Source organism: Ruditapes philippinarum, unplaced genomic scaffold, assembly GCF_026571515.1.
Source record: "Ruditapes philippinarum isolate M1 unplaced genomic scaffold, ASM2657151v2 ctg217_1_1_1_1, whole genome shotgun sequence".
Lineage (NCBI taxonomy): Eukaryota > Metazoa > Mollusca > Bivalvia > Venerida > Veneridae > Ruditapes > Ruditapes philippinarum.
In genome coordinates, this window is record NW_026860741.1 from 366,531 (window position 1) to 506,170 (window position 139,640).

Below are 139,640 nucleotides of genomic sequence, written 5' to 3' on the forward strand. Positions count from 1 at the left end.
AATTAGATTATGGTCCTGTAGAGTATGGGTCTGCAAGAAAATCAAATCTTCAAAAATTAATGCTAGATACCATACATCACCATTTTACGATTAGCTTTAGGTGCTTTTCGCACCTCACATCTACAGTCTACATGTGGAAGCTGGGGAACCGTCGCTTCATCTTCGTCAAAAAAGTTTTCACTTCAATATGCAACTAGAATTTTATCTATTTTTTACATAATATATAAAGTGACCCCTTGGAAGCATTAATCACAACAAAATTACAGAAGAATTGCAGGCTTGGTTTAAGCCTATTTTTTTCGGCACAATATGGTCAGTTATGTGTTAACGTGCCATTAAATCCAAACAAACAAACAAAAAATAAAATGTACATGAATGAGGAATGTTATTTTAACTACACATTATAACAGAATTTAAGTCAAACGTAAAACAAGAAAAAGGGATATCTTAAATAGAAGTTGTCTAACTTTGAAAAATCGTCAATATCTATATGCTATAATTTCATTTCAATGATAACAAAATGGGTATTTTCTTTGCTACAAGAATTAATTATTATGTCATTATGTCACTGTTATGCAAGCATTGTTACAGTAACATGTGTTCTATTAAAAACTTTAAAATAACATAACTTTGCATGTTAACCAGTTTTTTTTCGGCTGAGTATCTTTTTGAATGGTACTTATTGTTTCACATATTGGTATTGTATATTCATTCCTATAGTATGAAGGATTTGCAACATAACATATCTACTTTATGAGAAGTCAAATTATGTTTATTTTCATATTTACAAACAAGTAGATGTTATGGGTAAATTGGTTCTATAAAATTTGAGCATAATATATCGTTAAAGTTTGCGATGCTTTCTTTAATTGCGTAGTTCTATTCTTATTTTATAATTTCTTTATTATTATATTTACAGCACATGGTCTTTAAGTGATCTTGAAGTTTTTAAACATCCTATGCGTTTGATCAGTGCCAAAAGTGAAGAAAATGAAGACGGTCAAAAAGGAAAAATCATTTGGAAAAGTGAAATGAAAGTATCCGAACAAATTAAAAAGATAGATCTGCCACTGGTTGTTGTAGCCGTGGTAGGTCCATGCAGAACTGGCAAATCTTATCTGATGAATTGTTTGGCTAACTCTTTCAAAGGTACACATATAACTATAGTTGTATTTGAAGTTGTAATATGTAGCATGTTAATTTAGCAGACAGCCTTCATCTTTTTAAACAAAACATATAAATATTCAATTAATTTTCTATTAATATCCTTTTTATTATCCGAAAAGCGTAGAACTTTACCTTCCCCTTTCAGTTAAAACGCTCTCTGTTTACATTGTAATAAAAAGCTGTTCATATGTGTGTTACAATGCTTTAGGTGGTTTTGAACTTGGCAATACAACTCAATCACAAACTATAGGTATTTGGGTATGGTGTAAAATGCATCCGACACAAAAGAACACAGTTTTGGTACTTCTTGATACTGAGGGTCTTGGTGATGTTGGAAAAGTAAGTCTAGATTTTTATTGATTAAAAATGAGTAAGATAGATTAAGAGGAATGACAAGCTTGTCCTATTTTCTACAGGAAGTTATACATTCATACACAGTTTTTGATTCACTTATATTCTATAATTTAGGTATTATATACTCTTAACATTTTTGAACTGTGCAATAACGGTTGTTCATACGCCAAAAGTGACGTTTTCATAAAAGAATAAAAGAAATAAGAAACCTGATCAAGTCATTTTGTTATATTGCAAAAAGTGTAAGTTTAGCGGTGCTTAGCGGATACAACTCCATGTAACAGCAATAAATTATTCTATATCACTATTTTTATATTTTACGACGTTAAATGTAAGAAATGATTGTTTACCTTTATACATGTACATGTATGTGTTTTTTTGTTTTGTTCTTTTACTTTCAGGGCGACCAAAATCATGACACCAATCTTTTTACTTTAACGACTCTTCTTTGTAACTGCCTCGTTTATAACATAAAAGGAGCTTTCGATAACGAGGCTATTTCTAAACTTACGTATCCTTTTATGTTTTGATGATAAATAATTGCAGTTCTTTTTATTAAGAACTAAATTCTTATTGACAGGGAGATATTTTATACATAATAAAAAGGACGAGAAGATGAATTCAGAATTTTAATTTTCTCGTATTGCGTATTTCTCGTAGTGTGACTTAAAGAGAATAATCATTATTTTCTTCACATAATCATTTTAGTATGTTCGAGAAGAGTCTTATCCCCATAAAGTTTTTCTAACTTTCTGTAAAATCATAGTAAGACATTATAAACGATGTAGTATCAAAACTTAACTAGAGTAAGCTTTGTTACAGAAATGGCGAAGAATATTAAGTTCCGAGAAAAATCTTTGGAAGATAACCAAATGCAAAATTTGATATTGCCGGATTTCGTTCTTTGTATGCGAGATTGCAGCCCTAGAATTGAACGATGGTGGTGGGGACTCCGATATCAGCAGATGAATATCTCGAAAGGAGATTAGCTAAGAAGAAGAAAAAAGCTGCACAATATAACAAGCTAAGGCAATGCATTAGAAAATACTTTCCAAAACGTAGGTGTTTTGCGTTCCCAATGCCAGGTGATACTCGTGACATTCAGAATCTTGAACTCTTGAACTTTGATTCTCTTTGCGAAAGTTTCCAAGAGGCAACAACTGTATTTGTATCGTATATATATAGTGTCCCGCCGAAGGAAATGTCAGGAAGTAAATCTATAGATGGAGAAAGTAAGTTACTGAAGTGAATAACATAACACCAATTAAATGTATTAAGAAGCAAACGAATAAAATTGTTCTAAAAATGTTTATAATTAAAATTACCATAGATCTGTAGATAAATGTTACGTTTATATTGGCTTTCTCACATATATCTTTTTTCATAATTATATTGATATTCCAATGACTTTGTCGAATTTTTACACTAAAAAATGCAGTATCATTATTCAATAAGCAAAGCTCAAAGTGCAATAATACTAAGTATAGTCCACAGCAATACATTTAAGTCAAACAAGTTTTTATTTTCATTTTAACGACTTGTGTATTAGATTTAATATGCTTGTATCATATTGAAAATATGTAACATCAAATTGAAACTTCAGACTTTATTTATATATATACTTTATATATACGAAACATATAATTATTGCCCATATTTCGTAAAATCATAGTACGTCAATTATATCTGTACTTTAGGAAATTAGAAGCTTCTATGATATAACATTTAGTCAAAATACGTATGGCTACAGCATGTTGTTGATTAAAGTGAATTGTAAGAGTTTACAGTGAAGCTTTTTTCAGTTAAGAACGATGGTCTTGTTACCTTTACATATAAACATAATGCAAGTGAATTACCTTTCACTATGGATTTAGCATAATTCTTTTCTTTAAAGCTGAGATGAATTTACTAAATACATTTGCTATGTTTCCTGATCTTAATTCAGTTTGCTCTTTAACATTCACCAACATATATAAAACTCATCATAGAACTACATTTGTAATTGTATAATTTTAAAAGCTAATATGACCCGTGTCATGACAAAATCAACATAATGGGTTTGCGACCAACATGGATCCAGACCAGCCTGCGTGTCCGCGCAGTCTGATCAGGATCCATGCTGTTCGCTTATCAACTCTATTACAAGTGGAAAAACTGACAACGAACAGCATGGATCCTGGATCCATGCTGGTCGCAAACCCATTATGTTGGTTTTGTCGTGACGCGGCTCATATGTGTTTACAGTGTTCATCCTTTGTTATGTACCACTAGTGATAGAACCTACAAATTCTCCTCAACACATACGGGGTTCGGCATTTACCCCAAACAACAGTTCTCAGCACATTTTGCAGCACTTTTATCTATTAAATCAATCAGTTTATTATTCTCTTGTTGGGTTTTGGAATGACATCAAACGGTTAAAAGTCAACTTGAAGGTTCTATGATTAGGATAACCACCAATGAACATTCATGTATTATGTATCTGCAGATCTTGAATTTCTAAATCGAAAATTGTTTCATAGTTTATATAGGGCAGTGTTAAAGTTGGTGTTATATTGCAGGTACCACTGTCATTAATGAATATGCACAATTATACAAAGAAATCCTAAATGAGTTTCAGTTTTGTCAATGTTTCTTTTTTGGGTTTTAAATCGATTTATTTTAAAATTTTAAATTTAAGCTCCCTTTTGTATTTTTTTATTTTTTCTGGGTATTCTTTTAGCTTACCCAGAACGTTTACTTTTCGCGATTCGTAAGGGAACAGCCCTAGATCGGGATGATGCTTTTACAGCTGCAGAAAAAAATAAAAAATGCAAAAATTGAAAAAAAAGGCACAGAAATTTTGAAAAAATCAAAATGGAAAAGGGAAATTTCCCTAACCAGTCCCAAAGGAACTGTTTTTTAAAATGTTTTTTAAAACAGAAGCAAAAAAGGCTGCGCGGGAGATCTTGGGCCATAAGTGAAACAAGAAAAATGCAATTCAGGCTGGGGTTTTTGGGGACAAACAATATTCCATTCAAATTATTTAATACGAAAAATATAAATCATAATTTCATTTAAAACATAGCTTTTAAATTGTAATTATCTCACCACAATAATACAAAATGATATACTTTGTACTGATGAACTGACAATCATTTCTTTAACAAAATTAATCTTCTTTTTTATATTTCCGTTGCTAGACATATGAACAAATACGCTAAATTCACGTCGCTTCAAATTTTTTTGTTAAATCGGACAATTTCTAGCAAAGATTAATGCATTATTAAGGCTTCTATTTCAATCAAATAAAACTGTCACAGGTTGTGTTTTTAGTTTTGTTACAGAATAATTAAATGTCCCGCGTTATTGTTTATGTCTCCAGCATTTCACGATCCTCAAAAGTTTAGTATGTAGTATTTCATTCAAATCTGGGTTTATGAAATGGTGAAAGAAAGGAATGCTCTTAGGTTTTGATAAGTACGCGTCTGTGACTATTGTGACTCATGGTTGGCTAGAATTTTGGTGTATGTGTGTCATTACGCATTTATAAAAAGTTCAACAATAAAAATTAATTGCTCAAAAATCCGGTGACTTCAATTTGACGTTAAGAGGACTCTTATTTTGTTATTTTATATGCCTCTTTTGCAGTTTGATCCCGTTGAAAATGATTTTTGTCTTCAGTCATTATGTAACGAAGGAATATCATGTTTATAGATTATACTTATTTCTCAGCAGATACACTCTTGCAATGTTACGTCAAAGATGCATCAAGGTATCCACTAGACAATTTGATTTTATCAGGTGGTGTTTATTACGCGGGCTTGAATGCTGTACATCGTTTTTAACAATGTCTATATTATTTTCAGTTTTAGTTTTCATAATTGTCTAAATCATTATTTCATTTTGATTTATTCAATATTCAATTTTGATCAATTCAATATTCCATTTTGACTCATTTATTATTCATTTTGATGATGGATTATTTTACTTCATATCTTTTTTTCCTCACAGTTTCATCATAACTGAAGCATGTAAGAAATTATAAGTTTATATATCCGTTTCATTTAGTTGAGAAGATGTTGACTTTGTCATGTGTATATTTTGTTTAACAAATAATTTAATAGCTTAATTTGCCCTACAATGTAAGATGCTTATTTTCTTCTGTGATTTTTGAAACACGTGATTTAGAAAACAAATAGGTACATTATCGTTTGTTATTTCTCTTCAGAGGAAAATGGATAAAATTTGGTATAACATCAAAGAGGATAATGACACAAAGGTTCAAGAAATGTGTAAAAAGAAATTGGACTTAGCTTTCAAAGGATGTATTGAGGAAAAACTTAAAAAGAAAGAGTATGAAACAGCAGGTGGTTACCCAAAATTTCAACGTGATGTTGAACGGCTAAAGGAAGAGTATGTCAGTAATCTCAGCGATTATGAGGAAAACGAGGTTTGGAGAGTTTTAGAAATGTATATGCATATAGTGTTATCCACAAACAATATAGAGCTTGTATTTCCACCTGAAGAAATTTGATACATATAACACATGCTAACAAAACATCTTCCATTTTTATATGTTCGTTGAACTTTTAAATCTTAAGATTTTCTTTCGTTCAATTAAAAATATAGTAATATGAAACTATCGATATCGCGGAACGCACGTATGATTTAATAACAAGCACGAAAGTATCTTTATTGGACTCTGTACATAATGCATTTATTTTGTACCGTTAGTTACATACGAATAAATTGGTGGTGTCCAACCTATCATCAAAGTGTTTAGAGTGTCCCCGAATATTTCGTCCGCCATTTTTGTCAATCTCTAATCAGAGTTGTAGTTTTTACGTTATTTGAACGTGATAATATAAAAAAAAGATATTTAAAGCTGCACGCCTCCAGATGAGCCAAAATATTACAAGAAAATCATTATTGAAATAATATTTACTAAACTTTCAAGACAGGTAAACTATTCAAGACTCATGTAATATTTTACATGTTATATGCGGTTAAACACCGATTTTACGGTATTTTATCACCATATTTCTACTGTGTTAATAACACAGTAAGGTCTGGTTTTGCATATGTTGACCACTTTGTGGTAATTTTCGTGGATAGTAAGTGCCGATGGCAATAAGTAAATTACTTTATTTGTTCGCTTTATATTATTTTGCTTTAAAATACATTTCCAATTTTGTTATGGAAATATACAAGAATCTGGAGGCGTGCGTGCTTCTTTAAATGTAACCGTTTTATGTTAATCATCGTTAATTCAGTTCTTTTCAATATTTATAATGCATGCATTTGTTTATTTACTGATTTGAAGGTTTGATAGAACCGAAACCGGTAGGAAATTAAAATAAACTTTAACCAGTCCTTGTATTGGGCATGTTGTACTTCCCCATTTTGTTCTTATTCGATTTAAGTGATTATTAAGTTAATCATGTGTTGGCTCTATTTCAGTATATTCTTTTTTCTATGATAAAAAATTTGTACACTGTTTGCGGAATCCCAAAATTATAGTAACATAGTTTTATCGTAGATAAAGAAATCTCATTTGAAAAATCCGGTTTTTTTTTTTCTGTAAAAAGAATGCTTATTGTGTTCCTCTATAGTCCAAGACATATATATTGCATCGTTTTATACCTGATCAGTAGCATATTATTATAAAATAACTATTATTGTTTTTCAAAGATTTTACATGCATGGTATGGATTTATAAAATGTAATAAAGAAACAGTAGCAAGAATTGTTGAAGCAGACGAAAACCTGTCGGAAAAGAAGAAAGAAGGTACGTAATTACTTAAATTATGTTAATAGATATAAAATGAAAACGACTTTTAAAAAGCCCTGATAATATTTAAAAAAAACTGTTTCCCATGAAAGTCACATAATAGTAAAATTTTTGTTTTTTGTAACTCGTGGGGTTGTTTTCGTATAAAATTTTTTCAAGTTTTGGGTATTTCCTTTTTAAAAAGTAAAAGCCCTAAAAGAATAAAAACCCCAACAAAATGCAATCGATAGGCGATCAATTTTAAGGATTATTTTGATAAACAGTATTTGAACTAGACAAGTGAACACTATTTTTGCTTTGTTAGCTTATTGAAACTATAGCAATCATGTTTTATGAAGTTATCGCGAGAAATGCGATAAATGTTACGAACCATATAAGACATTTATGCTTATTATAAAATTTCTTTTTCTTCAGACGAGCAAAGGCGAAATCAAGAATGCATCGAACAACTTTTGCAGGAACAACAAAAGGCTCAACAGGAAACTCTAGAAAAACAAAGAAAAGATCTAGAAGATCATTACACAATCTTAGATAAAGATCGTGATGAACAGCTCAAAGCAGATCAAGCTAAACATAAATCCTTGGTGACAGAAAGGTTTGAAAAAGACGCAGCACAGAAGGAAATTAAACGTTATACAAAGGAAGCAAAAAAGAGAGATCAGTGGTTTGGGGCAAGAATGTGGAATGCAGGGAATGATTGTTTAATGCTGCTTGGTTTACTGATAATACTAATATGTATTAATTCAGTATGGGTTTTATTCCACAATGTGTAATTAATAATTTTGACAATAACATGAGTTGTATTTCATTATGATTTTACTAATTTATTTCTCTTTCGCAAAACGCATACACACACCCCATAATTCTTTTTCTGTATGTATTCATATATGTCAATGAAGTTAAAGTTATTATGCTTAATACGTTTCAATTGAAAACATAAATAAATGTTGAAATATAATGAATATTACAAACAGCAATGTTACTTAAACATAGTTTTCAAATGGACTTAGAAATTTGAACTGAAAATAGCATGCATTGCTTAATAACACGTTTAATTATTCATTAATAATTATTTTCTTTATTATCTTCTATATTCATTATCGACTAATATTACCTGTCAAACAAATGAAGTTTAAATAGCTGAGATACGTTTGTTTTCGTAAGTGTCTATTATTTTAATGCATTGCAGCTTATCAGTCTGATAAAATGAATCACCAATCCTTTGTCTGCAGTTTTAAAATCAATTAATAGATAATAATTTTGTTTATTTATTTTTAAAGTTCTTTGTTTTAAAAGTTTTTTGTTTGAAAGTATGTCATATTGTGTGTAGATATATAACCGACACAATGATTAGAAAGTGAATATGAATGTTTTTTAATGTATGTTGTTTGATTCAGAACTGTGCGTTATATTTGAAAATAATTTGTGACAAAATATATATCTGTAGATTAAGAAATATATTTATGATAATCGTTATGTTTGGTAAATTAAAGCGTCGTTGTTAAATTTTATTTTAATTTTTTAAATATTTTTTTCAAATAAAATATTATGCAAAATAAAAATTTTTTTAATAAAACCCCAAATGAAAAATTAAGTTTTTGCATTCAGTTTCATAAACGAATAAAAGCGTTTTAAAATATTCTAAAAGTAGTTAAATTTTATAACATTTAAATACCCAACCATTTTTAAGTATCACCCGCCTTGCTAAAAAGTAATCATACTTTAAATTTCCCCTTAATCCCCTTCTAATATAATTTTAAAAACAACTTTAATCATCCCCTTTTCATCATCATCATCCCCAAAAAAAGTCATTTTATCGCTCATTATTTAATAGAAAATGACAACCCCTATTATATAAAAAAATTTTAAATTATATAAGTAAAAATGTATCTAATCAATTTAAAAAATTAAAAATAACACCTATATTATATTGATCATCATAATGATCATCACCTATAATCATTATATCATCATTAAACGGTGCTGCTACTTTTCCGACGTTTGCAATATTATTCTTTGATAAATTTCTGGTATATCTGAATTAGAATGATAAGCTTTACTTCTGCAGCATTTTTTTATAATAACAGCGTAATACGAAAGTCAAGGCCCTCTATCGGTGGGGGCGAAATTGCGGGGTTTTTTATCAATAAACCGGTATTGTATTATTAATTTTTCCACCGATTTCCCTTATTTTTTTTTATAATGTTCAGTAAATGTTGTCTTTGTAAGATGTCTTTCTTGAAATTTGTTAATACTCTGCGATTCATTATTTTTCCCTTCACGTTCTGGACGTCCAAATTTGATGCAATATCGCGCGATATGCAATAAAGATTGTGAAATATAAAAAATAACACGTGAATTTTGCTTTAATTTTTTTAACTTAGTGAAATCATAAAGAAATATTTTGCAAAAAAAAAATGGGTCCGCGTAAAATTTTGCTATTATTTTGAAAATTAAATAAAAGGGGGAGTAAATAATGATTTTTTTGGGGCTCAAAAAATTTTTTCTCAAAAAAAGTTTTCGCACTTTTCGATAAAAAAATACGAGGAATAAAATGTGTAAAAACAAAAAAATGTTTTAAGACTGTTCCCTAAAAATGTTCTTTTAAAAGTCCGTCAGATGCCTGATTTCGATAATATTTCAAATTTTTAAGTAAAAAAATGGGGATAAAGTTTTCAAAAATTGGGATCAAAGCTGAAACTGCAACGAATGGATATTATACCCGGGTGAAAAACAATTCAGAATTTGAAAAATATAATTGTGGAAATTTATAAAAAATAAATTTTTCAAAGAATGTAGAAAAAAAAAATGAAAAGGTTGGTGCAGTCGCAATGTCATCATGCTATGTGTATCTCGGTACACATAAACTTCCATGTTATCATATGTAACATTTTGAATTGTATATATCAGTTAGTAGGAACAGAGACATAGATAACATCTATGTCTGTGGTAGGAAATGAATCAAATTTACGTTTCAAAAATATATGATCAACTGGAAGTAGCAACGATTTGTACGTAATCCATGATTCACTGGTAGTCTTAATTATATTATAAAATCTAGCAGACCATTTTATTCAAAAATTTTCTACACGTATAAAAATTTATTTATTAACAGCCATCAGTTATTCTATTTTATCTCGCAGCTAAATACCCTGCACTAAGCGTGTGACTCAGATTTAAAGCAGGAATCACGCTCTCGTGCTATGGCTTTAATTTTTCACGTATTTCACATAATAACAGATATTCTTATTTATTTTAAACTAGCTGACTCGCGGTATGCGTTTTCAGTTCCATCATGTCAAAATACCTCAGTGGAGTCCCTTTAACATATTTGAATATTATTTCTGAATTTTATTTATCACTTATTTCGGCACATTTGTATGCATATCTATTTTAATTGTATTTTTACGATGTGTTTGTCACCGAGGCTCGTCTGCCTTTATGTGATTTTATGAAAGTGTTTAAAGGCTGAATGTAACGTAAAATAAATATTCTACGGCAATATGTGAATGTTATTTTTTGCGCTAAAACTAGTTAATTAATATAATAATATAAACACTTTAACAACATCACATTATGAAATTAGAATTAAAAGATGTATGAGAAGACTGTGTCCTGCAAATTAGAAAAGTATTTAAAAAGGGATTGTCGGATTAAACATTGTAAATGTGCTCATGCTAGCGCATGCTTTCAATGAGAAAATAATCAAACAATTTAAAAAATATACATTTCATCAATTCCCTGTGTGTTGTTTATACTTCCTATCGTAATGTTGACGTAAGAAAATTGTTATTTTGGTATTATTCTTTGAACTCCAACAACTATTAACGTAACCAAAATCATAACGTTTCACTCACCCTTATTTATTTTAAAACCATAATAGAAAAATATCTTACGCGTTGACCCTATATTTTTATTGCATAAATATTTTCCTTCACTATCTCACTACACGCTCGGAAAATTATAGCAAAATTCACCGTGTTGAATTTTTTTTATTACACAATCTTTAATGCGATATCGCGCGATATTTGCATAAAGTATGGAGTCAGAACGTAGAGAAAAATGATGTAAATCGCAGACTATTAAGTAAATGTTCAAGAAAGATATCATTACAAAGACATACATTTACTGAACATTATGATATAAAAAATGAAGGAAATCGGATGACAATTGATAAGAACAGACCGGTTTATTGATAAAAAGACGCAATTTCACCGCCACCGATAGAGGGCGCTTTGACGTCAGAGTAACGCTGTTTATTTATAAAATAATACTGCAGAAGTAAAGCTCACATATTTATATGTTTGCATACCAAAAATCATCAAGATCTGAGATGCTGTCATATTTCGGTCGGAAAGTAGCGAGCTACCTTAAATCAGTATGAGATCAATCAGGAAGATCATTAATGTCACCTATATCATCATCATTCTCAAAATCACAAGGCTCAACACCTATATCAACATCATCATCATCTTCATCATAAAATCATTATCATATTTATCGTCAAGATCATTATTGTCACCTCTACTATCATCATTATCAAAATCATAATAAACAACACCTATATTATCCCACCATCGGCATCATCAATATCATCAAAAAATCATCATTGAATCAATAATTAAGTTCATCAATGACACCTCTACCATGATTATTGATATCATTGGTATTTCTATTTAAATCTTGTTGTCGTTACCTCCATTATTATCAAATCTGACCGCGCTTAATTATTGTGATACTAATGTCCTGATGATGGTGATGATGATGATGATGATGATAAAGACTGGTGACAATAACGATGATGATGTACAGTCTCTGCCGTTGTTGGTGTTGATGAAATGATAAATAGTGATGTTGATTATGTATTGATTATGATTATGTTATATTCTTATGATGATAATTTTGTACTGATAATGCTGATAATGTATCCTGTAGATGATGATGATTTTGTACTTTTACTGTTGTTGTTGTTGTTGATGCTGCTACTGCTGCTATTGTTGTTGATGATGATAATGATGATGAGGAGGATGGTAATGACGGTTTTGATGATGATGAGTAAGTTGGAAATCGCTTATAAACTGGTTTCACTTAAAAATGTTGGCGTAGACTGGTAGTTTCAAATATTCCTTTTTCGGCGATTTACGTATTTGTTCTTTATTATTTAAATTTTAAAATTGCAATATTTTGAAAACTATTTCAAACCATTTTGCTGGGTGTACTATTTATGTAGTATTTGTAATAACGGCCTTAATAGCGTGTATGCGCTTAAACATATACGATTGTATTGTGTTAGAAAGAGAACCGTTGAAAGATACTGTAGAGAACTAACTGTGCAAGGACGTGTGCGGTCCATAAAATAACAAGGAATCATATATATATTTAGTGCCAAATAGAATTACATGTCGTATTTCAAATTTAATTTGTATAGAGTAAAATATGTAACAAGCACTACATTATGCCATTAAATCTTATAGAGAAAAAGAAACGTTTTATTCAGACATTTTATTTTGGAATATCAGTCAAGTGAAATATTTATCATGTTTAACTTAGTAATCATAAATTTAAATTTTATTAAAACCTTCATGTGGAGATGAATATTTTACATTTAGCAAGTTCTGATGCGTTTGCTTTAAAATCTAAAACGTATCATCTAAAATTTATGTTTAAGTTGATGAAACTGGATCTGCTTTTATCGACAGTTTTCAAAGGGTACAGTTCTGATAATTGTTTAAATAACAGTTTGAAAATATGTAGAGCAGTTTTTCGACATTTCCCTTTGTTAATATCAATCTTCTTTTTACAATAATTATGCGTAGTACAAATTGTGTCCTTCAATGTAAATTGTATTTATATTGACAACCTATAACCTCGTATCGACTGAACAAATGATTGTTTTAACTTTAAATACATACAGTATCTGTTTTCAAGGCTTTATAAATGTATTTTCATAAATATTTCGAAAACAAATACAACAAGCATTTGATAGTATTGCGGGCAATACAGTAGTCCCCTACCGGTCCCTCAAAAAGTTCTTTAATTGTCATACACTCCTGTGTATTGCCATTTATAATGAATTTGAGGATGAAGTCTGTATTTGAAAATATCACCACAAAAAAAAACATAAAATAAAATAAAAAAAGTTTGTCTATATCACAGTAATGTGTTAAGTTTCCATGCTTAGTAAGGAAATTATGTTTATAAAAACTTGTCATATATTACGATGTTGGGCCTTTTTAAAGTAAAATCCTATAAGGAATGAAGAAGTTGGAGTGAAAATACCAGTTGTTTCTCGAAAAAAATCTAAGTTCAAGGGGGACATAATTCTGAAAATAGTCTTGCTAGAATATTTAACACCTTCTCAAAATAATAAGAAACATATATAGTTAAGTTCGAAGTAGATACATTAGGAAATAAGAAGTTATTTAAAAAAGACAACATTTTTTCCCCTAAAAAATCTAAGTTCAAGGGAGGTAATACTGATATTTTTTGTGCTAGAGTTTATAAACCTTGTCACATAATGATGTGGTTGATGACCAGAAACTTATATTTAAAGTTTGAAGTAAAAACACCTTAAGAAATAAAAGAACATATAGTGAAAAGCTGAAAAAATTTAAATCAGAAATCTTGAAATTCAGGGCTATTTGTTGCCATAGCAACCAGAATTTTCAACATAGGAAGAAAAGAAAAGATGTGCATAATCTCCAGACTGCCATCTACCCATATTTCAAGTTTCATAAAAATATTTTCAGTACTTTTTGAGTTATCACTGGATCCAGTTTATGTGTTAAATTTGCCATATTTTCAGACTATTTGTTGCCATAGCAACCAGAATTTTCAACATAGGAAGAAAAAAAAAGACATGCATAATCTCCATACTGCCATCTATCCATATATCAAGTTTCATAAAAATATTTTCAGTACTTTTTGCGTTATCGCGGGATCCAGTTTTGTGGACGGACGGACTGACGGACTGACAGACAGACGGACAGACGGACAGACAGACAGACGGACAGACGGACGGAGGGTAAACCTAAAGTCCCCTCCGGTTAAACCGGTAGGGGACTAAAAACTTAGACCTTGGTCTACGATCGTTTGATGTCATTTTTCGTCTAGATAGAGATGATAAAAGTGTAAGGTACATAAATTACTTTAATAAAGTGTATGTACATGAAATCAAAAAGGTTTGAGTACATTTGATAAAAGAATACCTTAGGAAAATAATCTTTACATGTTATAAATAATACTAGGTTTAACGATTATACTGCTTTGGTGAAGATTGAGATTTACAATTTTTTAGAGAAACAATGCATCTAAATTTTCTTTTCATTATAAACTATAATGGTCAGTCGCACATTGAATACATATTCATTAAATAATGTTTTGTGATGGCAAAACATCACCAATTCCAATCTAGTGTTGTAAATATGCATTTCATTGAAGTGGTCTATGTCAGCCAATAGCAACTTTCATATACCAAAATGTTCATCTGGGTCTGTAGTTTCCAGAATGGATATTCATCTTTTCATAACCGATGCGAAGCATAAAAATTCAAGATGACGTCCAAGATGGCCTTAAATTTATGTTATACAAATTAATGATGTAATATGTATATTTTTGTCATAACAATCGTTCTTTAAAACACATATTTCACTTTATTAATGTAAATGTTTTATAAATCACAATTGTTAATAACATTATTTAAATACGTTTATATTTCACTAAATTTTGAAGAATGATTGAGGAAACTTTGGGAATTTCTTAGCCTTTTCTTGTGTTTGTTTAAAGGGGAGAGTTGTAAATAAAAAATTTGTGTGAAAAAAATACTTTTTGTTATTATTACAAACGTATTTCATGAACACTTTTCAGACAAATGTCAAAAATACGAAACATAAAGGTTAATTTTTTGTGAGGGTAAATATGTTACCCTCGTAATAATTTAGATAAAAGCTGTTCAAGTTTCACTAAAACTGCTAAAGTTTTTAACAAATTTTAATAACTGTTTTTTTTTGTTTTGGTGACATTATAACATGCAGTTAACCATAGATTTTGCTGTAAGTGATCAGCAATGGAGATGAGTTCATCATAACAACATATAACTAGAAAGAATTCAGAGAATAAATAATAGTAAGCAGATTTGAGATAAAATAATGCAAATATATATGGCCAAGGAATAACTGCTTTTTAATCGGATTCGATCTGTTTGTATGCAATTAAATTTAGGATATTTCATATGACATTTTGATAAAATGTTGTGTGCCAAAATTGATTCATTATAGTAACATAATGTATGCAAAAGTTACTGCCCTTTTGTTCTAATTCAGCCATGGATAATAAAGTCTGCTCTTTACAAAAATTTTTATTTTATTCACGGAGAAATGACAATATTGCAGATATGCTGAATTTGATCAGTAATACAAAAACGTTTAACATTCAAACATATTTTTAAATTTAAATCTGTAATTTATTTTTAATTTAAAACTATAATTTATTGACGAATTGACGATTACAACAGAATGTACATAAATTGCAAAACATACTGTTTGTAGAAATCAAAACGAAATATGTACACACAAAATACGTCAAGCTAAATAATAGATTTTGCACCTTGAAATAGCCTTATTTCAGAACATGCATATAGTAGTCGGATAGTACATGATGTTTAGATATAAACACAAACATTCTGAAAACATTTTTATAATTTCATTACTTACATTAAATTCAAAATACTACACGAGGTAAACATTATGCTTCAATATGAGTAAATCAAAGGAAGATAAAATTTATTTTCAGAGACTGTTATATCTACTATCATTCCTTTTGGCGAATATATGCAAATCAACAGCAAATGACCAAAGTTCTTGATAAAAGTCATATTTGTTTACGGCTCCTGATTACCAAAATCACAACTTTAGAAGGTAAATAGCTTACAATTTCTGTTATAAAATTAATAAAAAGTTTGTGTTGATACGCAATACAAATTAAGAAATATAAAATCATAAAATCTGGAACATTTAGTGATCCCTCGGAAGCATTAGTTACAACAAAAGAATATGAAAAATGCAGACTCGGTTTAAATGAGTCTGTACATAAGGGATAATGAATAAGTGCAACATCCCTCCCTTATAACTATTCTTTAAGAGATGTTTACATACTCAAAGTTGACGCTTTGTTCCTTTACAGATGCAGAGATTTGCATCGTATATACTATGAGATAACTGTGTATATAGATGAATTAGCTAACTTGCAATTCTAAACAACAACAATAATTTCGCATGTGTTAACATGAAATTAAAAAAAAAATAGAACAGCAATACAAACTATAAGATCAATTTTATGGAATACATGTACATGTGATTTATCATTATGTTCAAAAATGCTATTATTGATGTCAAAGTAAATACCATATTTGCGTACGAACATGTATAAATAACTTCTGAAAGTACTACAATACTGTGTACCATATCATGGAATTTCCTCTGATTCAGTTGTTCACTTCCGCTACCATTCGTTAAATTAAATGTACTTCTGTTAGTATCTATCTTGAATTAATAAATATTGAATATAAAGAGAATATTCAAACACCTTTAAAATGTCAATTTTGATTGGAAACTGCAATGCTTTATTTGCGGCTGTAAATGTGACCCAAACTTACAGTCTTCCTAAAAAGGCTATTCATGAAGTTGATCTTATGTCTAAAGTTCTGTTTCTGAGAAAGACTCAATTTACCATAAGGTCTTGAAGTTGCCCCGTACTTCATTTCAGTGTTGTTATAATTTTCTGGTCATTCGGGATCATTGATGCCAGCACTATTAAGTGTTGCGAATTGAGTACCGCTCAAGCCCGTGCTAGGGGGCGTGAGGGATGATGCATTTATTCATTACCTCTCATCTACAGACTCAATCAAACCGAGTCTGCAATTCTTATGTAATTGTGTTGTGATTAATATTTCCGAGGGATCACTTTGTTTCCAGATTTGAAAATTGCTTAAAAACTAAATGATACAACAATGATCGATCGGTTGACATGGGTTTCAAACGGGGAGCTGTTAAAGCAAGATATCATAGACTAAGGGTTGCCTCGCTTCTTATTACAGCTATGAACAATCTGGTAGCAAAATTGTAAATAGTGAGACATATAAATACAATCAGATGTATAAAACATTTGATATGAAATTAAAAGAATGGTATGAGCATTCTGTTGAAGTTGAAAAGAAAGTATTTTATCTCTCTACCCTACGAGAGCGTTTCATTAATATTGCTAGTGAAGAAGGTTGGTTGTCAAAATGCCCATTGTTGCAAAACTACATATTTGAAGAAGCTTCTAGAGACTATTTGGCCAGACATAACATTTGTTCATCAGCATGGAAACTCTGATATAGTTTGTTCGTCTTTTACAACTGTAGGAAATGCGTTAAGAGAAGCAAAAAAAATGGAAGAAATTATTGAACATGACAAAGAGAGTTCATATTCCTAAACCGAAGAGACAGAAACAGACAAAACAATGGTTAATAAAGCAATTGGAGTTTTATGCAGAAGGATCATTGACTATAGTTCTGCTATTGACAAGCAAATAGAATATCATTCGCCTGATGAAATGAACATCTCTTCCCAAATAGAATTTGGCGAGCCTTTACTTTACAAAGCTGTATGTTGGTTGTCAGACAACAAATGTTTTGCCTCTGCATCTAAAAATACAAACCGAAAATGCACAGCAAAAGCCTGCGACATTACAACTTTAGTAACATCTACTCCGTCAGCTTGTTTGTTTGTTTGTTTGGATTTTACGGCACGTCAACACATGCCGTAAATATCCAAACAAACCAAAGCATCTAGGACTAGGTATTCATCTTTATCAATACTTCAATAGTCGTCACTTAATAGAAGACATGTCAGCTCTTGGGTACACAATAACTTATTCAGATCTCAGAACGTTTCTCACTTCAGCTGCTGAACATTCAATTAAAAATCAGAAAATAACTTAATCAGGTGGAATAGTTCCAAATGGCATCGTTTCTAAACAGGCTGGAGGAAAACAGACAATTGGGACCACAATGAGAGGACAGTTGATGGTTAAAGAACAACTCACGCTATGGCAAGTATTCTAGTTTCAGGTTCAAATATGACTAATGTACCATGTCCCCGATTAAAAAAGGTTGCAAGTAAAACATTTGATATGAAGTTACTACCCGGCGGAAGTCTTTGTAGCATCATATATTACCGAAAACGGAGTCAGAGACCAATTCCTGTCTTCGCAAATCCTGTCACATTAGAAGAGATCAGTCCTTCAGAGCAAAAAGTTTACATATGGCCAAATGTTAGAATTACTCTATTCTCTTGGGCGTAGCTCAGCCTTCTGCAATGATATTGCTGAAGAAAATAAAATACCACATTAGAATGTATTTTACGCGAATTCTGTAAACCAAGAGGACGAACAAGTTTCTAGTATTGCCTATAATCTTATTGTCATGGCAAAACCGTTTGACAATAGTACCGTCTATACAACACTTCTAAGGGCCAAAGAGGTGATGAATAAATTAGGCCAGAGTCATATACCCGTCATTTTTGACATGGGGTTGCTTACAAAAGCTTTAAAGGTTGTTTGGAGTAAAGATCATAAACTGAAAGGTGTTATTCCCGTCTATGGTGGTATGCATCTCCTTATGTCAATTTTCACTGGAATAGGATTTTTGTATGGTGAAGCAGATTTAAAAAATCTACTTACAGATGCAGGAACATATGCCAAAGGTGCGGCTGAAATATCTTAAATGGAAAGGACTTTGACCGTGCTTTGGTAGTTTTCAAGCTTAATGACGAGGTTTTATATAACCGTTTGCCATTGAGCTTCGAAACTTGGTGTTTTAACAATAACAAAATCTTAAATCCTAATGAAGCATCTATGTTGAGGAGTCTGAGAAAAATTGATTGTGATTCTTATCCTCAATCGAAGATACAGAGTTTCTGTGAAACCATTGAAAATCATTTGCTCATAGTGCTAAACGAATTTCAAGATGAAGGTCGCAAAATGTCTGCTACTTTTAAAGTATGGGACGACTATCTCTCAAAGGTGTTTACTTCCCTGAAACACCTCATTTCATCAACGAGGTCATCTGACTGGACAATTCACCAACATTCAAAAATACAGTTAATACTTCCTATTTTTGCATCGAATCGTTCAACCTATGCAAAGTACATGACATATTAAATTTTGTCAATGAACAGGCTTCCTAAAGATGTAGAATAGGGTTTTAAAGAAGGTCTTTACACAGCTAAATTGTCAAAAGGAAATTTCAATAATGTGTGGCTAGACTACACACTTGAAGTGACACAAAATAAAGCACTTAAAGGTACAGGTGGAATAATTGGACTGACTTTAAGAGAAAATGCCCTTGCCCGTTGGTTTCTGGCAAGACCATTAACATCTCGTTATTCAATGACATTCCATAATAGCCTTCATGATAAAACGGATAATGATACCAAAAAGCATCATACTGATACAAAATCAAAAAGAGAACAGTATAATAAAACTGTTTTGGAGATGACAAACCTATTTACAAGCCGTTATAATGAACCATTTGATCTTGCCAATGCACCTAAGAAGCTTGTTAATTTTGCTACAGGAGTGTTGGGAAGGAGAGGATTCAACGTCTCAATGCTTTGAAAAGGGTTATGAAATGCTTGAATCTTTTGTATCTGAAAGACTGATTGCAAAATGCGATTGTTCAGATCCGCCAACGAAATTTTTTTTACCAGCATGAAAAGAAGTAAAATAAAAACAATGACAAACAAAACTGTACAAAACACACCAAAACAACGAAAAGCAAAAACCATTAACGGGGCAGCAATGTTTCAACGTTTATTGGCAATAAATGCATACAGACACCATAATGATTCTTCATGCAAATTATGAGGCAGACCATGGTTCTAAATGCATTGCAGTCCATTCCCCCGATACAGATGTATTGGTACTATTGTTGCATCATTTCAGACACTTAGGTGTGGCACATTTATATGTATATGGGAAGAGTAACTGTACATACAGACTTCAGACGATTCTTCCCATTTCATCAAATTCCTAAACAGCTCACAGAAGAAAAATGAAACATCATTCTGCCTTTGTATTGCATTACAGGATGTGATACAACAAGCGGATTTTTCGGTAAAGGCAAGCGAAAGGTTTTCAATATGCTTATTGAAAAAGCAGGACAGTACCAAGCACTCAGAAATATGGGGGATGAGCTACTCCTTACAGATAGTCAAAATTTTGTTTGTACAATGTTTGTAATAAAGGAGGAAATGAGTACAGACAACTCTACACGAATTAAGATGCACTAAATCTAAGAGTTCTACACATCCAAGAAACATTCCTCTGACCATAGAAAGCTTTTAATAAGTCTTCATCTACAAACAACTTTACACGAATTAAGATGCACTAAAGCATCACTTTTGTGAGTTCGATTCTGTGTTCATATTATTCTTTATAGAGATGTGATTTTATTTTATTTACTTTTTTTTTAATTTGACATCTACAATACTGATGTTTAATAATTATCTTGTTAAACCTGTCTTTTAGCCTTTCTGTTGTTTGTTGTTTATCAAATCTATTCAGATATTGACATAAGTTAAACATCTGAAAAGAAATAAATGCAATTATCATAAACAAAATGGTACAAAACTGTCCAAAATGACCTTAGCTTTGTATTACAAAGAAATGTCCTTAGTCGCAAGAGATGTTCCAAACAAACCCCATTTTCATCATTGCATTGTACAAAATTTGTGCAGGTATATGGACTGCTAATAAGCTCACATGACATACAACAAGGAGGCATGACATCACTTCCCTTCGGTGAAACTGAAAAGATAGGACATTTAATAAAATTTTACAAAAAAAATGTTATGATTTTACAAATATACATGTCAAATCATTATCAAATGTAAATCAGTTGAATCATTTTAAGCAACTGTTAATTAAATAAAATAAGATATTCAAGATGTACAATGCAAAACAATTTTGCAGCCCATACAGAAAAAGATGGATCGCTGGCCAATGCGGTAATGTAAGGCACCGAATATCAGTAGTATCGTACATATAAATACATATATATAGAGAAAATGTTAACCTAATTAGTTGCATACTAGTATATATGTAAATATACGAGTATAACATGCAAATGACATAAATCTTTAATAAAAATATCAGAAGATAATTATTGTTTGAACATATTATGTTCCACAGTTTCAGACTTTCCATGGACGTGAATATAAATTTAAATATTACAAAATACTGTCTTTCTCGTTTCGATGATAAAGCATGAATCCAAAATATCATTGTCTTTGTTTGGCAACTCGATATACTTGCAATGTTATTTCATTTTATTTGGTTTTGCTCTACATGTTGTTGTTTTCAAATTCTTAGCTAAACATAATATTTTCTTACCATATCTCATGAACCTACCACTGTGTACTTCACCTTTCCGTTTGAAATACCGTCCGTCAGCACGAGCGTAACACACCTATATGATTTGGAAAGAAAGACATAAGATTTATGGCATTTATATTTGATGATTGATGTGTATAGATAAAATATAACCATAAGCCTTCTGTGAAGGCAGCTGACTACTAATTTGCTTGTTAAAAATTAGATAAGCCGATGCAACATTAAAGTTTGACCCCGTTAAAATTGATCTCGTTGGTGAGTTTTCTAATGTTGAGAACTGAACCGGGGTCAATTTTTAACGTTGATAATTGATTGACCCTGTCAACAATTTAACATTAAATTTTCATCAAATGAGGGACAACTTTTAACGGTTTGTTAAATTGTAGTAAAATGTCTGTTTGTAGTAGAGGATTGTTCAAATGAAAGAGAATCGCTCAAAGGCGTCATAAAAATGATTTCACAAGCTTAACATGGCCAAGCCTGGATCAATGCAAACTATTTCGGCGAGAAAGGCAATAAATATAATATGGATGTGGGAATGGGAACTGTTTTACGAAAGTTTACGACAACAATTTCCAACAGATGGCTCTATGTGATCTACGTCCGATATGCCCATCAAGACTTCCACAGAGGAAGCATCTTTATTATCTTTTTTATTACGTGTATGCTTCATGATAACTATTGACATTAATAAGAAGATCTATAGCTAGCCATTGTTTTAAGATTTAATTATATTGCATTTAGAACGACTAGATGCTTCACAAGATGTCAATGAATAAACTGATATATATCTATTTAATATCATAAATTTTCATATCTTCCCGCGCTTTAAAATAGATAAAATAAGAATCCCGAAAAAAAGCCAAAAGACGGCAAAATTGATTGAAAATGATGCAGACTCGGTTTGAATGAGCCTTTCATGGAAGGTACTGTCAAGTGCAAACTACTGTCCACGCCCCTTAGCACCGGCTTAAGCGAAATTCAACATTTAACACGAACTGGTACAATTTGGAATTTTGAAACATCCGCATATGTGTTCATATGGAACCTTCAATGTGTCACGTAAGTGACATTCCATGAAAAGTGGCATATGGTCCCCGAGAAAAAAAAAACGATCACGTTTTACATTACAGCAATATACACCCAAAGTTTGCTACAAAGGTAATAAATGGTAACAAAACACTCAACCTATTAATTGGGCCATAAAAAACAAGTGATTTGGCACATATCATTCTAAACAAAAGGGTGTATGCGATGCTAGGGAGGAAAATGTCAGTGAAGGTGATATACCGAGTATTGCGGGGGAGTATGCATCAAGAAGTATTCAAGTGCAAGCAAGTGCCACTACTGTGTTTACTTGGCCTTGAAATAAATCGACACTGGCAATATGGTACGGCGACTTTCCTATTTTACTGGCGGAAGAAGACCGATTGCGACCCTTCAAGCATTATGTCATCTCACAACAATGAATGTCAAGTTGATTGAAGTCAACCGTAAATGGTAACACACGTTTCTATCAGGATGAATGGCTGCTATACTAAATATAACTGAATATATAGAAACTTTGACTAGTTAAAGTCAGGACCTTGTTCGTAGAACCTTTTGCATATATTAAACCTTTCGCATGTTTTATTAAATATGGCGTCTACATCGTATGTAATAGTTGGTGTAGTGCGAGAGAGAAAGAAGAAGGATTACTAAAACATACAAATTGTATTTAGAAAAATATAAATAAGAGAAAAAAAGATCGTTTTAAGCGGAGCTAGGATTTTGCAGTTAGCCTTGTTATCAATTTTAATTTAATCATAATTATGATTAATTTAACATTTGACAATGAATATGACGGTATACAAAAGGTAAATGACATTGTCACTTTAAATACAGGGATATGCAATTAAAGTAGTGTATTAAATAAAATTAAACTTAAATGTTATTGTATATATTTCAAAATAACAGAGATAATATTTGACCCAGAAAAACTTGCTGTTATCAATAACATATAGAGTATATACATGTTAACGATTAAACACGCATAATCTATATGCATCTGACCTTTATTTGTTATGTAGAGTGATCACCGTAGGGAACAAGTTTCAGTTGAACGCTTTCCGGTTACAGTATATAATTTTAAAGATGTAGGTTTACTTTTATTTTGGCCCGTACAACAACAGGTTTCTTAAAATTGTTTTGTGCGTCGCTTGTAAGGAACTTTATCCACCATCTAGTTATGTATTTCTCCAGACCCTTCACCGCAGTTTAATCTCTATATCGCTTGGTTTATACTGTAAAAAGTTTTTGTTTGTTGTTGTTTTTTTACAGGCGTTTGACGTAAAGGAAAATAGGTTCAAGTCTTGACCTATTGTTATCTTTTCTAAACACAAATAATTAAAATTTTGTAAGTTTTATTATACAGTTACGCTTTCATAATGTCTAACTGGAAGAAAAATATTAATCGTCGCTCTATTCGATTTTATAAACTTTGAAATCTGGACATTAAGAGCCAAAATAGAAATAATACTGCGATGCAGGGTCTGATGAAAAATATGACTAGATGCCAGTTCCTTATAATCAAATCACGAACACGTCTTTCAGAAATTTATTTTTGTTTTGATAGAGATAAAAATCACATTGTCTTTCTCACAAATTATCATCGATCTTAATATTCTATACTGTGACCGGAAAGCGCGATACTGTGACACGTTCCATACGGTGATGTTGTGATTTATGATACTTATCGTCTTAATAGATTGTTGAAACTCACATTGAAACAAGAAGAAGAGACAGATGTAAATGACTTTTAACTCGACAAAACACACAAGGTATGTAACAAGGTGTATTCATTGATTTTTATATATTTTTGCATTCCTTTTCATATACTGTTTTACTCTATTTATTTGTTAAAGATACATGACGTTTTACCGATTTAAGCCGCAATAACAGGACAACATGGTCAATATTTATATTCAAACTCATGCGTTCAGGAAGAAGTCATAGATATTTTTGAGATAAACGTTTACAAAATGTTATGTGCATGTAATTGATTTTTTTTTCATTTAATGAAATCCTTTTTCATACTGTTTTCGTCAAAATATTTCTTGAAAACATACGATAGTTTAAACAACGATAACAGGAAAACACTGTTAATACTTAACTTAATTAGAACATTCATTTGTTTAAATTGTACGCCAACTAGTTTAGTTTGAAATATTAGAAATTGTAGTTATAACATTAAAGAAAAGAAAATTTTACTTCAAAGTCGCCGTACAGTGTTTCTTATAACTTTATATACGGCTTAAGATATTCAAATCAAAAGTATCGATCCTGAATAACCAACAAAATTTATTTGGTTATTTAAAGAAGCACAAATGTGTTTGCGTGTGCGTGTATGCGTGTTCATGTTTTGTTTAACATTACCACAAACACTCTGTAAGTGTTATGGCCTGCCTGATTTTACGAGTCGTAGCAGTGTAGTTAGATTGATTGTCGTGTCAAGGATAAACATAAGATAATCATGCCAAATCTATGACTTGCTCTCTTTCATACCTGGGTCCAATCATTTTAATCATATATATTTTTTTTGCTCATAGTGCCACAGATGACAACAATGTGCCCAACATGTTAGGGACATTTTCGATATGGTTAGTGTATCATACAGGCGTAAATATATTGTGAAAAATGGCGTATCTCCATATACATTTCCTTCAGTCTACTATTTGCAGTAGTTATATCTGTTCGGCAATAGTGCGTTTGTTTTTTTTTATATGCCCGAAAGAATTTCTGACATAATATGGTAAACTCCCTGGCGTCCGTCCGTCTGTCCGTCCGCACTCACAGGAGAGTAATTATGTGGCTAGAGGGACAATAGGGAACTGTTCTATCTCTTTGATGTCATTCATTCCGTTATGCTTTTATGTGACTATTTTCTTTTGTGTGGCTAAAAAGAACAATAGAGAGAACAATAGAGAAGCAACATAATAACTGTCCTGTGAGAGCTTCCGTCCGTCCGTCTGTCCGTCCGTAAGCAATTTGGTTTCCGGAACATAACTTGAGTAGCATTTGGCCCACAATATTCAAACTTCATAGGATGATTGTCCATATTGGGTAGAAGACCCCTATTGATTTTGGGGTCACAAGGTCAAAGGTCAAGGTCACTATTACCTTAGAACTGAAAACAGTTTCTGGAGCAAAACTTAGGTTCCATTTGGCCAACAGTGTTCAAACTTCAATTGGTAAATGGTTATATTGGGTAAAAGACCCCTATTGATTTTGGGGTCAGAAGGTTAAAGGTCAAGGCCACTATGACCTTAAAACTGAAAACAGTTTCCGGAGCATAACTTAAGTTCCATTTAGCCTACAGTGTTCAAATTTCATAGAATGATTGTCCATATTGGGTAGAAGACCCCTATTGATTTTGGGGTCAGAAGGTTAAATGTCAAGGCCACTATGACCTTAAAACTGAAAACAGTTTCTTGAGCATAACTTAGGTTCCATTTTGCATACAATGTTCAAACTTCATTGGATGATTGTCCATATTTGGTAAAAGACCCCTATTGAGTTTGGGGTCATAAGGTCAAAGGTCAAGGTCACTTTGACCTTAAAACTGAAAACAGTTTCTGGAGCATAACTTAGGTGTCATTTGGCCCACAGAGTTCAAACTTCATAGGATGATTGTCCATATTGGGTAAAAGACCCTTATTGATTTTTGGGTCACAAGGTCACAATTACTTAGAAATTGAAAACAGTTTCTTGAGCATAACTTAAGTTCCATTTGGCCTACAGTGTTCAAACTTCATAGAATGATTGTCCATATTGGGTTGAAGACCCCTATTGATTTTGGGGTCATAACGTAAAAGGTCAAGGTCACTATGACCTTAAACTGAAAACAGTTTCCAGAGCATAACTTAATTTCCATTTGGCCCACAGTGTTCAAACTTCATAGGATGATTGTCCATATTGGGTAGAAGACCCCTATTGATTTCGGGGTCACAAGGTCAAAGGTCAAGGTAACTATTACCTTAAAACTGAAAACAGTTTCCAGAGCATAACTTAAGTTCCATTTGGTCCACAGTGTTCAAACTTCATAGGATTATTGTTCATATTGGGAAGAAGACCCCATTTGATTTTGGGGTAATAAAGTCAAAGGTCAAGGTCACTATAAACTTAAAACTAAAAACAGTTTCCAGAGCATAATTAAAGTTCTTTTTGGCACACAGTGTTCAAACTTCATAGGATGATTGTCCATATTGGGTAGAATATCCCTATTGATTTTGGGGTCACAAGGTCAAATGTCAAGGTCACTATTACTTAGAAATTGAAAACAGTTTCTTGAACATAACTTAATTTCCATTTAGCCCACAATATTCAAACTTCATAGGATGATTGTCCATAGTGGGTAGAAAACCCCGATTGATTTTGGGGTGACAAAGTCAAGGTCAATATTACCTTAGAATTGAAAACAGTTTCTAGGGCATAACTTTAGTTCCATTTGGACCACAATATTGAAACTTCTAAGGAGGATTGTTATTTTAAGGAAGTAATACTTTATTTAATTCTCATGTCTTACAAATGCTTCATCTTCACTAAAAAATCACTTTCGGGCATATAATGCTCCGCCTAGCGGTGCTCTTTTAATACACCAATTGTCCGGTACCGTTGGCCTAGCGGTTAAGGCGTCAGCCTTCGGATCAGGAGGTCGAATGTGCGAGCCCCATAGTTCATTGCATGATGAGGTGTCTCACAAGTGAAAAATGGCTGGCGCTTTCAGTAGGGGTGACACTATAATAAACAAGACATTTACCTTTTTTTATTGTCTCGTTTTGGTACTGACACTGTTTAAGAATGCAGCACAATTAGAGCATTACAAATCATTTTAAAAATTGAATCTGTATTTTGTGATATACGAATATCCGTATTCTAAAGTTATACGATATTTTTGCGTATATTTCAAAAACTCTGTTTTTCATTCATATACGGGCTTAAAAGAAAAAGTCCGTAATGGTCTTAAATGCGATTTTTTAAAAACAAGAATCCGTACATTAGCAGTGTATCGTATATTTGACAAAAATACGGAATGTCTTAAAGTACAGTCTTCGTTTTTAAGGTGATATTTTTCTAGTCGTTACGTTTATTTGAACGATATTTTCTATTATATATTTATTCTTTTTTATTTATTTTGTTTCCTCTGGCGAGGTGGTGTGATGATTTGGTTCCATTTGAATAGAATTCGAAGGTCACTCTGCACTTTTGATCATTAAAACTTTCAAATATATATAAAACTATTATTTTAGTGAATGATCATTTGGGGAAATACGTATTTTGATTATGTATAAGCTTTGGAAAGAAAACAAACACAATGTCAATTGAGTCATGGATTAAAGGGATGTTAATGAGGAAATATGTTTTTTATAAGAAATATAATTTTTTTTTACCAAAAAAAATTATCATTCATTCATTACTTATCTAATAAGGAATTTAATGTTTTAACAGTTTACATGGTAATTCATACGTTCAAAACACAGCTCCATTTCATTGTTGAATTAAAATTAAAACATATTGTGAAAGAGCACTGATTACCCAAGTCATTTATCAAATTATTTTTTGTACTTTATACCTATGTCCAGAGTCATGATATCTGGCAACAATGCATTTTTTATTAGGAGAAGTGTTTCAAGAATGTATGTACACAATACTAAAAATTAAGATATATATTCTAAGCTTATGACTTTAATAATTGAAATCATTTTCTCAGGCTTTGATTGATACTCCACTTTCCTTACACTTCTTAATTACTATAACGGACTTAACATGTCCTGAATATGGAACTGTCTATAATTGCTATTTATTTTTTAGGGGTTTAAGTATTAAAATGCTGAAAATGCAAAGATTGTCAGTAGGATAAGTTTGATCATGCTGCTAGCGAGTCTTTGAAGGTCAGTTTTGTTGCACTGGCAAGTCATCCTTGCCACAAGCTTTCATGCAGTTAAAACATATCGCAGCAAGATCCACTCCCTGGATGATGATTAAAGGTTCGAGCAAATCACTAGGAATATTGTCTTTATTTGTTTAAACTGTAGAATTAAAACTTGTACGAAACAGAGAAAAACAAAATCCCTAATAAAAGCTTAAACATAAGGTTCGGTTTGATTGAGCCTGTTCATGGAAGGTACTGGTAAGAGCCTGTTCATGGAAAATACTGGAAAGTGCAAGATACCGTCCACACCCCCTAGCACTGGCGTAAGCAGAATTCAATATTAAACACGAAAATGGTGAAATTTTGAATTTAGAAACATTTTGAATCTTACAAAACTGAATTTTGGTAATGAACGTTTCTTGTTTTAGATTAAACATTGTTCATAACTTTTCTTAAGTGATTTCATATCAAAAAACTATGCTGAAGGTGTAAGCTTGTATGGCCTGACTCTTACCTGGTGGGTCATGGTTGAACTGTCATGTAATTAAAGCTCTGCACGAACTCTTAATGGTCAATTCAACACGAGTTAAGTAAGAAATGAGTATGACTGAAATATATCAGCAATGCACGAACACTGTAGCTGAAGTAGACATAAATGTCGTGACAGTGAAATCATTTCCAGTTGATCATTTATTATGAAATGTCCATATTTACTAGGAAACAAAACAATCTGACATGTTTCAAAAGTACAAATTGTATAATTATGAATTTATTTCAGTGTGATCTTGTTGGATTTGTTTTTGTACGAATTTATATAGTTAATTTGCACAGTTTTATGTTGTGATTGTTGTCTTGACTCTCTCATGGTTAATAAAGAATTATTATTTGAATATATATGCATGCTGTTTTGTTTAATGTTTCTCCATTACCATGTTTAAATTTATGGACAAGACTTGTCGTGGTGTAAAACTGGGGTTGCTCATTGTTTAGAATTAAATATAATATATAACTGTTTAAATTGTGAATCCTATCAAAGTGGATAGTGTCTTGTCTATTGCTCAGATGTGTATACCCTCCTGACTTTATGTACACGTTAAGCATTCTGTAAAATCATGCAGTTTTGTCATGATTCGAAATCACGTTTTTGAAGCTTCTTGGATGGATTAAAAGTTTTGCTCTTCAACAGTTACAAACAATTAACTCCGTGTCCGTGTCCCAAAAAAATCTTTATAAATTAAAAATATATTTGAATGTTTTGTGAATTTATAAAAGAAACAACACGCCAGTACTGCCTGTACAATGTCAGCAAGCATATATATCTGTTGTCACACAATTGTTTCCTTATGACTGCTTAATACTATTATTGGATTGTCCCAGTTGAAAGCAGGACAACTCAAATACACAAGTTTAGCAGGGTAAACAGTTATATTTGAGCCATTATGATAATGTATACATGTACAGCACAGTTTATATATTTAATTGATAGATTAAGCAAGACTTACCTGTAAGTTAAAGGTAGGTCACGATTTGATCTAATACATAATATCCTTTGGTTTATAGTATCCGTCCTCTTAAACAATGAATCACTTTATGTGACTCCATGATATTTAACTATTTATTTTTATTTCCATGCGGTACATTTTATTTTCCATTTTTAGTATTTTATACATGCTTTTATATTGTTTGTTTTGTTTTTTCTGAAAATGATTTTTGTTTGTGATGATATCTCTTTAAATAATGATACCTGCTAGTAAAAAGTTATTGGCTTCAAATTACTTGCCGCTGAAGATTTAAATTCCGCCAGGGATTAGGGATTTTTTCATCTGAGGAAGATAATGGTGGTTCTACTCAAATGCCTGCTTGTACCTAAAATGATTCACAGAGGGGGGGGGGGGCAATTGAGGTCGTCCTTCATAATTTAAGCTGGAAAGTCAACGTTTGTGTTATTACAATGTTAAACCCAACACCAAATCTGTTGTGCAAATTATTTACAGGATATACAGCAATTTTAACATATCAAACATATGGTAACTGTGATTTATATAAAATAAATAACGTACACAATAATGTATATATTAAAATTATAAATGATCTACAGTGGAATTTTTTATTTTGTTACAGAAACAAAGGCAATGGAGAAGGCAATTGTTCGGTTCTCGTATCCGGCTGAATATGAGGATGAACTTACTCTGCTTGAAGGGGAGACTATAAATATTGTAGATAAATGTTTAGATAATGGATGGTGGAAGGGGGAATTGAATGGTCGAACAGGTGTCTTTCCAAATAATTTTGTAGAAATCATCAAAGAAGAAGTAAGATTGATCTGACTATTTTATTGTTCTTTATCAATATTTTCTATTTAAATGATTTTGTTCTGTTAGTTTTGCTAATTATATATCATGCAAACCTGTGGAAAAGCCCACCTATTCTGCCTTCATGGATTGGGTTTTAATTTTCAATATCATTTTTGTGTCGCCTGTACGGAGTACGAAGTAGTGTTGACATTATGGGGTCACGTCTCCGTCGTCCGTCAGACAGTCCGTCCGTCCGTCACAAAACTTAACCGGACATCGCCTAAAAACTACTGTTGCAGTTTCATCCAAACATTACAAGAATGATCAGTACCAAGTCTTCAGTTGTGCATAACGTCAGAATTTTCCTGTTCAATGATTTTTGTCAGAGTAATAGTCTTTTACTTATTTCATGATGGGTAGCACGGGTTCAAGAATTGTGAATGTCGGGTGGCCGGCGGTTGGGAAAAATATTTATTAACAGTTATCTCAGCAACCAATTAAACATATTGATATAATGGATACAGCATTAACGCGTGGACCCATACCGTGGGATTCAATATGTCGCTCATCCCTTTCATGTTTACCGACTTAGTTTAATTTTCAACATTAATTGTCAATGGTTGGAAATTTTCATAACATTTTTCTCTGCAACTTTTTATCACAGTCTCTTGATATTTTGTACACAGCATTAACAGGATTTCAGGTCTACAGGTCATCCACCTCCTGTTTACTGACTTAGTTAAATGTTCGACATTTATGGTCATTGGTAGACAATTTTCGTAACATCACAACCTCGTTATATTTGGTACACAAATGCAACCTGGCCTTTCTCTGAATCATATTTTCTAAAAACTAAGATGATAATTATGCTGATGATAATAATATACTGGTGGTTTTAATAATGCAGATGTATTTATACCGCTGCTACTGGTGTTAACAATGATGATGCTTCAGATTCGACTGTTTTGTTGCCGTCGCTATTGTTGTTGTTGATGTAGACGATTATGATGATGATGGTGGAGGTATTGCTACCACTGCTGCTGATGTTGATGATAATGATTATGATGATTGATTGGTATTTTCGATAATAATGTAAACAAGAGGGCCATGATGACCCTATGTCTCTCACCAGAAATAACTGCTTTTCATTGTTGGAACGTCAATATATTATAATATTAAATTTGGGCATAGAATATGTTTAAATAGAATATGTTAAAACTATTTGAGGAAATGCCATGACCAGGGGTATTTAGGCTTTAGCTTAAATGGGGCTAATTAAATTAATATGAGCAAACTTGATAAAAGACTACCTCAGAATGCTACAAAGTTTGGTGATCATCTATCAATTATTTCAGTAGGAAATAATGTTCGAAGGTCTTTTCTATTTTTAGCTTTAGTGGCCCCTAAAAGGGGCTAATCAAATTAATATAAGCAAACTTAGTAAAAGAGTACCCAAGAATGCTACAGACAAAGTTTGGTGATCATCAATTGATTAGTTCTGTAGGAGAGGAGGTTTAAACGATTTTGTGTTTTTAATTTCAGCGGCGCCTCAAAGGGGCCAATCAACTTAATATGAGCAAACTTGATAAAAGACTACCCAATAATGCAACATACAAAGTTTGGGTATCATCCATCTATTAGTTCTGTAGCAATAGACGTTTAAATGTATATCTATTTTTAATTTTAGAGGCCCCTAAAACGTGATAAAAGACTACCCGACAATGCTTCAGACAAAGTTTGGTGATCATCCATCCATTAGTTCTGAAGAAATAGACATTTAAAGGTATTAAATATTTTTGAGATTAAGCGGTCCCTAAAAGGGGCCAATCAAATATGAACAAACATAATCAAACACTAACCTAGAATGCTACCGACAAAGTTTGATGATCATCCATCCATCAGTTCTGTTCTTTAGGAGAAGATTTTAAAGGTTTTTTTTCTATTTTTAGCCATAGAGACCCCTAAAATTGGCTAATCAATATAATATTAGCAAACTTGATAAAAGACTACCCAAGAATGTTACAGACAAAGTTTGGTGATAATCCATCAATTAGTTCTCTAGAAATAGACAGTTATCGGTATTTCTATTTTTAGCTTGAGCAGCCCCAAACAGTGACCAATCAAATGAATATGAGCAAACTTGATAAAACACTACTCAAGAATGCTACAGACAAAGTTTGGTGATCATCCATTGATTAGTTTTGTAGTAGAAGATGTTTAAAGGTTTGTCTATTTTTAGCTCTAGAGACCCCTAAAAGTGGCCAATCAAATCAATATTAGCAAACTTGATAAATGACTACATAAGAATGCTACATACACAGTTTGGTGATCATCAATGTATTAGTTCTGTAGAAAAAGACGATCAAAGGCTTTTTCTATTTTAAGCTTTAGCGGCCCCTTTTATTAGCGGCCCCTTAAAGGAGCCAATCAAATTCATATGTCGAGCAAACTTGATAAAAGACTAATCAAGAATGCTACAGACAAAGTTTGGTGATCATCCATCCATTAGTTCTGTAGAAGAAGATTTTAAAGATTTTTCTATTTGTACCTCTGCTGACCCCTAAAAGGGGCCAATTGGAATGACATGAGCAAATTCAAGTGTGACTGTCACAAGGATGCTACAGACCAAATTTGAAGTAAATCTGCTCAGTAGTTTCAGACAAGAGAAGATAGTTGACGACATATTGTATCCCTTTTGGATACTAATAGCTCACGCTAACACGATGACTATAATGTTGATGATTGGCTGCTATTGATGATGATGATGATGATTATGATTATGACGAGGATGATGATGATGATCTGTGATTAAAAAGAAAATATATGTGTATAAAAACAGATACACCTCAACTAACTTAATATTTAGCTCACATTTGTTTGGAGCTATATGCGTTACAGCTGTTGTTAGGTGTCTACGAATAAAACTCCCAGACAATTGATATTCGTTGAGAGCTATATGCGGTGAAAACGGTCTGCTGATGTACAGCAACGTCGAAAATAAGGTTATATTTGGACACCTCAAATACTTTAAATCCATACTGCTAATTTGTTAACTGTTATAAACGTAAATTGTAAAAAGAACAGTTGAATCGAATGTAACGATATGCAAATGTCACTGCGATGGGTTCGCAAATGATTTGTCAATACTGCATATAATTTATTAAATCATTTGCCGTTTCGCCCTCATCTGATTTGGTAAGTTGCATTCATACCCATGCTTCCGTCACAGTAACTCAGCTCTGGGGAGTAAATAAGGGTCGTCCTTGTTTGGTTCATGACCTGTTTTGATCAATCCACGTGTGCATCATATTCGTCGTGTTGTTAGTCAAAAAGTTCGCTTTGTATCCGTTTCTTCCACCCGTTACTAGCAAATGTTTGCATGGTGAAAATAACAATTACTGATTGAATTCTGTTTAAGTATTGGTCAACCCATCTCAGGTGTTTTTGCTTAACCCTGTAGTCTTGTTTAGCCTTTAAAAGTTTTGTCTTTGTACATAAAGCGCCAGTTAAAACTATCGTTACACTAACGGATAACCTCGAAAAGCCGATATTACAATGGTGAAAAGACGGAAATATCAAAACAACGAAGGGATGACGATGAAAAAACAACAAAAGCACGATAATGGAAACTTGATAACTATGATGTTTTCATTTTTTCATCATCGTACATTCTACATGTTTCCTGTGAAGTTTCGTTTTTTCCGTTATTTTAAGTTTTCACCATCGTTTTAGATCGATATTGAGGGTCCTGAAAGGAATCTACTAATAAACTTCTAGTAAGGGAGTAAATAGATTGTTGACGTACATTTAATTGAGTCCAAACACACTCATTTAATCGCAATGGTAATGACACTTTATTAATTGATATTAGTCCCAAGCCAATGATAACAATATTTACAATACAAAGTCATTGCTGGTTATCTCTGATAAATTACATATCTAAACGATAATTATATATATGCCTTTATCAAAAATTTGGATAATTTGAATTAATTTGTGTTGACTATTTTGACCAATTCATAAACATACTAGTTTTTTAATTTGATTTTCTGCAAATCAAACGTATATTCAAATGAAATGGATAATGATTTTAAACGTATGAATAATTACAATTCCCTTTGTAAAATTAATATAATGCCCGTTTTTATTCTCAAGGACCTTATTCTTACTATACGAAAACAGAATCTAAGTCATCAAAATAATTAGCTCAGAGCTACGTATTATTATATCACGGTTTATGTATATAAATAAGAAATACGTTCGATAGTACTATGCCATTTTGTTCACAATGAATCCGATTATACGACATCTCAATCATATAATACATATTAAAGAAAAGCTATCAAATACACATACCAATGTATCATTCAATAGCTTTTAAACATTAAAATTTTTTTATAGAAAATCTTAAACCTGCTTATATACTGTTTTGAGCTGTATATTTCATTTTCTATCATTTTTAACCAGTACTTTGTTACAATGGGAAATCTATTATATACATGTTTAGTACGAAGATAAACCACGTGCGCCTTAAATAATAGTACTAGCGTTTTACAAAATGATAAATAATTTCCTTTCTTATCTTGGAATTAGTAAATTCCTTGCTTACCCCTGGATTAAAGAAATTCAAGTGCGATAACACATGAATCACAAGATATGGTATCATGTCCTTGGAATTTAAAAATGGGTACGTATATTGGCTTTAAAGAGTGATTACCGAAATATTCCTGATTAAATATAACATGTTCCTAATGTATTATATATTATAATAAAGTTATAAATTATTTGAGACGATAATTATTACATTTACAAAATATTAAATAGCTTACAGTTCAGTTCTTGTATTTCATTAGCCTAAGGCATCTTTGTACATATCTTGTGCAAAATGTATCATATTTGTGTGTCTATTTCTTTCGTTTATTTATTTATATGCTGATTTTACACATTTAATTCTTATCTGCGAGGGTTGTTCCAAAATATCGTAGAGAAAATCTGTTACACAACAATTTTAACACTATAGAATAATCCAGCAAAGGAAAAGTCTATTCGAAATAGAAATTGATACAAAATACCTCCGAAGTTGACCGAGCTATCAAAATCTAAAGAATGCTATCTATATATAACTGGCGCACGCTGTCATAAACTTCATGACGACATGAATTTTTTTTAATGTTTTTCAAAGCATTCTCCGTGTTTCGCGAAGCACTTTCGATGTCGGGCGACCCATTTATCGGAAACGTATCCAAAATAGTCTTGCTTCAATGTACTCCACAATAGTAGAATTTCATGGCTGAGTTCGCTAAAGTGCTTTCGAACCTGTGACCTCCTAATTGGTATTTCAAATAAGGAAACAGATGCAAAATCTGGACTGTTCTTCTGTTCACCCATCAAAAAATCGTTTGTGCCATTTCAGGCAAGAAACCTTGAGACAGACTGATACACATTGCGTTGCGCCGAATTGTGATCAGACGTCGCTATACATGGGCATTTTCAAAATTTCACCGCTGTTACGAAGCATCCTTCAGAATTTTTCATAATAAATAAAATAGGTACGAATTTGATATTTTGATAAGTTATAAACCCATATAATTTAAACGTTTTCACATACTTGCATAGAAAACTATCAACAAACAACAAAAATATGCTGCCAATATAATGGCAACTATGTGAATCGAGGTGCACGTCAAACGTCAAGGACGGCGTTAAATCTATATAAAGCGCCTTTCTCAAATATTCTCGATGGCTTTCAACGCAATAATGATGCAGCTTTACCAATACATCGTCAATTACAGACTTAAATCAAGTGTTTGTTAATGTCTGTTGAATGTTTGGATGGCAAACATTAGTTTTTGCTATACGCGAACTTCCGGATTTGTTGCACCTGTTTTTAGCTGTAGGAAATAGGGGACGTAAATCGGTCTTCAGAGTCGTGTTTTCTTTATGTTCGCTTTTGGTAGTGCAGACATCTCGAAATAGTCACAAAACCTTAGTGACCTGTTCACTGCGCCGCAAATTCTTCGAACTACGCCATTTTAATTTTTCTTTTTTTATGAGATATTTTCATTTATCCGTTACTTGTTCGTTTCTAAAAAAAATTGAGATGATGTTAACATGGCAGCAGAGAGAGTCAACGTCACATTGTGCAGACACATCATCAGATATTTGAAATATTCGTAATTAATTTTAGCTTATTCATAACAAAATGCAAATTATTTGACTTGCAACTCAAACCAGTGTCGTTAATACTGAATTTTTCTAAGTAACTGGAGTAAATTTTCTGTAAATAATTTGTTGTAATGTTTAATACTAAACTTAATTGTTATATGTGTGAATTATTATCTAATGGCGTTAAAAATGAACCGTCTATAAAATTTGTCACGGACTTTTGGGACAACCCTCGTATGTGTTAAGTTTGGCAACATTCTAACAATATTATGCCAATCCGTTTTATTTTTAAGCAATGCATCTTCACCATCTTTTAGAATACAGGTAACTAGTTTTCATAGAAATGTGGCATTTGATTTTGTTGCAATATAGTCTTTATTCCATGGCACCATGTTTTCTTTCCGAAACAATTCTTGTCTTAGGAGAACATGTGTTAAGAACGTCTATCGACCTGCATATTTACAAGTCGATTCCAAAAAAGTAAAATGTTAATGCAACGTCTGTTGTTAGTGGAAAATCAATCCATATCACCATTTATTGCTTATATATGTGCAAATTTATGCACAGTCATATAATTGGCGACGCCGGTGAGCGGCGTCGTCTCTTATGGAATGCTTTATATTTTGGCCTATGGAAGGAGCTGTTATTATAAGCAGTTGATGTCATGTTGTGTTAATTTGTTTTATTTTGATAAGTAAAAATCAAGTGAAGAAATATGTTGTTATATTTGTATTTAATAACTTCATGTTAAAAGCATGTGCATTATGATATTATTTTCACGAAATTGCAGGCTCAGTTTAACGTTCTGTTTTGCGTCATATCGATTTTGTTATAATATTTAAAGCCCCTAATAGAGGAAGGGTAATCTCTTACAGGAACAACACATGAATAGTACATTTTAGTAAATGTGTCAAAGCAAACATCTGTATAATTAAGTACTTAAAATCACCTACTGCTCGGTCGCCAGATTAAGAGAACATTTCGGCACTTTGAGTATCATCGAAGTGCCCTTGTAAATTGACACAAATATATTTATACATATCCGTAAACAAAACAAATAAAGCTTAAGTTACCTTATTTCTGAAATGGGCAACCTTTGACTTTTCATTATCAATAATAAATCACCATTTCCGACACCATTCATGAACATTATCTAACACGTCTTGCATATCCTGTTTATTCTGAGACAACAATAATATGTCATCAGCATAAAACAAACAACAAAGTATATCATTATTTAACTGTACAGCCTTGTGAAGCGTCTTTAAACCTTCAGCGATACTGTTTATGAAGTACGCAAAATTGTTGGTGATCCGCTGTCACCTTGTATACGTTAGCATACCGTTTAACTAAACTACACAAGACTATGCATCCGTCAAAATAGCCTTAAATGAGTTTTAAAGTTTTCCATTTAGACTATTATACAGAAATCTACACAAATGAATATCATTATTGACAAAGTCAATTTCCTTTAAATATCAGTGAAAGTTCCAAATGTATCAAGTTTTTGCAAATGTCTATTTCAAATAAAAGTGCCTGAGATATAAACATGGTTCTCACTCAACTGTTTCGAACAAAGTCCTTTCTGCTGTCTATAGGTAACTTTTGATCGTCTGAATGTTTCTTTGTTTCACCGATTAGACTAAAGAATTGATGCAGGGAAATAACTTCAAAGTTATAGCAAGCGTTAAAACAGTCGTGTGGGACACTATTTTAGCAAACAACAGATTTTCCACAACTGAATATGACGTAAGAGTTTCAATCTTCATCAAAGAGGTCATTTAAAGCGTCAGAAATTTTGTCCTGAAGATCCCGGATCTTTAAATGAATGGCACCTCAAAGACAACAGCTTCCCTGTCAGATAAAATATAAATATAAATATGTGCGAGTAAATGAGCGTAAAAGTCTGTTGCGTTACTACCCCCCGCGCCATCCCCCCCCCCCCCCGATGAGTTTACAGGTGGTTAGTATATGGAGTAGACGACGATTTTATAATAATTAGATATGGTGTGAACAAGAATAACAATATTCCATCGTATGATTTGTCAATAACATCAACAATAATATCATCAAAAAAACACGGAAATTCCAACACCCCCTTTGGTTGCATTAAAAGGAGTCAACATGTTGTTATGTTAATAAAATCGGTAACCTACAGATCAATATTTTATGTGTTTTTAAATAAGTTTTATTTATACAAATTATGCCAGATTTCATATGCAATAATATTTTTGATGGAATGAGTATTCATTTATGTCCAACCATCAACATTTAAAGTGGATACATATTAAATGTAATGTTCGATAAAACGGAAGCTGGCTTATACAATGGGTCCTATTGATATGGGGTCGACTGACGTTTTCTTTACGATGCGTCCCTTTCCAATTACACGGTATTAATTATCATTTGCAATTCCGACGGTAAAGTAACGTTTGTTGTGAGTTATTTCCCGTAATTCATACACACGTTTGTATTTTAATTTCAGGATTCATCTTTGTATGGAGTACCTCGATCTTTTGCTCAATATTGTCAAATTTAAAACAGTTTTCAATAACGGGGTTTTTAAAGTATTCCTTCCATCGGCTAGCGTCAGTTATTTTCACTTTGCTTGATATATCACTGACCGGAGCAGAGATCCGTCACACGGTTGTTTCCCTGTGTGCAACAATAAATTAGTAGCAATTATCGTGATGTCACATTTATTGACCGTTTCATTTTACTCCAAGCCAGAAACAGATTATAGTGATTTTAGATAAGCTTCTAAGTCAGCTTGTTAAAAGTACTTCTATTATTTCATAAAACGTTCTATTACACTGCAATCTTCACTATCAGCCACTTTTTATACTTTGTATAGTGGACTTATCCCATCGGGATATTCTCTCGCTTCCTTTTTCCTAAATTTGAACGAGTTTCACTCATGATAATTAATAGCATTCAATTTTGAAACAACTTAAAATCAACAAAAAAGTATTTATTGATAATCCAACAGTCTATAATCACTCCTGTTTCTTTGATTTTATCCACATCTGCGGATGTTTCAAAATTCTAAATTTTACCAGTTCATGTTAAATGTTGAATTCTGCTTAAGCCGGTGCTAGGGGGCGTGGACGGTAACTTGCACTTTCCAGTACCGTCAATGAACAGGCTCAATCAAACCGAGCCTGCAACATTTTCAATTTTGCCGTGTTGGGCTTTCTTTAGGGATTCTGTATTTATCTATTTTACAATTAAAAAGTTTTAACAACCATTGACTTCGAGCATGCGCATCATTTTTCGAATAACAGATGAGGGAAAACTACCTATTAGACTCAGAGTCCATTTTGACAATGCAAATGTTTTAAACAATTTCATAATGGTTTAACAATTTAAAGTCAATCAAATTTTGGCAGGCGGATATGGATTATCATCAGGAAGATCATTTAGACCAACTAGCAAGAATGGAATTTGGGACAAAGAAGAAGCATTTCGAACGTATATTTCGGACCAAACAGGCAATAGAAGCATTACACATTATCCTTTAGTGTTTTCTATCATTTAGTAATATTTCAATTGTAAATAATATCTTGATTTTATATGATATATATCCTTTCAAAATAAAGTAATGTAATCATTTTCTATTAGATAAACTGTATTGTTTTTGTTTTTTTTTTCTAAATTATTATCTAATATATACATTTCGTATTCAACAGCCATTACCAACACAACCCATGACAACGAAATGTGAACAAACAAATTCAGGTTTTATACTTATAATTTTATAATTTATAAGTAATGTAAGTTCCTTCACTTAAAAAAATATATTTCCATTTCTTATATTGTGGACTTTCTTATTGTTTAGTGTCTTACTTTAATGATTTTACATAATTATCCTAACAGAGAAAGTTTTGATGTTTTAAAGTCATTGACTCCGTAAAAAGGATTTAAATATATTTCTATATTAACGATGTAAGATTGTTTTTATGACATATTTGCGTTGTTGTTTTTTTCCTAACAGATGAATCGGTTTCAAAGGCATATGATTCCAAAAACCAGACAGCAGAAACCATCAGGTTGGGATAAACTTACTGTTTGTTGTGTTTCAAAACTGTTTATAATACGGTCGCTTTAAAATATAAACAAAGTCAAATTTCAAATATATTGAATTAATAAATACTTACAATAAATGATGAATTTTTGATTTAAAATCGATTAATAATATTTAAATTAATATCTGTATTAATTTAATAAGTTTATTTTTAGCTCACCAGAACCAAATGCATTCTTCGGTACTCTTTCATTGCTTGTAATAATTTGATTAGGCCATTTTAGGGGCCACTAAAGTTAAAACTAGTAAAAACCTTTGAACATCATTTTCTACTAAGATAATTGATACATGACCATCAAACTTTGTAGCATTCTTAGGTAGTCTTTTATCAAGATTGCTGATATTAATTTGATTGGCCCCGTTAAATCCCCCATGTCATGGCATTTAATCAAATTATTGTTAAAACAATAGATATTTTATGTTTATTATTGATATAGAAAGTAATGGCAATGGATAATTTCCAACACTGAAAAGCAGTTATTTCTGGTGAGCGACTCAGGGCCATGATGGTCTTCTTGTTTATATTTATTTTTTACATTTTGAAATGAATAATTGTTATGATAACGTTCACATTCGGTTGCAACAACACTGGTACATTGTATTAGAAAAGTGTGCTCCTAGTGTTCAATTATCTCTTTCATAACTTCAAAACATAAATGTTTTATTATTATCTAAAATATAATTCTGATTAAAACATTATATTAAAGGCCGTTAAAACCACCGAAAGCACCGAAACCGCCGATACCGCCGAAACCACTTACTAGGAATCACACACTAAGGACATCGAGGTAGCTTATATTGATTTCAAATTTTATGTTATATACAAACGAAAGCAATCTGGTACATATATAATACAAACATTTTGCAAAGAAATTAACGTCATCATTGTACCGTTTCATGTCCACACACACTTTAAGTGTAGAATTTCAAACGCCTTATGTTTTAAATAGATTAGATCGAAGCAGATAATACTTATCAGTCTCTATTTTATCTATATAAAATTATATACGTTGGTTTATTCATTTATGTTTTGTTTTGTTTTTGTTTTTTTCAACGTTTGTGAAAATTCCGGTAAGTTGACGTTTTAATCTAACTTATTTTGAAAGACGTAACAAAATGAAAGGCTGTTAAATTCAACAAATAGTGCATATACGCGTCAAGAAAGTTTGGCATTTTTGTAAAGGTAATTTATATATACTACGACGGCAATTAGAATGATAACTATTAAAGTATATTGTCACTGTGAGTAAATAAATCAAGGTGGCAATAGTATTGGCGCCGGTTTAGGGCCATGACTGCGCATGCTCGGCGCCAAATTGGATTCTATAGTTAGAATAACATCATTGTTCTATTTTTATTTTAGAATGTGATCATCAGTTTTTTTAGAAATATATTTTTAATCTCCCAGAAGTATACGGAGCTGACTTGTATACTCGATTTAGGGCTTGAATCGTAGACATTGTAGGTCAGGTCCTCGGCCCTAGATGGAGAGATAATTACCATCATTACAGATAAAAGAAAAGTTTGTAAATAGAAACATGCTTAACATTCTAATTTATAAATTAAAAAATACAAATAGTTTTTTAATATGTTCAAAATAAATAATATTTATACATTTGTAAAATATAACTTGTTTACCTACCTACATCTAGTAAGGAAATGACTGTAATAGCGTAACGTCCTTGTGGACAGCGCATGTGCCGATTTATTTTTAGTGCTGTATTTTACAATCAGCCCCCCACACACACGCGGGTATCAATGAAAGAAAAAGGCATTAGAACAGTCGCAACTTAGTCTAGATTCACAATACCTAGCGGAAATATGGTGAACAAAAACCCTTTATCCTTTGTTACTTAATATAGCTTTTCATTATCGACCAACACAAATGATGAAAACAAATTATTATCCTTTCAAACGCAGCGACCTTGAAGTACCGGCGTCGCTTAGTCTAGATTTACAATACATAGCGGAACTAGTTTGAGCAAAAACTCTTTATCCTTCGTTACTAAATACATGTATAGCTTTTCATTAATCAAAGTTTGGTCCGCTCATCACAAAAGACGAAAAAAAGTCATTAAATGGCATCGAGGCGTAAATGGTTTACTTGGGGCGTGTCGGACAAAGTAATCTAATCGCGTTCATCAAACAACATTGACAGATAAAAAGCCAGTACAACAGTTAAAAATTACATTTTTGTACATGGATGGAAAGTTATAAGATTTTTTTCAGCTAAACATGCATAAAATTTTAACAGAAAAATGCGGGTTTTTTTTTGTCTTTTGTGACACATTTTACGATATACATTTTGATTTTTTTCGCATACAAAGCAATCAAATCGCGTTTATAGAACTACCATAAGGCTTCGAAATAAACCCTAGGTTCTTGATTCGATTTTTAGCCGTTCTCGAGTTATGGCCCTTTAGCGGTTTTTAAAGCATTTTTTCAAAGTCCGTATAACCATTAGATGTATGTACTAATAAAAAGATTTTTGCGAGTAAATACAGAAAATGTATTATTATATTAATCTTTCTTTTACCGTTTTTGAGATAGGAGAGTTTGAATATGGCAGACAAAATCACTCATGTGTAAAATGACGATTCTCCGCTTTTTTCCGGTCATAACATGGGCATGTTGCATATCAAACGAAAGGTTTTGACAAATGCTACAAGCACAAACAAACATACCGCAAGTAAACCATTTACGCCTCTGTCAATACCATTTAATGACTTTTTCTAACATTGATGGATGGCCGTATAATGCTTTTCGGGGACATCAAACACGATTAATTGGCCGTCAATTCTATTAATCTTTTGTGATAAGCGGACCAAACTTTGATTAATGAAAAGCTATATTTAGTAATGAAGGATAAAGTGTTTTGTTGTACATAGTCCCGCTAGGTATTGTGAACATTGTGAGCGGCGACTGTACTTAATGTCCAATGCTCTTTCTTTCATTGACATCCGCCTGGGGCTGATGAAATAGCTCCTGCTGATTGTGAAATACCGCGACTAAAATAGATCGGCACATGCACAGTCTACAAGGAAGCTACGCCATTACAGTCATTTCCTTACTAGATGTAGGTAAGTAAACAAGTTATATTTTACAAATGTATAAATTTTATTTATTTTGAACATACTTAAAACTATTTGTAATTTTAAATTTATAAATTAAAATGTTAAGCACGTATCTATTTACAGACATTTCTCTTTTATCTGTAATGATGGTATTATCTCTCCGTCTAGGGCCAAGGACCTGACCTACAATGTCCTCGATTCAAGCCCTTAATCGAGTATACGAGTCAGCTCCGTATACTTCCGGGGGATTATAAAGAGATTTCTAAAAAAAGACGGATTATCATATTCTAAAAAATAGAACGATAATGTCATTCTAACTATAGAATTCAATATGGCGTCGCGCATGCGCAGTCGTGGCCCTTAACCGGCGCCCATACTACTGGTGATGTAAAACGTATTGAATGGGTTTCGACTTATATACGGTAGCATGAACTCAAATTATTCTGTACGGACCAAGAAAAAGTCATCGAGACATTGATATATCAGACACATCAAATTCGTGTGACATACATGTTTTTTTATAAATTTAAACATGTACACATCTGTATAAATACCATTTAGAGAAATAATCGGGACACTTATTCAACTTACAAATATCAAATACAATCGACAAATCAAAATTCGTGAACTTGACATTAGATAAAACTGTAACGAAAGGAGTTTTAGAGTAAGTCTATAGTATCTAGATTTATATGACATATTGTATCAAACACTTAATGTCAATATCGTATTTTAAATAACAAAAGAAACAGTTTACAAGTGAATAAAGTAGACTACCTTAAATAACATTTCAGCAGTCAAATATATCTAAACTATTTCTTTACAATCAATGACAGCAATTCATCTTAATAGCATCTTTGTAGCAAATTTCCTGTGCTTTGGCAAATGTACTGTCAATTGAAAATATACTTATGGTCGTGTGCTAAATCTAGGGGTTCTATTTTTTATTTCCAATTACTTTATTTATTTCTTTTCTTTCTGTTGTCTTAATAAAAATGAACCCATCAGATTAATTTAGCCAGGAAAAAGTCTTTATACTTAATGAAATGATAAAATAATGTATGTTTTATTTATTTATTATTTATTTATTTAAAATTGCTGAATCAACACAAATTGTACCTGATACTTTTATAGTTTAATAAAGTCTCACTACACGAGGACAGTATTTGATATGACAAAAGATCAATCAATATACTTTGGCGATTATTGAACATTCATGCAAATGCTAGTTGTATGTAAAATGACACACTTAAGTTAAACATTGTGTGAATGTTGTCTTTAAAATGTGTTTGATATACATGTAGTTACGTTTTCTTTACATTACGAACTTGTGTAAGTTGTTAACTGGGTGTAATTAATTCTTTCTTCAACATAATCATTCATATTCTTCTTACTTTTTTGAAGTACATTAATGATGTTTATCAAAAGGAGAATGCTACACGCTATATTGTATTATATATGACTGCTTTATGGCTGCCTGTTTTAAATATGAAAAACTTAATTTACATTGACTGAAGAAACTTTTTTGTATTACAAAATGTCGCAGTTCTGTTTTATAATACTTTGTTTATGTTATATGTGTTTAGTATAGGTTTGTCTCGAACATCTTAATGCATATGATATACACATCTCAGATACAATTAATCACATAAGCATGAAAAAGTGAATGAAATGGATTTTAAAATTATATTTCTAGGTGCTATTCGTCTCTAAAATCGCCAAAGAAACCCGAGAAAGGAACGACAACAACCAATGAATCGAGGTAGATAAATTTTAAAAAAGTATTATATTAGTTTAAACATATTTTATTTCTCAGAATATATAAACATGTTATAATTTACAATATACACAAAACAAATATTCTTTAAAAACAGGATAAAAATAAATGACAACGTGTCATGGGAAATTCTTCTCCTTAGTGTGTAATTGACAAATAACAGGCGCTTAAATCATGACATATTTAATAATCTGAGACTAATTTTATACAAAACAAAAATCATGAGTTTATATTAGGAAAAAGAAAACACAGAATCTGATATGTATTAAAATACTTCAAGAAACACAGTATAATTATGTTCCATAGAATACATTAGGAATGAATATATTATTGGTTCTAATAAGCATTTATATCAATATAAAAATCTGGAAACAAAGCGATCGCTCAGAAGCATTAATCACAACAAAATTACAAGAGAATTGCAGACTCGAAAAGATTAAGTATGTACATGAGGGATAATGAATACGTGCAACATCCCTCACGCCTCCTAGAACCGGCTTGAGCGATGCTCAAGTCTCATCACTTAATAGTGCTGACATCAATGATCCCGAAGGACCAGAAAAATATAACTGAAGTGAAGTACGGGCAACTTTTTACAGCTACCGCACAAGACTTGACAACTACTGTTGTGAAGTACAAAATAGAATTGTATTTGAAAAAGAACACTAAAAGATAAAAAGGTAGTGAAGAAGGGGAAAGATTAATAACGAGGTGTATAGAAATAGGATGATTAAGTGTTTAGGTGTTAAATGAATATTTTTGTCTCTTGGATGTAAGACTGTACGATGTATGATCAAAAAGTTCTCGGCCCGATATACCTCCAACCACTGACATAAACACACGATGCGTCGATATCTTAAACTTATTGAAGATAACTGACCTAGTTACGCACGGTTTTACACAGTTTAAGTTACATATAAATACTTTGATCGGAAGATGGGTGTGTCATGTAGACCAAATGGAGAAAGTTGAAATCATAGCCGTTATTAAGTACCTCTGTCAGACATCCCAGAAAGGGATGTCTCCCAAGAAAATCAATTAATACTTGATGGATACTTTTGGGAAGGAGTCCCCTTTAGAACTTGGAAAAATGCGCTGCTGAATATTTAAGGGGCAGGGAGGGCATTGAAGATGATGAGCGGCCTGGGCGGCCAAAAGAAGCCACACACGAAGAAACTGCCGAAGCTGTGCACGATCTGGTCATGTGCGACAAAAGGCGAGACCTGCGAAGCATTGGTAGGGAAGTGGATATAAGCTTGGTTCAGTTCAAGCAATTCTGGCTTATGTCTATGGCATGTCAAAGGCTTTCGCTAGGTTTGTCCTCAGACAGTTGACTGACGACCAGAAACAGATCAAGCTTGACAAATCAAGATACCTTTTGTCTTGCGACGAGGATGAACCTGATTTTTATCTACCGGATCGTAACTCAGGGTGAAACATTGGTCCATCACTTTGATTTGAAAAAAATAACAACAGGGCATGCATTGCATGCACCCTAGTTCACCCCCACCGAAAAATTTCAAGAGGGTACCATCAGTAGGGAAAATAATGTCTTCAATGTTTTGGGATAGTCAGCGGGTAATCATGATTGACTATCTTGAGCAAAGTCGTACCACAAACGGTACGTACTATGCAGACGAATTGAGCCGTCTGCGTTAAGAAATCGCGCGTAAAAGGAGGGACAAACTGACTCAAGGCGTTTTGCTCATGCACGACTATGTGCCCAAGTTGCAATTGCTGCTGTAACTAATTGCGGCTTTGAAATTCGATCCCATTCCCCATATTCTCCGTACCTGGCCTCTCTGACTTCAACCTGTTTCCAAAACATAAGCCAAGCTTCGTGGTAGACTATTTGGAAGCAATTAATGTTTCATGGAGGCGGTCAATGAGTACTTTTAGGACCAAAATAGAGAGTTCTATTTTGAAGGGTTAAATAAATTGGAGCACAGGTGGACAAAGTGCATTAATGAAGAGGGCGATTATATTATAAAGGAAAACCATATTTGAGTTCTCTGACTACCGGAAGTACATCGAGCCGAGAACGTTTTGATCAATCCTTGTACGTGTGAAATATTTGTCATTCGTTTGGTCAGAAAAGTATCATATTCAATATGAAATTATGATAATTGTGCGTCTCATTAAATGCTCCATTGCATATTGTTTGTCAATACAATTCAAAAAAGGGAAAACTTCTAAAATAATAAGAAAACCCCAATAAAGTAATAAAGTACAAAATGTCCTCAAAATATCATATAAAGATATACGCCGTTGCAATGACCGGCAATAGAAGGTGTCAACGTTTTAATCAATTAAAGCATTTATTAATAAATATTTTAATATTCACGATATAAAACTGTAGCGAGATGAGCGCAGGACTCACTGACAATCCACATTTGTTGTAATAAACTGCATATCATTTGATGAAACAATGTGATTGAATCTGTCATGACTCGGACGGTATACAAAGTATATAATAAAGGAAGAATATCTATTTCTGAGAAGCTAAATATTGATGTTTGCAGATTTGATTTGAGAAGGACTAAATCGTTTTATTTTGGCAGGTTAATGACGTACAAAAATATAATATTTGGTTACCAAATTTTGGCAAGACATATAAACAATTACACATTTAAATTATAAAATAATATATGAAAATAATTATGATATCTTGGGAACCGTCAAACAAATGTAACGTAACGTCAAATATTTATAAATGCAACTATTTTCACCATACATATTACATAATTAAGATAATTAAGTCGCTGATTGAGGAAACACAAATCTCTGACAAAGTTCCCTCTCTGACAAGATTCCCTCCGTCCATAAATTCCTTTTTTATGTGCTATAAACTGCATTTAAATTGCTTGACTATGAAAAAAGTTATGCCGATACAAAGTTACCCTACCCTCATCGAACAAATTGTCACAATTCGGCTGTTCGCTCTTACAATTTTACATTTAACACTTAATGATTGCATAACACACAAATATCGCGCCAAAGGTGGTCACAAGACGCGGTAACATATCCGCATATTAAAGTTACTTAAATAAATATGTAAAAATATTTTGCCGTCGGCCTAAAAATCAAACATTCTACAGTTTCATTTACCTGTTTAATAGTATTGTTGTCAACCTCATACAATATTGTTCATAAATAAGGATTTTAAACGGGAAACCCCACGGTACCACTAAAGTTCGTATACGAATTATAACATGCAAATGAAGACTATATTGAGCTCGTGTATGCGCTATGTCACAGTTTTATAGTTGCTATCCGAACACAGCAAATGTGATATTTTCTTGTGCAAACACACTTTAACCGTTTAAGCTTCACGGTGCACTAAACCTGGGGTTCAGTAAAAGTAATAATCTCGTCAAAAGATTAAATTTGTATGAAAACATCCGTTACAATGCGGAAATATACGGTTAAATTAGGACTGCTACTTCATGATTGTTGATTTAATATTGATGTACGGATGATCCGAAGGCGGAGTTTCTCATGAAAACAGAAATTGTATTTCCCATTTCGCCACAATGAGGTTACCTATTTTTATGCTAATAAAACTCATTTTGGTTGTTTGGACACCAAAATAAGACCTGGAGTCGATATAAAACCCAATTTATTAATGAAATGTCGCTATTTAGTTTTTTATGAAATTAATTTAATGTAACTTTAAAGTAAAAACTTTTTAGAAATTTGTCAGGGACACCTGACCACCAGTCATATAGACGTTCACTGTAAAAAATGTTGTCTGTTTCTTTTGCCATTGTAAGAAAACAAGGTTGAATGTACAGCAAGTTCTTGAATCCGTACAAAAGTCCAAAGACTCAATGCAATGTCTATCAGAAATTATTATTTCACACATTATGGATATTATCGGCAGCTTCATTGTTTTCACCTTCCCCATGGCCGTGCGATTGGCCGCTATGTTTGATTATTTATGTTACATCTTGGCCGACAATTTCTTTATTTATAAAAAAGAAATCTGAATGATTGGTAAACTATACAATGTTTTATTATTCATACAAATGTGCAGGATTTGTATGATACAATCATGTATAACAAGTAGTATCGACTAAAACAAATAAACCGGTAATACACAGAAATATGGAATTTCCCTCATTGATAAACAGGGGGCGGGTGTTGATCGATAATTGGCAGGTTACGCGCATGGCAGATAATAATGGTATAGGTGCCGTATTAAAACGTTTAAAAACATAGTTTCTGAAATAACAGCTTCTAAAATTAAATCACGAATGTGTTCAGAAAAGGATGATTAAAGCACTAAGCAAAAAATCTCATTTTAGGTATTTTAGTAATAATTGGCAACAATATCACCTTAACAATTCTTTGTTTATTACCACATACGAGTATGATACCTGGTAATATTCAGTTTCAAAATCTTACTACACGATAAATGTAGTTGGTATTTGACAGGGTCAGTAAATATTCGTTTGCCATACCTTGAAAACATTTGCCATTCATTCAATGTAGTGGATCTCATCAAGTCTTAAAATTCGATAGTCACAGTTTAAAAAAGAAATTCTTTAATCAGGGTAGTCAAAATGGGTATGGCGGGGTAAAATTTCATTCATATTTCAAATATCTTGGAAGCGACAAGTTTGATTGTGTATGGTTTGTAAACTAAATGTTTTTATTTGTTTCTTAAAAAATATCAAAAACTATTTGTAATAATTGGATAATATTAGAAATTGTTAAAAGTTCCCAGCATACGTCAAAGACCGAGCAGTAAAATATGTACATTGTATATCTTAATTTGCATACAGGTATAAAATGCAAATACAACCCAAATATTTTAGCATTTTAAAGTTCTTTACTGTGGCAATTAGAAGACTAAGAATATTTGAATGAAAACAATTATCAACAGGAAAATAGTACAAAGTACAATTTAATAAGCTTACCAAGAAAGAATCCAAGTAGATTGATTAGAGAAAGAATATACACACTTTATAGTCGAACAATTTGAAGCGATATGGATTGTTTTTACATGTTTTTCATAAAATGGAAAAAGTCGAATACTAGTAATTAGAATAACCATTGTTTCAAAGCAACTCAATTTCTGTACACCATTATCAAAATTATCAAATTTGAATATTTTTTTACAAATTCAGATTCCATGTACTGGAAAACAATTTTGAACGGGAATTATGCGAACAAGTGACAGAGATATCGTCTAGAAAGGGCCGGTATGTCAGTCAGAGTTATTATACAAGAACATCAATCATAATTGTTTCTTTCTTCTTCAATTTATCAATGAATATAAATCAACACGATTGTTGTAAATTACTGCATCAATTGATTTGTTTAATTTTGAAAACACTATAATATAAACAGTTTTCATTGTGATAAACAGTTCCGCTTCAATTTTTCTCTATCAGCTCTATCAGCTATTAAAGTCTTATAGACTTTTAAAAATTATTTCTCAATGTTCAACTTTATTTTTGTTTTATGTCATTTACTTATTTTATTGATTAAATTGTTTTGATACGTCTATTCACAGCAAATGGTCTCCAGATAATCTTGAGGTATTTAAACACCCTTTGCCTTTGATCAGTACCGAAAGTGTACAAAGTGAAGACGGCAAAGAAGAAAAAATAATTTTAAAAAGCGAAAATGAAGTATTTGAACAAATAAAACAGATTGATTTGCCATTGGTTGTTGTAGCCGTGGTAGGTCTATACAGAAGTGGCAAATCTTATTTGATGAATCGTTTAGCAAAGTCTACTAAAGGTAATATATAATACTTTTTTATCATGTTATGAAGTAAAATAATACTTGATAATTTTCAGCGTAGCCGGGCTATATTTGAATGCCGATGAGAATAATAGTCAATAACTGAATGTAATTATCAACTGTAATAAATTCTGTCATTTCTAATATTGCTTCTTTAGGAGATGCCAGTTAATGATGCATACATGTGTTAAAATTTGACAAAATTTAAGAAATGATACAGAAATAAATTTCAAAAATGAGACTGTGACATGATGATGCAAGGACGTCAAGAAGCAGAACACATTGCGTAGGATTACAATACCTAGAAAATTACCTAAAATCATATAAAACATGAAATAAATAGAAAATATGTTGTTTTACATGCACGATTGCCATTTATTTCACTCGTGAACAACATCTATCATATCTTACAAGCAGAAGAAACAAATATCCACTGTATTTGTGAACGAACTATTATATGTGAAAGTTAATAGTAGGACAACAATAAACTGTCTAAACAGTATGCTTTGATCCAATTAGTTTTTGTAATTATGATTTTTTTTTTATCAGAAAAGCTTATAACTTTGCCTTTCGGTTAAATAATATCTCTTAAACTTAAGGCTTTAAATATTTTTGTAACAATACATTAGGTGGTTTTGAATTGGGCAATACAATTCAATCGAAAACTAAAGGTATTTGGGTATGGTGTAAAATGCATCCGACACAAAAGAACACAGTTTTGGTGCTTCTTGATACCGAGGGTCTTGGCGATGTCGATAAGGTACGTCTAATTTTTAATTGTGTTCTTTATTTATTGAAATGAGTTAGTTGAAAACAACAATTTAAAGGGCAATGTCATGTCAGTTGTACTATTTTCATTTTTTGATTTCTAATAGGCTCTAAGAATGTAAGACGGTAAGTGGCAAAACAAAATATTTACATTTTTGAACAGTTCTTTCACGTTTTGTTATAGTTTAAAGACACATATCAAAGTTACGCTGTTATAAAATTAATATAGGAATGTAAGAAACCCGAAGAAATATTTTCGGAATGTTTATTTCCATAAGAAGTAAGTAGATGATACCCATTGTACCTAAGTATGATGTCATCAAGATACAACATTAAATTGCTCTGAAAGATCAATATAACTTTTAAATTAAATAATTTTTAAGCACTTAGATAGTATAGCTTAAAAGTAAAACGCTTAATAAGATATTTGTTAGAAACTTTTTTTGTGTTTGGTCAGGATGTTATTGTTTACTTTCAGGATGATCAAAATCATGACAACACTATTTTTACTTTGGCGACTCTCCTTTGCAACTGCCTTGTTTATAACATACAGACAGCTTTCAATGGCGATGCTCTTTCTAAACTTACGTATCCTTAATATTTTATTATCAATAGAGAGTTTTCAAGAAAATATCACTTAAAATGTAAACATACAAAATTATTTGTCAAAATCAAATGTAAATAGCTAACAACAAGTAATATAAACGTATCAATTATGAATTGTTGTGCTTTTAAATTTCAAATCGAACTAACTCTTTATGGAATTATTGTCCCTCGCCTTTTCGAAGAAAAAGGCGGATATAGAAATAGGCTCCGTCCGTCTGTCCGTACATCCGCACTCACAGGAGAGTAATTATGTGGCTAGAATGACAATAGGTAACTCTTCTTTCTCTTTGACGTCATTCATTCCGTAATGATTTTATGTGGCTATTTTCTTTTTGTGGCTAAAAAGAACAATAGAGAGAACAATAGAGTAGCCACATAAGTACTGTCCTGTAAGAACGTCCGTCCGTCACACTTTCGTGTCCGGTCCATAACTGTCATTTATCAAAGTAATTTGAAATAACTTGGGATAAATACTTGTTATAAATAGACAATGTGTCATGCGCAACACCCAGACCCCTAACTTCAGGGGTAAAGGTCGCACTTGCTCATTCAACGTCAACATTGTCTATTTGAGGGTATATGTCGTGCCCGGTCTTTTACTTAATTTTGAAGGGATTTTGTAAATAATTGCTTCAATTGTTCACAGTAATGAGACGATGTGTCATGCACAACAACAGTAACCTACCTTTAAGGTCAAGGTCACACTTGGAGGTCAAAGATTAACATAGTCTATTAAAGGGTAAATTTTGTGTCCGGTCCATAACATTTTCATAGATCAAAGGATTTTGAAAAAACTTATCTCAAATAGTCACTATAATAAGACTATGTGTCATGCTCAACACCTGCATCCCTACCTCTAAGGTCAAGGCCACACTTAGAGGTAAAAATTAACATAGTCTGTTACTGTGTATATTTTGTGTTCCGTCCAAAACTTCTTCATGGATCAAGAGATTTTAAAAATACTTGGCATAAATAATTACATTAATCTGATGATATGTCAGGCGCAAAACATGTGTTCTTACCTCCAAGGTCACACTTAGAAGTCAACGAAAAACTTAGTCTGTTATGGGATTTATTTTGTGTCCGATCTCGTATAACCTCTTCAGAGTTCAAGGGATTTTGAAAATACTTGGCACAAATAGTTACATAGAAAGGACAATATGTCATGCACAACACCTGTACCCCTACTTCAAAGGTCAAGGTCATTGTTGGAATGGGAGAAAAATGCGTTGGTCTCTCGATTCAAATTTTCAAACCGTCAAATCTGCATATTTATGAGACAATATAGAGATAAATCTGCAGTTCTAGGTCTGAATAATATATGGCTAGATACAGGATCTGTTCCTTACAAGCAAAGCACTAAAATATCTTTTGATAATTAAACTACTTGTAGTATGGACCTGAATAAAAATCACCTACCCCTCTTCCAAAAAATAATCCTCCATCTTGAAAATTCTATACTGCAACCGGAAAACGTGATACTGTAACACGTTTCCTACGGTGAGTTGCCTGAATGATAAATATATCTTTTGTGACGATAGGTTTCTTGCATATTACAGTTGTTTTAAAGAAATCATGAAAACGTTTATTTTATGGTCATTGTAAATTGTATAGTGGAATTCTAAAGAAAATTCATGGAAATATTCACCACTATGAGAAGACGTGTTGCGCACAGAAACAGGTTTCTATGTCAAAGGTCAAGGTCACACTTAGAGGTCATTTAAAAATGCTTTTCAAGAGCAAAACATCTACAGGTATAGAGGGATTTCATAATATATTGGCAACTTTCAGGTTCTTGCAACAAAGGTTAATGTCACACATAGAGGTCAAAGTTCAAATAAAAATATGAAGATGTATATAGGGCCTATTTTGTCCGCATATATTGAGGGATTGTAGCACAAGTGGTCATTTTCCTGACAACGGTTGCAACACATGTAGTTTTGGTAAATATATGCCACGTAAATTATGTCACTAAATATGATAAAATATCCAGATCTTGTCTGGAGCATATCTCCTACATGCATCGAAGATTTTTAAAGTTACTTTACGAAACGTTCACCAACAAAAGACATATTGCTTCACGCATAATCAAGGTCTCTGGATCAAAGGTCAAGTTGTGACGTTAGGAAGATTAAGGAGTCTACAACCAAGGTCAAGGTCACACATAGGGGATTATTTAAGATGATACAATATACAGATATTTTCCAGAGTTTATCTAAAATATGCATGTAGGAATTTTAATGTTTCTGCCATGAGAAGTAGTGCCCTTTTTCATGGACCAGATTTCCAGCTTAAAGGTCAAGGTCCCTCATATCTATTTTGTAAAATGTTTGTCCGGAGTAAAGCCTCTGCATGCATTGTGGAATATTAATATTACTAGTACTTGACTTCACCTGTGATGCTGAGTATTGCACATTAAGGTCATGTCCATTTAGCCAAGGTCAAGATTACAAACAGAGGTATAACGTCAAACTATGTATAGGGACAATATCATGTCGTTTCTTAAAGAAGTGTATTCACTTACAAATTCAATAGTTACGGTACGATGTCGTTATTCTAGGATACAATAAATTAACACCGCTCATACATAATTCAAAGCACGTGACTTGTTTTACATGAGACTGAGGGACGTTTTTGTGTCGCCTCTACGGGGTTGTGGCGACATATAGGGATCACTTCTCCGTCGTTAGTCTGTCCGTCCGTCAATAAGCTTGTCCGGACTACTCCTCATACACTACTGGTGCAATTTCATCCAAACTTTACAGGAATGATCAGTACCAAGTATAGTTGTGCATAGTGTTAGCATTTTCCGGTTCAATGATTTTTGTAAGAGTTATGGCCCTTTAATAATTTTTATTTTTAAAGTTTGTCCGGACTACTTCTCTTATTCCACTGCTGCAATTTCAATGAAACTTTACAAGATTGATCTGTAGCTCAAGTTCATGCGCATATTTCACGGGTTTTCTGGTTGAATGATTTTTGGCCGAGTTATGGCTCTTTGATAAAAAGGTGTTTTTTTCTGTATGTTGCGAGATACCCAAAAGCTTGTCCGGACTACTCCTCATAAACTACTGGTGCAATCTTATCCAAACTTTACAGGAATGATCAGTACTAAGTCTAGTTGTGATCTGTCCGTCTGTTTTTCCGTCTGTCACAACACTTGTCCCCACTACTCCTCATAAACTACTTGGGCAATTTCATCCTAACTTTACAGGAATGATCAGTACCATGTCAAGTTGTGCATATAATAAGCTTTTTTATGGTTAGATGAATTTTGTCCGAGTTAAAGCCCTTTAATCATTTTTATTTCTGAAAGTTTGTCCGTACCACTATTGCAATTTCAGTGAAACTTTACAGGATTGATTGGTAGGTCAAGTACTTGTGCATAATAGACAAAAAAGCATTTTAGCCTGATTTTTTTTATCACATGCTGCATTTTGCTATGAACGAAGCTATCCGATTATGTGGTTCCCAAACTTAAAAGCGCTGCGCATTTTGCACACGGCAAAGCTGGGGCCACATAATCGGATAGCTTCGTTCATAGCCGTCTGGTCCATTGAATTTATCGAAAGTTTTTGTCGTTGAAAAAAAAACGGCGAGAATATTGATGTTTATTTCGGCTGTTGCGTTGTTTATATTACCGTTGAAGTTTAAAATTGACCATCATCGTGAAGAATTATATCTTCTGTGTCGATGGACCAAAGGATTTTGTGAAAATATTGGAAATGGATTAAAATACATGGTGATTATGACGGTAGGGGTGCGGATTTTTTCCGGCGAACATTTTTATCTTGTGTATTATTATAGATGTTGAAATATGATTTTTTTTCAAAACGGCATATATTAAGATTTTTTGATATATATGATTAGTACATGTCCTGGGATTGACAAATATGCATTTTATTTGGATTTTAAAGGCGTTTTGAGCTCCAAACCCCAAGTGTCTGTGTTCTAAGTAGCTGTAACAGTTGTATTTATTTATTTATTTTCGTCAAGGGGCAAATTCTTAGCGAAAAGTAATTATTAAAAGGCCGCCAAGTAGAATTAGAGTATTGTTAGTAATTGTAACAGTTGTTTTTCATTATGTATCTTGTCTAGACATAAATTTGTAATTAAAGGAAGATATTTTATACTTTATAAAGAGGGCCAGAAGATTACTTCAGAATGTTTATTTTCCTATGTGCCATAGTGTAGCTTCGAGGGAATAAGTAAAAGGAAACAACAGTGTTTTTTATTTCACAAAATCATCAAAGTATATACAAACACGCCTCATCCCCTATTAATTTAGTGTTTGTTTGTTTGTTTGTCAAACCTTAGAATAAATAAAAGTTATGAAAGAAAATATTGTAACTAAACTTAACTGTCGTAAGATTTGTAACAGAAATGGCGAGTTATATTCGGTACCGAGGGATTTCCTCGGAAGATAACGAAATGTTAAATTTGATATTGCCAATATTCGTTCTTCGTATCCGAGATTGCAGTCTAGAGTTGGTAAAAGATGGAAAGCCGATGTCAACAAACGAATATCTCGAGGATTGTTTAGCTGATAAGAAAAAGAGAGCTGCAAAATTCAACAAACAACGGAAATGCATCAGAAAATACTTTCCAACACGGGCATGTTTTGCATTTCCACCGCCAGGTGATGATTCTGCCATTCGTAACCTTCAACACTTGAGCTTTGATGCTTTATGTGACAAATTCAAAAAGGCGACAGAGATCTTTGTATCGTATATCTATACTATCCCACCAAAAGATATGTCAGGAAGTACACCAATCAATGGAGAAAGTAAGCTTTTTGTAGTTTTATCACCAATTAAATGCATCAGGAAGCAAACGAATAATGTTGCTTAAACAATAATTTGTTTAAAATTGAACTTACAATAAAGCTGAACGATAATGCAACGTCAGAATTATTAAACTTAAAACACATCGCACATTGTGATATTGCATATTTCAAATTTAAGTTAATGTCTTAACTGGTAAGGACAACAAGTTACAGTACACAAAATATAAATAACTTTACATTGCAAGTCAAGTTCATTTATGACTAAAGACCAATGTAAGTCACAATAACCTGACGGTCTATCCTTAAGGTGTTGTGTTAAAGCATGTAGACAATGAATTCATAAATAACTAAGCTAAAGCCACTCTGGTATAATTTTCATATTATTTTAAAGAAAAAAGACGCAGAATTATGTCAAACTTAAACTGTAAGAGTAATGAAACTTGACACAAGCGTACAGATGAATTTGTAATTTTGCATTGATGCCACGTTTAACCAGGTATTAACAATTTGCCATGTACCTATAATAAAGCTTTACCTCTAATTGTAAAGCTTTATCAGAGCAAAAAAAAAACAGTATAGAATGCAATAAAAGCACATTTAATGTCATCTAAATCACAAAGTTAGTTTAATATTCAACAATGTATTGTCCATAAGAATGATGTGACTTAGTTTCAAAACAATACATTCATAAATAACAAATGCCTAGCCAATGAGAGCAAACAAAAATAAATAAATAAAGCAAAATTTATTCATTAAACTTGAAGATCAAGGCCATTTATGTTTCAAAGTCAAGGTCAGTCTGGCCATCTTGAATAAGGATTTTGATTTACTAGTATGAAAACAATTTATCTTCTTACAATAAAACTTTAGCCACTTTGGTTCTTTATTAAAATACTGCTAAAAGTTTTAACATTTACATTGATTTTTTGGGTTTTTTTTAACAGTTACCAAACGTTTGTTAACGAAAAAAAACCTAATATGATGTTGCTTGTTCTAAAAATGTGGATTTTGACTGTAAGTGGTTGTATGTGTATGCGCATTTGGGCGTACGTGTGTGTGTGTATGTGTGTGTGCGTGTGTGTGCGCGTGTGCGTGCGCGTGTGTGTGCACGTGTGCGTGTGCGTGCGTGCGTGCGTGTGACTGTGTGTGCGTTCGAGCGCGCGCGTGTTTGTTTTTTTAAATATGATTGAGGATAAAAAGATACTCTTATAATAAAACACTTTTTTATTTCAACCAAACCTGCCAAGTGTTCCTTGCGTACAATGCGTCGTTAAAAAAATGAATGATTCCATGTCGATATCTGTGTGTCATGACAAAGGAATAATAATATGTAAAAAAAAATAATAATTACAATAATAATATTTTTGACAGAAACCATATGGCTTAGAGCTTCGATATTTTTGAATTAGACATTATCTGGTAGACCTCTATTAAATCATAATCCTGCGGTGCGGTCAAAATTGAAATATTGAAATGTGTTTTCCTAATAATAATGTATATAGTAAAATGTTGTTGGTGTTTTTCTTCAAAACAACAAGAGTTATAGCTAAGATATTTATCAAGAAGTGTCTTGAATGTTCTGTATACATTTGTACATGTTATATAATTAAAAAAAAATGTTCAATAGCTTGCAGTCTTAAAGCTGCATGCTTCTGTAATTTTCACCATTTTTTCTACTGCGTTACTAACGCAATAAAGGTTTATTTTGCATAATTTGACCTCTTTTTTGTAATTTACATTGGTTGTAAGTGCTGTTTGAAAAGTGCATATTATTTTCTCTGCCATCTTAACAATATTTTACTTTTAAATACATTTTTAAAATTTTCATGAACATTAGCAGGAATCTGGAGGCGTGCTGCTTTAAGGCCATGGCATACGGCAAGAGATGCGAAGATATATTTTTGAAATGAATTTAGCACATTATAAAGACATAATGATTTACATAATGTCCATGTTTAGATTGATGATTTGAAATCTTAAATGTTTATTTATGTTTACAGAAAATCATACTGTGTAAATGAAAAAACTGCAACATTTTTTAATACAGCTATGTAGATGATAGTTAATACCAATTCTGAAATTAGCTAAAATACATTTATTATGTCTTTTGTCTTTGTATATGTACATTAAACAGGCTGCATATTGTCTTTTATTTGACATACTGAAATATGACCTGGATCCAACTATTTACCAAACACTCCTGCGTTATAGTAAATTTCATTTAAATACAAAAAACCTACATGTTCCCTACTATTTCATGTTGTATTCGTGCACAGGCATAGCATTTTTCCGCAAATGCGATCTTGTTCTTTTATTTGGGGCCATGCTTGGAATGGAATGGCATCAATTTGAAGCTTCTTTGCTTATGATAACCATCACCTGAGTATTGATTTATCCGCTGATGTTGAATTTTTCAATCGAATTATATTTCAAAGGTCAGTATTTGTTAGCGTGGAAGTTAAATTACATCACCACTGTCATAAATTAATAGGCTGAAATAGTTTCAGTTGTGTACGTTTGTACTTTGTACATCGTTTCCTGATAGTTCAATTTGTTTATTGGTGTATCGAATTTAAATTTAGACTTTGCCTAACGATGAGTACTTTTATTATGATTCTAGTGTTCGTTACATTGGCAGACCGATATGTAAATGCATTTAAACAAGGCATTGCCGCAGATGTTGATGGTGCATTTACTGCTGCAGCAAAAATAAAAAATACCAGAATAAAAGAAGAGGCTTTAAAAATATTTTCAAGTCAAATGCTTAAGGTAGTTCTACCAGTATCAGGAAACGTTTTCAGACGCCTATACACAAAAGCACAACAGGCGGCGCTGGAGTATCTTCGGCAGAACACTGTAACAGTTCCTGATTTACAAGCTGATTGTGAATATCAAACTCAGGTTTGAGAACAACAATATTCACTTCAAATAATTAAATACGAAAACGTTAACCATTGTTTACTAAATAATATAACATTACCTAGAAAATTGTCGTTCATGCAAGCTTTTTTAAATAAGATGAAATGTGGTATTTTAAGAAGAGCAATCAGTGATTAATTAAAACTGACAAAATTTGTCAAAATGTTTTGAACTTTGTTACATGTAATAAGGATATTTTTCTTTAATTTTATGTTCTGTTTCTGTCACCAGCATTTAACGATCGTCAAATAGCTGGTGTGTGGTGTTTTATTCAAACCCTATCAAGGGATCGAACGTATAGCGGTGCGATACTTTTTTTAAGCGAGGTGAAATGGTGCAAAACTGAAAATGGCGGAGAAATGTGACAAATAATGTGGGTATAACCAGTGTGCTTCAAATATGTGTTGTATGTCTTCAAATATGTGTTGTATGTTCGAATTTTTGTTTGAATAATATAGTACATACTGAGTGGAATATATATTTGTATGTGATGGTCAAAATTTAAGAATTTATTTCATTTTAAGCAGAAAGGTATTCAGGTGTTTGCTACTTCAAACGTCACCGGCAATCTGACATAATGATAAAAGGAATACAATTACAAACGTTAAGGAAATGATATTTGATTAGTTAAAGCAACAACATGTTTACTATAAATAGGAATACAAAATACATGAAAAGTTTTAGCTATCTAGTTTGCATATATCTACAATATCTCCGTATATCTTACTGTACGCATAATAACTGGTCCGAAAGTGCACGCAAAAGTGTTGGTTCCTTACGATGCGTTTTCATGATCGACTGATCAATATCTGTTCTCGAACTGGGAATAAGTAACTGGTATGGTGAAAATCAGTTTCCTTTAGTGAACAGTTATCTGTATCATACTCAAATTGTGCGTATTATCGTAGCATTTGAAAATGAATATAATGAAGGACAGTTCTAAGTCCATGTACTGATACAGTGAAATTAAGAAGACTATCTAAATCGACATGCGTTTTCTTTTTCAGTAAGATAGGTGTGGTGTGCGTGTGTGTGTGGGGGAGGGGGAATGCTTAGCTCTAGACACAGCTTCATACTGAAGATTGTGGTATGTGTGTTACACGCTCTATTTAACGAAGAAGGATCCATTGGGAAAAACATGGTAGTGCATATTGGCCAACTGTATTTTCTCCCTGATTGCCGAGGATTTTACCTGAGTTTAGTCATAAGCTCTTATATATGTGAGAGTGTAGTATGATACTAAGAGGGAAGGACATTTTCAACCTGAAATTCAATTAGGTACAGATACATAGTGAAAACCATATACATGATTACCAACAAAAGATTTAACACTTATTTAAATATTCAGCAAGTGTACATAGTGAGTGAATCAACATACATATATATAATTAAAATAAAAAGAAAATATATAAGAAGAACATAAATCGGAGTTGTAGTATCTCGACATTCGAACCGCAAAATATCCAAAATGGATAGTGTACATTGTGCACATTATGACTCTTCACGTTCACATTTGTTTTAAATGTTTGTTTGAAATAAATTGTTAAATCTATTGAGTTCTTTTTTGATGAGCTTAGTAACATGCCTTTGGTTTGTCCTAAAACTAACAAATGTAATGTTAGTCTTGTTTCAACTTGTAACGAATTCTAACAAATGAATTCTAACAAATTGCACTTCGATTTTCGATTCCTTTTTTCCAAAGTGCCTCAAAATTCCCTTCTTATTGTTTCCCTTTTCCTTGTGATCGTACATCAGGTTTTCGTGGATTATGAAATACTTTATAAAAGTAAAACCATAAAGTAAAAGTAAAGAATGATAAAATTCAGTTATGATAACTATTTTACCACTTAATACGAAGTTCTAGAGTCAGACATGAACAATGTTTAAGATAAAATAAAACATCACTACTTATCTATACACATGTACCTGTATATGATCTAATAGAAGATTGCCAAATCAAATTTCTGTTTTGCACTCCGATAAACTGCATATAATTCGATGTCATTTTTTGAAACAGGATATCTACAGATTGACTATAAATTTATCACGAAATTTTTAGATCAAAGGGAAGATAATTTCTGAAATAAATGTGACGAATTTATGTAAGCGCTTGCAAGTGTAAGCAAGGCATTTGCCGCAATAAATCAGTAAGCCCCCCCCCCCCCTCACCTCCCGGTAAAAATATTTCAGTATATTTTTTTAAGCAGCTATTAACTTGTCAAATTATCGGACCTTTTGTGGCGTGTAGATATCTTGTTGTACAAAAACCCATCGTACTCATAAATATTTACAGCAATGTGTAAATATTAATTTCAACAATAATTACAACGTTAGTTGTAAGCAGAAATGGCAATTTACAAACACGATATTGGCTTTAATCTTATGACTTTGTCACGGACACAAAATAGGTAACTGCCAATTCACCTTCGAAGAAAAACATTTAGGTCAGAGCCCCAAATCATCCACACAAAATTTGCGATTTTAATAATCAATGACTTTGACGTGTGTTTACAGTCTAAAATACGCCATTATCCCGTATCACACCATTCCACCTCGATTAAAAAGTATAGCACCGCTATATGTTTGTCCCCTGCTCATGCAATAAACAAGAAAAGTATATTCTTAACTTTTATTACGACGCACATCTGTGACTATTTTAACTTAAAATCGAATGTGTTTTGCCATATGTTTGTCATTCTTGCTTACTTGGTTTAAATTTGTTCTACAATATGTTGATATTTTAAAAGAGCGTATTTTAACTCATCTGACCATGTAAGTTTAGTTTAACTTGATACTTGATAAATCATATTTAGAAAACAAATAGGTAAATTGTCTATTTTATCAGAGGGAAATGGATGAGCTCTGGAATACAATGAAAGAGGAAAATGACATATTGGTTCAACAAAAGTGCGAAAATACACTGCAAGACGACCCTGTAAAGAGAAGTATTGACAAAAAACTAAGAAATAAAGATTATGAGACAGCAGGTGGTTATCGGAAATTTCAGCGTGATGTTGAATTGCTTAAAGAAGGATATTTCAGTAATCTCCGCGACTTCGAGGAAAAAGAGGTTTAGAAAGTTTTGAAATTTGTTTCTATATTTCGTTATCCACAAAGAGTGTACATATTGTATTTCTATTTTGTAATCTCCAATTTCAATTATTACATAATGCAGTAATTGGTGAAATATTCAAAAGTAATTTTGGTAAGACGTCCTGTCAAAACATCTTAAATTTTTATCCGTGAATACAGCTTTTAAATATAACTGTGCCTTTCCTCCAATAGCATGAGCAGTTATGGAAACTATTTTCTTGTGATTAGTAATTCAATAAACCATTTGTTGGTTTGTTTCGGTATATGTTTTATTCTACTTTTGTAATTTTATAAGCGGCACATTATCAGGACATACTAGTAATATTGTGATTCTACATAAAAAACAACTTCAATGACGTTTAATAATCTCGTTTTCTTTTCAGTCAAACGACTGCATTTATTGTTTTGTTTATTTAATGATTCACTTTACAAATATCGCAACATACAATATAATATGATTAATGAAAAAACTATAATTCCTTTTAAAAGATTTTATGGACATGGTATGGGTTTATAAAATGTTCAAAAGAATCGGAAGTAAGAATAGTTGAAGCAGACGAAAACTTGGCGAAAAGGGAGAAAGAAGGTATGTTATAACAACAACTGAAAATATGTTGATATCAATTTGTTTAAACAAAACAGAGTTCAAAATCTCTCAAATAGATCTTTGAAAAAAAACCATATGCATTTATATGTTACAGTAAATATGACAGTTATAAGTAAACGAAGAAGACCACAGCAAGTAACATATAAAACTATATTTTCAGTTGCCATGAAGCATTGAGTGACACTTTATTGCAATGATTCAGTGTCAAAAAAGTTACTTTGGTGTATACATTACACATACATCTCTACCAGATCATGACTTGTAGATTATTTTCATAAAACATATTTTTTGATATAGGGCATTCCTTTAAAAGAGTGACAACATACATAAAAGTGCAATACTATAGTCTATAAATTCAGGAGATCATTTAATTACTGTATAATAATTACTTATAAAGTTCAAACGAGCGTAATCTAAAATTTCTAAATTATAACACAGCTGCATTAATAGTCAATGTTTTAAAACTAGACAAGTTCATCAATTATACATGTTTTTATACTAATGCGAAAAAGGATATACATTTTTGAACTAGTTGTGTGTGCGCAGTAATTCTATACCAAAAATGTTTATATTGAAAAACATGTGAATCATATGCTAATCATATTTTTTGTTCTACCTCAGAAGAGCAAAGGCGAAACCAAGAAAACATAGACAAATTAATGAAGGAACAACAAAAAGCACAAAAAGAAGCTCTAGCTAAGCAGAAAAAAGATCTAGATGATCATTACAAGAAGTTAGCTGAAGATCGTGGAAAACAAATTAAAGTAGACCAAGCTAAATATGAAGCCTTTTTGATTGAAAGGTTTGAAAAAGAAGCAGCACAAAAAGAACTTGAACGTTTTAAAGAGGCCGAAAAAAAGAGAAAAGAGAAGTGGTTCGGTGCAAGAATGTGGAATGCACTTTGGAATGATGAATTAATGCTCTAAAAATTACTGATAATACTTATATATATATATATTAATTCAGTATGTGTTGTAATTGCATATTGTGTACTTTTTTACATTAATTTATAATAATTCATAATAATTCCTTACACGCAAGTACAAATACCTTTTCTGTTCTGTATTTATGGTAGAAAAGTGTTAAAGTTAGTATGCCTAATTCAATCGAAAACATGAATTAGTATCAAATTTTGTTGCATATTACAAACAAAACGTTTTACTTTATGTTAATTGAACGATATAGTACATAGTCTTCAGTTTTAATTCGAAAATTCGATTTAAAAATAGCATGTGATACTTTGTTAAATCTTGTTTATTTGCTTTGTCCTAGTCTTACGTTTTATTGATAGTTATGTTTTGTACTTATTATCAACTTTTATTCCAGTAAAACTAGTAATTTTACAATGCAATTGTAAAAAAATTGTAATTAAAATTGTATATGAGAAACAAGGCTACATGTAGCACCCGTAAAAGCATTTTATTATTTAGCAAATGCCAGTGTTTATTTTGCATCAAATCTAAACTTAAATAATAAATAAGTGTATGCATTCAATTGTAAGGAAACATATCCGAATTCTAATAATTGTAATAAAGCTACTGATACATGTGTGTTCTTTTAGTGTCGTTCTTTACGGAATATGTATCAAATAGATTTATACACAGACAACAATTTTGGAATGCAGTTGTAGATTGAAATCACATGTATATTCTAAAAAATGCCGTAAAAATGCACAATATCTTGAGTCGTCCGTGAATATTGTGCAAGATCCCATAGTATTAAAGACATTCATCTTTGACGGCAATGTGTTTTGCCGGCAAAATAACTCTACCAACGAATATTTAAAATAAATAAAGAACATTTCCTGTAGCCCGTTGTGCCTGATCAAGTACGTAAATAATTTTATTGCAAATTAGCCAGTGCATTAGCTTTCGGGTCTTTTTTTTTAGTTAAAGCTCAGGATTAAGAAACATGGCCATAGTTAATGTGCGTGTCATGAAATCGGTGAGATCATTTGTTCTATTGTCCGTATTTTACTTCATTTTGGTACAAAGCATTATTTTTCTAGGCTGCTTCTTGACCTAACTTGGTCTTATTCTATAGCAAATGTGGCCAGGTTTCCATTTACCACACTATAAGGCATGTGGCGCTAGTTCAAGAAACATGACGACCCGCGTGGCATCGGCTTAATCGGTGTTTTATATAAAATTTACAAATATTTGTAAGCGATAAATATCTTTAAAAAGATAATTGGTCGAAGTAGAAATTTTTAACATGCAACATTATGTTATTGAATTTTTTCAGTACAGAAAAGAAATGTAGGCGATGTTTGCATAACAATGAAATAATATTTTTTTCTTGTAGCTAACAAAAGATCCATTTGTAAACATGGAAATTAAGTTATTATAGCATATTGATGATTTTCAAAAGTAGGACACTTGCTATCTTAGGTGTCTCTTTTACTCGTCTTATGTTTGACTTTATAAATGTTGTAATTATTTACAAATTAAGGTAGACTACCCCTAATGGGCACTATAAAAACTGTGATATTGACAATAAAGGACAGTTATATGCCTAAATGGTCACCTGTATACCAAAGATAAACAAAATTGTTTCTGTTGTTAATGAGTTTCTGAACCTTAACTTTGAGAAGGTCTCTTTTTCAGGAATGAGGAAACTCTAAATAATCTATAAAATCATCAATAAAAAATGATTTCCGATTGCTCATTGTTAAGAAACAAATAAAAGCATGCAGGGTACAAATTACCCACTTTAAGCATTCATTTGACTATTTCCCTATGTAAAAAGCCCTATTCAAAATATCCCTAAAATGCAGCTGTTTTCAACATTTGCCTAAATTTTTCTTAAAGTATATTGGTTTATCTTGCAAAATACAAATCACTTTAACCGTGCGGTTTTAATCTTAACATATCTGGTATAATATTTGCTACTTAAATTGGCATTATAAAGCAAATAAATGCCTACAATAATTATATACTTAAAATCAAACACCTTTTTCTTTCTATAAGGAATCTGAGAGATATATAAATAATGTTTAAAAGAAAGGAACAAATTTCCCCCTTTTTTGGTTTGAACCAACGCCCCTTGCAATTCCAATGCAGTATCCTATTTGAATATTCTTCAAAGTGCGAGTTATGCATTAGGGGTGTTCTACCTTAACTTTAAAGTTAAACCTACTTTATTCTATAGTAGCAAAAACTATCTCTTAAATATTATTCTAGAGATATCAATAAAATCTTGTTTTAGAATAGTATGAACTATCCTTTACATTTATTTTAGACTGATTACAACTATCCAGGACATTTATTGTAGAATGACCAATGAGATTCACGGATTTCAGTTTGTAATCTTATAATTTTAAAATGACCAATGAAATTTTTTCTTCTTCTTGTCTGTTAATTTTACAGGAAGTCAAACTGATAAAAGGCGTACTATGTCCGTAAACAAAACAATAAGTTAAGCATGTTCTGGATACCATCGTGTCATACATATATCGATTGCTTCTAATTCCTTGCGAAAAAGACAGTACAATAGCTTAGGAATGAAAAAGGAAATTTCCTATTGAACAAAATAATCAGTTAAATTAATCTATATTCAATTATATATTCAAGGACTACCTACTAAAATTAGTAATTACTAAATGACTTTATTGACATAGACATCACACAACATTTTGTATGTATAGGCAGAAATTTACTTTGCCGAAAATCAGCAGGTTTGTTTTGAGTATTTGTTGAGTTTAAAGCAAAACATTGGTGTGCTCATAGCTTTCGTATCATGCATTAATCGATTATGACTTTAAGATGTGTTAACTATTTAGAATAGTTTAGACTATATTAAGTTCTTTCCCAACACTTATGATGGTTCAATCAAAATGTCTCCGATAGGAAAAAACACTTTCTATGCTTACCTTTTGAACATACAAGAACTAGTAACTGAAAGGTTATAAAAAATTAACTAATATTGACACTGTTTTTAGACCATGCATAATTATATTACGATAACTGTAATTGAAACTTTACCAGATTACAAATACTTCCAATATACTGACATATGATGAATAATATGCATTAAACTGCCGTAGGCCTCAGACATATCGTTAATTTCGCCGCAGAAACATTTTCCCTAAATTAATACATTTAATACTATTTTTAAACAGGTCTTCTCTTCAGCCAGGCAGTAAGGAAGAAGTTCTAAAATGAAGTCTGCTTCTTATTGGAAGAGTAATTACTTAAAAGAGTTCCAGTAAAAGCAGGTTTCAAAAGAGATTCGTTTCCTGTAACAAAGCAAGTCTTAGAAGAGGTCTGTTTTCCTGTAACAAAGCAATTCTAAGAAAATGTATGTTTCCCTTAACAAAACAAGTCTTAGAGAAGGTCTGCTTTCCCAGTATCAAAGCAAGTCTAAGACACACAGCAAGTCCAGCAGTGCTGCAAGTCCAGTAGTGCAGACAATTGTCGTATGAGAAGGAAGTATAAAAGCGCAGCAAGTACTGTATGGCAGCAAGTCAAGTCAAAAGCAGAAAAAAACGCAGACATTCCTAAAATGTAGGAAGTCAAGGTAATGAAGCAAGTCCAAAAAGCGCAGCTAGTCCAATTGTGCAAAGTCTTAAAGCGCAACATATTCAAGAAGTGCATTAAAAATATATATAGTAAACGTACATAAAAGCCCAATTAGAGAAATTTATGTACAGACCTGAAACTTAAACTAACGTATGTATAAAATATTCCTTTACATCAAATTCAAATGTAAACAAACGATATATCTCTTTCGTAGTATGATTAGCACAAATTATGCATTGTTCGATAAAAAAGTGTTTAAACATATCACAAATTATCCAATTATATGTAAACCACAATGTTCTTTTCAAAAATATCTTAATTAAAAAAATATTAAAGGAAAGTACCAATATCATATTTCCATATTTCTCTAACATGGATATCTAATAGGTCTATGTATAGAATTCAAAATGTAACTTAATTTCTTATAGTGTATTTGATATTGTAAAAATGTCACAAAAACATAAAATCTGTAGGTTTTATATTTTATCAAAGTGGGTTTGGTAAATTAATTAGACAATTGAAAAACAACAACAACGACATGTGTAAGTTAAGTTCATTTCTTTCTTTTTTGTTAAACTTTCTATGAATTCATATCATTGCTTTCAAGCTAACACAATGAGAAAAATGAATTTTGCATTAGTTAACATACTCTAACTGAAGGCTTGTATCAGTATGATTCAGTTACATCTACTTTCATATCATTGTAAACAAGTATAATAATATAATGCTCATAGAATGAAATATCAAGATATGGATTTTCAAAAGATACAAAGTAAACCTAAGGCGACAGATAGATCATATGATCTGAGTGTAGTGAAATAGGTATATCAATAGTATCGCTGGACCGACATAAAGTTGCTGATGATTTGAAATATTAACAAACTGTCGGTCAAAAATTATTCAAATTTCCCTGTCATCATTAAACTACCCGAGATCACTTACCCAAGATCCACTCCAGGAAAATTGCCATATTCTTTAATACAAAATAAGATAAGATCATATTAGGAGTATCATTTTTATCACCACATACAGTTATGATTTTTGAACAATTTGTAATGGTTCGCTTCCAAAGAAACATGCCAAATATCTAGGAACTCAGAAATGTTTCACGCAATAAGACTCATATAGCTATATACATATGAGTCCATATAAACTAAGTGATTTTAACCCTGATCAAATAATTCATAATTTACACATAGATCATAAGGTGATGTTACATGATATTTTTTCCTGTTGTTGGCACTGTAGTTTCGGAGATTTTTTAAGACAGTTTTAAGTCTAAGCGAACATAAGTAAAATCTCAGGGAAAGTCATATTCAAAAAGCAGAATGCACAGAGCATAGAGCAAAGAAAGAAACATGTTTTATACGATTGAAATTAAACGTTTTTTATTCTCATAAATGATACACTCATTAAAAATAAATCACTTGATGTGTGTATACATTTCGTAAAAGGGTTTTCATTTGTTTATTTATTTTATTGATTTACTAATTTTATTTTTGTTTTTAGTTTAATTCATTCTTTTATTTTTGAGAGAAGCTCATAAAATAATCTTAAATGTAAATTAAGTTGTGTTAAGCGTAGCAAATTGTAAACAAAATATATTTTTACTTCCATACGAAATACTAATTCACTAGAACAGTGCTAATTACCAAAACGCAAAAGAAACCAAAGCTGACTCAGAAAATGACCAATGTGTAACTTATTGGAAATTGTGACAGAACACCAGAAATAGCTTTAAAAAATTAAAATGATATAATGTATGAGATCTTGTTGGTTTTTAAGGTTCAATACAGACTGTTTAAAAGAATTTGTATATAATGGCCATTATGAAAATAGACTTAGGATTACATTCCATTTATGTCAACGGGTAGAATTTTCACTACAACTCCTGAGCTATGTTCGTCAATTTGATAGAATAATTATACGAAGGAAAAGACAGTCTGAAACATCAATACATGATTATAATAGAAGTTTATTAAAAACGCATAAATACATGAAATACAAAATTACAAGAGCGGTGAAAATAAAAATGTTATCAAGTAAATGAAAGAAATAAAAATAATTTATTTTATGTTACTTATTAAGTTATATTTCTGGTTATCGTACAGAATGTATTTATATCTAGAATCTATGTATTATACTGATTAGAGAATAAAGACAAAATGTGTTGGAGAAAGATAGTTCGCAGAGTAATGAAGAAATGACATGTTAAAAACCAATGTAAAACTTCTGTCAAATCCCTTTTATATAACGTACAACATGATTTGTCAAAAACGGTTTACACATTTGCACGAGACACAAACATAATAAACTGTTCTCGGTCGCTAATAAACGTACGTAACGGAACCATCCGATACAGTACAATAGCTGACGATAACAGACGCTACGTTAACACACGACAAATTGACGTATGAGCGAACATAAATTCTTATTTTCCCATGTGCTTTAACGCCCGGTCTAAAGAAACGCATTCATTCATTCATTCATTCAGACAGTACATAGCAAAATGAACACTGAACGAAACAAATAATTGACCCTGTATGGAGAAAATGGCTCCTGACACATCATTAGCCTATAAAACACTTGTCTGAAGAATAAAGTGCCCATATCATTTGAAAAAAAATAATAAGGAAATATTAGATCATAACTGATTTTTTTCCATAGCATGCTTAACTTAAAGGATTTATATAACATTATTATTGTTTCCCATTGTAACTTCATTCCAGTTCATAGTTTAGTTTATGCTTTGATAAGTCTACAACATATTTTGTTTCATGCATATCTTAATACATTGCACGGTTTTCAAGTGTTTGGTACTATATTCGGTGTTTTACTATTGTTTCTCACTTGAAGCAGTATTTGACAGCTTTAAACACGTTCTTAAGAATTAAGGTTATTCCCTCTTCCCATCCTCCCAGTTTCTTAGAAAGGATGTTATGTAGCTGCGTTTTTCATGTCGAGAACAAAGTATCGTTATAAATAGTTATGTTTTCATTCATCAGTATTGATATAGTTCAGTATTTTTCTGGTTTATCGTTGGACACAAATGCATATGGCGTTCTGTATTAAGCTATACAAGATACTATCTACATGATCCAATCGAACTGTTGTATACCTGAAGAGATTTTAACACGCATTTATACTGCCAATTTAAAATCCTGTTTAATTTGCTGTCTTGATATAAATACAAATGTATATCAAAGATGATCGTATAATTTGGTCTGATAAAGCATATTTCTCTTGTCTTTTGATAAAATCACGTTTAGATATTTTTCATCAGGATTTTAACACAAAACCTACAAATCGAATGCTGATGTATATGATGTAAATATTTTAAGTTTAAGTATTATGACCATATTTGTATTATGTTTAAAGCATTGCACGGAAAGAGGACACATTTTGGAAACTATTGGCGGTAAGGTTGAAAAATTACTGATATGGCTAATGCATGTAAATATACTGTCTTAAACTTTCTTGACAAATAAGATACTTAAGTCCGTTACTTAAAAAAGTTTGCTTTTATTCAGTTGTACAACAGGACACTTCTGTTATACATGTAATCAATACTTATTCCTGTACAACTGTTTTGAAAACGAAATGTCCGCCATGTTTGATTTGGGTACCGTGCAGTTACCAAGCTTCAGTACCTGGGTAAGATTTAACCGTGGTTAAAGCGCGGCTATTGGTTTTGATATTTTTTATACAGTAACTTACCGCGAGGTTACCGGGCTGGTTACCGTAACCGTGTGGTAACCGCGCGGTTAAATTGTTTATACAATTGGCTGATGTATAATATAAGAATCTTACACTAGCTGCCGGTATAGACCGGAATATCTTGCTCAAAGCTAAGGTAACTGTTTATGGCGGTAACGAGGCTCTGCCGAGTTTCCGCTAAACAGTTACCCGAGAGCTAGTTATTCCAGTCTGTACCGATAGCCGGTGTTTGATTCTTTTTCTTGCATATTACATATCATAACGCACTATAGTAGTGTATGAACTTTGGGGTGTACGACAGGTTTTTTCCTACTACCATTGTAAACGGTAGATACTCTTGTCTGTTATGTGAGAATGTTTTAATAGTCATTCATTCACTAGAACTGATTTGTGACAAAAGAATAATATAAAAAATAAATGTCACTTGTGATGCATCTATTATAATTGATTTCCCAATTATCATATAATTGTGTTTGACTGTGATCTTTTCAGAATTGTGCACGGATGTGTACGGTCCATAACAATCACAAACGAGCATATTGTTATCACAGATCGTTTATCTTTTATTCAAAAAGATAACAATGTAGCAAACAGGGATCTTATAGAGAACAGAAACATTTGATTCAGGCATTTAAATATGTTTATCAATCGAGAGCATTCTTTCGAAATATCACTCAACTAGGTAAACATAAACTGAGACTTTTATCAAAACCTAAATATGAAGATAAAGACTTAAACATTATATTTAGCAAGCTCCAGTCCGTTTGCAGTACAATCCTAAAACGTATTATAAAATAATTTTAAGTCAGTGTACTTTTATCGACAGTTTTCAAAGGGTTAAATCTATGAAAAATGTGTTCATAATAGTTTTGAAAGATAAAGAAAAATTTGACGATTACCTTGGTTGAAATCATTTTTCAAATTATGTCCTTCAACGTAGAATCAAGTAATACTGACAGCCTATTACAATGTACCTTATATCGACCTATCAAATTACTATTTACGATGGTTGTTATAATAGTGAAGGGAAGATAAAGGTACTTTTAGTGAAGTGTATGCAGATAAATAATATAAATATAGGTTAAAATGCATTTGAAAAAAAAATATCGTAGGGAAATAATCTCTTTTTGTTATCAATACTACACAGTTCATGTTTTAAATAATACACAGTTTAACAATTATACTGTTTTCAAGTTTGTCATATTGATATAGAGATAAACAACATTTAAGAGAAACAACGAATCTTATTCTACTATCAGAATATATTGTAAACAATAGTTTCAAGTAGCATATTAAATACTTATTCTTAAACCAATGACACTAATTTAAGAATTAAATGGTACAAAATGACTCAGAAAATTTGGAGCCTTCTTTATCTTTCGACTTTTTAATTTTATGATATGCAATATCTTCACTCAAATACGATCAACAGTCGCGTATAAAATGACGATAAACAGACGAAAATACATGTTTGTAAGTTTTCGGTCTAGCAAAATTCTTTAATCATTCCATAGACAAGGATTTCTTGTCTTAACAGTTTATGTGTCATAATGAAGAAAGTGAAGATTGACTACCACTCAAGTCTATACTAGTGGTCATGAGGGATTTTGCATTTTTATAATATCCCTCATGTAAAGACGAAATCAAACCACATCCGCAATTTTCATGCAATTTCGGAGTGAATTATTCTTCCGGAGAGATTATGCTTCTTCCAAATTTTTATTATCATACTAAAATCAGCAGTGACCTTTGGTTTTTACGACGAGTACGACATTCAAAACAAAGTCTTGCACGATCATGTCGGACAACTTCTGTTAACTTTAATCATAGACTATCTTAAACTTTGATATTGTTAAATATGATAAATTACTTTTTATTTATGAATTTGAGGAGATCAGACCAAATCGTTGTCTGGGTGCTTGTTTATATTTGGAATGCAAACATTGTTACTTACAAAAAGACCAAGGCTACGCTTTATGTGTGCACAATCGAAAAGATTTATAATACCAGATAAGTCAATAACTTGTTTTTTAATATGTCCTTGCAATAGCGTTATTCAATATAATTTTACAAAAATACTGAAAGCATTGAGCTTGGCAAATGTTTTACAGGCTTTACTTTTACATATCTAAATGACTGCACAATTGGGAGCATAATAACACAATTTACATTAACGTTTTAATGAAGGGAATTCAAAGGATATTATAACGCACATGTGCAATACGAGTACGAGTCATTATATCCCACACAATTGTGTCTTGGTCATGAATGGAAAATATTACGTTAATGTTAACAGTCTTGTAAAATGCATATATGATTGATATGTTAACCGTTAATTTACCGCTGATAAATAATTGTTTTTTGTATAAAAAAGAAAGGTAAATAAGCATAATTTGCAGATAAAATCATGAATGCCACATTTTCTCTCTTTTGTTTCCTTTTGTAATTGAAGAAGATTTCCATGTATATAAGTTAAATTTTAGTGAAGCCTTAAACATATAGTGTATGCTTTAAACGACGCAAAGGTTTATTGATCAAGAAAGATTTTTTAAGATACTCATATCTTTGTCGATAGTGATAAGTATTCCTTTTCCAGTCTCCCGTCATATCCCACTTTTGTGACACCTAAACTTGTACCTTGTTCTTATCATTTCACGTATAGTTCTTGACATGTCCCTCTCCGTTGTTCTTTGACTTTTTGGTTGGACTCCTTCTAGATTTGTTTGTTTGATTGATTTGGTTTTACGTTACACCAACAAAGTATAGGTCATATGGCGAGGTTCCAGCTTTACTTGTGGAGGAATACCTCAATACCCCTTTCGTGCAATTTTTCAGGCACTCAACCACCGACATTCCGTAAGCTAGCTGTATAGCCTCCTCACATGAAAGAATCCAAAGTCCCTGTCGGGATTCGAACCCTCAGCGGCGAGGGAGACTCCTTCTAGATGCCCTGTTGGTTTCGCCGGGCTGCGTCAGGGGCTTTTCTTTTAACATCTATGATCTCAGCTTTTAATGGCAACTGGATATCGACCAAACGTTTGTGTACATAGTTTGCCCATTTCAAAATAGTTGTTTCGTTTTCGTTTAATATATAAAAGTATTATTTTGTACACTGAGGTACTTTAAAAACGCAGTTACGTAAACACCGACACAGACACAGTAACACAAAATCCCGATAACAATTAACATTCATATCATCTGTACAATAGTTTCGGTATTTATGAGGTAAACTATTGAATGAAAAAAGAAGTGTTAAAATGAGACGCCGTGTCATTTCAAAATCATGGGGGATCCGGACCGATTGGTTTTGGTCCATGAAGTCAAACTTTCTACCCCTTTCAATTTTGGGTGAGATCCCAACAGAGACTTGGATTCTGTCATTCGCGGGCCCTATCCAGCTAGCCGAAAAAAAGTTGGTAGATCTACTCCGGTGCCTGTTTGTGCTTGACATAATGCACGAAATGGCTTTTAAGGTCTTCCTCCACCAGTAAAGCTGTAACGTCGCCATATGATGTATACTGTGTTAGTGCGACCGTGTTGATACCCTGATCCTTGCCCACCCTAACCCTTCCATGAAAAAAAATGAAATAAATTAAAATCATATTAAACTTATCGTAACAAACGGTAAGATCAACAAGGAAAAGGCGGCATTCAATGAACGCAACCCCCACACGACACAGTAACAAGAACCATTAGCAAGGAACCACACATATTAAGCGTTTCTTTGAAACAGGCAAAAGTTTTATATCCGCCTTTTAACTTTATTCATTCAAGCCCTATAGAAGACATGTTTTGGTTAATTGAGATTTATGTCCCTGGGTAGTAAGTAATTAAAACGTCAGTCCGTCTGTCGTCTGCCCGTATAATGTTTACCTTAAGCTACCTAATTAAAATTCCACCTGTTGCGGTGGTTTTTGATTTTGTTGCGGTGGTTTATGAATTACACATACACAAATGCAATACAATTACAAAATCAATGATCTTGTCAGGTTACATAACTGTTTTTTTATTGTTTTTTTTTTGTTATTTAGTTTTTTCAATAAATTCAATGCTAAAACTATTTTGACACTTTTCTATCGTACGGCCTTTATATTTTGACTGGTGTCTTTAATATTTGAAAGGTACATACCTTGAATACCTTGATACAGATAGAGCTTGGACACTGAAAGAAACCAGTGCAAGAAATCTAGTTTACACTTTTGTCCATACAACCTTTACTGACCTATGTTTTAATATATGTAAGGTACTATGGATAGTTCTCTGTAACCTTAAGAGGTATGTGTATAGTCACATGGCTTGACGTCAAGGAATTGCGTTTATCTATTCTTTATCAACCTTAATTGTACAAAAAAGGAGGAAAAAAGAAAACAATGATATATCAGGAAACATTTTGTCGTAAAAAACAAAAGTTGATGTCTCTGTTAAACATAAAGAAGGTTCCTGTTTTACTTCTGCGTTTTTAAAGTTGCTCAGTGTATTTAGCTGAAACCGCCGATATATTAGAGATTTTTGTCCGAACAAGTCTGAATTTGAACGATTTGTTGGTCTTATTTTTGCCGGGAGTTTTCTATGTGAAGGAAAAGCATAGACACCCTGTGTAAATGCTAAAGCAAATGCTTAAAGGTAAATTTATTCGTCAAAATATTTCTGTAATTATTATAATTAGATTCTTTATGTTTTATTCTTTTGTTCAATGTTTTATTTCTTCGTAATTAAAATTATTTTACCAGGTGTAAAACAATACTCATGTTACGTATTACTATAAAACAATTATGTGTGTGGAGTAAGATAATTATAATTTATATTCTCATTGTAATCATTATTGAGGTCCAATAATTACAAATCATCGGTCAGAAGCGCGCATTCATTTGTATTTAATTCAGCTTATTGAACACTAGCAAAATTAGTTTTATAAAACTGTACCAAGGTTGCAAAATGTATTGCTTGAAATTTAAATAAAGTTACTTTAAAATGCCTGTGCGAAGGAAATAAGTTAGTTGCTTTTCATAAAAACAAATGGCGCATTCACAAAATCGTTGTTTATTAGTTAAAACACTGCTTAGCAGCATGCATAATATTTTATTCACGAACATTTCATTACCTTAACATACCATATTCACATGTTTAAACCCGTTACTCCATGAGCATTTTAGATAAAATGGCTGTTTTCATTGAAAAGCCCACATTTTTACAAGTTCGAGTTGCTATGAAACTATACAAACTACTTTTATTATACTAATCAAACTTGGCACAAATCTTAACTGGGCCATAGCCATTTTATTGGCATGCTCAATCTTAAATTTCTTGCTACCATGGCAACGAGGGGACATCTCCAAATTGTCAAACAACACTTTTTCAATTAAACTTATTTCAAAGTGATACAACTTATCTATAGCTTGAGATAGTGCCAAAGGCTTTTCAGTTTTGGATACACCTTACTTTAAGATCGCCTGAGGCCTCTCACAAGTCCACAATTGTCTTGACGTTACCGGCGGGGGGCGAAAAACAAGTGATTACATTTTGTAAAAACATTTCCCAAACAAAAAAGTGTGTGGGGCCTAAATATGACATTTTTTCCACTATTTGAGGCCTCAAAATTAAGGGTTACAACTGAATTATATTGTTTAAACATTCCATTCGATATTTCTTTATACCCTTTACACGGCGGTATTATATTAATTGTTAAGAAAACCACAACGACTGTGAAGTGTAGACATCAAAACAGTTTATGGTTAAAAATTGATTCGCTAGATGAATATCTTTAACAATTTCACCATATTCACCGATCAATATCACTATGTTCACCGATCGCAGTTTTAACTATTCCTCTTTACAATTTTCAATATATCAAGTTGGCAGGTAAAACAGTCTTGATATTTAATCAATATAAATGTTATAGGGATTGTAGATTTCAATATTGATAAAACTTTTGATTTTTTTCATTACAAATGTCAGTTGACATTGCACAATACTTTGAATACATCATATCACGTTTCTCACAATGCGAATGCATGATTAATGTAAACAATTACTTAAGCTGTAAAGGCCGTATAGTGGAGAAATGTCATTGAAAATTCGTGTTTTAATCATAATACTATATACCGTGTGCTTTAAATCGTGCTTAACAGTATCATTAATGCACATAGAATAAAATGTGTCTTATTAAATGAATTCATAATGTCATCAATCTTTTACTGCCATGATCAAGAAAATTCACCTTAGCAAAAATAATAGCCATTGTTATGCAGATTGAATTAATCAGATTTTTTTTTAAATTATTTAAGTCAGTAACCCGTCTGTTTATAAAGTTTTAACTATTGACCATAGATACGAGTAGGAACGAAATAATTTAATTAAGTTACCCAAGTTTGTCAAATATAAATGCATATAAATTATTTTTTACTTGTAACTACTATGTAAGTGTTAATTATGAATGTGATTGCTTTATCCTTATTTCCACTTAATGTAAATATCATTGTTATACACTATGTACAATAAATAAGACAAAACAAAGTATCTATTATGTTTAAATTGTTATTAGAATTCGGTTTTGATTTTCTTAAAATACAAAAATGCACTGAAATAAATAAAAAAAAGTGCACTTTTTAAAATAGTTCGTCTGAAACTCCGCTTTTTTGTTTTATCTACACAAAAGACTTCATTTACTACATTTCAACTTCGCTGTTTTTTTTGTTGGTAAACGTCATAACATATGAGCAACTCATTTTATAATGAACTTTTAATCTTTGATGAATATTTTTTGAATATAGCAGAGACGCAGAGATAACTATTGTATAAATATATACACATCATCGGCCGTCAACCAGTATTAATAATTAAATTGTCATATTTAAGATAACATGCTTGTGCCATCGAGTGTGCTAATTGGTTTCCACAAATTTGATATAATAGTTTAGTATGTTTATTGTCCATGGCGATTGTTTCGGCCATTCATTCAAACTTTATGTGATATATTCTTGGACATACATAGTGAATTCATGTTCAGGTACATGCATATGTAATTTCATAATCTGGCATAAATGATGATAATAATAATAATAATAATAATAAATAATAATAATAATAGTGATAATTAATTAATTAATTACTTAATATGCCTATTGATATCAATGAAGTCGTTAAAGCAGTTACATGTAATAATCTTAAAAATAACAAAGCGAGTGGTTATGATAACATAGTAAATGAACAGATTAAGGCCTCTCTCCTTCATGAAACATGTTTATGTCAAATTATTCAACGTAGTGCTTGATATGGGTCTAATCTCAGAACACTGTACAGTTGGAATCATTATTCAAATCTACAAAAACAAGGATGACCATGCAAAACCAGACAATTATAGACCAATTACATTATTAAGTTGCCTAGACAAAGTTTTCACAAGCATATTTAATAAAAGAATCACATTGTAGAGTCAAATGATATTGTTAATAACACACAAGCAGGATTTAGAAAAGGTTTCTCAACCTCGGATAATTTATCATTCAATATTTAAATAACACCGGAAAAAAACTAGTTTGCTCATTTATTGATTTAAAACAGGCATTTGATACTGTGTGGAGAAACGGTCTATGGGAAAAATTAATTAATGCTTATATACAAGGAAAATGTCTGCAGGTTAAAACAAATATGTACAAAGGAATAAAATCATGTGTGAAGCTAAATTTTCAACTATCTAACTTTTTCTCATATAATATAATAGTTCCGTCAAGAGGAAAATTTATCTCCCTGACTCTTCCCGATGTATTTGAATGATTTTAAAGATTTCTTTCAAAATAATTGTATTACACGTGGAATTTTGCTTCATAATGATCAGAATATAAACGAGCTTTACATTTTTTTACAAATCTTCATTCTGTTATATGCAGATGACACTGTTATTATGGATGAGACAGCAAATAACTTAAAAGAAGCGCTTAATACATATGAAAGATATTGCGATATTTAGAAACTACAGTCATCATTGACAGTTTTCAAAGGGTTATACTTTTACAAGTTTCATTTCAATTAAAAAAATAAATAAAAAGCAATGTTTCGACGTTTTTCCTGGTCAATATCAATCGTTTCTGTTTACATTTATTTTGCGGTACATAAATTGTGTCCTTCAGTGTAAATTCAAATGATCTATTACCTTATATCGACCCATCAATTGACTGTTTTAACACTTTATCGAGGTTTATCTTGAACAATAAAGCTCCTGTTTATAGGGCTTTAGTAATGTATTAACATAAATATTTGGAAAACAAAAACTTAGACCTTGGTCTACCATCCTATGTTGCCAATAGTGTAGGGTAGATAAAAGTACTTTAGTGACGTGTATGTACATAAAATCAAACAGGTTTAAATATATTTGAGAAAAAGAATATTTTAGGGAAATAATATCTTATACACAATTCTAATAATAATAATAACAATAATAATTCACAGTTTAAAGACTATACTGATTTGATGAAAATTGATATAGAGATAAACAAAGTTTGTAAAGGAAACAAACCTTAGTGTTCTACCAGAATTTATTGTAAAATAAGTTTCAATTCTAAAACTGATGACAATAATTAATGAACCAAATGATAAAAATGACTAGCAGCAAATTTAGACCTTTTTTTTGTCCACTTTTTAATTTTATGATGTCCAATAAGATCAACAGTCGCATATAGAACGTTATATTGACGAAGATACATGTATACTTAATAAAGTAGTGTGGTATTGAAATTCCAGTACCCCTTAAACCGGTGCTATGGGGCGTGAGGGAAGATGCAAATTTTCATTTTCCTTCATGTACAGACTTAATCAAACCAAGTCTGTGATTTTCATGAAATTTCGCTGTGATTTATGCTTCTGAGAGATCACGTTTCTTCCAGAATCTTATTATACTAACATCAGCATTGACCTATGTATGACTTTGTTCTTTATTAGAACGAGCATGTTATTTAATGCAGTGCACTATCATGTTGAACAACTTCTGTCAACTTGAAAAATAAAATATATTCATCTTGAATTTTGTTAAAATTAATAAATTATTTTTTGTTGATGCATTTAAGATTAGATATAACCGTCGTCTAGGTGCGTGTTTATATTTGGAATTGCAAACACTATTATTTACACACATACAAAGTCTACGCTTTTATAAATCCAGATCAAACTTACCATCCTGTGTCAATAATTTTCTTTTATTTATATTCATATGCCCGAAAAAATTTCGGGCATATTTTGTTATACCCCCTGGCGTCCGTCCGCCTGCCTGTCTGTATGTCCGCCGGTCTATCCTTCAGTTAGCAATTTGGTTTCTGGAGCATAATTTAAGTTCTATTCGGCCCACAATATTCAAGCTTCATAGGATAATTCTCCATATTGGGTAGAAGACCCCAGTCGATTTTGGAGAACAAGGTCAAAGTTAAGGTCACTTTTACCTTTAAACTAAAAACAATTTCCGTAGCATAACTAAAGTTCCATTCGGCCCACAATATTTAAACTTCATAGGATTATTGTCCATATTAGGTAGAAGACCCTATTGAATTGGGGGTCATTATGTCAAAGGTCATGGTCACTATTACCTTTAAACTGAAAACAGTTTCCGGAGGATAACTTAAGTTTCATTCAGCCCACAATGTTCAAACTTCATAGCATGATTGTACATATTAGGTAGAAAACACCTGTTGAATTTCGGGTCAAAGGGCCAAAGGTCAAGGTCACTATTACCTTAAAACTGACAACTGTTTCTGGAGCATAACTTAAGTTCCATTTTGCCCACAATATTTAAACTTCATAGGATGTTTGTCAATATCAGGTAGAAGACCTCTATTGAATTTGGTGTCATAAGGTCAAAGGTCAGGGTCACAATTATCTTGACACTGAAAATTGTGGTTTCTGGAACATAATTGAAGTTCCTTTTTTCAAACTTAATAGGATAATTGTCAATATTGAGTAGATGACCCCTTATAATTTTTGGGTCACAAGGTCAATGTCATTATAACCTTAAAAATCAAAGCTGAATAACTTAAGTAGTAATAAACCTACAGCTCTAAAATTTTATTGGATGAACAGCTATGTCCATTACCTAACCCCTATTAAAATTAGGCTTATAAGATCAAAGGTCAGGATCACAATGAACTTAACAATGAAAATTGTGCTTTTCAGAGCATAACACAAGTTCCATTTGGCTTACAGTGTTCAAACTTCATAGGATGATTGCCTATATTGAATAAATGATCCATATCTATATTGGGGACACAAGGTCAAAGGTCAATATCAAATGACCTTAATATTGTTAAAAGTTTAACAACTGTTTTACTTAGTAGGATGATCACTTATATTGAGTACATTAAGTTTATGCCCTAAGAAATTGCTTATGATTATTATGTTATATCCCTGGCGCTATTCTGTTCATCCGTCGTAGTAAAAAAAAATAATTCCCATGTCTTACAAATGCTTCATCATTTTTAAAAACTCACTTTCGGGGATATAATGCTCCGCCTAGCGGTGCTCTTGTTTTGTATTTATATTTTCATTTTTTATGCTTCTTTTCATTGACAATAGCATAATCGTTGGAGCGATGCCCCGAAATAATGTAAATATACAACAATACTGACACAAGCATTTAGCTTGGCATTTTTTACAGGTTTTAACCGGTTAAAACTCCCAAGCAGCACTTATGCTGCTGATCGTTCCAATGCGGCATACTTCTGTGTCCCTCGGATGTATGTCTTTGTTGTTTCATAATAGTATGGTGATTTTTTTGTGTTATTTCTTGTTTTTTCTCGTCTACGGTAAGTATCTACCCTTTTGTCCCTAGTTTATTTTTATTTTGCCCCTTCAACACCGTACCTAAAATTGCCCTTTTACTGAAGCTTTTTAGCAATCAATTGTGTTCGATTGCCTTGTCGGTTACTATTTGTTCCTTTTATGTATTACTTAATTGATTATTCTGTCCGTCTTCTGCCTTGTGTTTTGTCCTGTTTTTGTTTGGGTCCTCCTGGGACCCTGGCCTCTAATCCTTGTTGCTGGGTCATGCGGGGTTGGCGTTTAAACGCTTCCTTTCCTTGTTGATCTTGTTTATCATAGTTTTGACTATTACATAACTAAATTGACTGCACAATCGGGAGCATTATTATAACAATATACATTTATGTTTTAAATGAAGGAAGTAGAAATTCCTACAATTGTTGTAATAAACAAGGACTGTAAATAAAGGGACTTTAAAACGCACATTTAAAAACAAGGGAACCTGTCATGTCGCAAAAAGAAAAAATGACTAACCCGTATCACTCTTTTGCCGGATACGGATTTGTTTATGAATAAAAAGTCATTCTTTAAACCACGTAAAAATGGTTAGGATATATTGGTCAAGTAACACATATATTTGTCATTGGTGATAAGTATTTTTTTCTAGTTTTCCCATCAAATCCCATTTCGTACCCGTTACCAATTTTTTACACCCTAAACTTGTCCCTTGTTCTTATCATTTCACGTAAAGTTCTTGAAATGTCCCTCCTCGTTTGTCTCAGAATTTGTGTCCTCTCCAACTTTTGGTTCGATGCCTTCAGGGTACCCTTGTCGTGTAGTACGGATGAAAAACGCAGAACTAACTTTGAACATTTAATTCTATATAAGCGTTCTTCTCTGGTCAATTTGGAACAGTACTGGTCAACTCGCTGGTAAGCTTTTATATCATAATTATGTCAACGTCGTAAATATACTTTTTTCGTTATTATTGAAATACATGCACGTACTTGGAGTTACATATAGAATTGTTATCAATCATCCATGACATAATTTAACCACCCAATGTGCATTGTCAAGTAAAATACATTTGTACAATGTATATAAGTCTTTTTTAATGTACAGTAGAATCCCTCCTTAAGACCACCCCGGAATTAAGACCACCAAACTATCAAGACCATTTTTTATAAGAACGGAATTTTCTGTTCTTTATGTCAATGGTTACGTTATCCAGAATTAAGACCACCTCACTTATCCACCTTTAAGACCACCAGATTCAGTCCCAATTCTTTATTTTGTTCTTCATTTGACCCCGCTAATGAGACCATTGATTTAAAGTCAACACCTACCTAGATCTTCAATTTGTTGTTATGTTGTTATTTTCTGCTTAAAGGCATGACACTTCATTTCACAAGGTGTCAAAAGCACATTATGTTATTGGGATATTGTATTAAATTAGGTGAGAAAGTAAATTTTAGAGTGGTTTAATGTTGCTTTAAGCACATTGATTTTGCGATGAATTTATTTCTTATTTGTTGGGTGTATTATGTACATGTACATAATACACCCAACAAATAAGAAATAAATTTATAGCAAATTTATATACTTGCTTAATATTTGCAGGTTAAGATACATATTGTTTATTTGCACAAAATGACTTAAATAGACCATGGTCATAAAGTGTGTAAGCAATAAGAATACTCACAATTAAGACCACCCCACAATTAAGACCTCTTTGGTCCAGTCCCAATGGTGGTCTTAATTGAGGGGTTTTACTGGACTTATTATGAAGTAAATACATGTATCTGCTCAAAACTGTGTTGGTCCTTAATTTGAATTTTGAAAAATATATATACTTACATTAATAAACTTTAAAGTGCAGCTGGGCTGCGTTAGACGCTTTTTCGGTAAAAATTGCATTGCCTTATTGACCTTTGTTTTCAGCTCTGAATGGTTACTTGATATCGACCAAAGTTCCGTGTAAATAGTTTGCCCGTTTCAAAATTGTTGTTGCGTTTTCGATTCTTATTAAGGTTTTTGTACACTGAGGTACTTTAAAAACGCAGTTATTTAATTACGGACACAAACATAGTAAGAAATAATCCCGATAACAATTTACAATTTACATCATCTTTACAATAATTTTGGTACTTTTGGAGGTAAACTATTGAATGAAAACAAAAGTGTTACAATTTGTAGAAATACAATACAAAATCAATGATTTTGTCAAGTTACATAATTATATAGTAACATAATTGTATGTTTTTCTTTTTTTATTTTCTTTTATTTCGGGGGGGGGGGGTTATGGGGTTGTTGTTTATTTTTATAATTTTTATTTATTCATTTTAGCAGTACTAATATTATTTTGACACTTTTCCCTCGTACGGCTTTTATTAATTGACTGATGTCGTTCATATTTGATAGGTAGACACCTTGTTGTTTGATAGGAAAACACCTTGAATACTCTTATTGTAGGTAGAGCTTGGACACTGAAAGAAACCAGTGCAAGAAATCTATTTTACAACCGTTATTGACCTTTGTTTTAGTATAATGTAAGGTAGTTACAATGAATAGTTAGGTAACTTTAAGTGGTATTAAGAGTTACGTGGTTCTACGTCATATAATTGTGTATATTTATTTTTAGACTATTACTTTAATTGGCAAAAAGGGGGGGAAAAGAAAACAATTATGTGTCAAAAAAAAGACCAAAGGTTGATGTCTCTGTCTATATAATTTTTTCATGTATACATATCATCACGAAGTGAATGGTTAGAATCCTTTTGGCAAATTATTAACGGACAAAAATTTGTATTAGAGCATAAGTTTTACCAAACGAAAGTTCTTGTTTTATTTCTACGTAAATAAAGTTGCTCGATGTATTTAGCTGAAAACTTTAATGTAAAAGAACTTTTTACCCGAACAGGTCAGATCCGTATTTGTTCCTCCCAGGGATTGTCTGTAAGAAGAAGGCATAGGACGCGCTGTACCTTGGATAGCTAACACTTTAAGGTAAACATATCTGTCAAAATATATCTTTTTTCATTTCAAGTCGTTATGTTTCATTCTTTTTTTTAAGTTCACTGTGCATTAAAGATTAATTTACCAGGTATCAAACGATATAAATGTGACATATTTATATCAAATCAATTATTTTTGTTGGGGTTGATTATTTTTTAAATTTGGATTTCATTTTGATCGTGGTCTATGGCTTAAAAATTTAGGCAAGTTTAAATCATTTCAATTCACAGGACCGACGACCGCATTTATTAAAACTACTGTAGTTCATTTAATTTGTATACACAACCTGATTACACATTTATTAATTTTGTTTATATATTATTGTACACCTCTTATCATATGTAAATATGCTGAGTGTATCAATAAAACTTGAAACTATTATTTAGGAAATAGATATCAATTCTGAGTGCATTGTTGTAGAATAATGCACGATTTGAGTTCAAATGCGTAGTAATAAATTATAATCACGAAGGCCGATAGGCCTGAGGGATTAATTACAAAGCATTTGAGCGAAAAAAGTGCATTATTATACAACAATGCACGAAGAATTAATATCTATTTCCATTCTTACACGTCAAGAAAAAATATTATTATTATTTTAAAGTTGGACTTAATGTTTGGTGGTTAAATTTGTTTTCGCCTCAGTCTTTAAAGGCTATTCCAGTGGGTTGAAAAAATATGTCGTTAAATCTATTGTGTGTAGAAACATTTTGAGAATAACGAATTTTGAAAACCTTGATAAAATTTTGTTTGTTAATTTTATTTCACTCTATAATTTTTCAAGCGAAATACAAATTATTGAAAGTTAAATAAATGTAAAACTTAACTTGTTTGCGACATTAAAATAGCGTTCTTGATTCGATTGTCTTGCACGTGCTGTTTGGCGCTACATTGTGACGTCACGTAAACAACACTTTAAACGTCTGTACATCGTTAACGACTGAATTAAAGATATTGGTGTTCGCATTAATTTTCTTAGTTATACCATTTTCGTTCATTCTAGATAGTTTTCACAACAAAATTCGACAAAAGATTGTTTTTATTATCAGATTTTTCAAACAAAATGGCGCCCACACAGGGAGATAATAAGAACGGCGAGTGCATTGTTGTAGAATATGCACGCTTCGGGCCTTCTTTGTTTATATAGAAAAATTATTATAGACAGTGTTAGAATATTTAATTTATCTCATAAATACATCGACAGAATTAATTCAGCTTATTTCATTTTGAAATAGTCTGTGGGCTTTTTTTTTTCATTGTAGAACAGGAGACATCTGTTTTACCAATAATCAATACAAATTCATGTAAAATTGTTCTTTACGAAACAAAATCATCTACATACATACACACTTAAGCATAAATACACAGGTACTGATCTATGCTCGAAAGTAATTCAATTGTGTTACAGTTATATACGATCAGAGGTATAGAGTTTTAATTTTCAGTTACTCACTAGAATCAGGTTTGTAACAATGAAATAATATACAAAAATAACAGTCACTTGTGATGCATCTATTTATAATTGTTTTACCCAATAATCATATAACTATGTTTGACTGTGATCTTTTGAGAATTATTGTGTACAGATGTGTACGGTCCATAAAATCACAATCAAGCATGTTGTTATAACAGTTAGTTTATTTTTTACTCAAAAGCAAAACAATGTATCGAACTAAAGATCTTATAAAGGAACGTTTGAGTCAGACATTTTAATATGGAAAATCAGTCGAGTGCAATATTTCGAAATATCTGTCATGTTCAATTTAAAGTTATAAAAATAGACTGGGAATTTTATCAAAACATACATGTGAAGATGATGACTTAAAATTACACCTAGCAAGTAGCGGTCCGATGACTTATAAAAAGCGTCTTATATAGAATGTATATTTAAGTTGTTAAAATTCAATACACTTTTATCGACAGTTTTCAAAGAGTTTAACTTTGACAAATGTTATTTCAATTTGAAAGAAAGCGATGTTGTTAATAAACCCTGGTTAATATAGATCTTCTCTCTATTTATTTGTTTTGCGTAATGCAAATTGTTTCTGTCAATGTTAATTCAAATAATATTGAGGTTTTTTCAGGGCTTTAGAAATTTATTAACATAAATATTTGCAAAATCAAAAACTTAGATAATAATACACAGATTTAAGATGATACTGCTTCGATGAAAATTGATATAGAGATAAACAACTTGTTTAGAGAAAAAACAAATCTTAGTCTTCTACCAGAATTTATTGTAAACAATAGTTTCCAGTCTCTCATATAATACATATTCTTAAACCGATGACAGGAATTGAAGAATAAGATGATAAAAATGACTAACAGCGAATATGGAGCGTTCTTTTTTTCTCTTTTTTTAAATATTGTTACTCTAATAAGAATAACAGTCGCTTATAAAACGTTATATAGACGAGGATACATGTCTGTAAATTATCGGTCTAGCAAAACACATTGCTCATTCCTGAATGTTTTGTGATTGATATTGTTACTGTGTGTACCACACTTGCTAAATATTATATATGTATATAATTATGCAATTAAAACAATTTTCAAACACCGAAGAATATGTAAAATGTGTACTGCAAATATTTGTGCAAATTATATTTAATCAATAAATTACATGCATTCATTTCTTATTGGAAAATTTGACTTAAAATTTATAGAAAATAAATTTCTAATCACCTCCCTTTATTTACATGAAATGTTAAATTGGGTAATATTTTTATAAATAATGCTTTTTGGAACTTACAATATTGACAAATCTTAAATTGAGCATCATATTTATGAAATAAAACCATGAAAAAATTGTGCTACAGGATCTTTAAGGATGTCTTATCTTAACTTTAAACGTTATTTTTAAAAAAAGTATGTAATCACATAGAAAGTGTGGATTTGACAGTTGAGTACCCCTCAAGGCGATGCTATAGGGCGTGCGGAAAGTTGCACTTTTTCATTATCACTCATGTACAGACTTAATCAAACAAAGTCCGCAATTTTGCATTTTATTTCTCTGTGATTAATGCTACGAGAGATCACGCTTCTTTCAGATTTTTATAATACTGACATCAGCATTGACCTATGTATGACATTGTAATTTATTAGAACGAGTATGCCATTTAATGCAAATGCATGCACTATCATGTTGGATAACTTCTGAAAGCTTGGGCAAATAACATATATTGATGTTTGATTTTGTTCAGTATGCTATATTACTTTTTATTTATGCATTTAAGGAGATCAGACCAGACAGTCGTCTAGGTGCTTGTTTATATTTGAAAATGCAAACACTGTTATTTATAAATAGACAAAAACTACGTTTTAAGCGTGCACAAAAGTTTTATAATTCCAGATCAGACTTGCCATTCTGTGTCAATAATTTGCTATTATTCATGTTGTTTCAAAATTGATATTTCGTTTCAATAGTGTCAATGTTAGTGCAATACACTGCGATACAAAAATACTGAACTAAATCATTAAGCTCGAGGCTTCACTTTTACGTTTAAATAAAGGAAATATGATAAACAAGATCAACAAGGAAAGGCGACGGTCAATGAACGCAACTCCCACATGACCCAGCAACACGATTGATACAAATGATACGACGACTATAAATATATTTCTGGGTTAAAAGAGTGAAAAATACTATGTTAATGTTAACAGCTTTTCAAATGCATAAATTATTAATATGTTAACCTTACGCTTACCGCTGATAATTCTATATTTCTTTTATTAATTGGAAAGTAAATAAGCATAAGATATAAACATGAATGTCATTTTTTTTGTCTGCAAATAACAATGATAAACGGTTTATTTTCGATGAGGTTAAACGTTGAATGTAAATGAATCAAATTATAAAAAACAAGACATATTTTGGATAACAAATACTTAAAGATAAATAACACTGATCAAAATATTCCTTGGTTTATTTAATTCTTTAATGTTCTATCATTTGTTCAATGTAAAGTCCCTCGTACTTTAAACTTCAATAACTAGGTAACAAACAAAACAAATATCAATGTCAGTCAATAATTCTGGTGCAGGCATATGATTTTTTTTTTAATTTTATTGTTATCACGGTCGAAATCGTACAACGATAGGCACACAAACCGGAGGCTCGTATACCGCACGCAGTATTAGTGAGCTAAGCTCAATAAGCAGAAATAATCTTGATTTGTTTAAAATACAGGAAATGACTTCTGTTCATTTTCACAAATTGAAAATTTTAAAAATAGTCCACGAATTTTATCAAATCAATTGTTTAGTGTCTATTTATACCCCCACATAGTGCTATGTATGACCCGTTGTTTAAAATTGTTTGTTTAAAGGTAACATTATAGATTTCTTCATTTTCTCTTTTTGTTCGTCTTTTAAATTTGCCAAATCTCATGTTATCTCTGTTATGATAACTGTTTATGTAAAAATGAAAAAAAGTACTGTGGATATAATGTATTTGTTTATACAGAACAAAATGGTGGATCTGATATTTTTTTCATATATCGTGTCAAATGGTGATTTGAACTAGTTCGGTGATAATTAGTGTTTTTAGGCTGTAAAGCTGGCATGTTGATTACAATAGTGGCCTCCACAAATTCAATATTTCAAAAGAGTATTTCGTATTGATATTTGTTTAGATAAAGGTTTTGAAATTTCATATAAGATATAGTTTATGAATAGCATAAACATATCGATACAAATTTAAAGTCAATATCTAGTAACTTCACAATAGCTTTTGTATAATTAAAGCTCAAATTTATGGTCTAAAGTATTGTTACATTGTTACGATTTATGACAAATGACAATATGTTTTTGTAGTTTACAAAAGGATTCTGGCTTTAATACGCGACAACTGAAAATGATTGGCTAAAAATAAATAACATATTTGTTATGTTAAAGTAATTAACTTGGAACAATTTTATTACAAAAATATATATAATTTAAACGCTACCTACATTAAAAGATTGTTACTTCCATTTCCCAGTATGTAAAAAAATCTGCCATTTTTTACATAACACCATTAGATGTCATTTCTTACGATAGGCTTATTAAAGATCTAAAAGTTCTTCATCTACTTAGAGCTTTTTGCATACAATTGCCTATTGTATGCAACATTAAAATCATTAAAATGATATCATACTTTGTAATCATAATAGTAAACCAGAGTCCGAATGATTCTGCAGAAAATTGAAAATAAAAGAAAGGACATTACATGTACCAACAGCATATTCTAATATTTAAAAATATGTAACAGAAGACTAAATTTTCTTAAATTCTCAAATTTTATTATGTTTTTATAGCATAAAAATGATGCTCAAATGAAGGTTTTTTTAAAGGATAAGTTTCCAAGATATTAAGATATTACCGAATTTTACGTCTCATGTAAATAAAAAGAGGTAATTATAAATTAATTTTCGATAGAGTCTTAGTAAATTATTTTCATAAGAAATGAAAACATATATTGTAAAGATTACTTATTATGCGAATAAACATTTCCAGTACATATTGAACATATTGTTGGATGCTTGGGAATATGTTTAAAAATAATTATAAACATATATATATGTTGATACTATCAAAACCAGAGGAGATGTTGTGTTAGCTATGACGATCGAGTATGAAATAGCGCGTAGTTATGAATAAGCAAAAAAAATATCAACGCCTGAATCCCAGGCTAAAGTGTTGTTACAACATACACGATCTTCAAACATAACACGAACAATTCTTAACAATATACTGTTTTCTGAAATTATACCTTTAACCATAAACATTTTTCTATCAAAAAATCATCGAATAAAACAAATAAGCTGTTATTATTATTTTTTTTTCCATATAATATCATACATTATGCAAGATAGACTTTCCTATTCTTTACTTTAAGTCCAATGTAGTCATAATGAAGACAATTGTATCAAAGTTTGTGTACAGTTGCACTGAGCGTTATTGCTTTAAAAGCATTTTTAATTTGTTTTGCTAGTTATGATACTTTTATGTCTAAAATATGATAAACAAGATCATCAAGGAAAGGCGGCATTCAATGAACGCAGTCCCCACACGAACTAGCAACACGTACCAGCGGCAAGAAGCCCAGGAGGACCCCAAAAACAAACTGGACAGGGCGCAATGTAGAGCGGGGACAGGCTAATCACTCAAATTATACATAAGAAAATATAGTAGTTACTAAATTAACACGGAAATCAACAACAAAGTAAACACAAAATGATTGATAAATAGGCCCACGAAGTAAACGGGCACAGGGGAAGGGATAGGAGATTTAGGGAATGGGGGGGGGCAAAATTAAAAGAAGGGAAGATACTTACCGTGGTCGAAAAAACAACAAAGGACACAAACAAGTGTCACAATATGCAACAACAAGACATACATCTGAGGAACACAGAGGGGCGCTGCGTTGGAACGGTCAGCAGCATGATAATGACAACTTGGGAGTTTAACCCGGTAAATGGTGCACCAATAATGTTAACATTTCTTTTACTTTGCAATTTTGTCTTTCTGCAACATGATTTATAGTATATCACTTAAGTACCGTTATTTGTGAGAATACCGGTAATAAAAATGGGAGAAAGTATATCAATAAGTCATGTCAATAATACACAGTCAAATTCTCAAATACACACATATACACACACCAATCCATCGTTTGCTGTTATCAATATGTAAAATTTTAATATTAAAGTAAATATCCATGATTAATTTTTATCTACATTAATTTAACTGAAAATATGAAACAGGATCGAAAAGTGTGAAATGCATAATATAAACATATATTTTGCAATGAATGTGAAAAGTATGAAAATTTTATTTGTAAATTGGAATTGTTTTACGTTATACATAGAAGAAAGAAGCAGTTTAAAACTGTCAGTAAGCACAAGCTTTTTGTATTAACATGCACTGCTTCGATCAATTGATATACACGGCCTCACTATCGCAGCAGTTTATAAGCTTTGTATTTATCAATATTAGTTTATATAGTTTATTGTAGTTGCCTTCGCAGTCGTAGTAGTACACATGTAATTTCAACTAATTTTCAATCTTATTCTAAAATCGTCATTTCATTTGACTTTTAGTCGTGTCTTAGTCCAAACTGAATTATCTTGCAATATAGTTATTCATAATTGAACAGATAATTGAAACTTCATTTTACAACAGTAGGTATTAGCATAGCCGAAACATCTTGAGATACATAAATATCGTATATTTATGTTTTAAGATTGCATGAAATGGACAAAGATGACAACTTCTCAGATAAACAAACAAACATGGATCACAGATCAAAGATTGCATTTTTCGACAAGTTGGATATAGCCAACCAGGTATGGGGGCATATATTTCACACATGATCCTCTTTCAAAATTCTATTTTAACTCAACTTTTTCGTAGAAAATATTCAAGCAATTCGTACAGTCATGTTGTCATTGCCGTCCAAAAACGTAAACGTTGACAATTCTTGCGTAATTTCTTATTGGATTGTCTTTTTAATATGACACAACAACCATTTGGACAAGACTTTTAAGCAGATAAGACGACTTTGACCTTGACTCGTAAATTACCACCACCTAAAAGGGCAAATGTTTGATTTTTTTAAAGAAGCTATAATTAGCTTAAACTTTGTTCTTCAAATGGATTATCTTCATGCTTGAGCATAAAAGTCCCATGAACCTTCAACACACCGTACAATCAAATGGGCAGACAGCTGTTCCAGCGCCCACAGCTGTACCAGTATATACATGTCGGCGCGGGGAATACCATTGACGTACGGTAAGTATACATCTATTTTTAACATATCCCAACTGTATTCGAGTAAATCAATGTAATGGATTCATAGTCAACATCCAAAGGAGCATGCTACCAAATTTCTGGCCCTGTGCAAGCTTTACTTCACATGAATTTTGACTAAAAATAACCACACTATCCGATGAGATGCGGTATTTTTAGTTTGAAGTCACAAAAACATATATTTTCTCATGATAATTAATCCTTTTTTCATAGGATTCGTTAACGTCAACATTTCGTCATTAAACATTCCAAACCATACCTTCAAAAAAGCTTTTCTGTTAAAGTTATAAGGTATTTAAGTTTGTGTGTCATCAAAATTTTAGTAACGTTATCAGCTGTTCGCCTCTTTTTAATGATAACATCGACAGCAATTTATCGGCAAGAACGAATAACGCTGAAAGCTGTTCAAAGAAACAATTACATGTATTTACAACAGCGCTTTTGTCCTACAGTAACTAGGAAAGAGTAAAACTTTTTTGTTAATTAAGAATATTACTTTATTCATGATACTTTCTAATTATATTCTTTTTATTATTACTTTCTATTATTTGTTATATCTTAGGTTAGAGACCTTGATCTCCATTTACCGCACTGTATTTCAATATAAAACGGTAGCAAAACCTATTAAAGGGACTCCACTAAGGTTTTCTGACACGACGGGACTGGAAATATTTTTTTGAGATTATTTCTCCATTTGATGTAGGTCTATACTAATAACTTGTATGCAAAATTTCCGATCATTAGCTTGCTCCGTTTTTCCAGAATATTGTGAAAAATATAAGTGAAAAAATGACCCAAAGTTGAAAAGAGTTTAAACGCTTTTCACTCAAATCGGACTGAGAATAGCACAAACATATGATTTTCAATGTATTTCTCCTATATTTATTGGTTATATTTTATTAATATTTATGTTTTAGTGCTCATGTTTTTTTATGTGAAAAAATAAAATTTCATGTTTTTAGGCTTATAAACCTCAGTGGAGTTCCTGTAATAGGTTTATGAAATGTTTAAGTCAAAAGGCAAAGGCAAATTTAACGCTTAATATTCAGTCTTGTAAATGAAGGCATCCATCAAGTGTTATTATAAATAATTCATATAATGGACAAGTCCTATGCAGTGAATGGCTGTGTAACCCAAATTATGAAAGTGCATGGAAAAACATGTTGTTATTTATCCTTGAAATCTGTTTTAATGTATAGTGCAATAGAAATAATAACCATTCTTAAAAATTATACAAATTTTTATTTTTTAAATAAATCATTTTACATGGCAGACATCTCGGGTTACACATCCATTTACTGCATGGGACATGTCTACTATATGCCATTATTTATAATAACACTTGATGGATTTAGTTATAATACAGAGTATTCGTATTAAGCGTTAAATTTGCCTTTACTTTCTTTGAATTTAACATTTCAGAAACATATTAATAGATCTTGCTACCTTTTTATATAATAATAATAATAATAATAATAATAATAATAATAATAATAATAATAATAATATCTTTATTTAAAGAAGGTTATACAATATAAACATACTATAACAATCATATATATCTTATTTCCAATGTGGCCTTCTGAAATAGAAAACAACAACAACAACAGGACATGCATAGGAAGAAAAATGAATGTATAATATGTAATTTAATATTACAACTCATATACTTTCTACAGACAATTTGTTTTAACATATACGTATATTGCATCATTCGTTCGTTTGTTCATTCGTTCGTTCATTTATTAATTAATTAATTAATTCATTCATTCATTCACTCACTCATTCATTCATATGAACAATATCAATATTGAAATACAGTGCGGTTAATGGAGATATAGGCCTCTCAGCTAAGATACAACAAATGATAGAAAGTAATAATAAAAATAATATAATTAGAAAGTATCATGAATAAAGTAATATTTTAAATGAACAAAAAAGTTTTACTTTTTCCTAGTGACTGTAGGACAAAAGCTCTGAAAATTGTTTCTTTGAACAGCTTTCAGCGTTATTCATCTTTGCCGATGAATTGCTGTCGATGTTATCGTTAAAAAGAGGCGAACAGCTGATGACGTTACTAAAATTTTGATGACACTCAAACTTAAATACCTTATAACTTTAACAGAAAAGCTTTTTTGAAGGTATGGTTTGGAATATTTAATGACAAAATGTTGACGTTTACAAATCGTATGAAAAAAGGATTAATTATCATGAGAAAATATAAGTTTTTGTGACTTCAGACTAAAAATACCGCATCTCATCGGATAGTGTGGTTATTTTCAGTCAAAATTCATGTGAAGTAAAGCTTGCACAGGGCCAGAAATGTGTTAGCATGCTTCTTTGGGTGTTGACTATGAATTCATAACATTGATTTACTCGAACACAGTTCGGATATGTTAAAAATAGATGAATACTTATCGTACGTCAATTATATTCCCCGCGCCGACATGTATATAATGGTACAGCTGTGGACGCTGGAACAGCTGTCTGCCCATTTGATTGTACGGTGTGTTCAAATTGATTATGACCTTATACTCATTAATGACGTTGACCTTGAAGGTCAAATGAATGAATTGTGCTAAATGATTGTTATAATTAAGTACAATTTTGTTATATATGAATAGGTCGTCTTCTTAATTGAGCATAACTACCTTATGGACAATGTTTTACACATGAACAATTTAAATGTGACGTTTACCCATCAATGATCTTCAAGTCAAATTGCAAGTCAAATTATGTTCAGCTTAAGATCATCTTCTGTAATTGATAAATATACTGTTTTCATACTTGCGCACAACAATGCCTACGACCAGGCATTAAATAATGTATAATTGAATTAATTATTGACCTTCATTTTACTTTGACAATAAAGTTCAAATTAATGAATATTGCTACAATTGGACATAATATTGTTATTTATGGGTTTGTTTTATACTTAAACAAATGACAGCGTATGGTGGATAATTAAATTTAATTAATAATTAATCCTGACTTCTTTTTTTGTCTTTCATCGTCGAGGATTAATTATTGAAATTTTCTTAAAGTGTCACAACTTTGTCATTTATTTAAATAATTTGATAACACTGACATGTTCAATTATTATGACATGATCTTGACCTTTGTTTTACCTTAGCCGTTAATGTAAAATTATTGAAATTTGCTGAAATTGTCATAACTTTTTTGTTTACTAAAATATTTATTCATTCTCAGGTAAAACACACATAAAACAAACAGACATGTTGCATTATTCTTATATGACTTTTTATTTCAATTGACCTTGATAGTCAAAGTATAAATATTGATAGTGGCTAAAATGACCAAAACTTTGTTTTATGGATTTCATTCTTACTTTGCCGTCAACAGAACAAAGCTAACGAATGTTGACGGTTAATGTCAAATTATCGGAAATTGCCTAAATTGTTATAACTTTGTTATTGATTTATAAGTTTGTTTTACTCCTGGGAAAAACACTTTCAAAGTTGACATGATTATTAATTCAAAAACTACCCTATGCATTGAAAGACCTCGATCATCAAAGTCAAACATGAAGTTTAAATTGCATAATTACATAAAAATTGTGTTGGATGAGTAGTCTTTACTATTATATTTGTTTCCTCTGCTGTGTATGATTTTAAAAATAAAAATTAAAAGTTGAGCATGCCCCAACTAGGCGATGGCTATTGTTTTGAGGTCGGCCCATTGTTTTCTCGTTAACGTTTTACTTGGGGACCTTTTACTCCCTTTTAATTAAATGTCACTAAGGTGTGTCAGAATAATCGTACAATTTTACTCTAGATATTTTTTTGAACGAGTTCATGTCTTCCTACAGCGATACACCGAAGTGTATCATATTTCAATGAACAGTGTATTTATAAACCTGTTACTGAGGTTTAAATAAATAAATGTCAAATAGAAAATATGCAAGATGATGGAGAGATTTTACATCAGTTAAGGAGAGACACGCTGATAGTGTTTAGCGTTTATTTTTTTTTGTTGAGAAGAGAATTTGTTGTTTTGAAGGGAGTTTTGTTGATTTGTCGAAGTTGGTTGAATGTTAATGTGGTGATCTTAATTGATCAGGGTTTATTGGTTTTAATTAGTTGTTTTGGTTGATAAGTTATATCTGTTTGGTAAGCAAATTATTTCCTATTATCCGATCAATTATTTGTTTTCTTTGAGTTCCTTGTCAGTTACAAATTATTTATTATTTTAGTGATTAGCCTGTCCGTGCTCTGCCTTGTGTCCTGTCCTGTTTTTGTTTGGGGTCCGCCTGGGCTCCTTGCCAATGGTTCTTGTTACTAGGTCGTGTGGGGGCTGCGTTCATAGAACGCCGCCTTTCCTTGTTGATCTTGTTTATCATATTTTTTGGTTGAAAATGGTAAATGTTTGAAGTGTTTTGTTTGGTCAAGATTATATTAGTTGATGCTTTGTTTTTGTGGATATATGTAAATATTGGGTGCTTTACTTTGCTTTCTGATGCTGAATAGAGTTGGTGAAGATAATATTGTTGGTTGAATGTTTGTGGTTTACACTGTATTATACATGTAGTTGTAAAAATATTCATTTTTGTGTTCTTCATTTTGTGGTGATTTTATTGTTTTGTTTGATCATAAGTTGTTTAGAGCTTAGCCTTGTCAGGTGTCTAGTATTGTTTTGTATATAAGACGTTTACGTGAAAAGATATTTCGTTTAAGTGGCTGATAAATGATGTGTATTTGTTTTAGGTGTAAAAAATGATCAGATTTCTTTGTTTTGGGTGTAAATAATAATCAGTGTTTGTTGTTTAAATGTATATATTGATTTGAGATAAAAAAAAAAACAGATAAAAATACCTAACAAATAGTCTTTAACTAAACAATTACATGCTAGTATTTCTAACCGAGAATATTTCAATTTTATGTCAGGCGGTGCTTACCAGCCCCATATCTTTGACATTGGTTCTAGTAACTATTACTAAATCTTTCCTTATTTAAATAACATCGCTTGCCCCTCACCGCTGTGGGTTCGAATCCCGACAGAGACTTTGGATTCTCTCATGTGAGGAAGCTATCCAGCTAGCTTACGGAATGTCGGTGGTTCTACTCAGGTGCCTGTTCGTGCCTGAAATAATGCACGGAAGGGCATCTGAGGTCTTCCTCCACCAGTAAAGCTGGAACGTCGCCATATGACCTATACTGTGTCGGTGTGACGTAAAACCCAATTAAACAAACAAACAGACAAGGCAGTCATTCCCCTGACAACGTGTCACATTAAAAGGTCCCCTGATAACCACCGTATAAACCTACCTGCGGATGTTTCAAAATTTTACCAGTTAATGTTAAATGTTGAAAACTGCTTTTACCGATGCCAGGAGATGCTAACGGTAGCTTGCCATTTCCAGTACCGTCCATACAGAGGCTGAATTAAACTCAGCCTGCAACATTTTCATTCTTTATGGATCTGATTTCTCTGTATTTGTATGTTCCATCTGAAAAGATATATCAGTGTATCACTGGCTGGCTTGTTGTTTCGCAATCAGTATTAGTAATAGTAAATAGAAATGCTTATTTACATAAGAAAGTGATTTTATAAAATAGTTATGGTATTTAACAAATTAGACAAGAACAAAAAAAATCAACAAAACAAGAAACAAAATCAAAACAAAACATAATGATTCCTTTTACATGTTCACACTGTATTCTCTATAATTCTGAATTATTTGTTTTTGGTAGCCTAAGAAAACAGAAACGGAGAATCTAAGAAGAATATATCGTCAAGTACAGCCAGGTTGTATTATTGTTCAGCAAACGTTAGCTAGCTATCTTTTCAGCACATGTTTATACATATTTATACTATATAGTGTTATTATATGATGTTATCCTAGGCAATATGTTCACAAAACTATAACCGTTTTAATTTTTACGTTAATAGTCCAATAGTGATGGAAATTATGTTAACGACAATTAACAGATACGATTCATTATGAGTTCTATTTACATCGTGCATAATCTTTCAAATAACTGAATCAACGTGTATTTTCAAATAAAAATTATTGATATTCAAATAAATTTATACAAATATAACAGATGAGAATGTTCTTAAATAACACGATATAATGTTCATTTTAAAAAATGTTATTTTAATATTGTTTTCGTGTTTCAGCTACAATGATGGATGATGAGTTCCCACAAAGCTCTGGGAAAATTGCTCAGACAAGGTAATACTGAGACTGAAACTGTTCAAATTTTACGTCGAACAATAAGGACCAACAATGAAATTGACCATGAACTTCGTTTAAAACTAAAAAAAATTGTCTTCCAAAACGAGTATTAATTAATTATTAATTGAAAACTCATTTCTAATACAGTGTAACATCTGAAGTCCGGATCTTCTTATATCCGAAACTTAAGAAATCCGAATATTTTTCAAGGTCCCGAAATTTCTCCTTCTGTTTTAAATGTAATTATTAACTCTGAATTACGCAAGTTTATCTTTATACCGAACACATTTTTGGTAATACTTTAGTCTTATCAATTCAAATTGACTTCCAAAATCCGGAAATTAAAAAAATGTGTGAATGAATTTATTAGTATACTTGAGATTGTAAAACTTTCAAAATGTCAATATCTTCCAATTAGAAGTAACCATTTATTTTTACATCCATAAGAATCACAACCTGTCAAGCATCTCTTGACTAAGTGTGAAAATTAAGAAACTTGAGGAGTATTGATGAAGCAATGATAACAGGTAAATGGATGGTACTACATTTGAAATATACTAAAGAATAAATTGAAACAATTATCAAAATTTATTGTATCAACAAATTAAATTATAAGTAATGAAATTTTATAAAGTTTTAAACTAGTTAAAATACTAATAATTTTTGCCTTTTATGAATCTAATCAGCTTTATATTTTTCATTATGTAATACTTAAAAAGTGATGGTAAATATTTATACTTGTTCAAATAATTCACCAGTCGGTGAATTTCAGAAATTTTAAAGTTTGAAACCGAGTGTTTGGTTTTCAGAAGTTACACTGTATTTTCTGATGTTTTCCTTTTTGCACTGCCGTTTAATTTGCTTCTTATTTTGTATTTTGCTGCTTTATAGCTAGGGTTTGCTAAATTCATGTATGCTTTTTGTTGTCTGTTTCTCTGGATATTGATTAATATTACTTTCCATAAATTCAGAAGTATAATTTGTAAAAACGTAAAATTTTAATTAAGTTTCATTATAACCTTGTAACAATGACGATTTGTTAAAAGTAATACTTTGTTGATATTAGAAGCAGGTGGTCGACAAAGGATTTGGAAATTTTCCAGCATCCTATGTGCTTGATTGGCGCCGTATATGTAAAAAACCAGAAAGGACAAGTAACTAAAACACATTTAGAAATTCAAGAAGAAGCGCTTGATCAAATTTCGAAGATAGATTTGCCAATAGTTGTTGTAGCCGTTGTAGGTTTGTACAGAACAGGAAAGTCTTATCTAATGAATCGTTTGGCAGAATCGAACACAGGTAGTTATAATTAAAATATATGCAATTGTATGTGTGTCAAAACAATTGCAAAAAGTGTTGATTATATTCAATGTATAATACGCCTTACATTTTATTAATATGAAAAGTTTATATTTGTAAGTAAAATGATTCATGTTATAATGACTTGGACTTTATTATGAAAAAACAAAGCATGTTAATGCTTAATTTTTTTTTGAAAATAATAATCTAGGTTTTGCATTGGGAGACACGATCGAATCAAAGACAAAAGGTATTTGGGCATGGTGTAAATTACATCCAACTCAATCGAACACTGTTCTGCTGCTTCTCGATACTGAAGGACTCGGCGATGTTGCAAAGGTATGTGAAAATAATCAAATACATGTCAATCTAGAAAAGGATAGATCTCATCGAGAGCAATTAAAACAAGCATTTAGTTATCATTTGCAGAGTTGTTTGAATTGAGTCTGATTGTTAAAGACATTGTTATGTGTAACATCTATCACTCCTAGCACCGGCGTAAGCGGTTAAGTGTGTTTAATATCCATAACAATTAATTAAAGATATAAGCAAATTTGATAATCTCCATTTCACTGATGAATTATTAATAAATAACATTTTAAATTGTGTTTCGAAATACAAAGACAAAACATATGCATTAAAGGGTGACCGAAGCCATGACAACAAGATTTTTATCTTGGCGACGCTACTGTGCAACTGCCTTGTTTACAACATGAAAGGAGTTTTTGACAACGATGCCGTCGTTAAACTCACGTATCCTTTTATTTTGAAATATAGTTAATATAAACATTGTTTACTAAATAAAGTTTAGTATGTGCATAATAAATACAAGATACGATAAGTTTATTATTTCTACAATCAAACGTTTGTTTTTTCACAACATATTTTACGGATTTCAATTTGATAATTTGCACCAGGAAATACAACAAGCAGTTCTAAATAAGAGGTTTTAAATGTGCTAATAAAGTACAAAGGCATTGTCAATTCATATGTAGTGACGACATGTTTTTTGGAGCATTGTAAATTATTTGTACATTTACGAGGGATGTTCGAATTGTATTGCTTATTTCTAGCTGGAGACTTCAAATTTTAAGTTAGCTCAAAAGCGTTTATTTCATGCCCTCGAAGTACTCCCCGTGGCTAGAAATGCAAAGTTTCAGCCGATGTATCCACTTCTTGAAGGCGTCACGGTACGCTGATTTGGGCACAGTAATAAGGTACTGATGAATGGCAGATCCAAGTGCCTGTCGGCACTTGTATTTCCGCCCAGCAAGGAAGGATTTCAATTTCGGAAACAAAAAGAAATCACATGGGACAAGGTATGTAGAATACGGGGGGTGAGGCAAAACAGTTACGTTTTCTTTTATCAAAAACGCCGAAACTATTGCGGAGGTATGAGCGGAGGCATTGTCATGTAGAAGACGGATATGCTAAAAACCAGTGACAGGGCGTTGTTTCTTTTAATTCCTTTTCAGTTTCTTAAGTACAACGTCTGTGTAGCACTTCCTAGTGATACGTTTGTCCTTTTTCGCCGGCACTTTTATTGAGATCCTTCACCAGAGAAGAAAATTGCATACAAAACCTTCTTGAAGTCAAAGACCGTTTGGCAATTTTTGGGCGTTTGTTGTGTTTAGTGGCCCAGATTTTGTTGCTTTCTTCCCTGACGGGCTCAAAATAATGAACCCAAGTTTCATCATCTGTGACGACATTGGCAAACTGTTTTTGTCATATGTTGGAAACATTTGTAGCAGCTTTCTGGCCACCTTAACCCGTTGCCTCTTTTGCTCATCGGTCAACATATGTGGCACCCATCTAGCAGAAATCTTTCTGACTTTCAAATGCTTCTTCAAAATAAAGTGAACCGTCGATAGTGATATACCTAACTTTCGTGCAATATCACGAACTGTAAATCTTGCATCTCCTTCAATGATATCCTTTATTTTAGAAACCATTTCGTTACGAGATGCAGATTTTGGCCTACCTGATTTTGGTGCATTTTTGATGCACTCTACACCAGACTTAAATTTCTTTTTCCATCGCCTAACTGTGTCCTAAGGCACACAAGAAGGCCCATAAGCAGTAGAGAGTTCAGTTATTAACTGCCTCAAAGAGCAACCCAGTTTTGATGTAAGCCCGTATTTCATCTTTTTTGTCGACGCTTCTACCAACCATTTTTACTACAGTGGTCAATGACTGCGTGTGTTTAAATTGCAAATTGTATGCTTACACTTAGTCTTACATGTACATTTATGCAACGTGAATTACCCTATACAGGTATGTATTGGTTTTTATCTATCACGAGATAGAGGATAATAAGCATTTTTTTTCGATCAGCCCTCGTACATTTACTCACTGATATTTTATCCGTTGTCATTTGAACTTCATTATTACAACAAATTATTTAAAACTGTCTTCTGATGATTACCTTTGCAATGATCATTTAGTAGTTTTTAACGGTTTGTTTACATTTAAATGTTCTTTGTTTTCGCACTCAGTAAACTATTTAACAAAACCCGTACTCATCTAGTACATAAACGAAATAAGAACAATTTGTGATATATGTTGACATAAAGTATTTAAAACATGTGGATACATTTTTTAGTAATTACATTTTTCATCTGAAAAAAGCGTGCGTGGAACGCACGCAACATGAATAAAGATTATAGCTCTCAGATAAATCTTTGCCTTTCTAACTGTGTCTTGTTATAATAATCAAATATCAAGTTCTGCACGTGACACATTTGAAAAAATAAGTAATAAGCTGTATTATAGATGTTTCGCTACGTCAACGACGACAACATTTTGGATGTATAATCTTAACTGAAATACTTTAGATTTGTAACTGAGATGGCAAAAAGTATAAAATTTCGGGGGAAAGCATCAGAAGATAATCAATGGATTGGTCAGATACTTCCAGACTTTGTTCTATGTTTGAGGGATTTCAGTCTAAAATTGATCAGTGCTGGGAAAAAGATATCAGAAAATGAGTATCTTGAGCAAAGTCTAGCTGACAATGAATGTCAAGCCGAAGAGTTCAACAAACCACGAGAATGCATAAGAAAATATTTCCGAAAACGTGAGTGCTTTGCATTCCCAGTTCCAGGTGATGGAGATGTTCTTGAGAATCTCGAAACTTTGAGATTAAGCGATTTATCTACCAGGTTCAAAGAGGCAACCGCCCGTTTTGTGTCATACATATACAGTCTACCACCAAAGGAATTGCTCGTTAGTACACCGGTAAAGGGACGAAGTAAGCAAATAATCAATAATGATGTTTTTTTTGTGCCTTACATTACACGGCATTGCACCATAGATAATAATGATTCACTTTTGTTAGTAAATAAAACAAAGCTCCACGTGAAATATTCTGTATATTGTAAGTTTGTTTTTAGATTTCTTGCATTTTGCATTAAGCTTATTATTTTTATTGTCAAGTTGAGCTGATTTGACTATATATTTTAAAAGATTGACTGTGATATTAACGTTTGTCCAAGAGTTGGTATTAGAAAATGTTTAGAATGGAATATAAATCTGCATTAAATATCAAAAGACTTCCCAACTGTTGTATAGATTCAACGTTATTGATATAAACACAAATTCCCTTTGGCCATTGAGTTATTTACCGTTCGTGCGAAGTAAGTTATAACATTGAATGACATTGCATTTGCAAAATGCAAACTTGTAGTGACTGTCACCATATACACCCGGATGAGTATAATGATTTTGATTTATAAAAAAGGAAAACACGAAAGAACGCCCAAAACGGCAAAAATGCAACTGTTGCAGGCTTGGTAGAAATTGTTTATTAATGATTTTTTATCATACAGACATGTTGTTTCTTCATTTGCCTTCATTCAAATATACAATGGACTTATGTAACTTTTTCAGTGTTTAAAGTTTTGGTAGAAGAATACGTAACAGCTATAAGACAAGGTGCTGTTCCCGATGTGGATGGCGCTTTTCTAGCTGTTGCAAAAATTGAAAATGAAAAAACAAAAAAAATCGCTGTGGACAACTTTGAAAAACAACTACAAAAAACAAAACTTCCTGTTTCTAGTGATGTTCTGATGACGGCTTTCACAGAGGCAGAGACAGAAGCGCTAAATTATTTTCGAAAAAATGTTGTACATGATAAAGACTTCGAATATGAACATCAAGCGCAGGTATCAAATAAAAAGCTCTTCCGATAGAAAAGACAAAATAACGGTTCAAAATATTTGATTAAGAATTTAGTCGCAGTTAAGTCTTAAGTTGCTTAAGCAGGGTTGGTGATTAGGTGACATTTGTTTATAGTAAAATTGGGTCACCGCTGATAGTATTTGCTTACCTTAAGTTATTTGCTAATCTCTCGGTATATCTTTCAAATTTTAAAAATTAACATAAACCATTAATTTTGCCGATTCTAATGATACATAGCTTTCTATTCTAATCTTTAGATCTTTTAATTGTGCCGTTATGTTTGCAAAACATTTTTTCATGAGGCAATATTGTGATGAAATTAGGTGGTAACTTCTCCGCACGCCTATCGAGATAAGTACAAGAGCTATATTGGATAATTATGTACCGTTGTAAACTGCAAATATTTATCATATTGAACATGGTATATATTTGCTGTCAAACTATTAAAACCTATAACAAAAAGATAAGCAAATAACATTAGCGGTGACCTGATAACCGATTCCATTAAGCGTTAGCTCCTTGTTGACCGGTTTCTTAAGGCCGTCATGCATTTTTGCGTTGCCTAAAATAATAAAATAATTTAGTTTTTATCAGGAAGATAACATCAATTTGAACTTGTTTTTCACTGAAATATCATTCATTTCTAATCAGATCGAAATGGATCGCATTTGGAATCAAGTAAAAGAAGAAAATGATGTAAAGGTCAGGACAATGAGCAGAACGAAACTGCAAGAGGCTTACGAGAAAAACATGAAACTAAAGATACAAAATGACGATTATAAAACAGCAGGAGGCTATCGAAAGTATCAGTGTGATGTCGAAAGTTTGCAGAAAGAATATTTCAGTTCTCTTCGTGGTTTTAATGAAAACGAGGTTACAATCATTTATTCGATTGTATCATAAACAATTATTTATAACTCAATGTCTATACAATAATGTTTGTTTTTGCAAAGTTTTCGATATTGCTTTAAGAATACATGGAATGAAAATATAATTCAGCTTTCAAAACTTTTCAACCATTACCTTAATTCTTTTTTATGCATCCATAAAGCTTGAAAATCTGTATAAAGTCACTTTAATTTGTTCTATTTTATTTTTCATGAGTTATTCTGAAATTTTTCTCTGCATTCTTACAATTTCTAAATCGGTATTTTACGTTATATATATATTTCAAATAAATAAATAAATTTCATTGTTTTACGTAGATATTACGGAGTTGGCATGAATTTGTAACTGATATGAAAGAAACGGAAGCAAAGATTGTTCAAGCTGACGATGACTTGTCACAAAAGGAGAAAGAAGGTATTTGAATTCACGCAAACAAAAATGTTGTGAGCTCATGTAGTCGCATTTGTCATGTGTCAATCCATGCGTCAGCAAATATTGTTTCATTGCTATCAGTGTCTTTTTTGTATATATGGTTTCACTGTACATGTGTATTACTTATTTCGTCAGATGATATCATTTTTCCATTTGAAACGACCATTTGAAACGACCAGACAGCGTTAAGCTCTGCAATATTTTAGCCGATGAAAGAGTCAAAAACGGGTTAATTGAACTTATCTTTTATGAAAGCAATTCCATTTTAAAATTGAGATTTAAAAAAAACTTTCAATAATGTCTTCTTTTATAAAAATGTTAGGTCTTATGATGTATAATGGAGTCATGATCCTTGGAAAACAAGAATTATTGCATGCTGCATGATAATGGATGTTGGTACTAGCGTTACGGGGACCTATAAGTTGATTTTTTTTCAACCCCTGAGAAAGTTCGGCTTTTACTGTATTTGTATGCGCCAGGCAGACAGCCATCCGTCTGTTAGTAATTTCTTGTTCGCCTTTTATCTTTTGATCCAATGGAAGAGAATTTAAACTTTTTGGCAGACATATAAATATTTGTGAGATGTGCAGAGCAAAGGCTTAGGCTTCTTCAGGTCAAGTTCAAGGTTACACTTACTTAATATTCATAATCCTTATATGTTTATATATAACGAAGGAAGACGTGTATTCATGTATTAATTTAAAAACATGCTTACCTTCCTATGCATAAGTATGTCACAATATACCTGTCTTTATTTCCCAAAATATAAGTCTCTATAATTATTCGGTTTTTCCACGAACTTTTACTTTTGTTCTGTAAAAACTATAAATCATGATTATTTATGAGATTATTTCATTATTTTGAAAATTTTGACGACGTTATTTATCAAAATGATGAAACCAAAATTAAGTAATTCACTAATTTACAACTAGTTGTTAATAACACATATAAAAGATCAATTTTTAAATGTAAGTATATGAATAAAGAATGATCGAGTACCTGCAGTATTTAGTTGTGAAAATGTTACTATTGTATTTTTTTTTTGCTTCGGTGAATCATTCTTGAAATGAAAGACGGATATGGGTTTTTGATCTGTGTAATGTTGCTGTATCTTTTCATGATACATCACTACAACGCACATTTTCAAAAGAAAAAAGCAAAGAAATGATAAAATTAGTAAAAGGAAGGTTATAAAAACAATTACAGCTTTTTTGAAGGGTTGAATTTCAAAAACCTCTTATCAATGGGAGGTAATTAGAATACATTTTCAAATGCTTGAAAATATTTTATGTTAATGCTTAGCTATTTGGCATGAAGCATTTCCGTGTTGACTTTTACAACAATTATATTATTTATGTTCCTATGGTCATTGCAGGGTCTGTCCAAGGGAAGACTAAGATATCTGAAAACCTATTCACATGAATGACATCTTTTGTTAAACTACCACCCCAAGATCTTAGTTATTTGGCACGTATCATCGTCTAAAAGAACCCTAATATAGTTACAAAACCATTACACTGGTGCTAAATTTGTATTAGAAGTTCCTTCCTGAAACCTACAATGTGTACAACATAGCTATTCCATTTTATGAAGTGCTGTTATGTAATGCAATTATTTCTATGAACGTATTCAACTTTTATTAATGAATTTATATCACTTGACCCATATTTACTGTATCTATAATCTTATTCTTTCCAATCCAGTTGAATTGTTCATATTTTCGGTGTGTATTAAGCAATCAAAAAATGACAGACATAGTATTGCGTATGTTTTATTCAGAGGAACAAAAGCGAAACGAAGAAAACACCCGGCAATTACTAAAGAGACAAGAAGAAGCAAATAAAGAAGAATTTGAAAAGCAGAAAAAAGAACTAGAAGATCATTTCAAAACAATAGAAAATGAACGAAAGAAAAAGGAAGAAGCAGACGAAAAAAAGTTAGAAGAATTGGTACATAAGAAGATGGAGGAAGAAGCAGCGAAAAAAGAATTAGAATCTTTAAGAGCAGAAAAAAAGGACAGAAAAAAGAGAGGTTTTTTAACAAGGCTAGGCGATGCATTATGGAACACGTAAAGATTAACATTTTTTTCAATTAAAGGCTTTAAATCAACAATTTATTGTCGGTTTCCAAAATTATGACATATTTCTTTAAACACTTTTCGTTTTTATTCAATAACAAAAAAGTGAAGATGCGACAAAATTCATATACATAAGTTTAGGTTTTATGTATAATTACTATTTCTGATTCTATTAAAAACGCCAATTTAATCTCACGACTAAAATAATTGAATGATTATTATATTGCCTAACATGAATTCATTAGTTCATGTAGTTATTTAGTTTAAACGATGTTTGGTATTATGATATAATTGTAAATACATATATTTTCAAATGGATACCCTATATCTTAAAAAAAGAAATTCGAATTATATTTTTTATTTGCCAAAATTACACATGACATATTTTCGGAATAGTACATTGAATTGACATATCAACTAACAAATTAACAGTTTTACCAAATGTTTGACACAAATATAAGTGTCAGTAAAGTGAATTTGTTTTTAATGAAAGGCCTGCAATTCAATTACTAGACTAGTATTGTGCGTTGATAGTATTTAGGAATAGACATGAACAACAAACCATGAATGAATTATAGTTACAAGTAAGTTGCTTGTAAGTGTGATATTAATGATCCGATATTGAATATAATAGCAGCTAATAACGTGTTACAGAACAGAAATATCCTTTTCCATTAGATAAATTTTACTCTAAATCATTTAGAACGTTATCAACGCATTTTTTGTCAAGCAGCATTCATTCATAAAAAGCCTAATGATACATTTCTATAATTTTCTTTTCAATATTTAAAATACTTGTAGACTTATCCACTTCAAAATAGTGCATTTATGTCTTAACATCCAAATCAGAAGGAGCAGTGTTACATGTTTCAATTAGTTTCAATCAGTTTCAAGTAGTGACACTAGTGGTTGTGGATAAATTATTTATAAATTTGGACTTATTTGTAATTCATTTAAAATATGTTTGCTTTGTAATTTGATTTTGAAAAAGATAGTGTGAACGCATATATGTTTTGTTTAATATTACAGCATTTATTTGATTTACTTTTTCTAATATTATGTTGTTCTTTTTATGTTTATGGTTGTTTTTTTAGATTTGCCCTTGTCCGTCCGTCACCCTTTAACGTAACAAAAGTTTACAATTTCAACTTTGTCGAGCGTACCAAAGTACCCCCAAAACAGTTTTTTTTTATAAATATTGCTCTTGACTTGGTATGAATTTGCAATTTCAACGTGGTTGTGCGTAGCTCAAATAGTATTTGACCGGGAGTCCTGAATGCTTACAGAAATATTGATCGGCATGTGCAGTTCTGCATGTGGGGATTTGCTTGTGGATTTATTCAATATTTGTAGATACTATTACAATTTAAATTTTGTGTCACGTATAACCGAAAATATATTTGACCCAGTGTCAGTAGAGTATAGGGGCACCTGTGTTCAATGGACACATTTCTTTCTCTTTATTTTTCAATTATATTATTATTTAATTTAGTGGGGTTTTTTTTATTATTATTTCATTGTTTGTCTGGTTGTTGGTGACAGGGTGTGTTTGTTTAAAAGGAAACTAGAAGATATACTAGTATTTGATTCACATAAATTGAATGCAACATTATATACTTTTCCTTTGTTGTTTATCATTTAACGTCTCTTACGCTAATCAGATCATATTAAACATATTTAAAGAAAAACGCTGTTGTCTCATTTCCTTGTTGTACTTCAGCGCTAGTCAAACAGTACAGAGATTGCCCATTAAAAATTGACTATTAATGTGTTAACAATTTATTCAAAACAATTTATCCAAACAAAAATCAACAATTTGTTTAAGTTCCACGTATAAGAGTATTTCTAAACTTCTTATGCCTATGTAAAAACCGGTTTGATCGCATGGCGAAAAAATAGCTTTTTCGGGAAATCCGAATTATACAGAAGACCGTCATCTGATCTACATAAAAGAAATAAGTAGATCTGAACTTTAGTCAGGTTGGGACAAAACAAACCGTTCTACAGTTTTGTAACCGCTGGCAAAATAACATTTAAACATTGATGAGTAGACATTTGAATTACGTTTAGTTGTGTTTTTATTAACTGCATTAATATGAAATGTTCAATCATTAACATTACGTTAAAAAAGTGCTCGTGTGATTTACTCAAAATTAAAATGATTTACCGGTAACTTTATTACATTTCATAAAATTATCCCGTAGAAACTGACGTTTTGAAGATAAAAAACCCAGCAAAAGAAAGAAAAAAAAGTTTGAAAGTCAGTGGCCAACATATTCACGTGTCAATTTTTGATCATGTAGTTAAGTAAACTTATTTCTCATAGTGTACTGTAAAATTATCGGTAATTGCCTTAGTATAATCTTTACAAAGTCCGGAATCGAATATATTTAAAAGTTGCGACCACAAACCGAAGTGACATATACATGTATATATGCCAATGTAAAATATTGATAGATCATGATAACGATATGATGTTAAAATGTATAACAGACCAAATTGCGTTTGATTCTCAGTCGACTAGATCTCCTACAGGACCACTATACGATCGCTTCTCTACCACTGAGCTACTTGAACGCTTCAAAAAAATTTACCTGTCAAACAATTGGGTAAGATACCCAGCCATGTCGACCAAGATAGACCGTTACGACTAACCCGATCACACATGTAGAACTAGACCGGTATCCGATCCTGCTTGATCGAGTTGATCTGATGGACGATGAGAACACACCATAACATTTTATGCAACATGAGGTCATATCTTGTTGTTGACTGTGATCAATTAAGTAGCATCACCCTTGAATCACAGCAAGATAATTGTATTGCATGGTTTAAAAACCACTAAAGGCCCGTGTGTAGATTTATTAAAATACAGCATGTGAAATAGGTAAATGATGTATAATAATATATGACCGTTAATTTTGATAAAAATGGCTATGTGTGTTATAACAATCAACGGGGTTATCAGAAATCGTGTTTAGTTGCAGCAGTAACATCAAAAACAATGCGAAATTTTATTTACATAATCTTTGTTTACAATACTAACTTGTATTGCACGCTAAATAACACAAACTATTAGATATGTTGATGTATTTGCGAGACATATTTACACATAAGTTTTGTTTGTTTGTTTGTTTGTTTCATTTTACGCCTTTTCCAACAGTATTTCAGTCATATAGGCGGGTAGTTTCCTAACCATCGTTCCTGGAGAGTTACACCAGTACTAGACTACCTTCCTCCGCGCTACACATAAGTAAAACCGACATAATATAAGTCAACAAAGGTAATAAGGGATATCCCTACGTACGTAATGGGTGACAATGGTGGCGGAAATTGCTTAATATCGAATTACGGAAAAAGACTTTCTACATCACTTTTTTCAATAAGGACATTTGGAAACACTTTTTATCGTGTGTATTGTATTTACGTTTTAAAAGATATTGAAATGAAATGTCTATTCTCGGCCAGATTCCTCTAAAGACCTTGTAATTGTTTGTGGTTTTATATTATAAATGTTATGCTCAAATGAAGATGTATCAATATTGTAAGCTACAAAAAGCATTAATTGTAAAGATGTTACCGAATGTACCTTTCATGTAAATAATGGGAGGTAATTTGGAATTTATTTTTTATAAAGTCTTATACATTAAGACAAACAGTTGAGACTCTATATCCCTCCCACGTAAGACATCGAGGTACAAAAATTGTTCCAATATCTGCCTTGATTCGATTAAAGATCCTACATGTTGTAATTAAGGTTGTTACCACACTTAAGTAAAATTATATATATGAATATAATTATGCTTATAAAACAATTTTCAAACATCGAAGAACATTTGAAATATGTACTGCAAATATTTGTACATATTATATGTAATCATTAAAATATATGCATTCATTTCTTATTAAAAAAATTGACTTCGACTTTATAGAAAATAGTTTTTATTACCTCCATTTATTAACATGAAATGTTAAATTCGGTAATATCTTTATATATAATGCTTTTTGGAACTTACAAAATTGATCAATCTTAATTTGAGCATCAAATTTATGATATAAAACCACATATAATCAGTTTTAAAGTGATTGTCCAGCTTAAGTCCAAGAAGATCTGCGTTGATCTTAAAATATATGGTACACTCAGTCAAGTGCCACAGTCAAAACTCATGATGGTTATTTGACACGTGCTTATGTTTGTGATAATGTTTGTGAACAGTTGACCTAGCAATGAATGGAAAAGGTGTGGCTAAATGTTCCGCTACGAAAAACCGGAAAGGTCCATATCTTTTGCAAGTTATAGCCTAGATATTGATTCTAGTAAAACAAAATTATGATTGGTGTATTTAGTCTTTAACTTATCAGAATTTTGTATTTTTTTTATTTTAATTCTATAAACAAGAGCGATCAGTAATCACATGTGTCGCCTCATGATGGCCAAATTCATGTTGGGACAACTTTTGTGACAGACAGGCGGACAGTGCACAACTAGACTTGGTACTGATCATTCCTGTAAAGTTTGGATAAAATTGCACCAGTAGACTAGTTTATGAGGAGTAGTCCGGACAAGCTTTTGCGTATCTGGCAACACAAAGAAAAAAACACCTTTTTATCAAAGGGCCATAACTCGGCCAAAAATCATTCAACCGGAAAACCCGTGCAATATGCGCAAGGACTTGAGCTACAGATCAATCCTGTAAAGTTTCATTGAAATTGCATTAGTGGTATAAGAGAAGTAGTCCGGACAAACTTTAAAATTAAAAATTATTAAAGGGCCATAACTCTGACAAAAATCATTGAACCGGAAAATGCTGACAATATGCACAACTAGACTTGGTACTGATCATTCCTGTAAAGTTCGGATGAAATTGCACCAGTAGTTTATGAGGAGTAGTCCGGACAAGCTTTTGTGTATCTGGCAACACACAAAAAAACAACACCTTTTTGTCAAAGGGCCATAACTCGGCCAAAAATCGTTCAACCGGAAAACCCGTGCAATATGGGCAAGGACTTGAGCTACAGATCAATCCTGTAAAGTTTCATTGAAATTGCATAAGTGGTATAAGAGAAGTAGTCCGGACAAACTTTAAAATTAAAAATTATTAAAGGGCCATAACTCTGACAAAAATCATTGAACCGGAAAATGCTGACAATATGCACAACTAGACTTGGTACTGATCATTCCTGTAAAGTTTGGATGAAATTGCACCAGTAGTTTATGAGCAGTAGTCCGGACAAGTTTTGTGACGGACGGACGGACAGACAGACAGACAGACAGACAGACAGACGGACAGACAGACAGACAGACGGACAGACAGACGAAGGAGAAGTGATCCCTATATGCCGCCACTACTCCGTAGAGGCGACACAAAAACGTAAAAAAGTGTCTTGGATAGAGTTAAGCCCGTTATAGGTAACAGACCTCATGTGAATATATTACACCGTGTACTTCCAGTAACGCCGTAAATGAAATAACGCTAGATTCATGCAAAAAGTAACGCAGAGTTTTTAATGGAAGATTTCATCTCAGGTATTGTTAGTGGCAAATGTGGAAAAATATTTCGGTTATACAGGACAGGTATACAGGACAGGGTACTTGGCAAATGACTGTGCTTAAACATTTTGAAGCCGAGCAAATATGACACGTCATAGGAATGGCGTTTAACTAGTAAGGTTTGATAACATTCAAATACGAGTTTTCTACATATAATCACTTAGTTTTTTAAATACAAGACCTATTCTGATAGCATGTATGCTTTTTTATACCCCACGATATTATTATCTTGGCATGCAAAAGTTGCACAAATTCAACTCATATTTGACGCATGGATACAGCAGAGAAATATATAGTGGCTGATTTGTGCCATTCGTCTTTTCGCTTGCAGCCCTATAAAATGAAAGCGAGGAAAGTCACACGATGAAAGTGGTGAAACCCATATAAATAAAAGCGAGGATAGTCACTTGATGACAGTGGTGAAAACCATATAATGAAAGCGAAAATAGTCCACGATGTTAGATATGAAAGCCATATAATAAAAGCGAGGATAGTAACATGATGAAAGTGGTGAAAGCCATGTAATGAAAGCGAGGATAGTAACATGATGAAAGTGGTGAAAGCCATATAATGAAAGCAATGAAAGTTGTGAAAGCCATATAATAAAAGCGAGGATAGTCTCAATATATAAGAGAAAAATCTCACATCTTAAGTATATATTTTATAGTGAAAGCCAAACTGAGCAAATCTCAAACTTAATTTCTGAGTAGAAAAAAATCTCAGATTTGAGCTGAGATTTTGACTTTGAGAACGTTAGTGAAACCCGGGCCGGATAATGCAGCATGTCCAAAAGCGCAGCTAGTCCTGTATTGCAAAGTCAAAAAGCACAACATGTCAAAGAAGTGCATTAATTCATCCGTCAAAGCAAGTCCTTTTTCAAAATCAATGAGGCATAGTTACCTTAAGTAGTTGATCCACATATACTTACGTCCGTCACAAGGCAAAGGACTAACTAATATTAAATACGGAGTATTACAATTAAATACAATTATCTCCCTTCCAGATGGAAACGACATATAATTTCTGATAAACATTAAAGTTAAACACTTAAAACATTTTTTTATAACTATTTACTTTAATAATTAAACATTTGGTGTATATCGCCATTTATTGGGGCGTCCGTGGCCGAGTGGTTAAGGTCGTTGACTTCGGTGAAACACACTTTTTTTAAATGAAGTGGTTACACTTTTGCAATGTATATTGACAAAACGGGTGGGAATCACTTGACTTTGTATAGTAATACCCCTGCGAAAATGGCGAGTGCTGAGCCCCGGTAAGTACCTTATTATGTTTATTTAAGGTGCCGAACGTTTCTTTAATCAAAACAAAACCTAGCGTATCATATGCGCGGAATTGTTTTTCAAATGACAATACAAAGTGCATTTTCCTACGTTTGTGGTTTTTGAGATTGTGTCAATATTGCATATGCAGCGATAGTAATTCGCAGGTTACCTCCTCCTGTCTACAGGTAAGTATCGTTTCTGAATACGGGCCAATTATTCGAGAAGAAAATATGTATCGTATATTGAGATAAAACGACAAAAATCATCGTCCTCCATTTTAGGTACTATTCCACATCACACTCGTGTATGTCCTACGCGACAGTGCCATATGGACCGTTCATATAAATACTACAATCGACGATTAGTTTATTGTATTTTATGTAAGCTTCCTTATGATCAGCTCTTGCTTTTTTATGTTTGGTATGTGTCGTTTTCTCTGCGCCACAACGTCTGATGGAAAATGATCATGAATTAATAGACCAGTTGGTTTTGTGTCGTCCTTATACATGTTATAATTGAAAGACTTTACATGATTTTTTGACTGTAACGGCTATGTGTCTTGGTTTACCAGGACGACCAGCACCAAAACGGTGAGATTTTTCAATATTTATGATTTTAGCTTCCTCAGAAGGTATTTTCAAGCTGTTTGTGGAATATGTATGCAAGCATTCAACAGTTTGAATAATTGTTTCGTCGGCCACTTCCGGAATCCCTCCGATGATCAAGTTGTTTGTCATAGTTTTGTTCTGAAGATCTGATACAGACTCTTTCAATTTCATATTTTCTTCCATTAATTTCGAAAACGTTCCTTGGTTGTAGCTACTGTAAACTCTTGAGAGTACGGTTTCTTGTACTCTGTCCAGCTTGTCGGTGTTTTTCCCTATAAATCAGCCTGGAGTTTGTTTTTTAGTTTAGAGTCAATTTCCGACACATTCTTTTTTCCACAATATCAATCTTTTGTAAATGTGAACTCCTTTCACTGAATGTAGCGTTTATGAAAGACATAAGGCCCTAATAATCAGTTTTCAATCAGAAGAAATAACAAAAGAAAATTTTAGTCATATGAAAATATATTTTAGGCAAATGAGAGATCACATGAATCAAATTCACACATGTACTGTATCTATAACATAAATCACATATACCGTTCATCTACTTCTTATACAAGTGAGCATAATCAAATACATACAACCATTGTATGAGGATACACCAGCATATAATGCATTTAAGTCATTTATAACTCACATCAAAATTGTTTGAACGTCTATTTGTGATCATAATGATTACTACAAGAGTAATATTTACCATAAAGCCAAACCCACGGCCAAATTAACAAACAAGTAAGTAAGAGCATATAAATACACTTATCGAACTATAAACCAGCCTACTAAGAGGCTTTCTTATTACCTCCTTAGTAGTATAACCTTCAAGACTAGCCGTCGTCAGCTTACACGAAAGAGCCTTTCCTGAGAAACAATCTATCTCAGGCAAACACAAAGAACATAATATAATACATGTAGTAAAGTATACAAATCATTATAAGATTCAATAAAACAACTGAATCAGAAACAAACTAACTATTCATCAATACAAATGAGAAGTATTAAATAAACCTCTAAGAGACTTACATATTACCTCCTTAGCAGTAATAACCTTTAATGCCGGCCAATACCGAATTGTTAGATTGAGCCTTTCATTAAAAACAAAGTGTCTCAAGCAAAAGCATAAAGTCAGCATCTTTCTTATACTACAACTTTGACAATTGATCTTAACGATTGTTTATAATAATGCTCTTTATATCTTTTTATTCCAATCCATGTGTCATCCAACACTTATTATTTCAAGTGCGCAATAGTGTTAATAAAGAATTCCTTTAAACGCCGGGTCCCTTCAAGATTTAGATATAAGCCACAATCCTGAATGGCATAATACTCACGGCGTGGTATACCGCATTTCAGAAACGGCTTGAAGGTTCTAATAAATGAAACCTTTCTGGACTTGCATAATAAAACTAATTTATTATTTAATTTTTTTACTCTATTGCCAGTGGACTCAAAATCAATAGGTCGCGGAATATCAGCAGACACAATAATGCTACCAGTAGATTGAAGTCAAACGTTAGATATCAAATCATTAAAGGATGAAAGAATCTCATCCTCTGAACGGTGACCATTAACATCATTGGTGCCCACATGTAAAATAATGAATGAAGATTTTAAATCTTCCTGACCCTGAGAAATTCTAAAACTTAATCTTGAAATATTAATCCCAGGAAATGCTGTAATTTTGGTGTCCCACATTCCAGAAACATTTTTCGCTATGGAGTCGGAGACTATTTAACACTTGCGCAGTGGATGATGACTTACATGTTCTGAGAACATAAAAACTTTGATATATACAATTTCATAATACACGTGTAATTTTAAACATAAGATATATGAGACATATCTTTAATTATTTTACTCTTAGAATACTAGCCACTGATTTACAAGAATGACTCAGAAATTGAGAATATAATTGCAGAGTGTTTGTAATGGCAGGTAAAGAACATAATTTGAAATACATGCAAAATAAAATAAATGATTCCCACTTAATGTTTAGATTCTTTCTACTTCATTTAGCATATGCTGAAATATTTGACAGTTTCAACTCAGACTTGAGATTCTTCAACTGTAGATCTACAAAAAACAGAAAAAAATAAAAATTACAAATCATTGACAAATCCACCACCTCACAATACTCCAAATAAAATCCAGTTGTTAACTGAAAAAAATTATCTTTGAATTTATCATGTTGGGACCAACGAGACAAACAATCAGAGATTCGATTTTCCATACTTGACAAATGAACAGCTCTTACTGCTCATTGAGATTTGGCTGCTAAAAACAAATTTCTCTCAAACCATCCTGTAACATTGAACATCTGGCTCTGCCAGAATTCAAGACTTAGCATACTGCCTCATTATCACAATAAACGACTATCCTTTTACCTTTAAATTCACTTGACCAAGTCTAAAAGCAAGAATAATGCCAAATAATTCTAACACTGCTATAAAAAAATTTTGATTTGAAATATTTTCTGGAAAATCAGAATGAAAATATTTTCCATTGTAAAAAACACCACAGCCTGTTAAACACGCGTCCGTTGAGAAAATAGTATCTGGAATTGACCAATTCTCATATAACATAATAGAAACTCCATTGTATTCTTGTAAAAACTTATGCCACCAAAGAATGTCTTTTTTAACCTCAAATGGAATAGGAACGTAAATATGGGGAAATCTTTAAGCCAGTTAATAAGCCTGCTAATAAAAACCCTGCTTGACCGCACACATGAAGCCACAAAATTTAATTTACCAATAAGTGATTGTATTTCTCTAAGTGTTGCTACTGTTTTGTGTAACCATACCTGAATTAAATTTTTAATTTCTATTAATCGTTCTTTAGTAACCTCCATAGTCATTGAATTTGTATTAAAAAGGACCCTAAAACGTCATTATTTCCGAAGGTGGACAAGCTTTATCAACTGACTCAATAAAACCACAATCCCTTACGACACGACCTAAACAATTATATGCAAAAGGCGCATGTTGCCTTGTTTCAACTTCAGCTAGATCATCAAGATAATTACGTATACAAATACCAATATTATACATAATAGAAGCTATAGCACTTGTAAACCTTTGACATATTTGAGTCGCAGATCTAAGGCCAATACTCAAAACAGTATCACAAAATATTTTTTTTTTCAACAAAAGTCAACTTAATTATAATCACTTGGACAACTACTTATCTGTCTGTAAGCTTTTACGCAAATCTTTTTTAAACATTAGACATCCTTGACCTTCAGATTCACTAATTGAACAAAATCATCTATTCTAGGAAAAACCAAATCAACATACTCATTTAAATTTAAATCTTTTTCAAAATGAAGTCATTCACAGCATTACCTTTTGGCATACTCAAGTCTAGTATAATCCTTCTTTAATCCGTATCTTTTTTGGGAACAGAATTTAATGGAGAAATTTTCAACCCCGATGTAAAGGGATTTCTCTTGTATTGACCTAAAATGCAAGAAGTATCACTTTCTTTACCCAGATATTTATTGGCCTCAACCAGATAATCATTAGCCTCGGAATGAAATCTGTATTTCCATGTATCAAGTTGATCAAATTGAAAACTTTTTTCCAATACCAATGGGAAACCCATATTTTAAAAGAACACAAACTATTAAATCATTATAGTTTGAACCCAACATACGCCTCAAAAGTCAGTATTGATATCAGTGTTAACCTGTATTCTACAACCCTCATAATTATGCAAACCAAATTGACGGACTTTTTCATGAATAACAATTTGTCTAAAATAGATCTTTGACTTTTCTTTGTGACTTTACAAATGTTAAATTTAACTGAATGATTTCTAATAACATCAATTCCCAAAGTTTCTACAATATTCTCAAACAATATTTTGGAAGAAATAAATCAACAGTTATTTCATGACATTTTACATTTTTCTTTAAATCATCATACTTATCTTTCAGTCAATTTGAGGAATACGGACAAGATGTTGAGCACTCGGGATGCTCTAATTTAACTTTGTCTTTCAGCCAACACGAAGCGCAAACATGCTGAGACAATCTAGCTACCCCTTTCATAACAGTCATATGAGGAGATTTTTTATTACATTTGTTTCTTTGGTATTGACTATAAAACCAAATCTTATCAACATTATCTGATCTGCTTTTTTCAGCTCTGTGCTTATCATTTACACCTTTTTGATTTCATGACTTGTCAAAATTCCTGACTAAACATATTGATAAGAGTCTCCCCACTGGAGATGACCAAGTTATATCTCCCTTAGTACAGCGGTATAAAAACTCTTAACAACAGAAAATTCATACGATGAACAAAGATACATCAATTTCTTTAACAGCTCAATTCTAGCTTTACGCTCTAAAGTATGAATAGAGGGATTGGCAATAACTTCCAATTCCCCCGCAATTCTAATGTATCAAATGTGACTGAACCAGTTATATATTCAAATCTATTTACAACCCTATCCCCAGCTATAGCCAAAATACCGGGCTTTGTTTTATTTTTACAAGAATAAGCCGTATCATATTCCTTTTCAGAATCTTCTAAAGAAATCGAATCATTTATCTTTTTCTTACTACTTTTAAGTACTTGTGTTGATTCATTTAAAGAGCTAACATTGCTATCAGAGTCAGAATCTAACTCGGAAGTAGAATTAAAAATATATAAACCAATTTTATTCAACTGTGATTTAGCTTTACGTCATAATTTTTTGTTCTTTCGTTAATCGTTAATAGTTATTTGATCAAAATTGGTAGCATCTTGAACAGATGATTTTTTACCAAAAATATTTTCCCCCGCGATTTCGATGACTGAATTGCCTCACCTCTTAATTTCTGAACATCTTCTTTTTTCAGGGCAATTTGTCTTCTTAAAGTATCTGCCTCGAACCTCTGTTCTTTCAATTGTCTTTCCTCTTGATGTATGTTTGTAACTCCTTCCTCATCTCAAGAATATCAAGGTCTATTGCACCCTCCGCATCCTGTTCATACGAATTCCCTTCGTCTTCAGGTTTGGTTATAACTTCCGCTGAATGTACGTCTGCAGACAACAATTTAATATCGGTTATGTGCCCTTGTGTCCAGAAGGATTCTTCTACCTCGTCTCCGACTCAATCGCTGAGCAATTTATAGTCAACCCTCTCTTTGGCAAGGACTTCCTTTGAACATGTTCTTTCTCCTTGGAAGACATGATAACCTCTAACACTGTCTTCTGTCCTTTACAAACCTCACACGTGCAGAAAATATGTGCAGGTTTTGTTTTATATTAACAAAACGTAAAATGTTTCCAAAAACCCTCTCAGTTAACTAGTATTTTTAACTGACTGATAAACACACCATTCCATAAATTAAATAAAATTCTGCAATAAAGTTGAACAAAAACTGTATGAAAATATCAAAAAAAAATTTTTTTTCAAAACATCTCTAAGTCAACGAAAAACAGAATGACCAAAATGTCTAGGAAATAAAAGGACAGAATATTTACCGCCACTGTCAGAAGCAACCAATAAAAAGATGTTTATTGCTGACGTAAACCATAAAAAAGATCGACTAATGACAAAACGTTAAAAAGTTCAACTTCATTCAATCTTATAATTAAGCTATTTTTAAATCAAAATAATCCACATTATTTACCTGATGACCGCTTCCCTGTGTTGAAGATGATGTTGCTGCAAAAGAATGGATTACAGACTGCACATTACAGGGAGTGAACTTATTCATATTATGTCTTGGCGTTTGAAATTGGCCCATATTAGACATTAGAACATATTGCGTGGGCTCGTGAACCCTGTCCCGATATTTCCGTTATTCATCTGCAATGTGCCATTCTTATATTCTTAGTGGATGTAGATATATGGTTGTACTGTCCGTTTAATATTTGATCAGAGAGTCAGTAATGAAAGGTACTAACCGTTACTGTCCGATAGGTTATGATCCAACTCTTTTAGTTTTTTGACGTTTCCCGCTGTTTTTAAATCCTTTGTTCCCCTTTCAGTTTTAGGTGTTGCTCCTTTACCACTGTTTTCGTTTTTTTTTTTTTTTTTTTTTTTTTTTTCGCTTTCTATCCTTTTTACTCTCCATCACACAATACAATCCGAAAATACATCAGTTTATGAAACTTGTGATATACATTTTTTTTCTTGAATCCTTTCTTACTAAAGTGACCTTTACAAAGTGACCTGCAACAACCGTTATGTCACAGATAACTCGTGGACACTGCAAATGTTTTTTCTATATTTAATAAGGTTGAGCATTTCGTTATTCGTCACGCTTACTTAACGGATCGTTTGTTAAAAGCGGTCGAAACCCTTCAACAGATCTCCAGATGTATATACTGACCTGTTATTGTTTTATTATTCTCTATACAAAAGTCGAGAAACACATGCACATAAGATACAATATTACATAATAAATAATTGCTGTATGTATATATTCCGTAACGCAGGAATGTCGAATTAATGAGAGAATTGAACAAAAATAACGCTGAAATGTGCAATTTTATGGGAAAACGACTGTTTCGAATAGTAAAAGGTCCGATATAAATTTTAAAGTGTATGTTAATCAAGTGAAAAGAAATGAAGTAGCCCATACGGCTGCAAGGACATTATTTTTAACTCTCATATATATTTCCATGAAAGCATTTGCTTTTCGAGATGTTATTTGCAGGAAACAGGATCTAGCTACCGTCCTCGGGAAGCATGTTGTCTTTTCCCAATATTAATAAGTACAATAACACCGCACATAACAGGCTTTGTATGAGCACATTTGTCTCGGAACACATTTGTATCACGACGTGTTACCGATGTGCTCGTAAACATTCATATTTGCGACAAATTGGAAATGAGACGGATGTGTTCGACACACAACAGAAAGGACACTCGAAGCACATTTGTCTCACATTCGTCCATAAAATGCTACTTAAAACGAAAACTGTTTCTGTTTAGAACATTGTTATTTTCCGAAAAGGCAGATATAAAAATTGTTCTGGGTTTTCTGTATTTTCTGTAATACCGTCTTTATGTCACTTCCGGTCAATCAAAAAATTCCTACCTCTGCATTGGAGTCATGAATTAACTTAAAGAATATCCCTGTTCTGCATGTCACAGTGAAAGTTTCTACCAGTGCAGTATCAAGAACCCAAACATATATGCACCAAGTCCATTCTTATCATTATTAATTGTGACACGTTTCTTTCCGATACTTTAAGTTTTATAAATGAGTTATATTCTAAGAAACAACAAGGCAGTATCTACGGTGGCATAAAGGGGAAATATGATTTTCTTACTTATTTATAAAGTGCGCACGCGATAGCTATTACGTTGCCACGCGATACTACAAGGTAGGCGATAGCTATAACGTTCTAAAGGGATAATTATATCGAGCGCACGCGATAATATTTTTTCTTGCGCACGCGGATAGGTATGCCGCATACATATTTGGACCCTGGACGAGCTTCCTCGCATGTATAGTTCGACGCCCCGAGTGAGTGTCGAACCTACAGCGGTTAAGGACAATTGGTTTTTTAAATTAATCGGCCATGGAAGCCCCTTTTTGATCTAAGGTTGAAAATGAGAAGACCATCCCACACGTATTTTGTGTTCATCAGAATGTATATATAAAATATATCGCCATTTTCCGAGAATTGCTGCTTTCAGATCCGCCATTGAAAAAGCACTTACAACGTCCATGAGTTCCTAAATGAATTCGTGTAATTCCATTATTAAGATATCGGGCCTCGCAGAATCGAATGAGACGCGACAATCCGACGAGACACGAAGCGAGGCATGATATTGTAACACAAGATCTCGCAATGTCGCAGTATCCTTTACCACGAACATTAATTATATACTTAGTATTATGGCAGTAGAAACCGAAAGTACAAAATGTCATCTAATGACATTAAGTCTCATTTGTTTTAAACTTTACATCAGTGGTTATATTTGAATTAAAACTATTGTCAAACATATTTTCAATCATAATTGTACCGAAACAGACTTTATTTTGCTTTGGATATCAAATATATACATTCGTTTTACATTATCGAAGATTACACTCTTTGCTTCTGTTTACATCTGCAACCACGTGATAGAACTATCTTTAATCCGTATTAATCCAGATGTTATTATTAATAATAGCCGAGGATGCTCCGATTGTTTTGAGCTAAGCGGACGGACATTGTGTTATACACAAAAGGACGTCTTTACTCTAAAACTGTCATATATATTACAAATTTATAATCACCGATATAGCACCGCCTCCGTGGTCGAGGGGTTAGAGTCGATGACTTCTAATCCAGGTACCTCTCTGGCGTGGGTTCGATCCCCGGGAGATGCTTTGGTAGTTTAACGCGGAGGAAGGTTGTCTAGTACTGGTGTAACTCTCCAGGAACGATGGTTAGGAAACTACCCGCCTATATGACTGAAATACTGTTGAAAAAGGCGTAAAATGAAACAAACAAACAAACAAACAAAACCGATATAGCATATCTTCATATCAGTTACATGTAGCTCATCTCCCCGTCATTAAAAATATTTGTACTGATTAAATATGCCCCTGTGCAATTTTATCGTATGCAAACAAACGTTTGCTCTACTGTCCTACTTTATGACATTTACGTTAAAAAGGAGGACATAAACAGTGTGTCCCATTTTAACAGATTTCAAGTTATAGTTTGATTTGTTAAACTGGACTTTTACAGAGGACTATTTAGGTAATACATGTATTTTGATTTATTAATTATCAATTTTAAACTAATTTTTAAAACTGACGAAGATTTGATTTATGCAGATCTGTGCAATATTTGCATTTAGTTGAATATCACAAATCTTAAATAAATGATTTACAGAGAACATTCATTTTTTTTTCTTTATTTTTTTTAAAGTTGTATGAAAATATTTTTTGAGTGGCAGTAGCCACAAGTGAAATATCATAATGTTCATACCTCAAGATGAAAATAAATCATGTATTATAGAAAACTCTTGATTTGATTCTATGTTTTATATACATGTTCCCCTTTTATTGACATTACAATTTGAAAGACCTCTCCTTAATTTTGTGTTTTGGCTGGATTTAGAAGAATTTAGTCCAGCTATACAAAAGTGAAAAATAAATTTTACAGTGCAAATACAAAAAATGAAAATACGCATTTTATTTTATCATTATTTCTAAATATTTCATTTTTAAGTATAAAATAAATTTTTCAACTTAGTACTTTTACAATATGTGTCAAAGGTAACTGAGGTATATCAGAAATATACAAATACTTCATTGTTTTATAAGTAATTTTGATATACTTTTAGAAATTTCAATCATGACTGAAGTACTAGTACCAGATGCTGGAGGTGCCACAACTAAAATGGTGGATGTTGGAGGATTTATTCAACCGCTATTTATGAAAACACCCGCAGAGACACAAAAAGTATTCGAAAGTGTCCCGACATTCAAGTTTCGAAAAGATGATTTGATGTTGTGCACATTTGCTAAAACAGGTAATTGTCAAAATTAAAATGTGTGTTCGGTGTTTAAATGCTTAATAGTGCTAAATAAAGTAGTTTATACACAAAGAATGAAGTATATATATAATGAATTTAAAAATATTTAATTTGAGACAAAATTCTACTTAAGAGGGTGTTAAGAGGCGAAATTCGAAAGAACAGACTCGATCAGTCTGCAATTTTTTACTCTCGTCGCTCCCGGGGGATTTTTCCTTCCGACCAAGAACACTGGACTGTTTAAGGTGGTAATGTTAAAGTCCATATACCTCACAAATCTTATAAACATGATACTCAAATGAAGTTTTATAAATGTCATAAATTACAAAAAAGCATAATTATTTATAAAGATTTAACCGAATTTAGCAATTAATGTAAATAAAGGGAAGTTATTTTAAGTAGATTACGTCTTGTTCATATTTCAATACAAATTATATATGATTGCACTTAATTTTAATGGAATTTTAATGTTTGCTTGTTTGTTTCATTTTACGCCTTTTCCCAACAGTATTTTAGTCATATAGGCGGGTAGTTTCCTGAACGTCGTGCCTGGTAAGTTACACCAGTACTTGACTACCTTCTTCCGCGCTAAACTACCAAAGCATATCCCGGGGATCCAACCCCGCGCCAGAGAGGTAACTGGATTGAAAGTCATCGACTCTAACCACTCGACCACGGAAGCGATGAAATTAACTTTTTATGACATAAATATAACACATTTTTGAATGTTTTAATCTAGTGTTAGAAGGAAACTGATATACGTGCATATGATTTCGGCTATTTAAATTGGTCAACAATGAGTACATTTTCAAATAACGACAAAAAATAGAAATATATCATTTGGATATTCTTATAAACAATTATTTGAACAGAAATGTCGATAAATTTCTCAGTGATTAAAGAAATTTTACACTCAAATTTGATATTTAAAAATGCTGATAATATCTATACAGTTTCTTTTTAACTGGAAAACTAGAACGGTGTCCAATATATACGTATATGGTATATAGTGAAAAAATCAACAAAAGGCCATACTTCTGTTATTTTGGTCGCAGCAACAATTCCTTCCTTTACTTCCATCTACACATTAAGGTTGTTCATCCCTGAAAGTTTAAGCAAAATCTGCAATCCGGTTTAAGAGGAGTTGCGTTCACACAATTTCTATATGGTATATAGTGAGAAAATCAACAAAGCCATAATTCTGTTAAATTTGGTCGCAGCAAAAATTCCTTTCTTTACTACCATCTACACATTAAGGTTGTTCATCCCTGAAAGTTTAAGCAAAATCTGCAATCCGGTTTAAGAGGAGTTGCGTTCACAAAATTTCTACATAATTTATAGTGAAAAAAATCAACAAAAGGCAATAATTCTGTTAAATTTGGTCGCAGCGAAAATTTCTTTCCTTACTACCATCTTCACATTAAGGTTGTTCATCCCTGGAAGTTTAAGCAAAATCTGCCATCCAGTTAAAGAGGAGTTGCGTTCACAAGATTTCGGGACGTACGGACGGACAGACGTACGGACGGACGGACAAGTGCAACGCTATATGCTTCCCCACTTTGTGGGGGCATAGAAACAACATCTTTTCAGTACACACAAAACAGTTATGTTGTTTTAAACACTACACACTATAGGTAAATACAGTATGAAAACATAGTTAACAACTGTTTCTTTTTCAATTAATCATTATAGAATATTAAGCCCCAAAATGGCTGCAACTTTGGCATTGGAGGTAATTTCTGTAAAATAAATCGGACACTATCTACTAGTATAGTGTTCTATTGCGCTAGTTAAAATATAACTTGAAAAAACTGACATTTTCTTCTTCACGAATCATTCTTAACTTATTCCCAAGTTCCTATAGTTTCAAAAGGTTACTCTCTCGCCATATAGATGTATTGTCTTTTGCATACCTGTCAAAATCTAACCATGTTTCAGGCACTAATTGGATGTATGAGATTTTGATGATGATTCTGAACAAATCAGCGGAGAGAGTACAATCAAACAAAGTATTAACAATGCTGGAATGTGTATCCGCCGAGGAAGCCGACAAGCAACCGTCACCTAGAGTAGTTAACTGCCATTACCCACCAAGGTATGATAAATGTATTATAATTACATGTATTATATTATAATTATTTTTTATGATTTTGACAAGCTATATGGCATAATATTAACGGTTATTTAATCCCAAGCCGCTATGCCGTTTGTACAGTACTACAAATTTAATACATATATTATAAAGATTTATAAGATAAAGCTTGGAATATACAATGTTACACACGTTTGTGCTTTGTCATATCACCTGTCGATATTGTATAGGTATAAAAGAAGAGAGACAACATGTCATATAAATGTATTTTGCCATATAGGACTAGTGTTTAAAGACGATCTCGGTATGCCAGTGTTGTTAAAATATTCTGTGTAATAAATTCAATTCTTTATCATAAATGTTATTATAAAAAGAAATATATATAAGCTTATGAAACACTCTCCAACTCGTTAAAAGGACCATTATGCCCAAGATATCATATCTAAAACATTTCAGTATACAGGATCCAAAACAATATTAATTTGCCGTCTAGATGAACTACACTATCTTCTGCTGTTGAACATTTTACATGTTCTTACCCCTCTGTTTAAACATTTCAACACAAGCTTGACAGTTTTAAAGAATAGAAAAAATATATGGATTTCTGAGTTTAAGAAATGACAAGAAAGATTTAAAAGGTAGGGTGAAATTGGCGGAAAGCAGCGTCTTAGTAAATCCAACCAGACATGACCATTGTAACGCTTCTCAGTAGGGCACCTAATACAACCATAATTATAGCTTTTGAGGTGATAATAAGGACTCGTGTCTTTCATATTCAGTTGAAGTTTATCTTCTGCAGTCGACTTAAATTGGGCTGAGTTTGCGGGCACAAGGTCAAATTATCGGTGCTTTAAACAGATTTTAACACTAGCAATTACAGCTGATTTATTGAACTTAATGTAAATTATAGCTACTTTTCATCGTCGTGTAACACAAGACAGAGCTTGGATTCACCTGCTTCAAGTGAATGGCTTGCCAGTTTACTTTTTGTCTGACAAGCACAAACAAACGTCACATTGTCAAGTTAACTGTGCTAAGTATGTTACAATTTACTTATTAATTTTTTGTAACTGAGAAAATTGGTAAACATTATTTACAAATTTGTTACTGACAACACTTAGGGTCGGGAACTACAAAAGACAGGTAAGGACATTTCAACTTCATGAATTCCAATTTCATCTTCGTGAATTTACGTTTACAACATACTGATTTTCAAAAGTTGAAATGTTCCCACCGGTCTTTCGTAGAGAGCATAATGTGTTTACTTTCCTTCTGTTGTCTTTTTACTCAAGGTACCTTCCTCTGGATGATATGAAGGCCCAGCAAATTAAAACAGTATTATGTCTACGTAATCCAAAAGACACGGCCGTGTCATATTATAATCATATGAAGGGTATAAAAATGTATGAATACGAAGGTAAATGGGAAAACTGGATACCAGGTTTTGCTGAAGGAAAATGTAAGTCACGTCAAATATTGCATATTGTAAAATTTTAGGGAGAGGTTTATTGGCATGATCAGACTCTTTTGCAATATGACACAAAGTTGAAGGTAGAAAATTCGGGCTTACAGCCGTTTTCGTGTTTAAATGTGGAATTCTGATCCAGTCTGTGCTAGGGGTTGTGGACTGTACCTTGCACATTCCATGAACAGTCTCGATCAAACAGAACCTTCAGAGTTTTTAAATCTGGTCGCTTTAAGTGTTCTCTATAGATTTTTTCCCTATTTTACAGAAGCATATAAAATCGATTTTCTATTTAATTTTAAGTACATTATCTTATTATTTTCTCATTATCCTTGGCATATATTTCGGTTTTAAGTGCCTCAGTTGGTATATGCAAAATCTTCAAATTGTATGCGCTTTGACCTCAGCAGAGTTGTTTTAAGCTTATCAATTTAAAAAAAGGAACACGTGTCACAACTCTTTTAATTTACCAGTACCTTATTTCTATATTCTCAAAAAATATGAAAAACAAGATCAATAAGGAAAGACGCACACCACACGACCCAGCAACAAGACTGCTGTATTTTTTTTTAATAACTCTAACTTATTTCTTCATTTAACATGCTTCGTTTCATCTTTAAGGAAGCTTTATACATGTGCATATACTAACTATTTTTGCAGTTTTTTACATATGTTTTCGAGTCTCTAAGGATCATTGATTTAAATGCATTATGCATACTCATCAGTTTTAGTCAGTGGGGGATGATAGATGTTCCATTGTTCATTATTTCTTCTGAGGGGGTTGAAAGATGTTCCATCGTTCATTATCTCTTCTGAACAGACCTAATTAAATCAAGTCAAGGTACAAACAAGCAATGTTATCAGCTACAAGATCTGATGATATTCACTTAGTACATTGTACTTTGGATAAACCCTTTACTTGAATTTATTACATTTCTCTTTAGGGCTGTCATATATTAACACTTTGTGAAGCCACAATATCTGTTCAAAGTGTGCTAAAATTGTGATGTACATTAAATTGTTTGCATATATGTTCCGAACATAAGATTAATTTCGGTTCAAAGGTCTAAAAACGAACTAAAATCTCACTAAAGTAAGTGTAACAATAAATGCATAACATGGCTTTTTACATGGTACTCAAAATCATGTTTTTACTAGTTTTATGTATCTGCACATCTTTTTTTCTAATGTCATATATGCTAACATTGTATATTGAAATCCATCCATCCGTTCGTCCGTCCGCTCATGCCAGTAGGTACTAGTATTAGGTTTTGTTTTTACTTCAGACCAAACCATCATTGCTGGGCTAAATATTGTACTAAGGGAAATGACAAAATAGATACTATTAAGGTTTAAAAGATTTATCTATCGAGTTGACATTCTTGAAAGAGTGCATAGATCCGTCACCATGGTAGATGTTACGTCACTGCTTACCATTAAGTGCTAGTGATGTTTACCTCTTTTGACTAATTTTAAACATGTTAAGAGGAATTTGAAATGAATTTGCATGTTACAGATGAATACGGGAAGTACAGCGCCTATTTGTTGGAATGGCAGCGTGAGGTTGAAAAACAAGAATATCCACTACATGTCATGTTTTATGAAGATTTGAAAATGGTAAGTACATTTTTAAAGCATAATGCCTCCAGATTCTTGTTCAAAAATGTATTAAAAAGTATAATATTTAATCAGTTCAATAAAAACAAACGCTTTTCTTAAGCTTTCGACGTTTAGTCTTCTTCAGATTTTTTTTTTTTTTTATATATATATATATGCATAATATTGTCACACAATGCTAACGGAACATAAAATCTACAAAATTTATCAAAACAAGTTCAGAATATGCAAAAAAATAGACCTTACCGGTAGAAATATGATGATATGTACTGCACATTGAGTTACTAACTGCATGCAAAATGAAAACCAATTCTTCAATTGTGAATATTTTAACTTTTCTAGAAATCTTTTTATTTTTTTCTAAAGATTATGTTCTTGCAATATTTTGGCTCATCTGGAGGCATGTAACTTCGTTTCGTCGATAGACATTAAATGTGCATTTCTTTGGTGTCATATTGCTGTGGATAGTTAAACACTTAATTAACCCGTTAGTTAGTTAGTTAGTTAGTTAGTTAGTTAGTTAGTTAGTTAGTTAGTTAGTTATCTAACTAACAAGCTAGCTTTCTTACTGTTAAAATATTTATCTGAATAACCATTGGCAAAAAATGCAACCATACATTACAGAGTATTTACCCCAAACTGGCCAAAGTACTTTCTAATAAGTACTACAGTTTTTGCACAGTATCTGTAGACGCTGACAAATCATGATCACGAATAAGAAAAATATCGCTTTTACCGCCGATCCTTACATTTTCAGTTAATAAGCTTAAATAAATCGGCGTAAAGAGATAAATTAGACCTCTTAAATTGCATTTCGGGCGGTGTAAGGGCGAGATTTTAGTTGTTAATCACCGCCTCCGTGGTCGAGGGGTTAGAGTCGATGACTTCAATCCAGTTATTTCTCTGGTGTGGGTTCGATCCCCGGGAGATGCTTTGGTAGTTTAGCACGGAGGTAGGTAGTCTACTACTGGTGTAACTCTCCAGGAACGATGGTTAGGAAACTACCCGCCTATATGACTGAAAAACTGTTGGGAAAAGGCGTCAAATGAAACAAACAAACAAACAGTTGTTAATCATGTCATTCTCGTGTGTCTGCTAGAGCCTGATGTAATAGGCAGAAGAGCTAATAAATCATCATGTAACCATTATTATGCCGATGTGACAAATGTTCCTTATTCTTTTCACATTTCATGACAAAGGCGTAGTAAATTTGTAAATCGAAAAGAACAAACTGGAGTTTTCGACGACCACATGTCTTCAGTTAATACATGTATTAAGTTCACTCGAATTTATCTTGTTTTTTTTTTTATTTTCATTCGCGATTCGTGTTAAAATGAATGCTTCTTGATTCTCTTATGATTATCAGAATGGAAAAGAAGAACTAGACAAACTGTTGAAGTTTCTTGATCTACAGTTAGACGACAAGCTGAAATGTGACATCATTGATATGTGCGGTTTTGAGAAAATGCAAAATGATAAAGGAAAAGACAAAATGGCGGACGCTTTTTTCAGGAAAGATTTTAAATTCTATAGGAAAGGTATTTTCATTATTATTATTGATATTTGCATCGCAATCTATTTAAGCAAAGAATCGTAGTAGTTTATACCAACGTTTTATTGTTTTATTTGGGGGGGGGGGGTAACTAACAATAAAACCACTTTCAAGAAACTAGCTTTGTTTCTTTGTGTAACTTATAAATTGCTCTGGATATAAAAATTTAGGGGATTTTTTGAAGTCTTTTAATTTCGAAATATTACAAGAAATGGGCGTACTGTTACCAATTTACATTAACAATATGGGAGTGAATGGAAAGTTTCTGGAAAGCAGCGCTTTACGATATACATACTTGTATGGCACCCAGTGGAGCACCGCACAGTGACAAGGCCAGAAATTAAGGTGGTTCACAAGTTGAACTAATTGTGGTACCGTTCTTACAGGTGGTACTATTTTCTTTCAGGTCAAGTTGGTGACTGGAAGAATTGGTTTACTGTTGCACAGAATGAAATGTTTGAAGATATCTGGAAGAAAGACACGAAAGACTTGACAATGTTTAAATTTAAACATGACAGTGCTTGATATTTCATGTACATGTGCTCAAAGCAATGGTGAATTATATCTCCAGGTGAAATTTTCACTAGATATGTTAATCAATATTATTTTACAGTACTGTATAGTGTGAAAACATTCTTTTAAATAAACGGCAAAACAACAGGATTTTATGGAATTCCATCAATATGGAATGCGTCGTCTTAATAAAACACATTTAGTAATTAAAATCTTATGCGTTGACCTATCATACTGTAGACTTAAGTGGTTGAATTAAAATTTTAGAAGTACTTCGTTTTGTCGATTTTTGAACGTATAAGTGCTCTATATGCTCTATATAGTGATGCGATAGAGAAAAGAAAGCTGGCCTCTGCTGTAATTACTATGTGATGTAATCAATTATGTTAAAAAAGTACCCGGTATGTAGGGATATCGAAAATATGAACTTAACAATGGTATTCATTTTGTCTTTTATGGTTTGACAAATTAGATTGTAACATCCTTCAAAGTAAAGTGTTCTCCTATAAAACAATAAATGTTTGTGCAAGAAAAGTCTAGAAATGAAACTAGTGCAAAAATAATCAGCGACACTGACTACAAATAAAATAATAAAATAAAAATAAGCCAAAATAACATTTGTAAGATCTGTACGAAAGAAAATAAGATCCGTATGAAAATAAACTCTGTATGAAAATTCTTTATGAAAATATGATCTGTATGAAAATCCAATCTGTATGAAATGAGAAGATCCGTACGAAAGTAAGATATGTACGAAAATAAGATTCATATGAAAATAATATCTAAACGAAAATAATATCTATTCGAAAATAATATCTGTACAAAATAAGATATGAACAAAAATAATATTTGTTCGAAAATAATATTTTTATGAAAATTATATCTATACGAAAGAAATATATGTGCGAAAATGATATGTGTACGAAAATAAGATTTAAACGAAACAAAAATCTGTACAAAAATAAGATCTGTACGAAAACAAGCCTTTGCTAAAATAATATCTATACGAAAATAACATATGTGCAAAAATTGAATGTGTACGAAAATAAGATTTATACGAAACAAATATCTATACGAAAATAAGATCTTTAAGAAAACAAGATCTATATCAAAATAAGAGATTTTCCTAAGTTAATAGACATGTATGTATAAAGGTATTAAAATATATTAAATAACAAATACATTTATAGATATATAACATTATTGCATTTATTGCATTAAAGCTATTTCAATATTTCGCAAATGAACATAATCTAAGACAGCAATTACGAAAATAAAATTTTATTAAAAAAAAAATTGTGAATAAAATTTTCTACTATAAGACAATTATCGTTTGTGTAAAAAGCATTGTTACATTAATAATGATTAAACAAAACATAAAAAAAACTTACGTACAATAATTTATAGGTGAATGAGAACAATAAAATAAAGTTAGTACTTATAAACTCGTGAATTATATATGAAAATTAAAAAAATGAAATTGAAAAACAATAGACTGTATTCCTTTTGAACAATCATTTGAATCAATGACAGATTATTTCCATCAACATAAAATGTTATTTTCGTAAGCATAAATTCTTTTTCGCATAACCCGATGCGTTATTTTCGTATACGTACCTCAGTAATTTTCGAAACAAACGCTTGTAAAAAATTCCAACGAAATTAATAATTAAGTATGATATTATGTAAGCAGACAAAGCTGCCTTAAATACCACAGTAAAGAAACAGAGATTGGCTCATAACGTGCTTGACTAAACTATTTCGATAACTTATACACTTAAAATCAATTACGATAACTATTGGATTAATTGCGATAACTTAAATATTAATTGCGATAACTATTTCATTAATTGCGATAACTTAAACATTAATTGCTATAACTTTTTCATGATATTGCGATAATTTAAACATTAATTGCGATAACTATTTCATTAATTGCGATAACTTAAACATTAATTGCGATATTTTTTTTATTAATTGCGATAACTACATTAAATAATGCGATAACTATATTATTTGTTGCGCTAACTATATCATTGATTGAGATAACTATATCATTTATTGCGATAACTACATTAAATTATGCGATAACTATATAATTTGTTGCGCTAACTATATCATTGATTGAGATAACTATATCATTTATTGCAATAAATATTAATTGCGATATTTTTTTTTCATTTATTGCGATAACTTTGTCATTAATTGCACTATCATGTTGAACAGAACAGAAATTTTATTTCTTGGTTTAAGTATAAAAAGCTAATCAACATATCACATATACAATTACAACATATAATACATAAATGACACAGGACATGAACATATTTGATTGCAATATAATGGTTTATGAAATGTGAGGATTTTTAATGAGATAAGAAAATACTGAATAAACATATAAATACATGTATGTTATACACAAAAATTTGTCTATCTTTACCTAACAGTATCAAATTCAGCAACAATACATTTACTTTTATGTTTGAGAAATTCGGTAATGCCTATCAATAGAATCCACAAAAAAATAAAACGAGTAGTTGTAATAAAAAATAGTGATTGTGACAAAAAAAGGAATAACTCATGTAACTTTACATATTTTAGTATATTTCATATTTTGATATTTTAGCATTTACTTCCCTTTAATAATTCATATGATCAATATTAATAGAATCCATTTCTGTATGATAAATGAATACATTTAAAGATTTTCAAAGTAAAAAACATGAAACCGACAAATATGCAAACAAACAAAGCTAAATTAAAACGAAACTAGACTTAATTACAAAGATTATTTTTGTCAAAACATTTTATCATTGTATTTATATTTTATGTTATGTTGGAAAACAGACAGACACGCAACTATATATTTATTTGAGAGGATACAAATATAAATCAATAAATAAATAAATAAGTAAATAAATAAATGAATGAATGAATGAATGAATGAATGAATGAATGAATATCATTCACTGCGATAAGTGTAACATTAATTTTGATAACTATTTATTTCATTGCGATAACTTTAACATTGATTGTGATAACTTTATCATTTATTGTGATAACTTAAACAATAATTTCGATAACTATTTTTTTTGCAAAAACTAGCTATAATAAGAAAATTACATGTTACTCAAATATTATTATGTTATGTATATGATGATGTACTATGTACAAATCAGAAATAAAAGATCTGTTCTGTTCTGTTCTATATCATGTATGGCGATAACTATATCTTAATTGCGCTTACTTTATCATTGATTGCGATTACTCAATCATTTATTGCGATAGCTATTAATTTCGATAATTGCGTCATTTATTTCGAAAACTGCATCGTTTATTGTGCTAACTATATTATTTATTGCGACAGGTATATCATTTATGGCGATAGTAATTATTTGCGTCAATTTATCATTTATTATGATAACTTTATCATTTATTTCAATAACTATATCATTTATTGCGATAGCTATTAATTGCAATAACTTTGTCATATGCTACTTTACGAATTGTATCAGTGAAGCATGAAATGTTTTCAGATTGAGGATTTCGTAATTGCAAATTGTCAAAAACCGTGAAGAATAAAATCATTTATTGCGCTAACTATGTCATTTATTGCCATAACTTTTTCATTTATTACGATACTTTTTTATTGCGATAACTTTATCTTTTATTGCCAAAATTTATAATTAATTGCGATAATTATATCAATTCTTGTAAAAACTTTATCATTTACTGTAATAATTTTATCATATATTGCGATAACTTTAACATGAATTGCGATAACTATATCATGAATTGCGATAGCTTTTAATTGCGATAATTTTATCATCTTTTTCGTTAACTGTATCATTTATTTCAGATAACTGTATCATTTATTGCGCTTGAAATATCAATATTGCGATAACTATATCATTTATTGCGCCTACAATATCATTATTGCGATAACTATATCATTTATTGCGCTTACAATATCATTATTGTGATAACTATATCATTTATTGCGATCTTATACAATTCAGCTTGAAAAATGTTCATGCGAGCGAGGGAAGTAAATGTGATTACGGTAGCCAGTGATAAAAAAAAAATAGTATGTACATGTTTTGTAGCAACATGCGTTTATCATTCATCAAACAAGTCAAAATAGTAAACAAACTACAAGTCAGTAGATCTTATTAGGGACTTTTTTCGGAGACTTATTTACAAAATATCATGCGGGCGCTAGACTCTGTCTTAACAATTACCAACAGTAATGTATTGAAAGCGTATGCATGACCCCGATTATATATTCTAACACATTATGTTTACAGAGTTTGATGACAGGCAGGGATCAAGGTTACATTTAAAAAGTATTTAGTTTTCGATGATATATGACTGTTTTTTTTTCTAGGGCGTCTGAAGCCCTGAAGCTTCCCTCAATCGACCCCCCCCCCCTGTTGGATCCGCGCCTGCAAATAATGTTTGTCAATTGTTTTACTACAGTATACACATTTATGCTTTTTTCGACCAATTCGGTGTTATTTTGTGCATGAGTCATGTCTGAATTTCACATTCCAACCTTTCTGTGCACAGTAACATACAATGGAGTTATCTGGATAGAGGTGCACAGCCGTAGTATAATCATTTTGTGTTTACTGTGGTGGTTGTTATATCGATTTGATACTTAAGCACCCATGGTTTGGGTTCGGGTTCGACTTCGTAATTAATTTGATTTACACTTTTTTATATTAGGTTCTCCCGCTTTACTTAGAAAAAGCTAACTAGTTATCATAAACTTCCATCATTGCTTAGCTAAGAATGTTCGACAGTAGGTCTAAGGATCGAGGGGGTGGTAAGTTCGAATTCTGGAAGAGGCGCATGTGGCAATTCAATAAAAAAAACATTAATTATATATGACACAGTTCGTTTCCTGTGGAATAACTGAAAGTTACCTGCAGACAACATGTTATCACTGGGAAACTGGTTAGGTAACTACCAGCCCGTATATATAATAACTAAATTTATGATGAATTCCCAACAAAATTACATTAAAATTAATAACATATTTTATAAAATGTATTTGTGAATGTAAGATACTTATATGATATGCTGTAATAGAAAAACGGAGGTTCCGCCTAAGACTCGAACCAGCAACTGCCGGTTTGCAATGCGAGCATCTTACTACTTCATCACCAGGCAATTTGTATTTTAAGATGATGTAAAATCTCCGAAATAACAAAATCATTTTTATGGGTTAATAGGTAAACCTGTTCGAACCGTGTGTTACGTTAACATTAAGGGGACATACAATTGGGGGAAATCTTTTCCGAGAAAGCTATATCATGCGCAAACGATAGTAGTATGCGGCCTCGCAATAGCGTTTATGTGCGCATGCGATATATATAACGTGATCACGCGATATATCGCGATTATATTACTTATATTACGTGGACACGCGAGCGTACATGAAACGTATTGGCTTTTTTTTGTTGTTTGTTGTTGTTTCTTTTTTCTTTTTCTTTTTGTTGCATGCGCAAATAATGGCGTGGCGTGGCCACGTAATACTATAGCATGCGTACGTGCTAGCTATCGCGCGCGCAAGTGGTAATGTACCACTATCGTGTGTGATGTACGTTGCTGTCAACAAATATAAAATCCTACCAGATTGATATTTTGTGTATGTCAAAACATAGCTGTCAGCGGGAAAATAATAAAAAGATATGTTTTAACCTTATGCTTGCACTTGAAATAAAGACTGACAGTACCCAGTTACCTTTAAGATTTGCACGTTTACAACATTATGACAGTGTTAATAGACCTTCACCCTGAATTTGGTTTACACACATTTATCTTTTATCAAGTTACAATACTACACATCAAACACAAATTTTATATAAAATCATGATAAAATGGATGCGACAGCGGTACAGATTTTGGCGATACAGATGATTTAATAAATTGTAATATCCAAGATAAAATATGTTAACATTATTATCAGAAAATAAGACAAAATTAGAACAAAACAAAAAATATCGAGAGAGAGAATCATAAAGAAGTATTTAATTTGAATAAGGAAAGAAATCCG

At 31.9% G+C, this 139,640-nt stretch overlaps 5 protein-coding genes across 9 annotated transcripts in view; all 5 read left to right on the forward strand.

Moving 5' to 3' along the window:
* The window catches only part of LOC132713232 (protein SEY1 homolog), a 15,556-nt gene extending 12,763 nt beyond the window's left edge, over positions 1 to 2,793 (forward strand). For 2 of the 5 annotated variants that reach the window (XM_060695724.1, XM_060695723.1), the window contains 4 exons: positions 920 to 1,149; positions 1,376 to 1,506; positions 1,923 to 2,032; positions 2,333 to 2,792. In XM_060695724.1, coding sequence (XP_060551707.1) covers positions 920 to 1,149; positions 1,376 to 1,506; positions 1,923 to 2,032; positions 2,333 to 2,510 — 649 coding nt within the window. In that variant the 3' untranslated portion in view covers positions 2,511 to 2,792. Of the gene's footprint in view, positions 1 to 919; positions 1,150 to 1,375; positions 1,507 to 1,922; positions 2,301 to 2,332 lie in introns of those variants that run through there. The other 3 variants (XM_060695725.1, XM_060695726.1, XM_060695727.1) reach the window with 2 other exon arrangements.
* A 1,752-nt stretch (positions 2,794 to 4,545) lies between these two features.
* Positions 4,546 to 8,767, forward strand: LOC132713233 (capping protein inhibiting regulator of actin dynamics-like). The gene is made up of 3 exons (XM_060695728.1): positions 4,546 to 5,953; positions 7,195 to 7,291; positions 7,709 to 8,767. The coding sequence occupies exons 1-3, from the start codon at positions 5,738 to 5,740 to the stop codon at positions 8,065 to 8,067; spliced, it is 672 nt and encodes a 223-aa protein (XP_060551711.1). The 5' UTR covers positions 4,546 to 5,737; the 3' UTR covers positions 8,068 to 8,767.
* Positions 8,768 to 24,152: 15,385 nt separating this feature from the next.
* Positions 24,153 to 66,112, forward strand: LOC132713234 (guanylate-binding protein 1-like). Its single transcript, XM_060695730.1, has 16 exons — positions 24,153 to 24,546; positions 30,759 to 30,949; positions 40,486 to 40,587; positions 40,786 to 40,834; positions 41,091 to 41,145; positions 41,888 to 41,968; positions 45,951 to 46,016; positions 51,164 to 51,238; positions 51,553 to 51,782; positions 52,415 to 52,545; positions 53,032 to 53,141; positions 57,530 to 57,945; positions 60,566 to 60,846; positions 63,710 to 63,934; positions 64,447 to 64,543; positions 65,186 to 66,112. Exons 2-16 carry the CDS (start codon positions 30,770 to 30,772, stop codon positions 65,488 to 65,490), a joined length of 2,403 nt encoding a protein of 800 aa, XP_060551713.1. The 5' UTR covers positions 24,153 to 24,546; positions 30,759 to 30,769; the 3' UTR covers positions 65,491 to 66,112.
* An 11,086-nt stretch (positions 66,113 to 77,198) lies between these two features.
* Positions 77,199 to 111,112, forward strand: LOC132713235 (guanylate-binding protein 1-like). Its single transcript, XM_060695731.1, has 13 exons — positions 77,199 to 77,424; positions 86,462 to 86,547; positions 93,782 to 93,884; positions 100,059 to 100,113; positions 100,489 to 100,543; positions 101,613 to 101,845; positions 102,057 to 102,184; positions 102,489 to 102,598; positions 104,680 to 105,095; positions 105,734 to 106,008; positions 106,676 to 106,897; positions 107,230 to 107,326; positions 109,124 to 111,112. The coding sequence occupies exons 3-13, from the start codon at positions 93,792 to 93,794 to the stop codon at positions 109,414 to 109,416; spliced, it is 1,977 nt and encodes a 658-aa protein (XP_060551714.1). The 5' UTR covers positions 77,199 to 77,424; positions 86,462 to 86,547; positions 93,782 to 93,791; the 3' UTR covers positions 109,417 to 111,112.
* A 14,326-nt stretch (positions 111,113 to 125,438) lies between these two features.
* On the forward strand, positions 125,439 to 133,853 carry LOC132713236 (sulfotransferase 1B1-like). The gene is made up of 7 exons (XM_060695732.1): positions 125,439 to 125,559; positions 126,149 to 126,337; positions 128,279 to 128,435; positions 129,725 to 129,891; positions 131,414 to 131,514; positions 132,881 to 133,052; positions 133,473 to 133,853. Exons 2-7 carry the CDS (start codon positions 126,160 to 126,162, stop codon positions 133,589 to 133,591), a joined length of 894 nt encoding a protein of 297 aa, XP_060551715.1. The 5' UTR covers positions 125,439 to 125,559; positions 126,149 to 126,159; the 3' UTR covers positions 133,592 to 133,853.
* The last annotated feature ends 5,787 nt before the right edge of the window (positions 133,854 to 139,640 follow it).

What these genes read in the sequence shown, in the direction of transcription:
- LOC132713233 (XM_060695728.1), top strand. Translation starts at nt 5,738, where the DNA reads ATGGATAAAATTTGGTATAACATCAAAGAGGATAATGACACAAAGGTT. An exon ending in GCGATTATGAGGAAAACGAG is followed by an intron (nt 5,954 to 7,194) that starts GTTTGGAGAGTT and finishes TGTTTTTCAAAG; the next exon opens with ATTTTACATGCATGGTATGG. An exon ending in GTCGGAAAAGAAGAAAGAAG is followed by an intron (nt 7,292 to 7,708) that starts GTACGTAATTAC and finishes CTTTTTCTTCAG; the next exon opens with ACGAGCAAAGGCGAAATCAA.
- LOC132713234 (XM_060695730.1), top strand. Translation starts at nt 30,770, where the DNA reads ATGGAGAAGGCAATTGTTCGGTTCTCGTATCCGGCTGAATATGAGGAT. An exon ending in TAGAAATCATCAAAGAAGAA is followed by an intron (nt 30,950 to 40,485) that starts GTAAGATTGATC and finishes AAATTTTGGCAG; the next exon opens with GCGGATATGGATTATCATCA. An exon ending in CACACACTAAGGACATCGAG is followed by an intron (nt 41,969 to 45,950) that starts GTAGCTTATATT and finishes TTATATTTCTAG; the next exon opens with GTGCTATTCGTCTCTAAAAT.
- LOC132713235 (XM_060695731.1), top strand. Translation starts at nt 93,792, where the DNA reads ATGGACAAAGATGACAACTTCTCAGATAAACAAACAAACATGGATCAC. An exon ending in TACACCGGTAAAGGGACGAA is followed by an intron (nt 105,096 to 105,733) that starts GTAAGCAAATAA and finishes TAACTTTTTCAG; the next exon opens with TGTTTAAAGTTTTGGTAGAA. An exon ending in AATATGAACATCAAGCGCAG is followed by an intron (nt 106,009 to 106,675) that starts GTATCAAATAAA and finishes ATTTCTAATCAG; the next exon opens with ATCGAAATGGATCGCATTTG.
- LOC132713236 (XM_060695732.1), top strand. Translation starts at nt 126,160, where the DNA reads ATGACTGAAGTACTAGTACCAGATGCTGGAGGTGCCACAACTAAAATG. An exon ending in TTTATGAAGATTTGAAAATG is followed by an intron (nt 131,515 to 132,880) that starts GTAAGTACATTT and finishes TATGATTATCAG; the next exon opens with AATGGAAAAGAAGAACTAGA. An exon ending in TTTTAAATTCTATAGGAAAG is followed by an intron (nt 133,053 to 133,472) that starts GTATTTTCATTA and finishes ATTTTCTTTCAG; the next exon opens with GTCAAGTTGGTGACTGGAAG.